The 103,895-nt window shown below is 35.9% G+C and overlaps 7 protein-coding genes, 1 long non-coding RNA gene and 2 other non-coding genes across 14 annotated transcripts in view; 4 read left to right on the top strand and 6 right to left on the bottom strand.

The window, feature by feature from the left end:
• Positions 1-18,572: 18,572 nt before the first annotated feature.
• On the bottom strand, positions 18,573-18,679 carry LOC117128644. Its single transcript, XR_004452038.1, has one exon. It is a non-coding gene; the product is annotated as a small nucleolar RNA R71 (small nucleolar RNA).
• An 11,910-nt stretch (positions 18,680-30,589) lies between these two features.
• LOC117127881 lies at positions 30,590-40,658 on the bottom strand. The gene is made up of 2 exons (XR_004450832.1): positions 32,657-40,658; positions 30,590-32,334 (listed from the first exon to the last, which is right to left on the bottom strand). It is a non-coding gene; the product is annotated as an uncharacterized LOC117127881 (long non-coding RNA).
• A 273-nt stretch (positions 40,659-40,931) lies between these two features.
• LOC103840013 (putative 1-phosphatidylinositol-3-phosphate 5-kinase FAB1D) lies at positions 40,932-47,828 on the top strand. Of its 3 annotated transcripts, none has more exons than XM_033278734.1 (13): positions 40,932-41,107; positions 41,646-41,807; positions 41,887-41,920; positions 41,997-42,608; positions 42,705-42,849; positions 42,946-43,290; positions 43,492-44,217; positions 44,358-44,692; positions 44,975-45,101; positions 45,236-45,391; positions 45,498-46,760; positions 46,876-47,145; positions 47,252-47,828. In XM_033278734.1, the coding sequence occupies exons 2-13, from the start codon at positions 41,762-41,764 to the stop codon at positions 47,519-47,521; spliced, it is 4,329 nt and encodes a 1,442-aa protein (XP_033134625.1). In that variant the 5' UTR covers positions 40,932-41,107; positions 41,646-41,761; the 3' UTR covers positions 47,522-47,828. The 3 variants fall into 3 exon arrangements, with proteins under 3 accessions (XP_033134625.1, XP_009114747.1, XP_009114746.1); XM_009116499.2 differs by having other exon boundaries at positions 40,933-41,103; XM_009116498.2 differs by having other exon boundaries at positions 40,937-41,103; positions 41,643-41,807.
• Positions 47,829-47,933: 105 nt separating this feature from the next.
• Positions 47,934-49,985, bottom strand: LOC103840012 (probable arabinosyltransferase ARAD1). The gene is made up of 3 exons (XM_009116496.3): positions 49,121-49,985; positions 48,766-49,008; positions 47,934-48,690 (listed from the first exon to the last, which is right to left on the bottom strand). Exons 1-3 carry the CDS (start codon positions 49,734-49,736, stop codon positions 48,134-48,136), a joined length of 1,416 nt encoding a protein of 471 aa, XP_009114744.1. The 5' UTR covers positions 49,737-49,985; the 3' UTR covers positions 47,934-48,133.
• A 4,626-nt stretch (positions 49,986-54,611) lies between these two features.
• Positions 54,612-56,733, bottom strand: LOC103840103. Its single transcript, XM_018654380.2, has 3 exons — positions 56,131-56,733; positions 55,925-56,043; positions 54,612-55,844 (listed from the first exon to the last, which is right to left on the bottom strand). The coding sequence occupies exons 1-3, from the start codon at positions 56,162-56,164 to the stop codon at positions 55,293-55,295; spliced, it is 705 nt and encodes a 234-aa protein (XP_018509896.1). The 5' UTR covers positions 56,165-56,733; the 3' UTR covers positions 54,612-55,292.
• A 1,888-nt stretch (positions 56,734-58,621) lies between these two features.
• On the bottom strand, positions 58,622-58,728 carry LOC117128630. The gene has a single exon (XR_004452024.1). It is a non-coding gene; the product is annotated as a small nucleolar RNA R71 (small nucleolar RNA).
• A 4,703-nt stretch (positions 58,729-63,431) lies between these two features.
• Positions 63,432-65,667, bottom strand: LOC108869662. The gene is made up of 5 exons (XM_033278431.1): positions 65,519-65,667; positions 64,549-64,953; positions 64,163-64,473; positions 63,934-64,056; positions 63,432-63,853 (listed from the first exon to the last, which is right to left on the bottom strand). The coding sequence occupies exons 1-5, from the start codon at positions 65,665-65,667 to the stop codon at positions 63,432-63,434; spliced, it is 1,410 nt and encodes a 469-aa protein (XP_033134322.1).
• Positions 65,668-75,655: 9,988 nt separating this feature from the next.
• On the top strand, positions 75,656-78,397 carry LOC103840011 (G-type lectin S-receptor-like serine/threonine-protein kinase At1g34300). The gene has a single exon (XM_009116494.3). The coding sequence runs from the start codon at positions 75,715-75,717 to the stop codon at positions 78,244-78,246; it is 2,532 nt and encodes an 843-aa protein (XP_009114742.1). The 5' UTR covers positions 75,656-75,714; the 3' UTR covers positions 78,247-78,397.
• A 16,217-nt stretch (positions 78,398-94,614) lies between these two features.
• LOC103840009 lies at positions 94,615-98,508 on the top strand. Of its 2 annotated transcripts, none has more exons than XM_009116491.3 (13): positions 94,615-94,863; positions 94,941-95,407; positions 95,474-95,799; positions 95,873-95,965; positions 96,054-96,144; positions 96,227-96,320; positions 96,390-96,493; positions 96,577-96,646; positions 96,739-96,842; positions 97,050-97,166; positions 97,303-97,379; positions 97,559-97,603; positions 97,700-98,508. In XM_009116491.3, exons 2-13 carry the CDS (start codon positions 95,114-95,116, stop codon positions 98,238-98,240), a joined length of 1,956 nt encoding a protein of 651 aa, XP_009114739.1. In that variant the 5' UTR covers positions 94,615-94,863; positions 94,941-95,113; the 3' UTR covers positions 98,241-98,508. The 2 variants fall into 2 exon arrangements, with proteins under 2 accessions (XP_009114739.1, XP_009114740.1); XM_009116492.3 differs by having other exon boundaries at positions 94,617-94,867; positions 97,700-98,240.
• A 3,847-nt stretch (positions 98,509-102,355) lies between these two features.
• Positions 102,356-103,895, top strand: part of LOC103840008 (embryogenesis-associated protein EMB8) — a 3,408-nt gene continuing 1,868 nt past the window's right edge. Inside the window, exons 1-7 of one of the 2 annotated variants that reach the window (XM_009116489.3) lie at positions 102,361-102,740; positions 102,811-102,900; positions 102,995-103,056; positions 103,148-103,248; positions 103,339-103,428; positions 103,505-103,627; positions 103,862-103,895. The exon at positions 103,862-103,895 is cut by the window's right edge and continues 44 nt beyond it. In XM_009116489.3, the coding sequence (XP_009114737.1) occupies positions 102,496-102,740; positions 102,811-102,900; positions 102,995-103,056; positions 103,148-103,248; positions 103,339-103,428; positions 103,505-103,627; positions 103,862-103,895 (745 nt within the window). In that variant the 5' untranslated portion in view covers positions 102,361-102,495. Of the gene's footprint in view, positions 102,741-102,810; positions 102,901-102,994; positions 103,057-103,147; positions 103,249-103,338; positions 103,429-103,504; positions 103,628-103,861 lie in introns of both variants that reach the window. The other variant, XM_009116490.3, reaches the window with a different exon arrangement.

Genomic DNA, 103,895 nt, shown 5'->3' with positions numbered 1-103,895 from the left:
ATCGGGTGATGACTATGGCCTATGGCCATTCTTGCTCTCTGTGTTTCTTCCCTTTCGATCGACAATCGCAAGCTCTTGTACACAACTCATTTTTTTGCATGCGATCAAAGACTCGCCTTCTTCTTCTCTTCTCTTTTCTTTTCGTTTCTTCATCTCTTTCCGTCTCTTCACTTTTTCTTCTTCGATCAACGACCACAGATCATCTTCTTTTTTCTCCTCTACACAGTAGAGCGTCGACGACCATGTGCAGAGGTATTTAGCTCATTCCTCTCTGTTTACACGATTTTAGATTTCACATTAATTATTACACTAATATCCTAATATAACATCTCGTACTTAGAACAAATCAGGAGGGATGATCTGAAGTCTCTTGGCTATATGATTATGTATTTTCTTCAAGGAAGGTAAAATTGATGAAGCTGCACTTTTTTTTTCTATTCGTCCTTTGTATTATTATAGTTGTCACGGATCCTTCACATCTGTTTTTTTTAGCCTTTTGTTATTAATCAGAATTTTTTGTTTATCAAAACAGCTCCATCAGGTTGTGGGCTCTAAGTGGCAAAGTTCTAAGTCACGACTCTTCACCAAGGTGGTTTGTTTGGTACAGTGGAGTACCAGCTTCACAGCAGAACCTTGAAAACACTAATGAAATTTGTGCAGATTCATGATATCATTTTGATCTAATCGTCTGTTAGAACTTGAACATGTTGGTATCAAGAGTCTGACTTATGTTATAGTCTAAGCTATCTTGGTCTCTTCTTGTTGCAGGTGACGTGTGATTCACGAAACCATTCGAGGTCCTTTGTAGTCATAAGCTATAGTTAAGAGTTCCTTTGTAAGTTTGCACGAAACCATTTGTGTTTCTTTTTCTGAGGGAAGAACATAAACAAAATGTGAATATATATCAATACACTAGTTGAATGAATCACGTTTTGACCTGTGCAGGTTCTTGGTCCCACGAGACATGACTGTTGGACACTTCATTCACATGCTAAGCAATAGACTACACCGAACTACATCCAAAGCTCTGTTTGTTTTAGTATAGAACACACTTCCTCAACGGGTACCTAATTATCCAGCATCCATGTCAAAAAAATCTATTAATAATGCATTTACTCTTATCTTTGTTCTCTACAGCTGCTCCCATAGACTCTTTGAACAATACTGCCGTCTCCAAGTAAGAAAAATGTTTTATTTTTAAGAGCTTAGATATGAGGTTAGTTTAATAGAACTTGAATTGTTATTGCTTAGTTTGATAGGTAGTGATTCTAGTAAACACGTATTGCTCAGTCTGATAAACTTTGATGTTTGTTTCTGTGCCCAGACGCAAGTGAGTTATGTCTGATCATGTTGTTTCGTTTATGCAGGTATGATGAACCGACATCCCGCGGGCAGACCCGCAAAGCCCATGTACTATGCGGGGCGGGATTGGTCAGCCCTCGACAAGACCGCATCCCGCGCGGGCCTGTCCCGCTGAGACCCGTTTGAACTGAAGACCGCGGCGGGACGGGACGGGACGGGACGGGAAGACCCAATTGCCATCTCTAGCCATGATATTAAACAAATTGGTTATAAAATCTAATAAAAAAAGAAAACTTTAAATATCACCTTCTCATTTTGAAATCAATGGTCGAGTAAAGCTCTCAAGAAGACATGGTCAATAGTCCGAAAAATATAAAAGGGATGCAACTTGCAGTATTCTTAAGTATTTTAGTGACGCATATGAATGAATAATGTACTTATGTAAATGACATATAAGTATATAACCAACCTAATTGAATTTGTTATCAGTATATTTTTGTTTTTTTATAACAGGTTTGAAGTACTATTTCCCATCTGATTTCATTTACTTTTTTATATACAAAAACATATGAATAATGTGGAAGAGAATTAAGATATATATGGGATAAAGTCAACATGAAACATCTCAGTCTGGAATTTCTTGTTTTCACTTTTCAAAATCCGAGCTGAAACAGTGTTATCACACGTATATGATTTAAAAACTGTGAAATAGTTCGTTTTTTCATAGTTGAATGAAATTTGAGATAGTTTATGAAATATCTATTTAAGAGTATTTCCAATGGATCATTCTATTTCTTTTTTTTTTCAAAATAAATAACTCTATAATGGAACTAAATTCTATTCCAAAGCAACTCTATTGTGGAGAAAATGTCATATTCAACAAAAAAAATCTATTCATTATGAAGTAAACTTATCTTTCATTTAATTATAGAGTGAAAAATGAAATAGGATCGAAGATATTTTAGCTATTGGAGAATAAATAATTAGAACCAAAATTTAAACTAGTATCCAATCATCCAAAGTTAACTAAACTCAGTTAAATCTATACTCTTAAAAGAGGAAAAACCCAAAAAATATCTACTTTAAAAGGTTGTTGCACCTATTATTAACCAATTAATTTTTTGGTCCTACATAATATTTTCTAGTGTTTCTCTAACTATACTAATGATAGTTAATTCTCTCTAAAGATACATACATTACTCTTACCATATATATGATATTTTTTGGTATACGAAATTTTTATACATAAATCCATTATATTAATTTTTTATAAATACATTATACTAACATATAATCTTTTCTAACTGTGTCTCATGAATCTCATGACCAAAACGTTATTGATTTATCCCAATAAAAAAAAATTATGTTGGTCATGGTTGCCATCCTTTCCATTGATAGAAACATTGCCCAAATATTAAATTTTGAAACTAAAAGTTATTTACAAAAATAAAATAAAAGGAAATTACATAAAGTTATGTTTTTATAACTAAACTTCTTAAATTTTTGTTTACATTTTAAAATCAAATAAATATCAAAACTATGATTTGTTAAATTTATGTTTATTATTAACTATATAAATTTAATATAAATAAATTTTTCTGAATATAAAATTTTGCAACAAATATTGTAACCTAACTATTATTATAAATAAAACTATCTAACGTATTCATACCAAACATTTTCATCCTACCTCATGGTTTCTACCAAATTAGAACATTGGCTAAAAATAATAAGTAAATAATAATGATGATAAAAAATAAATTTTAAATCTAAATTATAATAAACTATCAATAATGAAAACCTATCAATATATTTTGGTCTTCTTTATTTTTAATGACATAGTATTTTTTAAAAATAAAATATTAAATATTTTTTTTTATTTAATATTTTTTATATATCATTGGATATATCTTAGTTTTACATGAGTCAATCAGTGCTAGGTGATAGGTTAATAGCGAGTTTTCTATTTTTACTAAGTTTTATTAAGTTTTTAAATAGTGGTTATTTATATACGAATCACTAGATTCATCGATTCTACCATAGATCTGGATCATGTCAACTGAACGATAAATGTATATTATGTTACAAACTTTAAACACATAATTTTATAATTACCAATTTTTTGTTTCTTATAAAATTTTTTTTTTAAAAAGAAATAAATCACGCGCTTGGAAAAGCGTGGGTCAAAATCTAGTTTTACTATTAATTTAGAATCTTATTTTATCTACTGATAAGGAGTTTGTCATTCAAATTTTAAATGGTCCAACAAGACATGTAACAATTAGAGAATTATAAATACATTTATTATAATTTTGTTACTAAAACATTGGTCATCCGAATGTATTGATTTTGATTAACACTCACCTAACCGAAATTTACCAACCACAATATATTTAATTTATGTGCATAAATATTTTTAGTATATAAAATTTAAATATTTTTATATGTTTCAAATTACTTCAAACACTATCTTATAGTAAGTATATAATAAATATTTATAGTTCTTATTTTTATATTTTTTAATTGGTATACGTTTGTTAACTATATATATATATATATATAAATATAATAATTCATATAGTTTTCATATAGTGTTATGTTTTTGTAACATTTATTATTTTTGTATAATGTTATATTTTGTGATTATTTTAAATAGTGCTTGTTTATGGTATGTTTTTATAATTATGTATACCTTAAATTTATAATTTCAGCAATCAATATATTGAAATTTTAGTCTAACAATGTTTCAAAAATACAAAGAAAATTGGAAAATGTTTTATAAGTTATATTTGGTAATTAATACCTATAAAATTCAAAAATGGGAATACTAGATGTACTTACAAAATAATATGCTCAAAATTTAGTCAATATATCGACATTATCTTTTATAAAATATTTAGGATCTATGTAGATTTGTTATATATCGTTTAACCTGCCTCAATCAATGCAAAACGTGAACACTTATTTTTACAATTTTTAATAATTAAACTAAACCGTAGAACTATATATATTAGTTCCAAAATCCTCAATAACTGGTTCATACAACCTGCCTAGATTAATATAAAACTGTTGATACAATCATTAAATAGAGTATATCCCCTATATATTAAAAGAGAAGCATTACAACATATTTTTGTAGCCACATGTCATCACCACAATCATTCTTACAATCCTTAGAAAAATATGTTGGTCCATATAAATATATAATAAGCTTTTTATTAAACTAACCATAAATTAATCATAAATGTTCATCATTGTTTTCTTAAATAAAAGTCACGGAATTACCTAATGTGACTAAAATATATATGACAATTAATAATTTTGAATAATAAAGATTTGATAAAAATTAGTCTATTCTCTATCATTTTTTAAAATTTTAACTTATTTAAATAAAGTAAACAACCACACTAACTATATAATACAAATTTAGATTTTTTCATATATGTTATATTTTGAATTTTTAAAAACGAATATAAATGACTAAAGTTGTTAAAAATCTCACATTAAAATTTTTGTGATCCATGGTTTAAAATTTATGTTATAACAAGATACAAATGATTACGAAATTACATAAGTATGAAATCTCATTTGATAAATATTATATATATGTATATTAATATTTTCAAAAATAAATTATATATCATATATAATATATATATGTATTTTAATTTCGAATTTGTTTTGAATTTTTTTGATAAACATTTTGAATAATTATTGACAACTTAATATTAAGATTTTAAATTTTGCATTGAATGTTTTTAAAATTTTAAATTACTAAAACTATTAAACATCCCACAAATTTTTTATTGTTATCATTGATTTAAAAATTTTGTTATAAAGAAATACAAATGATCAAAAATAATATGAGTATAAAATATTTTTAATAGATGTCAATATTAAAAATGTACTATATATCTATTTTAATTTCATTTAAACTTAATTTTATACCATATAAAATAGAAAAACAATGTTTGTTTGGATTAATAAAATTTATTTAAGTATTTGTACCAATTTAATTATATACGTAATAGTTACTAAATTTTTAATTATTTAATATATATTTATTATTTCCTAATATATAAAAAATATATAATACTTAAAAATAATTTATATATAATATTCATCCCGTGCAAGGCGCGGGTCTTAGCCTAGTATTCTAATAATCTTAAAATTTTAACAAATGATTCAAATTTTTCCGCGGATACAATCAGTCTAAATTAATGTGTATATTCTAATAATCGTAAAAAATTTTAAGTGGAAAATGTAAACTAAATATTTTCTTAACAAACCATTATACCTAATTAAATATACATCTGCACTAAACGCTTTAAATATATTATTTAAAATACAAATTTCATTCGCACAAACAAACAAGAACTAAAACTAAAACTATTTATTTTTATCATCGCTCCTCTATATCTATCACATTGCTAAAAAGCCATTTAAGACTATCTTGTGAATTCATGTAATTGCACACTTTTAATATTTCGCAAACCAAAGCAGGGAACCAAATTCATGCATCATGCAAGAAAACCTTTTCTCCTCAAGTACAAACATGGTTCATGGTAGGTCATTAAGAATTTCTCAGCGACCATGCATCCGAAAAATATCAAGCAACCAGTCAAGTCTACAAACTCTCTTTCACTTGTAATACTTCCATCCAAGATTATAATGTATAACTATTATTGAAGAAATTTTGAATAATCATTTTTGACTGGTAAGTTGTTTTAAATCAATTATATTTATATTATATTTATATTTGACGAGTTGTAAAAATTATTTTTTTGCAATGTATTTTATCTAGTGTAGACTATAGACGTTGTATAAATTTCAAAAAAGATGAGAGAGGAGTTTCTCTAAGACACGGAGTTCAAGACAGCCGCCTCCGAAGCTTCTCCGCCAATGAAGATCTCTCACTGGTGCAGCCCCTCCTCTTCCTCCTCATGAAAGGCGAGGTATCCTCCACTGCGTCGGTGCTTGAGTCACTCACTGGCGTGAAGTCTCTGTCTCCCTCCATGGCGTTAACTGTAGCTGGCTCAACATCTCCTCCTCTCCCGCCCTCTGAACCTCCAGATCCATACATCGGCGTAGCTTTTCCGGTGGACCCTCCTGACCCCCCACCGTCTCTCATCCTCCATGACCCCATGTTTCACCCCTGTCCCACATGTGCTTCACGGTTACTTCAAGCATCACTATCTCCAGATCTGAGCATGGCGTTCACAAAACTTGACAAATCTCTGGATATGAAACCGCTGAAGCTCATTCTAACTCATTTAGCCCTAGTCTCTTCAATCCATCATTATGAGCTCATGAGATCTAGAAGCGGGCCTTCCATCGGTTGGAAACCGGATCTACAAAGAACAACTTCCAAGTACTCAAAAATCTCAGATTTAAATGGGAAGTCTCCTCAGCCACCGATATGTCCTTCTCAGAAGATGCCGCTGGAGCCCTTTAAAAATCTACAAGTCACAATTATGCAGGCTCCTCCTCATCACCAAGCCGTTCCGGCGAGGAACACCCATAATGAACGTTTGCCAAACCCACCCTTAAGGGCTTTGATTCTCCCTCTACAAGATGTGTATGTTGATGCGAGGGTCTTGGTGGAAAAAAGAATTGTATCCAAGCTTGCCTCTCTCCAATAAGCAACAAACCGAAGTCTCGAGGACTGGCTTTTGATTGTTAAAATATTTGTGGTGATTGGCTCTGTGGATGGTATCCATTTCTCACCTATGCGCTTTCACTTTTCTTATCGACCGGATCTGGTACCATGTATCTGTACTCTTAACTTTCGACCAGATTGGGATTCACGAAGCTCGACCATCATCTCCATGCCGTTAACATCTTGCGTTGGTGGCTGTCTCTGCTATTCCGGGAAGAACCCGCTCTTCTTGTCGCAGTCGTTAGATTTATTCCAAAAATGTCTAGTCAAGTTCATCATCAGAGGTCAACCCCGACAAGAGTAATTATCAAGCCAATATCAACATCGTTCATCAATCAACCACCGAAGGCCAACAAAATCACAAGCTCAAGCGCTACATTGTTTCACAATCCGAAAAGACAAAAGCTTACTCTTACCAGCCCAGTAACTTTAACCATTATGGTTAAGTTTACTCAAACTTCCTCTCGTCAAGGCCGAGAGAGATCGTCATCCACTTCCTCATTTCAGGAGAGAATCTTTTCACCACAGTCCCTCTTTGTAAGAGGTAATTCTCACCCCGTATCCAAAACGTGGACCATCGATGATGCTGGAACATCCACATCTCACTCAACGTCAGCTTCTTTTGTGGTGTCGCCCCTAATTGCGGAAACTTTGGCAATGCAGAACGCCATGATCTCTGCTCACAGTTGTGGGATAAAGTCTCGCAGCTTAGAAGCTCTTTTTAAAAGCTTCCGGGTTTTACCTATGATTCAAACCGTTTAACCTATCCTTTTGATGCTTTAGTTTTTAATGTAACAAGTGAGTTTCACTCTCTGGCACTGAGCTCTCTACTTGTAATCTTCGATTAAGCTTAATATAATCCTCTGTTTCACAAAAAAAAAGGACTATAGACGTTGCTGGACAAACAACTGATGTAGGAGACTTATGTACTGTTCAAGTACTTGGAAAAGAGAGGAATACATTGGAATTCTTTCTCGTGGACCAAAAGTAAGTTGTGACTGCCAAAAATATAATATTTTCTATTCATAGTTTCTGTTATAATCTGATAGATGTTTTAATAATTGCAATGAACAAAGTTTGTTTATGGGGACTGTTTGCTCAGAATATTTTTAATTCATATCAAAAGTAAGTAGAAAAGAAAATACTATGTTCAATCAGATTTGCAAAAATCTGTTTGTACAAAAGATTGTCAATTACTTTGGAAAAAGTTTATTAATTTTGGAGTTATAATAATATCTCATAATAATAATTTTCTTTCGATAAATTTGTTACTCTATTTAACTCAAAAATTAGGAAAAATTAACCAACTAAAATAAATATGGTTATCCAAAAAATAAATTTACTACTTATATGGAAAATTAAAATATCATATTTATTTAATTTTTCTATTATTCTTAATTAATAACAAACAAAATATAATATTCAAATATAAAAAAATAATACTTACTTATAAACTATGGTTCAAGACTCATGCAAATATAACTATTATGAAAAAACAACAATATTTTACACAAATTTTTAATATTACAATAAAATAATTAATTAAAAGTCATAAACATAGTTAATGTATATAAATGAAAATTATCTCCCGCGATCACGCTAGTCATAGTCTAGTTTTTACTTATATTTGGATAATTTTGATACTTTAAATACTTTTGGAGAGTTTGAGTAGATCACCCCAATCAAACTTATGAGTTTGGTACTGAACACCCATAAACCAAAAAAATCTGACATGATCGATAAATAAAATAAATAATAATTCAGTAGATATCATTTTTTTTATAAGTCAGGCTAATGAAAACTAATTCAGAAGCTTGGGGCTTACTTGTCGAGTGAAATCTCTTTGTCCTTAGAAGATTTTTAGATTGAGAGGGAACGAAATACCTGTACAGTTGAATAGAGAAATAATATGAAATCGGAGACTATTAAATTACTAATTTTAAAAGTGGTTAAGTTTGTATATTCCAGAGACGATATTTTATAATATCGTTTCTTTTATTTTCACAAAAATTCTTTGTAGTTATATTTTAATTTTTCTCTCCCATTCAGTTATTATTGCAAGTTATTAAGTTGACAAATATATCCTATTATAGTTTTTATCGTCTGTAAATTTTGTATTGAGAAGACCAAGAGCAAAAACTATACATTTATGCATCTTTACACTGCACATATCAGTGTTTCAAATAAAAAACCTATTCACATATCAATTGCAAATTCTTTTATTTCTCTTTGTCAACTTAAGGAATTGACTAATTGGTATTTTTAAATTAAATATTTACTCTAAATTTGAGTTTCCATTATATTCAGCCAAAAACTTAGATATTAGTATTATCTTTGACTATTTCATCTACTTACCGTACATCAAGAGAAAACTGTCTTTAAATTTAGTATATGACCTACAAAAGAAATATGACTTAAGCTGATCTTCTATCTCTCTTCTCTTTCTACCTTTTTATTTTCCTCTCGTTTTCACTATTCTGTTTACTCATTTTTACTCTCAGATTTGCCAGTCACATTATAATTGTTTTGTTTTGCACATGATTTATTTTCAAAGGGAAAATGAGCAGAAATTTTCAGATAAACATGAAGAATATCTTTATAGCTTCCTTGTAACTAGTCTTCAGTAACCAATATCAGATTTAAAATGCTAAGATAGACATTGGCTTATGGTCTATCTTCAGCTAAAGAAGAATTGAGACGAATCGATCATAAGTACTTCACAAAAAAGGAAGTACCACCACCAGCTACTCTCAGATGAGATGAGACAAAATTACCAAACTAAGCTATGGATTTTATGTACAATTAAAATATGATATTGAGTAAAAATAAAAAAGAAAATTTTATTTTATCTATGCTTAGTTTATAAATGATGATGAGCTTTAAATATAGTTTATGCATCAGCCTGCCAAGTGTTGTATTGATAGGTGTCATTTTCTTTTATCTATTGGCTAGGATGAGACATGCGCCTTGCGCATGGTGAAATATTGGAAAAAATATGTATTAATGATTATATGAAAACATAACTTACATTGTATAGGTTTATTTAAACATAATTATTCGTATTTTAATAAATGGTCTAACCTACAATTGCTTAGGATTCTTTCCAACTTCTGTTGTGGGACATTTGTCCCTAATAATAATTTTATTTTTAATTGATAATTAATCAATAGAATGTATTCAAGAGATTTTAGACTTAGCCCAATGAATTTTAAAATATTTTTCATATAATTCCCTAAGTGCTAGATAATAATGCGATATGCGTGAAACAAAATAATTTGTATAAAATCTAAAGACAAAATGTTAAAGACATGTAGCTGAAAATATTTGTTAAATAGAAAGGTCCATAAATATAAAACAACAATAATAGAACAACTTTTTTTTATCAATAATAGAAAAAACTTTTAATGTTAAAAAAAAAACAAAACACAACAACATATATTAAAGTATTAGCTACAAACATAACAAACACCTTTATGTGAAACCAAATCAATTAACATATCTCAATGAAAATCGTATATATAAGAGATAATCAGTAATTATTGGGCTCTTTGATACTATATATATTAAACAGTATGTTGGGTTCTTTGTTAAGGTTTCAGGTAAAAAAATACGGGTTCAAAGTTAGTTTACATGCCTTTATGATAATAATGAAAAATGAGTACTCGGGATATTAATTAATAATAAATACTTAATTTGACATATATTTTTTGGATACACCGATTATTATAGATATACTTCTTACCAAATATGTTCATATATGACACAATAATTTATGTCATATAATTGAAATTAAGTTATTCCAGTCAAATATGTCCATATAGAACACATATATTAATAGTAATTAATTGTAAATGTGATTCGACATATAAGTATTTTTATGAAATTATTCGCTGACCTATATTATGTTATATACCTATATTTATTATGTAATATACGTATTTTTATATAACGGTCTCTAGCGAATTAATTTTGGACCGACATTTTTTTTTATTGATTTTTAAGCTGTCACGTCAGGCTAATTGACATCCTAATTAAGTGACAACTCAGAATGACTTTTTTTAAGTATTATAAAATACTTGTTATAATTTTTTAAATGTTTCTCTATTAACATATAAGAAATTTATCAGAAACCATCTGAGTTAAGCTACCCGGAGAAATCTCAAAGTACAAGCTAAGAACACACATACACATCGGATTTGTCTTCTATCAAATCATTATTTTCACTAATCAGTAATCACTTATGATTAAATGATTAATTTGATTGATGAGAAAAACAGAAGAACGAATGATAATTTTATCCCTTTAAAAAAATTAAATGATTGGTTAGTGTAATTAAACCTTTTGACTATATATTATGTCATGAATAAAGGTTATATTTATAAAATTATGATCTATAATTTAATGACAAAATTATGTAATATTGTTTGTAGAACCTTGTTTTATGGAATAATCCAAAAGAGCACGTAATAAAATCCACTTAATGATTATCTAACTAATAAGGATGGAGTGTCATGTGAAAATCGACATGGATGGAACAACCCTATGATAAGCAATCATCATGTACAAAGAATTGTGGGTTTTATCAAAAAAACTTCCAAACCCTATTGGAGTATACCTAAATGACTTACAACACTATAAAATCAAAAGGAGCCACACAAACCATCATAGTTTTTGTCTTTCCAAATATTTTTATATTTTGATTAAGAAAAAAATCATACCTTTGTATACTTATACGAACTCTACTTCTACATTTCCTAGTGAATATGATGTTTTAATTGCTTATGTTTTATAAAAATAATTACCGTTACAACTGTATTAACTAATACTTATATGAAATATAACAATATCGTGAATAGAAATGCTTTATAACAACTAGCCAGTGTGCCAAAGAAAAAGTGAACGTGTGACAACACAAATGACATATGATCAAGACGACGATATTATAAAGTTGGAAAAGGCTTGGTACATCAAGGAAGGGTTGAGGCTCGCTAAAAGTAAAAACGAAGGAGAAGATATAAGTCTTAATAATACCCCCTCCGTTCCTTAATGATAGACATTTTAGAAAAAAAAATTGTTTCACAAATATGTATTTTTGTCTTTTCTATGAAAAAATTATAAACTTCAAGAAAAGTAATTGACTTTATTGAATTACTATTGGTTAAAAGTTATTGAAAATTACAGAAAACGATATATTTATTATGGTAATTTAATGTGTTTTTTTAATATGTGTGAAGATACTAAAAATCTATCTTTGTGGAACAGAGGGAGTATAACATACTAACATAAGCTCAATTTACAAAGGATATTAAACTATATTGAGGAGAAAAGAACATAATCGATTTGTTACATTCAGTTTGCATCACGTAAATGTTCTTTATGGATCAAAGGTTTATAATTAAATTAACATCAATATAATTAAAGTAAGTTGATATATCATTGTTTTGGGGATTTTTGACCATTATATAAGTACGGTTTAAAAGTCTGTTGGTATTTTGGAACAAGACTATATATTTTGGAACACTTTGGAACTAGAGGTGAATTTAACCCCCCCCCCCCCCCCCGTTGGTCTCGGTCGACACCGATCGCGTACAACAATTCTCCATGAGTTTTAACAAGTTTCAAGAAATAGAAGATTGGTCCAAAGTTTCTACTTATTTGTAAACAAGTCTTTTTTCATATTTGAGACTATATATAGATTTTCGAAGTCCCTATTTTGTAAATTTAGATTTTGATTCAAAGTTCTACTTATTTGTAAATCAGAACTCACTTCGTAGAGAGAAGATTTCAATGTTCCTAAATTCTCTTTTGATTTCTTAATGAAATTATTCAATGAATGATTACTGTTTCATTAACCATGTCTGAGCAATTTGCTTCTTATATTTAGGGGTTTTCAAAGGTTAAAGATGGATTGTTAGATTAGACAAAGTTGTTAGGGTAATCTTATATTTTTTTTATTTGGATTGAATTAATGTTAGTCCTAGATTGATCACGTAGAATTTAGATCTTAGAATAATTGATAGACATGAACGTTTTATTGATTTCCTAAGTTAATCTTAGATGAGCAAAATACCAATCTGCAAAGAAGTTTGGTTTATGGATTTTGTGAACTTATCAAACTTATGTTAATGCTTGTATGAACTGTTGAATTTCCAAACAAATTTGGAATTCTATGATCTAGACATATATAATCTCTACACGGAAAGTTGCTTGATTTGAATATTGTGCTTTCAGTTAAAGAATGATTCTTAAATAAATCATTAGCAATTTGCTTTATATGCAATACTGATTTACTTGAGAATATTCCTAAGGCTAGCATTTTTTTAATCAAAACTACAACAATTAAGATATCTCCTTTTATTTACATTACATTCATTTTTGCTTAGCTTAATTTGAAAACTGATATTTATTGAGTGATCTTAAGTTTATGTTGATTCGACCCCTAACTACTACGACTGCACCTCTGAATTTATAGTTTTGAGGATATCATAAGTCTATAGATATTACACAGTCTGGCTCAATGACAATTAAAGTCAAATAGAACATTCCATTAAGAATGTGGAACAATATATTCGAAGCGTTTGAGATCAATAGAAATTTTTTGCTTGGATCATAAAAGTGTTTTAACATTATAACGAATGTTACGGACTAAAATAAGATAAAATATTCATGATTTGAGTTTAGTTCAATGGAAAAGAGAGATGACTTTTATGGAATGACTGATAGATCATTAGTTTGACTAGATTGTTGGGGATTAAATAAAGTTGAGAAGTATAATGTTGCATCAGTTTCTTGCATGATTCATCAATTTTTTCCTCTCTAATATTATATTTGGTGGTCTTCTTAATTTTTGTGAGATGTAAGAAACGGAAGTGAGAGAAAAATAAAGAAAAAATGTTAAGTTTCGAAACTATTATGGACAACAAAAAGCTTTTAAGAAAATTATGTCAATAAATTATTTTTACCTAAAATTCTTATTTGACTCAGTCTTTTTGTTCTAAATCCGCATCAAATGTCAATACTTTTGTTCCCATGACTAGAAAACTTGTAAAACTTTGGAAAAACTCTGTCCCTAGTTGAAGGAAATCAATTGTAAATTGTGGGCTCTTATTACTGGGACTTGGAAAAAATAGTGTAAGTTTAAGCTATTTTTGATGCATGTTGCTGTGATCTTATTGATGGTTATGTAGTTTTAGTTTTTACTTATGCAGAATAAATCATGATATGCATAAAAATTTTTATTTGAACTATGCAATATAATCATTAAGGTTGATTAAATATGTGAAAGAGCGTGAATTATTTGTAAAAGCGTGTAGACTATTTGAAATCCCATCCATTGTGAAAGAACGGTAGCCATGATTACAACGTCGGGATAACACCCCATGTGCAATTATTCACATGAAGTAGTTGGTTAAGATACACGAATGTGATTGTATAAATGATCATCGAGTTATCAAGTATTTGTGGTTATGATCCATTTGGTTTAAGAGAATGACTGAGTAAAATGGATGAAAAAAATTAGATGTGCGGAAAGATGTTGGTAATAATGATGGGGAAATAAAATATAAAATTTTATCTATATTTTATGACATGTGTATGCATATAATAGTTATTGTTTTGCATATGATGATAATGTGTTTCATGATGAATATAATGTTCGTTTTTGGGTAATTGATCTATATTGAGTGGACTGCACTGAGAAAACTAATTCCTCATGACTCAACTTTTTTTTGTAGGTGACCATAATTGGAAGACTGCACATGATAAGAGCTTAAGATAAACTGATTTAGTGTTCAATGTCAGCCCTTGGCATAAGCTACATAAGTAGGTGACTAGGACACTTAAATTGTATTGAAAAAATTACATTGCATGTGTTTTATTGTTATTATTTTTCTATATGAGCCTTTTTTGAAAAATGTTTTGACTTAATGCTATAAATAATTTAACTATGTTTGGGGCATCCCTGGTAGTGTTGTACCTCTCACAAAATAAAATGTGTGTTTAAAATGTTCAAATTATTCTGAGTGCTATACTCCAACCAGATTTACATGTATATTTTAGTTACTTGTCAAACTTAAGTACAATACAAATTTAAGTTTTTTTAAAAATACTTGGGTTTCTTAAGGCACTATTTAATTTGGATATACTAACTATTATATATATATATATATATCTCAGGTTGACAAGCTTTGCACATTCTTTGATAGGAAATGTGGTCTTGGACATTTATTATAGGGTCTCCACATCAGTTCTCAGAACCTTAAATCAAATGTGCACAAACGTAGTATTTGTTGTTCAATAATGATTAGGGATGTTAGAAATGTGTTATTAGAGCATGTTGTATTATGTTTATATAGTAATATAATTCCTCTAAAGAAGATGTAGCTAAACATAGAGTTAGGAGATGACTATTTGTTCATAATAAAAGCATCTCCAAAACTAACTTAGATCGAAGAAAAATTAAACGATATGCAGTGAGTTGATAATCTTGAAATATTTTGGCTTGTTCGAACATTGGAGTATGATAGTGGTTGTGGTATGGAAAGAAAAATAAAATAAGTGAAAGTGTGTGAATGGGTTATCATGATCGAATTTAGAGTAGATTAAAGGGGAATCACATGAAATAAGATGTTACACAATGTGGAAGTTTGAAAAATATTTTCTTAATCCATTGTATAGTGACTTAATTCTACTGCAACTTTTAAAAGAAAGAAACTACATCAAAGAACTATAGTCAAATGATAGGAATTAAAAAGGTAAAAAGATGATTATGTAGGGAGAAATTATTAAAAAAAGGAAGTATCATTCATATGTCATGGAATTATCCTTATGGTTGCTTTATGGGTTTAAGGAAGTAGGAATTAAGATTAGATAAACTTTATTTTGACTACTTAGAAACTTGCTCAGAACGTAAATGATGCTAAAAGAGATTTGAGAGTAAGAAAAAAGTAAATTTATTTATATGACTCAAATTTAAATATGACACAACAAAAGATAAAGAATGATATGCCAATGCCTTTAAATGTATTGTCTTCATCTTGGAGCAGTCTATTGTCAACCGTTTTGTTCAATTACAGCCCTTAAGACTAATATTATATGATTTTAAGGGATTCACTTGAATATTTCATCACAATGAAGAATTTAAATCCGCTTAGATTAAAATAATTAAATGAAGAATTCACGGTATATTAGAGATAATTTACTTTTTAATGATTTTTTTTTTACAAATGCGGTTCATTTGTAGGATGGAGAATGTTTAACAAAATGAAGACTTGTTTCAAAACATGAGAAATATATGTTTTGGATAGAAAAAGTGGATAGTGTAGATAACTGAATAATTGGATAAGAAATTTAATGAACCCGATGAAAGAAGATCCAAGGGAAGTCTAAAGAGAAAATGAAGCAAACATCAATTGATTTAATGAAAAGATGGTCAACAGAAGGAATAAGGTTGTTGTGAGATTATAGTAAAGGAATATCGGCAAGGTGGAAAATAAGTTAACTATGGATGAATAAACCTGGCTAGTCTAAGTTTTAACTTACAAGGTGGAAAATTGTTACTGGCAGTTAGAAAAGGAAAAGTTCCCTACTTGCAACTTTAAAGTGTTTAATGTCGTGATATATTGGAGAATTTATGTGATACGAGCACTGCTGGAGTGACCTCTCGGAGCGACGGCATGAGGTCGCTGTGCACCACATCCCGGAGCGACTCATCCAGAGCGACTGCACAAGGTCGCTCGCGTTTTCATCGTCCGGAGACACACATTTACACCTCGGAGCGACCTTCCAGAGCGACGTGCTGAAGTCGCTCCCGAAGCTTGGAGCGACCATACCAGAGCGACAGGAAGAAGTCGCTCGCGTTTTCATCACCCGGAGACGCGAGAACGAACCCGGAGCGACCTCTCGCAGCGACACAGCGAGGTCGCTCCCAAAGCCTGGAGCGACTTGTCGGAGCGACGGGCTGAGGTCGCTGCGTGTTTTATTTCTGCTCGAACTTGTGATTTCTCAAGGGCATTTTGGTCATTTCATTATGCACGTTTTTATTTTCTAAACCTATGTTTTATTACTCTGTAAGCCACCAGAAGGCAGATCATCTTTGTTCTTAGAAAAAACCACCAAAAACCTTTGGAAAGTCACCTCTTTGAATCAATTGATCAGTTTATTATTGAAATTCTGTGTTCTTATTTATTTTCTGTGTTTCTCTACATGATTAATCTGAAATCCAACATGGGTTTAAGAGGAATCATGGAGATTAGTGAGTAATCACCTTTTGAATTCATGGGTTAGGGAGATTAAGGGTGATTAGGTTAGAACTAGGATGTTTTAGTGTAGATCATTCATATTTCCTTGCTAGTAGAGTGAACATAAAGCATCTTCTGAGTTGGCCACTCAGTTGTTGATCCTTAGGCATTTCTCACCCGAAAGGTGTTCGATGAAATGCCCGAGACAACTCTCCTAGGCTTTTAGCATGCTCTGCCAAAGACATTTGTTGTTAGAGATGCTAAGATAGCTAATAGACTTGTTAGTAATGATTGCTTTCATATATTCAACCAAAGACATTTGATGTTTGAATTGTGTTAAGTAAATGAACATTCATCTAGACATAGAGTTTGTTTAGGATTGTGTCTAAGCTTAAGGTTAATAGATTGATTGATCGTTTGCCATCTTTAGTTCGAAACTTGATCACCCGAGGTCTAATCCCTATATCCATGAGTTCTCTTTTCCAATAGTTAAGAAAGTATCATTTAGTTATTCCTTTTAATTAGTCATAGTTTAAAAACCCATCTAAATCATTGGTTGCACTTAGATTAAGTGATTACTTGCATTCTCGGTGCTTTGATATCTCTCAGAACTGGTTCGACAATCTTTTATACTACAACATTTGTCTTAGGAGCCTTGAAAACTCCTAACATCAAATTGGCGCCGTTGCCAAATTCTGAGTAGATTTGAACATTGAGATTTAGTCAATTGCTTGAGACTAAGTCATTTTTATTTTCTTTTGTTACTGACTCTTCTTCACCTCCCTTTAATCTACAGGTGTATGAACTTGAGGAGCAGGGGTCCATCAAACCTAGTTCCAAGAGCAGCATACATCAGGGCTTTAGAGAGAGAGTGTACTAGAAAGAGAAGAGAAGAAGAACATCAGGCTCAATTGCAGAGACTGAACACTGACATGGGAGACGTTCATCAAGAAGATGCAGGCGTCAATGGCGCTAACAACAATGGTCCACCTAACCAACAGCGAGCAGCTCGCCCCATTGGCACTTACGACCGTCCCAACATTCATGGTCATAGATTGGGAATCCGAGCACCCGCCGTGGCAGCCAACAACTTCGAGATCAAGTCAGGACTCCTCAACGTGATTGAGAACAACAAGTATCATGGCTTGGCTCTAGAGGATCCATTTGATCACTTGGACAGGTTCGACAGCTACTGTGGGTTGTCAAAAACCAATGGTGTGTCCGAAGATGCCTTAAAGCTCAAGCTATTCCCTTTCTCTTTGGGAGATAAGGCACGTCAGTGGGAGAAGTCTCTACCCAGCGACTCCATTACCACTTGGGATGACTGCAAGAAAGCATTCTTGGAGAAGTTCTTCTCTACTTCAAGAACTGCTAAGCTGAGAAACGAGATCTCCAGCTTTCAACAGAAGGGCTTGGAAGGTTTCAGTGAAGCCTGGGAGAGATTCAAGGGCTATCAAGCTCAATGCCCACACCATGGTTTCTCTAAGGAGAGCTTGCTGAGCACATTCTACCGTGGTGCTCTCCCTAAGTACAGAGCCAGACTGGATACAGCTAGTAATGGGTTCTTCTTGGGGAGAACTGAGGAGGATGCAGAGGAGCTGGTTGACAACATGGTTAAGAGTGATGCAGTCTACAGTGGAGACCACGACAGAAGCAGTAGAACTGAGGATAAGCAAACGAGGAAGGAGTTGAAAGCTCTACAGGATAAGATAGACATCCTCCTTGCTGATAAAGCTACCCAAGAGCAGCTGCACTTTGTCGGCAACCCAAGCCAAGAGACACCAGCTGTTGTCCATGAAGTTGAGGGTTTGGAAGGTCAGGAAGAGCTGTGTTTCATCAACAACAATGGTAGCTGGTACAAGAAAGAACCCAACTTTCAGTACAACAACTACCAACAGAAGTCCTATTCCAACAACCAGCAGAGTGGTTATCAGCCTCGGAACAATCAGCAAGGCAGCTATCAACCTCAGCAGAACCCTCCTCCTGGTTTCAACAACAAGGGCAACCATTCTTCCCAACAACAATCTAATCCCTCTACCTCCACTCCTCAAGTCAGCAGCACTGATGCTCTACTGAAACAAATCCTGGAGTCTCAAACAAGAAGTGAGAAGCATGTTGGCTATGAGTTGAAGAATCTTCACTCAAAGATTGATGGGAGCTACAATGAGCTCAACAACAAGTTCAGAGCTTTGGAGAACCAGTTTGCTGCCATGAACACTCAACAAAATCGCCAACAAGGTTCTCTACCTGGTAAATCTGAGCAAAACCCCAAGGAAACCATGAAAGCTATCACTCTCAGGAGTGGTAAGGAGTTACCTCAGAGAACTCTCACCAAGGATGCTGAGAAACAAAGTGAGGGGGTTGCCATCACCATAGATGATGAAGTGGTGATTGTTGATGAGAAGATCAATGACGAGATCTTGGAAAAGATAGTGGAAGCAAAAGGAAAGGAAAGGTTGGAGAAGAGAAGAAAACAGTTAAAGATGGTGAAGTTGTCACTCCTGCAAGTGAAAACTCTTTTGTTCCTCCTGCCTATGAACCCAAGCTTCCATTCCCAGGTCGATTCAAGAGGCAGCTGCTAGAGAAGTACAAAGCTTTGTTTGACAAGCAAATGAGTGAAGTCCAGTCACAATGCCCATTATTGATGCTTTCATGCTGATCCCTCAATACAGCAAGTTCCTCAAAGATGCTGTAGCTGCAAAGAAGAAAGAGATGGAGGGCATGGTGATTCTCACTCATGAGTGCAGTGCTATCATTCAGAGACTGGTCATTCCAAAGAAGCTAGAAGATCCAGGATGCTTCACATTACCTTGTGCTCTTGGGCCTATGGTATTTGATAGATGTCTCTGCGATTTGGGAGCCAGTGTCAGCTTGATGCCCCTATCTGTTGCTAAGAAGCTGGGTTTCACTCAGTACAAGAAGTGTAGACTTTCTCTGGTATTGGCTGATCGTTCAGTGAAGTACCCTGTGGGTATCTTAGAGGACCTCCCAGTGATGGTTGGAAATTATGAGATCCCTACAGACTTTGTGGTGCTTGAAATGGGTGAAGAAGCTCAAGATCCTTTAATCCTTGGAAGACCTTTCTTAGCCACAGCAGGAGCTATTGTTAATGTGAAAGAAGGCAAGATTGATCTCCATCTGGGTAAAGGGCACGTTCTGCATTTCGACATCAAGGAAGTAATGAGGAGGCCAACAGTTCAAGGACAAGTGTTCTACATCGAAGAGATGGATGCCCTTGCTGATGAACTCCTTGAAGAGTTGTCACTAGAGGACCCTCTACAGCATGCTTTAACTGTAGAGAAAGAGGCTGAGGTGATTGAGAACCTGGAGAGTACTGCCTATGGGATGATGCTGGATTCACACCAGGCGTTTTTCAGTAAGGACCAGTACGAGGAGCTTCCACAGATGGTTCACCAACAAGTCTCAGTCACTCAACGAGAGGACAACCAGCAGGATGACTGGAGTGAACTAAAGGCACCTAAAGTGGAGCTTAAACCTCTTCCCCATGGTGTAAGGTATGCATTCCTTGGTCCTAATGAAACTTACCCTGTCATTGTGAGTAGTGAACTTACTGAGAATGAGCTATCTGAACTTTTGAAAACACTTAAAAGATTTAGAAAGGCAATAGGTTACTCACTAGATGACATCAAGGGGATATCACCCTCTTTGTGCATGCATAGGATACATCTTGAGGATGAATCAATGACTTCTATCGAGCATCAAAGAAGGTTAAATCCTAACCTGAAGGATGTTGTAAAGAAAGAGATTCTTAAACTCCTAGATGCTGGTGTTATTTACCCTATCTCAGATTCTAAATGGGTATCACCTGTGCATGTTGTACCAAAGAAAGGTGGTATCACTGTGATCAAGAATGACAAGGATGAATTGATACCAACAAGAACCATCACAGGTCATAGAATGTGCATTGATTACCGAAAACTAAACTCTGCATCTAGAAAGGATCATTTTCCACTACCATTTATTGATCAGATGCTTGAGAGACTTGCGAATCACCCATTCTATTGTTTCCTTGATGGATACTCAGGATTTTTCCAAATCCCCATACATCCCAATGATCAAGAGAAAACGACATTCACATGTCCCTATGGCACCTTTGCATATCGAAGGATGCCATTTGGTCTATGTAATGCTCCAGCTACCTTTCAAAGGTGCATGATGTCAATTTTCTCTGATCTGATTGAGGATGTTGTGGAGGTATTCATGGATGATTTCTCTGTCTACGGATCTTCGTTTTCTGCTTGTTTGTCAAATTTGTGCAGGGTCCTACAGAGATGTGAAGACACCAACCTTGTGCTGAATTGGGAGAAGTGTCACTTCATGGTCAAAGAAGGGATTGTGCTAGGACACAAGATTTCAGAGAAGGGGATTGAGGTGGATAAAGCCAAAATCGATGTTATGGTTGGTCTGCCTCCACCAAAGACAGTGAAAGACATCCGGAGTTTTCTTGGTCATGCTGGATTCTACAGGAGGTTCATCAAGGACTTCTCCATGATCACTAGACCTTTGACCAGGTTGCTGTGCAAGGAAGCTACCTTCAGTTTTGATGTGGAATGTCTACAAGCTTTCAAGAAGCTGAAGGGTGAACTCGTTAGTGCCCCAATTGTCCAGCCACCTGATTGGGATCTCCCTTTTGAGATCATGTGTGACGCCAGTGACTATGCTGTGGGAGCTGTTCTGGGGCAGAAGAAAAATGGCAAAACCCATGTGATCTACTATGCCAGCCAAACCCTCAATGATGCTCAAATGAGGTATGCCACAACAGAGAAGGAGATGCTGGCAATTGTTTTTGCCTTTGAGAAGTTCAGGAGCTACTTGGTTGGGTCTAAAGTCATTGTCTACACAGATCATGCTGCCTTGAGACACCTTCTGGCCAAGAAAGATGCAAAACCCAGGCTTTTGAGGTGGATCCTTTTGCTCCAAGAGTTTGATATGGAGATCAAGGACAAACCTGGAGTTGAGAATGGAGTAGCTGATCATTTGTCCAGGTTGAGGATAGAGTCTGGTGTCTCTATTGACGAAGGACTTCCTGAAGAGCAGATCATGGCTATCGAAGGAGTGATAGCAGTTTGTGAGACTGGTAGGAAGCTGGAAGAGGTCAAAGCAACAGAGGAGAAAGAACCTTGGTATGCTGATCTGGTTAACTACCTAGCCACAGGAGAGAACCTTTGAATCTTGTAGGCTATGCCAAGAAGAAGTTCTACAAGGATGTGAAAAGATATTACTGGGACGAGCCCTACCTCTACATTCTCTGCAAAGATCAGCTTTATAGGAGAGTGGTTGCAAATGAGGAGATTGATGGGATCCTTGCACAGTGTCATGGATCATCCTATGGAGGACACTTTGCCACCTTCAAGACAGTTGCAAAAGTATTACAAGCTGGATTCTGGTGGCCACACATGTTCAAGGATACACAAGCCTTTGTTTCGAAGTGTGATTCTTGCCAAAGAAGAGGAAACATCACCAAGAGGAATGAGATGCCTCAAAATCCAATCCTTGAAGTTGAAGTGTTTGATGTCTGGGGTATTGACTTCATGGGACCATTTCCATCATCTTTTGGCAACAAATATATCCTTGTGGCTGTTGATTATGTCTCCAAATGGGTGGAAGCCATTGCAAGCCCCACCAATGATGCTAGAGTTGTAATCAAGATGTTCAAGAGCATCATCTTCCCAAGGTTTGGAGTTCCAAGAGTTGTAATCAGTGATGGAGGTTCCCACTTCATTAACAAACTGCTTGAGGGACTTCTCAAGAAGAACGGTGTGAAGCACAAGGTGGCAACTCCTTATCATCCCCAAACAAGTGGCCAAGTTGAGATTTCTAACAGGGAGATCAAATCTATTCTGGAGAAGATTGTGGGGATTACAAGGAAGGATTGGTCCAATAAGCTTGACGATGCACTTTGGGCTTATAGGACAGCGTACAAGACACCACTGGGCACCACACCTTTCAACCTAGTGTATGGGAAAGCTTGCCATTTGCCAGTGGAGCTTGAGTACAAGGCACTATGGGCAATAAAGTTGCTGAACTTTGACATCAAGAGTGCCAAGGAGAAAAGGCTCTTTCAGCTACATGAGCTTGATGAGATAAGATTGGATGCTTTCGAGAACTCAAGAATCTACAAGGAGAAGACTAAGGCTTTCCATGACAAGAACATCCTGAAGAGAGAGTTTAAAGAAGGAGACCAAGTTCTTCTCTACAACTCTAGGCTGAAGTTGTTTCCAGGAAAGCTTAAGTCAAGGTGGTCCGGTCCTTTCAAGGTCAAGGAGGTTAGACCATATGGAGCAATAGTTTTGTGGAGCACTGATGGAAGAGACTTCACAGTCAATGGACAAAGGGTTAAGCTCTACATGGCTACTGCACCAGAGGAAGATGGGGTTTCAACTCCACTGTCTGATCCTACCCCGGCCTAATCTAAAAGGAGGCAAAGTCAAGCTCGGGACTTAAAACAAGCTCACTTGGGAGGAAGTCCCATGCGTATCCTTGTACATATTGCATTGGTATTTCCATTTTTCATCTTATTGCATAAAAAAAAAAAAAAAAAGAGAGAGAAGTTGTGTGCAGGTGCTTGATCGGTTCATTTTGAGCAGGAGTCGTGCGTGGGAGCGAGGTCTCACAGCGACACCTCAAGGTCGCTCCAGCTGGGAGCGAGGTTTCGAGAGCGACACTCCATGGTCGCTCGCGTTTTCGTCGTCGGATCAAGAAAAAATCGCCTCAGAGCGAGGTCTCGGAGCGAGGCCGAAGGGTCGCTCCAGCTGGGAGCGACATTATGGGAGCGACACCTCGGAGTCGCTCGCGTTTTCGACGAAACGGAGCTCAAAAACTGACCCGGAGCGACGTCCTAGAGCGACACCTTCAAGTCGCTCCAGCTCAGAGCGAGCTTTCAGAGCGACACTCCAAGGTCGCTCGCGATTTCATCGACTCACGACGCGAGGAAACGACGCGGGAGCGACCTCTCCCAGCGACACCCTCACGTCGCTCCCGACCCGGTCCAGGTAAGTTTCCTAACTCTAAACCCCGGTTTGATTCAAGTAAACCGACCCTAGACCACCCTAAACCGAACCGGACGACCCTAAACCTACCCCAACCCTGCGACTCCAACTCTATCCCTCTCCCCTCCTCTCACAAACTCACAAACTCTCTCAAACTCATCCACACCAAAATCCCCAAAACTTTCTCAATTCTCACCCAAATCAACTGCTTCTTGTTTCTAAATCCAAGCTTTCGCCCCTGTAGTCTATTCCTCACCACCCATTCACCATTTCCTTTCATCCAGAGCAAGGTATTGAGTTTTAAAATTCAAATTCGTAGGTCCATGAACCCTAGAATTTGAAAGTCGAAATTTGGTCCTGTTCTTGCTAGATTGTGGTGAAATAGACTAGGGAAAGTTTATCTATCATGTTGGGTTGTTGAATTAACTGTGAAATTGAGTTTAATTTGCACTTTTGCAAAATTAGGGTTCATGGATTTGGGGGTTTTTCGAATTTGACCTTAATTGGGTGTGTTTGCGGGTGCACTAGATGTGTTAAGATGTTACATTGTTGCATTGTGTTGAACTTGAGTTTAAACTGAAAAATTCATCTGTTAAGTTCACTCTTGCAAAATGTTCTGTTAAGTTCACTTCCATCTACTTATCCCTTTCCAAGTTTGTAACTTTTCAGGTGAAAATGGTCAAGAAGACAAAGGGCAGGTTGGAAGCTGAGAGGCAAGAAGCCGAAAGTCAAGAGTTTGCACTAAGAGGAAAAGCGTTAACCAGCGAGCCAACTGGCTCAGGGACGCAGAGGACTGTGCGACAGCAGACGTTGGCTGCAAGGAAATCGAAAGAACAAGAGAAGAGGGCAGGGAAAAGTGTAGCAGTTCCCACCCATGAGGAAGGTGAAACTGAGAGTGATGATGAGCCAGCACCTACGAAGAAAGCCAAGATGTCAAAGGGCAAAGGGGTTGCTGTTGATCGAGACAGGGCAAAAACTCCATCTGTGGAGGAACTGTATGATCACTTGAAGAATGGGGTCACTTGGGCTCCAACCAGGTTCGCCGACCTCGATTTGCTGAAGGAGTTGGGCCTAGAATCTGATATTGAGGCGATGCTGGGACATTTGAAGATGCCAAAACTCCTCACCATGGCTTATCCTTTCTACAAGGATGTCACTTGTCAGTTCCTATCCTCTCTTGTGGTCACTTACCACGACACGGCGCATGTGAGGCAAGGATGGGGAAAAATCACGTTCAAGGTCAATGGAAGGGAATACAACATGAACTTCAAGGACATTGGGAGGGTCATGGGGTTCCAAGACCTAGAAGACCACTCACTTCCCAAGTGTGAGAACCTCCCCACAGAGCTTTGGAAGTTGATCACTGGAAACAGGCACTCTACCGGGGCTGACAAGAACTCACACATCCGACACCCGTCTGTACGCTACCTCCACAGATTGCTAGTCCATGCTTTCTACCCACGGAAGCAAGCTGGTAATGTTACTGAGGAAGACATGCGACTGCTCTGTCCGGCTATCCGTCCTTACGCTCAACCTGGAGTGTTACCCCTTCCCAGCACTGATATCTATGCTACCTTTGGGATGGTCAGTTTCTTTGTGGGCCGTCTCGAACACTACAGAGACTGGGCGTGGTACACCACTGATTCGCGCCCAAAGATGGGGATAGGCGGAATGATCACACCACTGCTCCAATTTCTGAATGTTCCCTTGGGAAAGGACGCAGCGGGGCCTAGGTTCATTGATGGCACCTACTTGAGGATTGCCACCTATTTCAGTGGGATGTATGGGAAGGACTACGTCTACCACTACTACTTGCAGGGCAAGCCAGTCGAGGTGGTTCTTCCAAACCGGAACCTGACGAGTTTAGAGATACCAGGAGCTGTCAGCTTCAACATTCCCCAGGAGTACTTTCTCGGAGAACACGGGCCTCTCGATCCAATTCAAGCAGCTTCATCAAGGAGAAGGAGTGTCCCTACGCAACCTGACCCGCCTGTTGCAGACACGTCTGAGCATATCTATGGACCTCCGCGCTACTACTTCAAGCCCCATGACGGAGTCCTTCCCCCTGGAGCTCTCCGTGATGCTCATGACCACATTGGTCGTCTCCAGAGGTGGAACAAAGCTCAGGACAGAACGATAGAAAAGCTGAAGGATAAGTGCAAGGCGCTCAGCAAGACTGTGAAGAAGCAGGCAAAGACTTCAGCCAAGTTCATGAAGAAAGTAGCTGATGTCTTAACTAGGGGAGGAATAGCTGGATGTAGCTCAGCCGATTTCGCTTTCGCGAACACCTCAAACCCCCAGCCCCCACCCCCGCCTGATGCTCTTGGCTTCCCCCTCACTGCTGCGCAGCTTCAGCGTAAGTGGAGGAACCCACCCACTCAGCCTTCCACTTCCGGCAACAAATCCCCATCCCTCGCTTCTTCTGACAGTGAGCACGAGATTGACGAGGTTGAGAGCCAGCCATGGTATGGAGGCTCCGGTTCAGCATCCGGTGGTTACTACACCACCTTCCCTCCTGACGACGACGATGCTGGGGCATCTGCCCCCACCTATTATCCATAGGAGGTACTTCTTTCACTCCCTTGTATATACCATTTCATTCTTGCATATTAGTTTTCTTCTCGGTATCTCCTTCTTTCTTTGACAACACAGAGACTGTGTAACTCAAGTTTGGGGGAGGTACCAAGCATTTGATCATGTTTGCTTTGATTGTGTTTCATTTGAGTCATGCATTGCACGCCTATTTGCATAATAAAAAAAAAAAAAAAAAGGATTTTTCATTTAGTTTGCATCATTTGCACCATTAGGAGAGTCTAGAGCATATAGGTTGCATTGGGAGCAATGATTTTAAATGCCTTGTAAAGAACACTACGTTGCACCATTGAGTAGCCATGCACCTCTCGAAAAGACTTGTATGTTTCGAGCCTTGAAAACTCTTCTTGAAACTTGTTGATTGCTGAAACTCAGTCTTTGAAGCCAACTACAACCTTATTTGAACTGAATGAACTTAATGCTTCTTGCTTAGGGTCCTTTGTGTACTGAGTCATGGCTATACACACTTGAGTTGTCACATCTTTTATGCCAATCTCTTTGACAAACTCTAGTGGTAGACCACTCCCAAAACCTTTCCCTCCTTTTAAGCTTTCATTGTTTGATGAGTGAGGCCTTCTTCGGAAAGTCTTACATGCGCATAATGTTGAGAGTATCGGGAACGACAATGCTTGATCTTCATTTTTGCTAGATTGGACACTCTATTGTCTAGCTATAGGTGGGAGGGTGAGTGTTGTGATCATGATTTGGGAGAAATGAAAAATAAAAAGGGATAGACTCTTTGTGCTTAAGTGAATTGATTTTCTGGGATAAGTAGAGAACCTCTAGCTCTAGTTTTGAAAAGTCTTGGCCCCCAACCTAAAAAAAAAAAAAAAAAAATAAAAAAAAAAAAAAAGAAAAAGAAGAAAAGGGGGCTAGCAAAGTTGTTAAGAGCTAAGAAATGTTTTGAGGTTGTAGAAAAATCCCTTGTAGATTTCAAAAAGGAAGAGTTAAAGTTCTTAAGATCTTTTGGTGAGAGATGTGAGTTGGGTTTGACATTTGGGAATGATTGTGTAATTGTATGTTTGGGAAAAGGGTAGAACAATGGAGATTGAGCATTGTATGCATGAGTTGGTCCCTTTCTTAGATATATTATGTGCAATGTCAAGGCTACTTGTTTTGAGAGTAAACCACCTTAAGATCATATGTTTTGAACCTCTTGAATCACTTGAATAAAAGCCTTCCCTTACCCAACCAAGTGACTTGGACCAACGGACCATTTGCAAGAATTCACCTGATGTTTTGTGCTTAATGAATGTGAGAGTTGGTTGATTTGAATGTGTGGATGCTTGATGATGAGTGTAGGGACAAAAGGATTTGAGATAGGCCTAGAGAAGCTAGAGTGTAATAAGAGAGTGTGCTAATTATATTTGCTAGTTGTGTTTCTTTTGGCTATGAGCTCCCACCTTCAAACCTCTCTCCTTGCAAGTTCTAGAAAGTTCACTTGAGGACAAGTAAAAGAACAAGTTTGGGGGAGTTGATATCTTGCATATTTACATTGTTTTATCCATTTATTCATGTGCATTTTCATCATATAGATTAGGATTTAGCCATGTCTAGGTTGCATTTTGCATACATATGTCTCTATCAGGTAGTTGAGCACCACATGGAGTTTCTGGAGACATTTGGGTGCATTTGGAGCTCAAAAGGAGGTGATTAGAGTGGGCTTTGGACGAGCACTGCTGGAGCGACCTCTCGGAGCGACGGCATGAGGTCGCTGTGCACCACATCCCGGAGCGACTCATCCAGAGCGACTGCACAAGGTCGCTCGCGTTTTCATCGTCCGGAGACACACATTTACACCTCGGAGCGACCTTCCAGAGCGACGTGCTGAAGTCGCTCCCGAAGCTTGGAGCGACCATACCAGAGCGACAGGAAGAAGTCGCTCGCGTTTTCATCACCCGGAGACGCGAGAACGAACCCGGAGCGACCTCTCGCAGCGACACAGCGAGGTCGCTCCCGAAGCCTGGAGCGACTTGTCGGAGCGACGGGCTGAGGTCGCTGCGTGTTTTATTTCTGCTCGAACTTGTGATTTCTCAAGGGCATTTTGGTCATTTCATTATGCACGTTTTTATTTTCTAAACCTATGTTTTATTACTCTGTAAGCCACCAGGAGGCAGATCATCTTTGTTCTTAGAAAAAACCACCAAAAACCTTTGGAAAGTCATCTCTTTGAATCAATTGATCAGTTTATTATTGAAATTCTGTGTTCTTATTTATTTTCTGTGTTTCTCTACATGATTAATCTGAAATCCAACATGGGTTTAAGAGGAATCATGGAGATTAGTGAGTAATCACCTTTTGAATTCATGGGTTAGGGAGATTAAGGGTGATTAGGTTAGAACTAGGATGTTTTAGTGTAGATCATTCATATTTCCTTGCTAGTAGAGTGAACATAAAGCATCTTCTGAGTTGGCCATTCAGTTGTTGATCCTTAGGCATTTCTCACCCGAAAGGTGTTCGATGAAATGCCCGAGACAACTCTCCTAGGCTTTTAGCATGCTCTGCCAAAGACATTTGTTGTTAGAGATGCTAAGATAGCTAATAGACTTGTTAGTAATGATTGCTTTCATATATTCAACCAAAGACATTTGATGTTTGAATTGTGTTAAGTAAATGAACATTCATCTAGACATAGAGTTTGTTTAGGATTGTGTCTAAGCTTAAGGTTAATAGATTGATTGATCGTTTGCCATCTTTAGTTCGAAACCTGATCACCCGAGGTCTAATCCCTATATCCATGAGTTCTCTTTTCCAATAGTTAAGAAAGTATCACTTAGTTATTCCTTTTAATTAGTCATAGTTTAAAAACCCATCTAAATCATTGGTTGCACTTAGATTAAGCGATTACTTGCATTCTCGGTGCTTTGATATCTCTCAGAACTGGTTCGACAATCTTTTATACTACAACATTTGTCTTAGGAGCCTTGAAAACTCCTAACATCATACGTATAGAGACAAACTGAATTGATTGGGAAGGATGACTGAAAATATTTTATGAGAGGGAACATTAAAGATTGACACCCTGAGAAAATGAAAATGGAAGTGCATAATAATAAAAAACCTTAATGGTTGAATTCATGATCAGTAAGCTATGTCATGGAAGAGAGGAAGACATAAGCTTCTGGATATTTCAAGTCATGAAACCAGATTACACAAGAAATATATGAAATCTTATAAAAATGGGGGAAGTTTAGGAAAATCAGTAAGAAATTAAAAAGGATCGGAATGTAAATCAATAAGCTTAAAACAAGGAATGCTGTTGTGATTAATGGATAAAGAAGACAAAACTTATAAGAGGAGATCATTAAGATGTTCGAATGAAGTGTCCACTAGTCAGTTCCAAGTAGATAACAATTTTTGTGGAATAAAAAGTATCATGAAAATTATGAGATGATGGTAGAAATAATAAGTCCAAAACTAAGAATGTTTGTTTATACTTATAAGTTCATGACTTAAGATAAGTTGATGCAAAAAAATAGAAAAAGGTCAAAAAGGTGATCTGAGTTAAAAAAACAAAATCATAAAGATAAAGTGAATATTGGTATCAGTCAACCACCTATCAAAATTGATCATTATAATAAAATCACAAAGCTCAGTCATGACCAATATATTAGATAATCATATTCCAATTTTTTTTTTTTTTTTTTTTTTTTGTCATCAACTTTACAGACTCATGTTGACTCTGTAAACCAAACTGGGAGATCTTGATCCATGTGAACTACAAAAGACGTTTTCTTCCTAGCACTGCGGGCTAAGCTATCTGCCTTCTTGTTTTGCGTTCTTGGTACATAGATAATCTCTGCTCGGAAAAAATTCTCTTTCAGGCTGTTTATATCTTCCAAATAACTTGCAAATGCTGGCCATTCTTCTGGTTCTGAAACCATCTTCACCAATTGAGAACAATCCGTTGCAAACGTAACCTGAAATTGTCGTAAGTTTTTCATACATTCCATTGCCCATAATAAAGCTTCCAACTCCGCATGAAGAGGAGTAAGGGAAGCCCGAACATTTCTTGCACCCATCAAACCCGCAAATCCTTCTAGAGTACTGTACCATCCTTGACCTGAAAAAACCTCATTCTCTTTCCAGGATCCATCCGTAAAACACCATCTTCCTGAAATTGACGGAAGAATCATAGCCTCTACCTGTGGACTCCTCTTATGATCAGTCAGTATTTGTGCCTCAGCCTAGAGTTTTGATTCCGTTTCTGCCAGTTTAAGGGTATCCAACGGATCCACATCCAAATTACTAAAGACTTTATTATTTCTTCCTTTCCATATATACCATAGTATCCATGCAAACTGAAGATAATCATATTCCAATTACAGAGTCAAAAAGGTGATCTGAGTCAAAAATGTAAACCGGTTTGGTTTACAGAGCCAGTATGAGTCTGTATTGTTGATGAAAAAAAAAGTTAAAAAAACAAAATCATAAAGATAAAGTGAATATTGGTATCATTCAACCGCCTATCAAAATTGATCATTATACTAAAATCACAAAGCTCAGTCATGACCCATATATTAGATAATCATATTCCAATTATCCCATGATGAAATAATGATACATTGTGAAGAATTGATTAGTTAACCAGAATATTCTTGAAGTAGTATCTTTGATTGAAAAATCAGAGTAGACAACAAAATTATAAAAGAAGAAAAAATTGTTTACCAACAGTAAATCGAGAGAAAAAAGCTAAGGTTTATCAAGTAGACAATAGACAAAAACTATTAGTGTGTGAGAATATGGTTAAAAGCTTTGTGATCAAATAATTAAAGATGTCATAAGAACAAGAAGATTATTGTATAAAATGAGAAGATTGGCTAAGTGTGAAAAAGGAGCATAGAAAAGAAAAAGAAAACGTGAAATATTAATTCTTATGTCAACACACTAAAAACTTAAAGGGGTTATTTGTGTAATAGCCATATTTGAAAAATAAATTAGGTGTATGGCAATGATTTTGACATAATTTAGTGTCAGACATTTATACCTCAAATCATCCGGTTATGTCCTTTTGTTTAACAGGTATCCAGTTGCAAGTAAGAAAATAGGCGACGTCGCTTTTCCTGTGGCGTATTTACAATCACATTCACGTAACACATTTATTAACCACATACATATACACCAAATATTCTATTCCATGTCGCCGAAATAGTATAGGATAATAATTCCACTCACAAACCTAAATTCTAAACATTATCATAACCTCTATAGTAAACCCTAAATCCCAATCACTATACAACTCCTAAATACTAAAGATTATCCCAACACCTAAATACTAAACTTTAAATCCCAATCACTAAACCTAAATCCAAATATAAATTATAACTACATTCACAACCTCTAAATAATAAACATTACCCCAATCCTAAAATACTAAATCCTAAACCTTAATCACTAAACCCTAAACTCAAATATAAACTATAAACCCAAAATCCAAATAGAATGGAACAAAATAAATAACATAATACATATTGGTGAAATTATGAAATATCTATGATTGCATTGAAGAAGTTAATGATGACCCCAACCATACCTCTCACCTTCTAAATACTAAACCCTAAACTCTAATCACTAAACTCTTAATCAAATATAAACCCTAAACCAAAATATATACTCTAAACCCAAATATAATGAAACAAAATAAATAACATAGTGCATATTGTTGAAATTATGAAATATCTATCATTGCATGGAAGAATCTAATGTTAACCCCAACCATATCCTCTCACCTTCTAAATACTAAACCCTAAACTCTAATCACTAAACCCTAACCCAAATATAAACCCTAAACCCAAATATCAAAATCTAAAAAGTTTATGTAATATTAAATTATATTATATAATATTAAACTATACAATATAGATCATAGTATGATTTTTACATGTTAACAAACATGTACCGATAGTGAGAACTTAATAAAATTACAAACAATATTTATAAACAAAATAGAGCACTTTTTATTAATCGTCAAGCGGAATAGAACATGATAAGATAATATAGTAACAGAATACATCGCATAACAAATTATGAAAAATATATATTGTTTTACATTTCTATTATATATGCATAGATGACATTGGTTTCAATTGTATAGATGGAAATGATCACCACTACACAAGTCTTATCGCTCACCACATGAATCTTTGAAACTCTATTATACCACAATCCTTCACCATCAATAGAGACAATTTTATCAACAATCCCACAAATTTGAGAAGAAACATATTCATCGGCCTATTGTAGTTACTCCTCATCATCAGAGCTACAAAACAACATATATTATATTATGATTATCAGTTATATAGCAATCATAACTCACATTAGCTTTAAAGTGGAAATTATTTCAAACCTAAACAACGTCTACCGACTTCACATGGAAGGTCTAAATCTTACATGCCAAACCTGAACAATGAAGATAAGAAAGTAACAATGAGTTATATCACTACAAAAAGAAAGAAGATATTGTGACTGAATTTTGTTACTGGTAATATTCGTCACAGATTTGTGACATTGTTGATACAATATTGCAACCAAAATTTTATGTAACAAATAAGTTGTTATTTTGTCACAATGTTATGACTATTTAAACGGTAGCCAACTTTCGTCGCAATTAATAACAAAACTGTGACAAAAATGATAGTTGTAACAAATTGTGACAATATTATGACCAAATGTTTGGTCAAACTTTGTTATGAAATTGTTATGAATTGGTAGTCTTAGTTTATGATGATATGGTGACTAAACACGAGTTAGTAGTTCGAATCCGGAAATATTTTTATTTGTAACAAACTGCAGTCAAATGATGTAACAAGTTCGTTGTATTTTGAAATTTTATTATATAGAATTACTTACTATCATTTTAGTCAATTGTATATATATTTTTTCTTTATAACAAAAAGATATCATATAATATATTTTCAATCATTATCTTGATTGGTATTTTGGTGTAACTGTTTTTCTATTAGACAAAAAATTATGTCAAAAATAAAAGAGAAATATTAACTATTTTTATATATAATACTCTCTACAAATATCACGTGACATAGGAATCAAGAGACTTAATAAATTTACCGTGGAATTTTTTTACCTAAACCCTTAAAGCCCACTTAAAATCTATTATTATATAACCCTAAAAAGAGGTCCTCTGTTATATGTGTACAGACTTTTTTGCACCCCATAAAAAGCTAAGGCTGCGGCTGCCTCAGAGAGAGGGAGAATCCTCTCCCGTACTATCATCATTCATCGTTTAGGTAGTGTTTGCCGGCAGCCTGGTCAGTAAGGAGAGGAACGGAGAAGTCCGATTGGAGAGTCAAGGGAAAAGATAGAACAGATCGGAGCCAAGATAAAAGAAATCATCGACGAAGACAAAGACAGTTTCATTGTTAGACTTCGTTTAGACATTATGGTCAGATCTGAACTAAAGATATATCATTGTATAGGAAGTCTCCATATCGTTTGCTTTCTGTGCAAGAATCATAAAAGTGTTAAAACGCTATTGTCTTTATTAATTGTTACCTTGTATTGTATTTTGGTGTAATTTAGATACAAATGATGAATAGCTTCAAACGAATATATGCTTCTATCAACATAATTAATTGCAATACTTAATAAATTAGTGAAAAACTATAACAAAGCAATAGTTAACTACGATGGATTTATGATGATATTTTAGTTATAAAATGTGACAAATTTGTGACTAACAATTAGTCGTAATCGAAGACAAATTTGTGATGGCTTTTCAGTCTTCATTTGTGACATTTTAAGACTAAAGTTATGTTGCAATGAGCAACGGAATTAAGACGTTATCACAGTCACATAATATGACAGTTTTGTGACATTATTTTTAGTTGGTAATTATAACAGACTTGTTACTTGTATATATCGTTGCTGTTTGTGACCGAACTGTTACTGTATGAATGTGTCGCAAACACAGTAACAGTTTTGTTACTAACGAACATTTGTGACGATCGTATTGTAACTGTTCTCAAATCGTCTCAAACACGTCACAATATCTTTATTATTACGAATTATTTAATATTGCGACTAAAAATTTCGTCATAATATAATAATTTTCTTGTAGTGTATATTCTACAGATTAAAATGGATGATAATGAATGGTATGGCATATGTTGCAAGCATTCAAACACATCTAAATAGAATATTATGTCGCAAGTAAAATAATTTGAACTAACAATTTATTCTATTCCACTGTAAATAGAATAGAGATAGAAGATATCATGCTCCGTTCAGACGCAAACAAATTGTAATACAAATTATATGCCATACATCAAACTATTCCATACATAGTATCTCTGCTAAAACTCACAATTCAATTTTAACAAAGCCGAAGAACAACCGGATAAACCCCAACCCTAAATCAATTGCCTAACTGTCGGCTAAAAACAGATCCGACATGCACCTGGAACGATTTTATAGAGTTATCAATTATATAACCCTAATTCCGAGAAGAGACCAAATGGAAAAGAAAATAACAAGAAAAGACGAGAAGATAAAGAGATTCGAAGGCAAACCCCAAGAACTTACCGTAGTTCCAGATATCTGACAAAATAGAGGAGGTGAATTGGAATAGGAACGGTTTGTTACTATCTTCCGCTGCAACTTTAACGCCGGCCGGTGGCGGATGATTTCACAAGAGGAAAAGAGAACGCGATTGTAAAGAGTGAAGAAGACGTCAACAAAGCTTTGGAATTCCGGTGGAGGCGACGATGTGGAGCAAATCAGCATCGGAGACCATTAGAATGCGAGGAAGCTAGCAAGTGAAGTAAAAAGGGAAAATGTGAAGTAGGGTAAGCCACGATTTACTTTTTGAAGTTAATAATTAAAAATTTTAATTATTTATTTTCATCAGGTTGCATCGGTTGAAGAGAGGGCTAATACAATATTATTATATAAATGTAATGGTGTGTATATGAATGTTAGGTAAATTGGTTATCCATTGAATTAGGTTTTTTTCCATGCCATACAATCCAATTTCCCAAACTTAAAATAGTTCATTGTTTAAGTTATAACTAAAAAGAAAAACTTCCTCTATCTAAAACTTATAATAAATGAAAAAGTTGGATAAAGTTAAAAAAATTCATCAGTTTGGAAAAATAATATCAAAATATTATTTTGGGTTAATAATAATTTCAAATTATACTACACCATTTTTTTCATTGAAGACCACAACATGAAACGGTTTATTTGTTAGCTGATGAAGCAACAATTTTTTATTTCTTTTGTTTTATTTGATAACATTTGTATATTATATGAATTACAGTATTTTAAAATATCATTTGTGTTTATTGTACTCTATTTTCTCTCATGTGCATTTTTCTTCTTTCTATATTACTAACATTTTGTTAAATGCATGACATATTATATCCAATATGATTTTTTATAATGTGTATTAATTATCTACCAATGTGGTTAACATTTGCCATATGACCAGGTGTTATTTTACCCAGATATGCATAATTTTAACTTTTCAAAACATGACAAATTATATTTTATATATATTTATATATCAGTCATTTATAATTAATTGTATCAACCTATTATATGATAAATGATGAATTATTTTGGTCATCAAATAAAGATTATTAATCACATTTAAAAGCATGTCATTCTAAAATCATACGATTGAAAATATACATATGTACATATTTATATGTTAATTTATTAAAAAAATGTTATATTTTAACTGACCTCATCAGATAAACCTAAACATAATATTATATACTATTGTAACACATAATTTATTTATGACATATTATAGCTTACGAAAGTGGTCTTACAAACACGACACATGTCATATATATTATATAGGTATATGTACTATCATTAGATAAGCCATTCTAACGTATATTTAAAAACTGACAATCACATTATATACGTTAACGTTTCTTTTCACGTGAATTTCTAACTAGTTTTGACTAGTTTTCGTCCGTCTTGAAAACGTTTCCCATCATCATTTAGTAAATTTATTTTGGACATTTTTTTTTTGACAGCAAACATTTACAAAATATTTTGGACACTTTTAGTTTTGTTCTTTATGTTTACAAATTAATTATTAATTTCCAAATAAATTTCTAAATTTTGTTTCTAAAGGAAATAAAAATAATAAAATCTTTATTACATTACCATAAAAAGCAATACTATATTTTAATATTTAGTTACATTATTGTTGTAATATATCAACCACAGCTAAATTTTAACGGTCTCCCAAAAAGGTTATAAAATAAAAAATTACAAAACTAAATTACATAGAATATAAATAAATAAACCATATAAAATTTAATTAATATATAATACTTGGTTTTGAGAAATTAGTTTCAAATATATAGAATATACCATATGTTTACATAATGTGAATATAAATTCATTCATTGAATTTAATAAATCTACAATAAAATATTAAGCATGGTGAAGCCATGTAAAAGCATCATTTAGTAATTAAGATATCATTTAAAAATATCATTTAAAAATATAAATAACATATAATTAGAAAACAATAACTTAAATAGTTAAATAAAAATGAAAAAATCATCCACACTTGTTAAATTTTACTCTTATTCTCAAACGATGAAATAGACTTATCATTTGTATATGCCATGTGTTTTTTTCATAGAATGCAAAATACTTGTAGAAAATAGGTTGAAACTCAAATCTGAGTACACATCTCACAATTTTTTCTATGTTAGTTAATTTAACCATATTTTGAAAAAAAAAACAAACACACTAGAATATAACAAGCTTATATTTTATGCATAACTACATAGTATTTATACTCTTTTGCAGTTTAAACACCAAATAAATATACTGAACCTATATGATTACAATTAATATATACAGTAAAATTTATAAATTAATAGCTTTGGGATTATGATAATTTATTAATTAAAATAATTTTTCTAAATTTAGTTTTTAAAATAGTTTTATTTAAAATGACGTAAACATTATTATTGCAATGATCAAGTCAGTAATCGCAGATATCATTAATTTTTGGAGCCAAGCCTTTATTCTGCCAATGGGATGTCTGGATGACATTGAGAGTCTTTGTAGCGCATTTCTGTGGTCAGGCTCACCCAACCAGACGCATAAGGCAAATATTAAATAGGAGGATCTCTGCTACCCTAAATCGGAAGGTGGACTTGGGTTAAGACGGTTAAGGGATTCTACTAAAGTGTTTGCTTCAAACCTGATTTGGAGGTTGTTTATGCTATCAGATTCTTTGTGGGTTTCTTGGATACAGCATTACCTCTTGCAAGAAGGCTCCTTTTGGGATGTCAGAGATGATTCGAAGGGATCTTGGATATGGCGGAAACTACTGCAGTTGCGCCCCCTGGCTTATCAGTTCTTTAGGTTTGAGATAGGCAATGGAAGAAGGGCTTTTTTCTGGTTCGATGACTGGTTGCATGTGGGGAAAATAATCAAGATTACTGGAGCTGTTGGTACACGCTATCTTGGCGTTAGACGGAAGGCGCGGGTATCTGAAGCAGTCTCAAACTCCCAGTGGAACGTAAGAGGCCAACGGAGTAGACACTATCACAACTTACATACGATGATACAGAACGTACCAGTTCCTGCACTTGAGCTTGGTGAGGATGTGATCCTTTGGCGGCACTCGGAAGATGATTATCACGATAGCTTCTCTGCTATTAAGACGTGGGATCAGATTCGACATAAACGAGATGAAGTTAAATGGAGCACCAGCATTTGGTTAGCTCAGGGGGTACCGAGGTTTGCATTCATAACCTGGTTGGCAGTTCTGAACAGACTTGCTACTGGCGATCGAATGCGAGCATAGGGTCTTCATCAGGAGTGTGTTCTATGTGGGGAGAAAGATGAGACGCGCGATCATCTATTTTTTGGCTGTCCGTACTCATACACGCTGTGGGACAAACTGGCTAGCAGATTGATTAGAACTGGAATCAACCCTGATTGGAATGATAATCTGATGATGCTTCAGACAAGGCGTTTTACTAGAGTGGACAAAGTTCTTGTGTGTCTTCTGTTTCAGGCGACTATATACCACATACGGAGAGAGCGGAATGCTAGACGACATCACAAAGGGCCTCAGACAGTGGAGCATGTGATAAAACTGACGGATAAAGCGATAAGGAACAGGATCTCATCTCTTAAATATGTAGGGGATCATAAGCTAGGTGTTCTTATGAGTAGATGGTTTGACGTTAATGGCATTTAGCAGTTTCTTGGAGTCAATTTTATTTCCTAGTAGGCTTTAGCAATTCTTTAACATTCATTTACTTGTAAATGTCTTTTGAGTGATCAATAAATTTGAAATTTCACCAAAAATAAATATTATATATTGGTTAAAATTTATAGAATAGAATTTTATGTATTGTTATTATTAGATTATTTGATATATATTATGTATGTTGAATACATATGATATAATGAAAATGTGGTTTTATATGTAATTTGATAAAGTAGCACTAAAATATCGAAATAAATAAATATTTTATTTTAGAAAATAAACAATAAAATTATTTTTTATTTTATATAAAAATAATATATATAGTTACTAATAATTAGTTTATTATTTTAAAGGGATCATATAATCCATTAAGAATTTTTAAAATATAATTATTTTACTATGTTATATTTAACTAATCTAAGTTGAAATCAGAGAAATTTATAAATTTATTATTTTATTAATGCATCAAGTATTAGTTTATATATTTTTTTGTCATCTATCGATTTTATGTTATATGTAGTATATATGTTAGATTTTTCATACACGTGAGCTTCACACCAATTTTTGTGCGTGTTTATTAAACATTTTCTGGCTCCTATTAGAATTTTTTTCGTTTCTTTGTTTGCATAGTGATAATTATTTACCTATACATTAATAAATTTTGGCTTTATTACTTATAAAATATTTTTCCTTATATTACCTAAAAAGGGTATTAATATGATATTTTGAATAGTTGTATATACTTTCAGGCTTAGAACTTATTTCATATATAACTTGTCATATGCTTATATGTTGAAAATATAATTTCTTTTAATAAATTAGATATCCACATAAAATAGTATGGAAAATTGTGTAAAAAATTATCTAACAAGTAAATGTTTATTTATAAACAAAAATAACTTACTGTGGAATAAAGTCACTAAATCAATCAACAAAAATGGAAAACAGAGAATTTCAGTTTTACTACAAGTTTGATATTATTTTTCAAATTTACCCGTAAAAGATAATCATTTTCATAAATACCTTAGATTTATGATAAAATATTATCTTAACTCTCTTAAATTATTTATAAATGTTTAAAATAATTTCTAACACATTTCTAGAAATTTATAAACCAACACACACCCTAAACAATAAAACCCAAATAATAATTTTAAAACCTTAAACTCAAATGTTAAAATATATTTGGTAGAATGTATATTTGACAAGTAATAGTATTATTATTCTAAATAATAGATATATAAGAATATCATTTTCTACGAATCTTCCCTTTATTGAGGTAAACTCTATCTATATTTTTTCTGTAATTTGAATTCTATCACTTGTTTGAAAGCTTAAACTAGGCATCATTTTAGATAGGTTTTTGGTCTTTAATCAAACATACGTATTTTAATCAATTTCTAAAAAAAAATTGTGCACGCTTCTGAATTTTACTATTACTCATAGCAATGAAATGAATGTATTACATCATTATATGCCACATGTTGTAGTTGTGAAATGCAAAACACTCGGAAAAAGCTTCAAAGTTCAAACTCAAGAAAATCAAATCCGACAGAACATCTCATATTTTTTTATATGTTAGTTATACTAACCATACTAGAATATAACAATCATCTAATTGGTTTAATATTGTAGAGTTTTGAATATAACAAATGAAATTTCCACAAATAACAGTAAATTTATATTTGATTTTTTTTTTGCAGTTAAAAATGTACAAAAAATATATATGTGTTTAAGACCGGAAAGTAGTAAGAAAATGTCAAAAAAAGAAAAAGGTATTATTTTGTAGCTGTAAAAACTGGTCTTATTATTTTGTAAAGAAATGAGAAAAGAAAATAAATGGAAATAGAAGTGGAGCCCACTGGTAAAAGTGGAATATAAATGAAATATTCTGCCATCGCTTCTTCAAGCTTCGTCTCCATTCATTCTCTCCACCGTCTAAGACAACTCTTCGTGGACTCGTTTCATTTCGAGGAAGAAGACCAAATCCACCAACTTCTCTGGCTTTGTTATACTCTTGAAGGCACAAAAGAATCTACAATTTCGTCAAGCTCAAGCTCATCATATTTCTGGAAAACTCTTGTGAGTCATTCTTTTCGACTTTCTGGCTTTTGCTTGTTCTTTAGCAGCGGATGATCTTCGTTGATTCTGTGAAGATTATCAGTTTTATTGAACTGAAATTTGATCTCAGTGTTGATTTGACTCGTTCCGGCGAGTTCGTGTTTGAAATAACGAAAAATGATTCTCAGAAATTCGAAATCTGAACGGATTTTTATAATAAAATCCACAGATCTTCGCGAAAACTTTGAAATCTGGTGAATCCGGTTCGTGGATTGCTTGATTTCCTCTTCTTCATTAATTCGGCAGTACAGTTGTTCACAGAAATTCGAAATCTGAAATTGATTTTGTTTTTTTTTTTAAATTGGCGTAAATCTCTAGATCTTCGCGGATTGTTTCTCTCCTTTTTCTTTTTATTTATTTATTTATTTATTTATTTGGGGCATGCTCGATCTCATAAATCTCCGTCGGTCTGATTATTTTTCCTTTACTACTTATCAGATTTATTAGTGGCGTAGATGCTAATTCACGCGTCTTTCTTTTTTTTTCTTTTTTTTTTCAAGTAGGTGGAAACGTGTTTGTAGTTTTTACTCAGATCTTTGGTCAGTACAACGGAGAATGATCACAAATATCCTCTGAGATTTACATTTACATCGACCTTGGTTAGAGACTGACTCCATTGATGACGACCACTAACTCCTTATCGGACAGCGAACGCTCTCTCTCTGGTATGTTTCTTGTTGTTATGTCCTGAATCATGTGACAGTGTTTATCTAACCATATGGTTTGATGATTTTGTTTTGCTAGGCGAGTGTTCTGTTGATGGAAACTCTTATGAAAGGTAAGGCTGGTACATACATGTTGCTAGGATTTGATTAATCAAAGATTATTGATATACTTTGTTCTGTCTATGTCAGGGGTAATGAAGATGAGTGTTCAAGCCATGGTAGTCAAGAAGATGTGGACTCCCCCCTAAAGGATAAGAAGGTCGATCGCCAATATACCTTAGAGCGCAAGTCCAAGAGCATGCCCAGTGACATCCAGAGAGACATTTATATTTTGGGTGAAAAATCTAAAGACAACGGTGTTGAAAGTGTTCAATTCCTATCTGATCGTGAAGATGATGGTGCTGAAATGGATGCCCCCCCTATTTGGGAACCCCCGGAGCCACTAGACCCAGAAGATGAACTAGAAGATGCTGCTGATGGTGATGACTGTTGTGATGCCTCTAAAAGGGGATCATCTTCTTTAGGGGAATCTAAAGATGGCAGTAGTAACCAGAGAAAGTTCAATGAAGAAAATAGAAGAGCAATGCTTGCGGTGGCAAACTCAAAGTTTAACTTCATTGTGAGTCAGCTTATTCAGTCGGCTGGGTTTTCAATGGAAGAAGGTGAAAGTTGGAGTGAGATAGTTGCTAGGCTATGCTGGGAGGCTGCTTCACTATTAAAGCCAGATATTGATGGCAAACCAGTTGATCCGGCTGAGTACATCAAAGTGAAATGCATAGCAACTGGTTCTTGCAATGAAAGGTATTACAAGTTACCCATTGATTGCCTATACGTTGCATATGCTTTTTATTCCATTTCCCTCTACCGTACTCTCCTAATGATTGTTCATCTCTGCAGTGAAGTTTTTAAAGGCCTTGTTTTCAAAAAACATGCTGCTCTTAAACAAATGCCTACCAAGTATGAGCATCCTAGAATAATGTTAGTCGAAGGAGTACTGGGCCAGCCATTAAGTGGCTTTTCTTCTCTCCAGTCAATGGATAAGGTGGGGAGCACAGTAACTTGGCGATCACCAATTCACCATTTTGAAAGCTTTCATTTGGTAATATCTGATTTCTTTTTGTTTGGTTTTTGCCAACAGGACAAAGATGTTTATGTGAAGCCTGTTGTTGATATCATAACCGCGTTGAAGCCTGACATCATGCTGGTGGAAAAATCTGTTTCGCGTGATATCCAATTGTCTATTAATGAACAAAAGGTCACTCTGGTGCTTGACATGAAGCTCCACCGTCTACAGCGAATTTCTCGATGCATAGGTTCACCAATCATTCCATTGGAATCTCTGTCTAGTCAGAAGTTAAAGCACTGTGATTCCTTTCGCATTGAGAAAATTGTGGAGGAGCATAATGCTGTGGGCGAAGCTGAGAAGAAGCCAACTAAAACGCTGATGTTCTTAGAAGGTTGTCCTACCCGCCTTGGCTGCACGGTGAGTGCTTGATTGATATTGGATTATGATAAGTCCTTGATGGTATCTTTACTTGAGTAACACATCAATACATCACATAACTGCCTAGTTTCCACTGGATAAAACATCAAATCTTTCAAAATTTGAAATTGTGACATTGACCTTGGACTTTCTTGCAGTGTACCCCTGATTATCTGATTTTGACATTGTGGTATGTGACAGATTTTACTTAAAGGAAGCCACAGTGAAAGGTTGAAAAAGGTCAAAGAAGTAGTACAAGATTCATTTAACCTTGCATATCATCTAATGTTGGAGGCTTCCTTCCTTGCTGATCGGCAAACAATGTTCTCAACCATCTTTCCAAAGGAAGCTACATCATGTGTTATGGAAACAGAAAAAGTTCTACTATCTCCTTCTCCTGGAAAATCTTCACTTGAAGCAATTGATATTCCCTTTTCTAATGGATTCGATGAACGATCTATTCAGATAAATGGGGAATCAGATGGTGAGAAAGCTGAAAACTGGGATTCTGGTGGAGATCATGTCTTCTCTCACGAGCCATATAATCCAGTTATTTTTACTGGGTTTTCCTCTTTATCCGCCAAGCTAAGTAAATATTTTGGCTTAGTTGAAAATCCGGAATCAGTTCCAGTTACTGTGGATACAGATTCGATAAGGGAATCTGCCGAAGATGCTACAGAAAAGGATGAAAGACCTTTGTTACTTGACCCTGGGCTCCCGGTAAACACGAATTCAGATGATGGAGAGAGGTCGCCAACTGAGAATGATATTGAGACCACCTTGGAATCTCAGAGTATATTGGTGTTAGTGTCAAAGAGGAATGCTTTCAATGGGATGATGTGTGACCAAAGTCATTTTTCGCACATAAAGTTTTACAAGCACTTTGATGTTCGCTTGGATAGATTCCTGCGAGATATGTTCATTCAGGTTTTACTCTTGTTCTTTGTCATTTTCTTTTTTTTTTAAATGCTGTTTTGTTCTTTTGTCAAGGTTAATCTGTGTTCCTTATGTTAATAAGCTTTACAACATTTATGGCAAGTTTTTTAAGGCAACTGTTTATGGTGCAGAGAAGCCAGTGCCGAACGTGCGGTGAAACTCCGGAAGCACATCTTTACTATTATGCTCATCAAAACAAGCAACTAACAATCCAAATCAAGCGAATTTCTGTGCCAAAATGTTTGCCTGGTGAGGCAAAAGGAAAAATCTGGATGTGGAGTCGTTGTGGAAAGTGTAAGACAAAGAATGGGACCCGGAAATCTACCAAACGAGTGCTGATATCGACTGCTGCTCGTAGCTTGTCATTTGGAAAATTCCTGGAGCTCAGCTTTACTCAGCAAACTTTTCTGAATAGATTGTGTAGCTGCGGCCACTCTTTGGACAAGGACTTTCTTCACTTCTTTGGGTATGTTTTTGCTCTATTTTGCTCAACCTGGAGCTTCACATATTCTAATCAAGTACTAAAGTAAAGTTTTGAGTTACTCTATTTATATGGGCTTCCGAAATATTCGCATTCACATATTCTAGGTTAGTTTATACCTACTTTTCTTGTTTTAAGGCTTAGTTAGCTCTCTTGAAGGTCCCTTGGTTCTAGTGTTGAGACGTAAAAAACATGGATGATGGTTTGAGAGCCGTTATTGTCTCTAGTAATATATGATTAATCTTACGACATGTTAACAACCTGCAGGTTAGGCTCCATGGTTGCTATGCTCAGTTACTCCCAAGTCACATCTTACACAGTGTCTCTGCCACCCATGATGCTGGAGCCTAGCATTTTTATAAAAGTGGGTTGGCTTGAAAAAGAATTCCATGGAGTAAGTTTATTTTCTACTGCACCTGTATATTCATATGCATGGTGTTAGCAACAAAGATTATCTCTTGCTTGGGGCGAGTGCTGGCCTTTAATTGCACAATGATTTTTGCTGATTGTTTCTGTTTACCTGTTCAGGTATTCACTAAAGGTATATCCTTGTTCGAGGACGCTACTAGTTTTCTGAAGAGACTAAGATCACAGTTCACAAATTCAGATCTCAGCTACCAGTGTGCACTAAAATTGTTGTCAAACGTCGACGAGTTACTGAATCACGAGCGCCGCCTATTTCAGGTTAGCATTGCAACAATTGCATTCAGTATACAATATCTTTGTAGTTCATGACAGAAGCTTACTAATACCTTTTCATCCATTTCTTGGGCATTATTGCCTAAAATAGGAAAACATCAAGATGTCTTTTGAGAATGCTAAAACCATGGATGATGTTTCCCACAAACTGCTCCGCTTAAACCGCATGAGGTGGGAACTTTTGTTCCAAGCTCTCACCTGGAACTACCGATTGCAGTCACTGGTTTTATCTAATCGTTTGCTACCTTCAAGTGGTGAGAAGAAGATAAATGAAGAAGGTGTAGAGACCAATCTTGAGACTGGATTGACAAGATATGAAAATAAGGACAAAGTTTCTGATTCTGGTAGCAATGAAGGCATGGACGAACCACTTGTTGAAGACAAGGAAATTCCAATTGTGGGTGCATCTGTTGGGGAGATGGAAGAATCTGAAGATAATGAATTGCAAACTCTGTCCAGCCCCGGGCCTGATACAACCTCTCCCATCAACGATCATTTTGACACTCACTTGGCTGTTAATATCCATTCAGCCAATGAACAAGAATTAATTCCAGATAGTGGAGATCCACCGGATGGGAAGGTTGCTGCCTCTAATGGGCCACACATCTTAGGCTGGGATGAGTGGTTCTGGTTGCCATTTGAAGATCTACGATCAAAGCCTATTGTCGATGTGGAGAAGGAATACTTGTTGAAATTTGAGTATGTTAACAATTTCACCCAAGATAACCTGCATGCGGTGAACCAAATAATCACTGAGGAAGGTTCTCGTCTGCGGATCTCTTTGAGGGATGAAGATTTTATCGTGTCAGACTATGAAGACGAGGTCTCGAGCCTAATAGCTTGCGCGCTTGCCCATCTGAGCAATGCTGATAACAGATTGCCTCTTTCAAGGTGCATTCATGGATCACTCGAAGGGTTCCTGGATAAAGATCAAGATTCTAAGCAAACTGTTGACCGTGAGGTTTCTCGTTTCGCGAGTGAGAGTACGAGTCGGTTGGAAATACCACCTCCAGAGGTCCTTGTTACTTTTGGGTCACTCAAATCAGTGGGAAAACCCAAATACTCTATTGTGTGCCTATATGCAGATGATTTCCGTGACCTCAGAAAGCGTTGTTGCTCCTCAGAGCTTGACTATATTGCTTCGCTTAGCCGTTGTAAGCCGTGGGATGCCAAGGGCGGGAAGAGCAAATCAGTGTTCGCTAAGACTTTGGATGATAGGTTCATTGTAAAAGAGATCAAGAAGACAGAGTACGAATCATTTGTGACGTTTGCTCCGGAATATTTCAAGTACATGAAGGACTCGTATGATCTAGGCAACCAGACTTGTCTTGCCAAAGTTCTTGGGATCTATCAGGTAATAATGTCTTTAGAATCATCTCTTGACCATTCTACCATTAGCATTTTGCCTAAATCGTTAAAGAAACGGATAGGACTTTATTTTGAAGGAGCTTCGATTGCTATTTTTACAGGTAACTGTAAGGCAGCCAAAGAGCGGTAAAGAGATAAGGCACGACCTGATGGTAATGGAGAATCTCAGTTTTGGCAGAAAAATTACTCGCCAATACGATCTCAAAGGCGCTCTACACGCTCGGTTTACGGCTACTTCTGCTAATGGCGCGGAAGATGTTCTGTTGGATCAGAACTTCGTCAACGACATGAACAAATCCCCTCTTTACGTTAGCAAGACATCAAAGCAAAATCTGCAAAGAGCGGTTTACAACGACACAGCCTTCCTGACCGTGAGTTCTTCTTTTTCTCTCTCTCTCATGACACATATATATGTTCAGTATATATTTGTGTTACACAGCAATCAACTTATTTATAAATTGTGAACAAAATCTGCAGAGTATAAACGTGATGGACTACTCATTGCTGGTTGGAGTAGATGATGAGAGTCATGAGCTAGTGTGTGGGATAATAGACTACTTGAGGCAATACACATGGGACAAGCAGTTAGAGACGTGGGTCAAATCGTCTTTGGTGGTTCCAAAGAACGTGCAGCCGACAGTGATCAGCCCTATTGACTACAAGACGAGGTTCAGGAAATTCATGAAGACTCATTTCTTATGCGTCCCTGACCAATGGTGTGTTCAATCCAAGGAGAGCGACTCTTGAAGGACAAAAACCAAAAAAAAAAAACATTAAGCTATTATTATTATTATTATTTGATTATAATACTCAAAATCAAAACTCGTTTTTATGATTCTTTCATTTGATATTGTAAATAGAGACAGGTCCAGTTGTTATTCACCCTGTTATTGTGCAGTTTTTAGCAAAGTTTCTGGGGGTGGATGTTAGTGTTTGGATTGTCTCTGTTCCCTTTTTCTCCATTACATTAATCCAAAGGGAGTTTCAAGCATGTGGAAGTCTGTACTAAGAAAACAAGTGTCAGTTGAGATTTGTATAAGTATTGTTTTTGTTATAAGAATGAAAAAAAAAAGTGATTATTTTGGAAGTTTAAAATCTGTTGAATGTCTTTTTTAAATTATTATTCCATGTAACTTAACCACTCGATAGCTAAAAGTCCTAAGAGCAAATTTTTGTATGATTCACAATCAGTCTGTAGCAACAAATCCTCAGGATAATTATACAAAAGAAAATGTTTGTTTGTCAAAATCATTTTGGTATAGTATTTTATACTATGACACAACAATGTTCGTGAACAAAAACAAAACGAAAAAAACAAATCTTTTGGGGGAGGGGGTGGGGGGGGTTTGGTTCGACAATTCAGATACATTGACAGCGAAGAGGAACAGAAGTACCAACTGGTTTTCTCCTCTCCCTAATGACAGCTTCCTTCACCATTGGCACCTTCTGCTGTACCTTCTTCCATATGTGATTGACCGCACCATCAGGTTGGATCGGTCCAATCCCATCTGCTCGACCATTATCATACACAAAAACTGACTGCACCTTTGCCATTCTACTTCGAAATGATTCCTTGTCTCTTTCGGAGAAGCTTCTGAGATGATTAGCCAACCATTTAGGTGTTAACGCATCACTTACAGAGACAAAGACCGAGAATTCTGAGTAATCTAGAATTCCTTCAAAGGGGAGCTCTATGTTGTCGCTGACAATCACAGGGATGCATAGGCTTTGAATGGCGTCAAAGAGACGGCATGAAGTGGGAGTGTCACCTGCTGGATGCAAGCAGAACTCTGAGTTTCTCATCCCTCTTATGGACTGTTCTCTTCCAGTTGCATTAGGGAAACCTTCTTCCATGACAATGTCGTGTTCATCCACCAGCAAGTCCCATAGCTTTTCTCTAATCAACCCACCCTGTCAAGGTGAACATATATACAAAATTACTAAGAGCACAGACCATTTGCTATGAAGACATATAATGATTGAGATAAAAGTAAGTTGCTTAGCACCTTTGAAATAAAGAAGACTGTGCCGTCTCTGGTTGCGAGACAAATCAAGCCTAGGAAGAAGATGCGTGTATGGAACAATCACATCCTTAATGACAGAGACTTGGGTATGCTCAATCCTCTCAGGGAAGCTACTAGACTTAGAATCTAGCCTGAACCATCCTCCAAAATCCACGACAAGAAGAATAGAGAGAGCAATCTCATGGCGGACATGCCACATTGCAACAGGGTCTGCCAAAGAAGGCTTCAACATTTAACTAACCTGAACAAATACATTACATCCAACAGATTAAAGATTCTAAGTCTATCAGATCTATTGTTTTTTTGTAAGAAGATTTGGTACCGGTTAGGACGAAAACGTGATCACGTCCACCGGATCGCTTCCAAGCTTGAGTCTTGTTCAAAAAGTCGACAACTTGCCTCTGCCTCTGATAATCTTCGTTTCCAGATCTCTTCCTGAAGGAGCCTTTGCCATTCCCAAGCTCCATCTCCGCGCTTAGCGTGGCGAAGAAGGGCACGAACACTACATCAGCTTCGGATTCACTGAAAACCCTTTTGGCGAAAGATCCGATTCGTTTCTCGGGTGGAGTCTCGAGGTCTCCCATCATCCAGTACTCTGCACTGTACTGCTTGATCAGAGGGTTCTCCGGGTATTTACCGGGTTTGGGTGGATTGGGTTTCCGGGTCGGGTGGTCAGGGTCGCTGGGTATGCGTGAATCTGGAGGAGAGGACCAGTACTTGTCGAGGAGACCGTAGTTTAGGGATCTCGGAAGCTCAGCTACGAAGACATTGATGCCCGTTTCGACGGTACCGCGCGAGATCCTTAGATTTGGGTCGGATAGTAAGGAGTTTGAGAAGAAGAGAAGCGAGACGATGGAGACGAGTGAAAAGGCGAGGAACAAGCAAGAGTGTGAGCAGAGAGGTCTAGCGACCGCCATTGATGTCATCTTAGGAACCATCGGATCGGACCTCGTTAGATCTCTGATTTGTTTCCTATTAACTATAGCTTTAGCATTTTTTTCATGTTACAAAAAAAAATATCATCTGCAACTTTCAGTTTAAAATTAATTACAAATACATTGATTTAATAAATAATTTTATTTATTTCAAATACTATTGGTTAAATATGTGTAATTAATAAAAAATTTAATGTATTTTAATTATTTTTTAAATTTGTGTGAAAAATATCAAAGTGGCATTTTTTATGAAACTATGGAGTATTATTTATTGTATCTTTGAGTTCAATATTTTTGATTATGAGATATAGACATTTGATTGTGTTGTAAAAAAAAATAGACATTTGATTAATTTTGTATATAGTAGTACAAGACCTGCGCAATTGAAATATTGAAAAAACATATACCAGTAATTATATAAAAAACATAACTTACGTTGTATAATTTGTTTAAAAATAATCACTCGACTTTTAAATGGTTTAACCCGATCATATGTGGCTTTGTGAGGTCTGAGATGGCTGAGGAACTTGTTGTTAGAGGAGGTGTCCTCCTCATAGCTTTCAAGCTTGGGTTGCAAGCACTTTCTCCTGTCAGGTGTAAGGAGAACACTCTGTAGTACCCACCTATTGGTGAGTTCTGTTTTCTTGTTTCTGTTGTTTTCTAGTCTCGTCTGAGAGTTAGATTTTTAAACTTCTCAGACCTTTTTCTCCTAGGACATGGTCTTCGTGGAGAGTTGCATTAATCCTTGGAATGATAATCCAGTGTAAAAAAAGAATATAATCGAGAGATTTTGGAATTTGGCCAATGAAACCTAAAAAATATTGTTAATTTGTTTAAATGTGAAAAATTAGCTATATATATTCAATAAAGCTTGGTCGAAAAACATTTATTTTGATTAAATTATAAGCCAGACAAAACGCCAACTATAAAAACTAAAAGTTTTTGACCAATTGTTGGACCATGTTTTAACTTCATTTCCAAATGGGTCCAATTATGATCTCAGCTTTATGTTGTTGGTGTGATGGCGGATAAGAACAGATATCAGCTCAATCTAGGGATTTCGATTTGAAATCACTAGAGACTTGCAACTTGAAGAAAATGAATCTAATCGAATCTCTTTCAAGGCTTCTCGAACAAGACGAATTGAATCGAATCTCTATCAAAGTATAAAGCACAAAGCTAGTTTATTAATTATCAAAAGTGTATCTTACAAAAGCCATAAGAGAGTTTCTTACATAGGACTCTTAAATCGTCATTAGAATATTTAACCTAATAGAAAAGAAAAAACATAAACCCTAAGTAAAAAGGAAATCACTTAAAAAGAAAACTTGACGTTGAAGGTACTAGGATGCTGCTGCATCAGGTCCCCCGAGGTGAAGAAGATTCGTCTGTGAATCGTGAGGCTGATCTGGAGGGAAATATCGAGAGAGGTACTTGACATTAAAAACATCTGAAGTAGTTATATTAGAGGGAAGTTGAAGTCGATAGGTGTTGTCATTTATGCGCTCAAGAACTTCCAGCGGACCGATCTTCTTAGCCTTGAGTTTATTATAGGCGTGGTCATGCATACGGTATCAAGTCAAATACGCCCAAGGTCGCCGACGTCAAAGATAAGGCGACGGCGATGAGCATCGACCGCAGATTTATACTTTGACACTGATGCTTCCAAGTTTGTATTAGTCTGAACATGCGTTTCGACGAGCTGCTCCATAAATGTCTCAGCCACTCCATGAAGACGTTGACGATCCGGCAATGTGGATAGATCTGTCGGTGCACGAGGTACCAAGCTGTGAACAACCTGAAAAGGACTGAAGCGAGTACTACGGTTAACAGCTCCCTCCGGGTTTGATGTTCCGCCAACCATAGATGAACCGTCGAGGATACAAGTAGTCACGAACGGCTCCCGAATTATTAACGAGGTTGATTTCCTAGACTTTATTGGCTTTAGGTGCCGAGTTCCTTTTTGGCACTTAGAGGTCTTTGCAGGGTATGGAAGTGTTTGACAAAAGATAGAGAAGCTTATGTAAATGAATTGTTTGAATAAAAAAATATAGTTCATCTAAACTATTAAAACTGTGTTCTGAAGCATAAGAAATATCTACCATTCTTCCACCAGAGCACACACGTATAGTCATCTTGTACTGATGTTTTATAGTTCGATATTGACCACAGGCTGATGAAGTTAGGGTTTCGTGTTTAGGTTTTCTGGATGCGTTTTTTTACGGAGGATAAATGAGATATATAAACTCGGCATAGGGAAGGGTATGTTTAATAGGATCAACTCATCATTTTTGGTAGTTTTAATTTTAACACTAAATCAAATCAAATATATACATTCCTTTTAAGTTATACCATAATAAAAACAGAATATACTTTCTGTAGAGAAGAAATATGTGTTTGTCATGTTTAAATAAAAGAAAACTAGGTGTTTTGTCCGCAAGTGCGGGCAACTTAATAATTTTATAAAATTTTGTAAAGAAATATATTATCAATTCAAAAAATTTGAATAAGTTATTTTCATGCTTTTTAAATATTTAATAATTAATTTAATATTAAATTTTCTATATACGCTAAAGTTTTTTATTTTAATAAAATATCTATTATTATGTAAAATAATCCTCAAAACATTTATATATACATAAAAATATACATAAAACTATATATATGAATTTATATTTATTTTAATAAAATAAAGTAAAAGATAGAAGATTTATGGGGTTTTATTGTTAAAACCTCTCAACTAATTTTTTTTATATTGACATGTAATAAAAATTGTCTAAAATTATTTTTTAAAATTAATAATTGAGTATAAATATGATTAATATTTTTTGAATAATATTAAGTTATAGGTTTTCTATGTGTTTTTAGTTTTAATTTTTTAGTATTTAAATATTTTATTAAAATATGTTTTCGGATTACAACACAAAATATATAGGAAATATCTTTTATTTTAAAATATATCTTTCAGATTTTGGATAAGTTTTTTATTATCAATAATAATTTATCTAACCAAATAATTTTAAATTCGTTTTTATGTTTTAGTTAATTTATAGATTTTATTCATTAAGGGTATAAACGATATTAATCACTCTAACTTTTAACGTGAGAGCTCAATTCTTAAAATATATCTTTCAGATTTTGGATAAGTTTTTTTATTACTAATAATAACTTATCTAACCAAATAATTTTAAATTCGTCTTTATGTTTTAGTTAATTTATAGAATTTATTCATTAAGGGTATAAACGATATTAATCACTCTAACTTTTAACGTGAAAGCTCGATTCTTAAAATATATCTTTCAGATTTTGGATAAGTTTTTTTATTATTAATAATAACTTATCTAACCAAATAATTTTAAATTCGTTTTTATGTTTTAGCTAATTTATAGATTTTATTCATTAAGGGTATAAACAATATTAATCACTCTAACTTTTAACGTGAAAGCTCGATTCTTAAAATATATCTTTCAGATATTGGATAAGTTTTTTTATTATTAATAATAACTTATCTAACCAAATAATTTTAAATTCGTTTTTATGTTTTAGTTAATTTATAAATTTTATTCATTAAGGGTATAAACGATATTAACCACTCTAACTTTTAACGTAAGAGCTCGATTCCAAAAATTTACTTCGCAAATAATAGTATAGATGATAATTGTGGTAATTAATATATATTCTTTCTTGATACGATGAGTGCATAAAAATAGGAAAAAAAACTTTGGATGTTGTTTTTTTTCTCGAATAAAGAATATTTAGTTATGATTTATTGTAATTAATATTGCGTGGAAGTAGGAATCGTTATTTGAATGGATACTAACAAACATAATAAAGAATTTTTAAAAAGTTATAAATTCGGTAAACCAAAAAAATCGACAAACCATAGCTTCATTAGATCAATATGTACAATGTCGATATGCACAATCAAAACCAATCTAGACAATGTTAATTTGACTTCATCATATTGTGCTTAAGAAATCGTTGATGTGAAGATTGTTGTCTATCATTGTTTGGCTATGAATAAACATGAACTAATCCTCTATATATTATTTGAGAAACATCGCAACATTTTTTGTAGCCACGTGTCATCGTTAGAATGATTCTTAGAATTCTTAGAGAAATAGGTTGGTCCATCTAAATATATAATAAGCTTTTTATTAAACCCCAATAAATACATTATTAATGTGCTTCATTATTTCCTTAAATAAGATTACGGAATTGTCTAATGTGGCTAAAGTATATATGACAATTAATGATTTTGAATAATAAAGATTTGATAAAAATAAGTGTGTATTATAATTATATTTGTTTAATTTTAAGCTATTAAAATAAATTAAACAATCATAGTAACCATAAAATAAAAATTAAAAAAATTATTTATACAATATATTTTGAATTTTTAAAAGCGAGTATAAATTACTAAAACTGTTAAAAGTTTCCCATTCAAATTTTGTGATCTATAATTTAAAAATTTTGTTATGACATGATACAAATAATTTAAAAATAATATAAGTTGAAAGTCTCATTTAATAAGTATCAAAAATAAAAGATATATAAATATATGTATCATTTTAAATTAAACTATATGCCATATAAAAATACATAAATATCTTAATTTTGAAATTTATTTTGAACATTTTTTTGATAAAAAACTTGAAAAAATATTGACAATTTAATTTCTCAAAATATTATAAATTACTTAAACCATTAATCATACAGTGAAAATTTTGTTATCACTAATTTAGACTTTTGGTATAACAGATACAAATGATAAAAAACAAATATGAGCAAAAAACATCATCTAATAAATATTAATATTAAAATATATCATCTAATAAATATTAATATTAAAATATATCATATATATGTTACTATCATTTAAATTTAATTATATATCATATCAAACAGAAAAAAAAAATTTTGATTTATAAAATGTATTTATATGTTCACATCAATTTAATTATATAAGTATTAGATAATGACTTTTTAATTATTCAATATATATTTATTATTTCATAATATGTTATAAACATATAATATATAAAATAATTTTTATATATAATGTTCATTCCGCGCATTGCGCGGGATCTTAACCTAGTCTAAATTATAAATGGCATGATCATAGGTTTACGACTGGTCATATATATGTTTACAAGAGTATTGGTTTTGAATAATATAAGCCTATGTGCCGGTCAAACTTAATTAAATAGATTATATACCGGACTGAATGGTCTAATAACGATTTATAGGAAATTAATGGATTAGCAAATATGTTTGTGTTTTGATCAGTGGCAATCTTGGTTTTAAATTGCGTATGGCGAGGCTTGGCGTCCAGGAGGTCGATTCTCGCCAGGCGCCATGGCGACTCATTGCGTTCGCTACGTGTATCACACGACTAGAAAGTAACTTTGTACACTTTACACTGTCAAGTATGTTGTACTTAGATAAAGACACGATAAATATAAAACCAAAACATCTTTTATTGATAATGTAGAGAACAGCCAAAATAACATATCATAAGTAGAAAACCAAAACCAAAACACCAAAACGAAGCATAATTCAAAACCAAAACGGTTCATAATTCAAAGTAAAAAAAAAACAAAATACCAAAACTAAAACACCAACTCTAAAACTCTGTTTCAGAGTCATCTTGGAACTCCAATTCCTCCCCTTGTCGAAGCCATTTGCTTCCAAATCATGTTCCAGTTCATCATCATCGACATCAACAAGAGACAGATTAGAAGGACCTGGACCATATCGTTCCTGTCTTGGCTGAGTTGAAGAAGAGGCAACTCCTTTCCCCTTGTCTGCCGCTGCTGAGCTTTTTGATCCTCTAGTAGTGTAGTTAGGTTCCTCAGCTCTTGTTGCTTCACTCACTGCACTCCATGTCAGATCTTCATCCTCAAAGACATTATCATCTAGATCATCACTATCAGAGTTTCCTTCCATTCTTCCCATCAGCCATTCATTGCTTTCATCAATCTCTTCTAAGAGAATAGGATCAGTGCTATCACTTCTCTTCATGCGACGTTGCAAGGCTCGGTTGTACTTGACAAACACCATGTCATTCAACCGATGTTGAGCTAAACGGTTCCTTCTCTTTGTGTGAAGCTACAGAAATTTGAATAACAATAATTAATGAACTTCATAAACAATCTGATTATGAAATAAGTTGAATATAAAAAACTTACAAGTTCAAAAACACCCCAATTCCTTTCACATCCAGAGGCACTGCAAGTTAGGCTTAGTACTTTCACAGCAAAGTCTCTTAGATTAGGAGCTGATGATCCATAAGTAGACCACCAATCAGCTATAAACAAACACAAATGAGACTCAATTAGTTTAGACTTTAGAATTGACAATAAGAAAAAAAGCTAAACGTCTTAAAATAATTTACCTGGTGCTTTCATCTCCCTTTGCCTTATTGCCATGTTATGCCCAAAGAGACCAGCAGCCTTTTAAAACAAATCAAGCTCCAGCATCACCTTATCTTGAATCTCACCATCCGGGACAAGCCTGTTGATACAGTTGTACAAACCAGTCTCAACTTCTTCACAGCACACGTCTTCAGGATTGGCATAGTGGATAGCTGGATTAAGGAAGTATCCAGCTGCGTGAAGAGGCTGATGAAGCTGACAATTCCACCTTCAATCAATGATCTCAAACACATTCTCATATTTCTCTTGCTTCATCTTGACACTCCTTGCAATAGCCTCTTTAGCTCTGTCCATAGCAGCATATATGTATCCCATAGCCGGTTTGGTGTCTCCATCCACTATCCCAAGCACCTTAATGATATCTTGCATATTTGCATTGTTTTATCCATTCATTCATAAACATTTTCATCATATAGATTAGGATTTAGACATGTTTAGGTTGCATTTTGCATACATGAGTCTCTATTAGGTACTGGAGTACCACATGAGGTTATTTGGAGCTCAAAAGAGGTGAAAAGGTGACCATTGGACGAACCGAGCATGGGAGCGACCTCCCGGAGCGACATCACGAAGTCGCTGTGTCCCACTTCTCAGAGCGACCTTCCTAAAGCGACGCCATGAAGTCGCTCGCGTTCTCATTACTCCGAACAGTCTTAGATGACCCTGGAGCGACCTCTCAGAGCGACCTACCAAGGTCGCTCCCGATCCAGAGCGACCCGTTGGAGCGACACACCAAAGTCGCTCGCGACCTCTCGCCCGGAGACACCAAAAATCGGCCCTGGAGCGACTTCCCGGAGCGACACCTGCAAGTCGCTCCGCGTTATTTTGCTGCCAAAAATCATGATTTCTCAAGGACCTTTTTGCAATTTATTTTGAATGTTTTGCACTTGGAAAAACCTATGTTTTAAACATCTTTTGTAGCCACCAGGCAGATTATCTTTTGATCTATTGAGAAATACACAAAAACTCTCTGGAGAAGTTCATCTCTTGGATTTTGATTGTTATGTTCTTGTGTTCTTGTTGATTTCTTATCTATTTCTCTACATGATTAATCTGAAATCCAATATGGGTTTAAGAGGAATCATGGAGATTAGTGAGTAATCACCTTTTGAATTCATGGGTTAGGGAGATTAAGGGTGATTAGGTTAGAGCTAGGATGTTTTAGTGTAGATCATTCGTATTTCCTTGCTAGTAGAGTAATCATAATGCATCTTCTGAGTTGGCCACTCAGTTGTTGATCTTTAGGCATTTCTCACCCGAAAGGTGTTCGATGAAATGCCCGAGACAACTCTCCTAGGCTTTTAGTATACTTTGCCAAAGACATTTGTTGTTAAAGGTGCTAAGATAGCTAATAGACTTGTTAGTAATGATTGCTTTCATATTATTCAACCAAAGACATTTGATGTTTGAGATATGTTAGCAAATGAGCATTCATCTAGACATAGAGCTTGCTTAGAATTGTGTCTAGGCTTAAGGTCGATAGTTTGATCGATCATTTGCCATCCTTAGTTCGATACTTGATCACCCAAGGTCTAATCCCTATGCCCATGAGTTCTCTTTTCCCTTAGTCAAGAAAGTATCATTCTGTTATTGCTTTTTAGTTTTAGTCGTAGCTTAAAACCCATCTAAATCATTGGTTGCACTTAGATTAAGTGAGTACTTGCATTCTCGGTGCTTTGATATCCCTCAGAACTGGTTCGACAATCATTTATACTACAACATTTGTCTTAGGAGCCTTGAAAACTCCTAACATCAAATTGGCGCCGTTGCCAAATTCTGAGTAGATTTCAACATTGAGATTTAGTCACTTGCTTGAGACTAAGTCATTTTTATTTTATTTCGTTACTGATTCTTCTTCACCTCCCCTTAATCTACAGGTGCATGAACTTGAGGAGCAGGGGTCCATCAAACCTAGTTCCAAGAGCTGCAGACATCCGAGCTTTAGAGAGAGAGTGTGCTAGAAAGAGAAGAGAAGAAGTGCAACAGGCTCACTTGCAGAGATTGGACACTGATATGGAAGACATACCTCAAAATTATGCGGGTGTCAATGAAGCTAACAACGTTCCACAAAACCAACAGCGAGCAGCTCGACCCATTGGCACTTACGACCGCCCCAACATTCATGGTCATAGATTGGGAATCCGAGCACCAGCTGTGGCAGCCAACAACTTTGAGATCAAATCAGGACTCCTCAACGTGATCGAGAACAACAAGTATCATGGATTGGCTCTAGAGGATCCATTTGATCACTTGGACAGGTTCGACAGCTACTGTGGGTTGTCAAAAACAAATGGTGTGTCCGAAGATGCCTTAAAGCTCAAGCTATTCCCTTTCTCTTTGGGGGATAAGGCACGTCAGTGGGAGAAGTCTCTACCCAGCGACTCCATCACCACTTGGGATGACTGCAAGAAAGCATTCTTGGAGAAGTTCTTCTCTACTTCAAGAACTGCTAAGCTGAGAAACGAGATTTCCAGCTTTCAACAGAAGAACTTGGAAGGTTTCAGTGAAGCCTGGGAGAGATTCAAGGGCTACCAAGCTCAATGCCCACACCATGGCTTCTCTAAGGAGAGCTTGCTGAGCACATTCTACCGTGGTGCTCTTCCTAAGTACAGAGCCAGACTGGATACAGCTAGCAATGGATTCTTCTTGGGGAGAACTGAAGAGGATGCAGAAGAGCTGGTTGACAACATGGTAAAGAGTGATGCAGTCTACAGTGGAGACCATGACAGAGGCAGTATAACAGATGATAAGCAGACGAGGAAAGAGATCAAAGCTTTGGAAGACAAGATCGACCTACTCATTGCTGAAAAAGCCACCCAAGAGCAGCTGAAGTTTGTTGGTAACTCCAAGCAGGAAGATCCACTTGTTGTCAATGAGGTTGATGGTTTGGAAGGTCAAGAGGAGTTGTGTTTCATTAACAACAATGGTAGCTGGTACAAAAAAGAGCCCAACTTTCAGTACAACAACTACCAACAGAAATTCTATCCAACCAACCAACAGAGTGGTTATCCGCCTAGAAACAACCAGCAAGGCAGCTATCATCCTCAGCAAAACCCCTCGTCTGGTTCCTCTGCTCCTCAAGAGAGCAGCACTGATACCTTACTGAAACAAATCTTGGAGTCTCAGACTAGAAGTGAGAAGCATGTTGGTTATGAGTTGAAGAACCTTCATACCAAGATTGATGGAAGTTACAATGAGCTCAACAACAAATTCCCACACCTTGCTTCTACAGTCAGGAATTTAGAGAATCAGTTTGCTTCCATGAACACTCACCAGAATCGCCAGCAAGGATCTATACCTGGAAAGTCTGACCAAAACCCTAAGGAGGCCAAGGCTATCACCCTTAGGAGTGGTAAGCAGTTACCTCCTAGAACCCTCACCAAGGATGCTGAGAAACTAAGTGAGGGGGTTGCCATCAACATAGATGATGAAGTGGTGATTGTTGATGAGAAGATCAATGACGAGATCTTGGAGAAGATAGTGGAAGCCAAAGGTAAAGGAAAGGTTGGGGAAGAGAAGAAGACATTAAAGGATGGTGAAGTTGTTACTCCAGCAAGTGAAAGTTATTTTGTTCCTCCTCCCTATGAACCCAAACTTCCATTCCCTGGTAGATTCAAGAAGCAGCTGCTAGAGAAATACAAGGCTCTGTTTGAGAAGCAAATGAGTGAAGCTCAGGTTGCAATGCCCATCATCGATGCTTTTATGTTGATTCCTCAATACAACAAGTTCTTGAAAGATGCTGTAGCTGCAAAGAAGAAGGAGATGGAAGGCATGATGATTCTTACCCATGAGTGCAGTGCCATCATCCAGAGGCTTGATGTTCCAGAGAAGTTAGAGGATCCAGGAAGCTTCACACTACCTTGTGCTCTTGGACCTATGGTATTTGAGAAATGTCTCTGCGATTTGGGAGCTAGTGTCAGCTTGATGCCTTTGTCTGTTGCAAAGAAGCTTGGATTCACTCAGTACAAGAAGTGTAGACTCTCTCTGGTGTTAGCTGATCGTTCAGTGAAGTATCATGTGGGCATCTTAGAGGACCTCCCTGTGAAGATTGGAGGTATGAGATACCTACAGATTTTGTGGTGCTTGAGATGGGTGAGGAGGCTCAAGACCCATTGATTCTAGGAAGGCCATTCTTAGCTACAACAGGAGCTATTGTTAATGTGAAGGAAGGCACGATTGATCTCCATTTGGGTAAAGAGAACATCCTACACTTTGACATCAAGGAGAAAATTAGGAAACCAACTGTGTTCGGGCAAGCCTTCTACATTGAAGAGATGGCCACTCCTGCTGACAAGCATCTTGAAGAGTTATCACCTGAGGACGACGAGGAGGGAGCATCTCCCTCTACTCATTCCCCATAGAAGGTAAACCACCACACTCCCTTGTATATACCATTTCATTTTTGCATATTAGTCTTCTTTTGGGTAGCTCTCTCTACTTGACAACACAGAGACTGTGTAACTCAAGTTTGGGGGAGGTACCAAGTATTTGATCATGTTTGCTTTGATGTTGTTTCATTGAGTCATGCATTGCATACCTATTTGCATATAAAAAAAAAACAATCATTTAGTTTGCATCATTTGCATTTCTAGGAGAGTCTAGAGCATATAGGTTGCATTCACTTGCATTAGGAGCAATGATTTTAAATGCCTTGTAAAGAACACTACGTTGCACCTGAGTAGCTTTTGCACCTCTCAAAAAGACTTGTATGTTTCGAGCCTTGAAAACTCTTCCTGAAACTTGTTGATTGCTGAAACTCAGTCTTTGAAGCCAACTACAACCTTATTTGAACTGAACGAACTTAATGCTTCTTGCTCATGGTCCCTTGTGTACTAAGTCATGGCTATACACACTTGAGTTGTCACATCTTTTATGCCAATGTTTTTTGACAAACTCTAGTGGTAGACCACTCCCAAAACCTTTCCCTCCTTTTAAGCTTTCATTGTTTGATGAGTGAGGCCTTTTTCGGAAAGTCTTACATGTGCATAATGTTCAGAGTATCGGGAACGACAATGCTTGATCTTCATTCTTGCTAGATTGGGCACTCTATTGTCTAGCTATAGGTGGGGGGGGGGTGAGTGTTGTGATTATGATTTGGGAGAAATGAAAAAGAAAAAGAATAGACTCTTTGTGCTTAAGTGAATTGTTTTATTGGGATAAGTAGAGAAGCCTCTAGCTCAAGTTTTGAAAGTATTGGCCCCCAACCTAAAAAAAAAAGAAAAGAGAAAAGAAAAAGAAAAAGAAAAAAAAAGAAAAAGGGGCTAGCAAATTTGTTAGGAGCTAAGAAATATTTTGAGGTTCTGAAAAAATCCCTTGTAGATTTCAAAGAGAAGGAGTTAAAGTTCTTAGGATCTTTTGGTGAGAGATGTGAGTTGTGTTTGACATGTGGGAATGATTGTGTAATTGTATGTTTAGAAAAAGGGTAGAACAATGGAGATTGAGCATTGTATGCATGAGTTGATCCCTTTCTTAGATATATTATGTGCAATGTCAAGGCTACTTGTTTCGAGAGTAAACCACCTTAAAGATCATATGTTTTGAACCTCTTGAATCACTTGAATAAAAGCCTTCCCTTACCCAACCAAATGACTTGGACCAACTGACCATTTGCAAGAATTCACCTGATGTTTTGTGCTTAATGAATGTGAGAGTTGGTTGATTTGAATGTGTGGATGCTTGATGATGAGTGTAAAGGCAGAATGAGTTGAGATAGGCCTAGAGAAGCTAGAGTGTGATAAGAGAGTGAGCTCATGTTAGATTAGATGTTGAATTGAGTGCTAGTTGTGTTCCTTTTGGCTATGAGCTCTCTCCCTATGAGTTTTAGAAAGTTCACTTGCGGACAAGTAAAGGACTAGTGTGGGGGAGTTGATATCTTGCATATTTGCATTGTTTTATCCATTCATTCATAAACATTTTCATCATATAGATTAGGATTTAGACATGTTTAGGTTGCATTTTGCATACATGAGTCTCTATTAGGTACTGGAGTACCACATGAGGTTATTTGGAGCTCAAAAGAGGTGAAAAGGTGACCATTGGACGAACCGAGCATGGGAGCGACCTCCCGGAGCGACATCACAAAGTCGCTGTGTCCCACTTCTCAGAGCGACCTTCCTAAAGCGACGCCATGAAGTCGCTCGCGTTCTCATTACTCCGAACAGTCTTAGATGACCCTGGAGCGACCTCTCAGAGCGACCTACCAAGGTCGCTCCCGATTCAGAGCGACCCGTTGGAGCGACACACCAAAGTCGCTCGCGACCTCTCGCCCGAAGACACCAAAAATCGGCCATGGAGCGACTTCCCGGAGCGACACCTGCAAGTCGCTCCGCGTTATTTTGCTGCCGAAAATCATGATTTCTCAAGGACCTTTTTGCAATTTATTTTGGACGTTTTGCACTTGGAAAAACCTATGTTTTAAACATCTTTTGTAGCCACCAGGCAGATTATCTTTTGATCTATTGAGAAATACACAAAAACTCTCTGGAGAAGTTCATCTCTTGGATTTTGATTGTTATGTTCTTGTGTTCTTGTTGATTTCTTATCTATTTCTCTACATGATTAATCTGAAATCCAATATGGGTTTAAGAGGAATCATGGAGATTAGTGAGTAATCACCTTTTGAATTCATGGGTTAGGGAGATTAAGGGTGATTAGGTTAGAGCTAGGATGTTTTAGTGTAGATCATTCGTATTTCCTTGCTAGTAGAGTAATCATAATGCATCTTCTGAGTTGGCCACTCAGTTGTTGATCCTTAGGCATTTCTCACCCGAAAGGTGTTCGATGAAATGCCCGAGACAACTCTCCTAGGCTTTTAGTATACTTTGCCAAAGACATTTGTTGTTAAAGGTGCTAAGATAGCTAATAGACTTGTTAGTAATGATTGCTTTCATATTATTCAACCAAAGACATTTGATGTTTGAGATATGTTAGCAAATGAGCATTCATCTAGACATAGAGCTTGCTTAGAATTGTGTCTAGGCTTAAGGTGATAGTTTGATCGATCATTTGCCATCCTTAGTTCGATACTTGATCACCCAAGGTCTAATCCCTATGCCCATGAGTTCTCTTTTCCCTTAGTCAAGAAAGTATCATTCTGTTATTGCTTTTTAGTTTTAGTCATAGCTTAAAACCCATCTAAATCATTGGTTGCACTTAGATTAAGTGAGTACTTGCATTCTCGGTGCTTTGATATCCCTCAGAACTGGTTCGACAATCATTTATACTACAACATTTGTCTTAGGAGCCTTGAAAACTCCTAACATCACTTAACTAGTGGACCAGTCAGCTTGAGAGCATAAGCAACATTCCTCGAGAAGCTTTCTTGTAGAATGTACTGCTTCATCTTCTTCGCCTCTGCTTCCTTTGGCCATTTTCTCTTGTTCCAATCATCAGACGTGACCATCTTCTTCAAGTTGGCCTGTTGAATATGAAACTGAGACATGGTAATGAATGAAGTAGCAAACCGTGTTACAGCCGGTCGATGGAGATTGTGTTGATTGGTGAATCTTCTCATCATGTTGACAAGAGGCACACGACAGTAAATGTAACCACTCATGAAGATACACTTCTGCAAAGCATTCTTCACAGGTTCCAGCTTCCCAATGTCTTCTAGCATAAGATCAAGACAGTGTGCTGCACAAGGAGTCCAGTAGAGGTTTGGCCTTTTAGCCTCAAGCAATTTCCCTGCAATTCAATTAAACTCTCATCATTAAATTTTATCACCTTTATCAAAGTAAAAAACAAGGTCGTAGAAGAGATTTTACCAGCTTTTACGTAGTTAGAAGCATTTTCTATGATCATTTGAACAACATTCTTCTCACCAACCTCTTCAACCATCTCATCAAGCAGTTTGAACAGCAGTGTTGCATCCTTCACAACTTCAGAGACTTCTTTAGAATTCATGAAAACAGAACCCTTAGGAGAGTTAACTAAAAAGTTAACTATGTCCTTTTGGACCACTGAGTCACGCCATCCATCTTGACATTAGAGAACATCCCTTAGAAGCCCACTCATTCTTGTGTTGAAGAAGCATAGTGTGAGTCTCGGCAACTTCCCTCTGAAGAAGAGGAACTCTTAGCTCATGCATACTAGGTGGTTTTAAGCCCATTCCATACTGCGCAATCAAATGTGTCATCTCTTTGAAAGAGTCATAGGTGACAGCGTTAAATGCAATGCCTGCATCATAAAACCATCTCGCGATTCCAGCACAAGTCTTGTCCCTCAGATCTTTGTCACAAGCTCCCAATACACGCTTCATTTCATTCCTTCCTTTCAAAATATCAGGAGGAGTTGACGTGACAAACCTGTCCAAGAAGAGAGAACATGTAGTTAAACTCTTGTTCCAATAGTCTAGCAAAACGAGAATATAAATTACAAACCTGTCCAATAGACCTCTCTTCTTCCTCTTGTTAGGGTTAGCTTTCTGTTTAGGCTCAACTTCCACATCGGCCTCACCATCATTGAGGACAGGTTCATAGCGCAAGCTCTGAGCAGCTCTTTCCTCAGCTTTTTTGATTGCATCGTTTTGCAACTCAGCTCTCACATGCTCTGGACAATTAGGACACACCGTGACACTTGTGTTACCTCCAACCAAGTGGTGTTTCAGACGTGAGATGCCTCCATTAGTTACCTTCATGCAGAAGATACACTTCCATTTGTTGGTGTTATTTGAGACACACGTTCCATACTTCCTTCCTGGATCCATCTGAGATGCTCCTTGCTGAGATAATCCACCTTGTGTAGCACCTCTTTGGGGTGATCTTCCAATCTCAGACATGATGAAACTTCAATGAGAAAACAGAGAATGTACGTTAGTAATCACGTAGACTTAAAAAAACAGAGAGGAAAAGCTAAACAAGTACTTGATAAAATGATGATAATCAATTAACACTATGACACTGATACGGTGATGCATGATCAACTGATACGGTGATGCGTGATCTTAAAAAATAGTTGATAAACATGATGTGATAAACTTAGCACGTAAACTACCAAAAAGGATGAATGGATGGTACATGGAAAAAACAAAAGACGTAAACACTATAACTATGAACCTATGCTAAAGAGATCTTTGCTTAATTAAAGAAGTATGATGAAAACCAAGCGAAACAAACCAGTAAAAGAAAAGAAAGCTTATGCTGTGTATAGAGTTGAGAAGAAAGCATGAAGAACTATAGAGGCTGTGTGTACCTATTATATAGTACAATGACTTAGGGTTTTTGAGTATTTAGAGAATATTTAGAGAATATTTAGAGTATATTTTGAGTATTACAATATTGCCTCTTTTACGTAACCATATTCGGTTTAGATACCAAAACTATGTCAAAACAGTTTAGGTTGTTTCCTAACCATGAGGCGACGCCTTGGTCAACACGTTCTATGTAGGTAAAGCGAGCTAAGTCGTTCGCCATACGTACCTCGCTTGGCCACAAGGTGGTAAGGCATTTTGGAGCTCGCCAGAGGTCGCCAAGCGCCATGGCGCCGGTGGCGCTCGCCATTTAAAACCAAGGTGGCAATCACTTGTAATCATTGAGGAAAACTCAGGGCTAAGTACAAAATGTACTCCTGTTTTAATAGTTTAGATGGTAAACTATTGTGTTCATTTTCATATTGCAGGGTTTGGAGTGCACAATTGAAAGTTCAAGGATGAAATTGGGGACTAATATGCACATTTAATACTATGGGGCCAGAATGAAAAGAATCAAAAAGCGACAGACCATTTATAAAAATACACAGAAAGGCCAGATTGCAACATTATAAAATATTGGGGTAAATTTGTGAAGTAATTTGATAAGATTAGAAGTTTGAGGCATATTGTGAAAAAACAGGAAACTAGAGGACCAAAAGTGCAAAAAGGTGATACTTCCCATTAATGTTGCAGATTGCACTTCTCGCCGGATCTCGTTGACGGCAACTGAGAGTCAGCTACGACGGAGCAGAGACAGGACTGTGAAGGCTGCGAACATGATTTGAAGATGGAGAGGTCGTGGGCAAGACGTGGAGAAGCTGATGTTGACGAGACGCGGCGGATAGCAATGACCACCGGTGGACGAGACCTCACATCGACAACATCTTGGACGGAGGAGCTGAGAACACAGAGAGGAGGAGACATAAACACCATGGTTGAAGCTTCAATCGATCTCTACCGTTGACATCGTTGTTTACATGACCTTTACACCAGCGTTAAAAATACAGTTGGGCATATCTCAAAAATGATATAAAATAGAAATAATAATTGATTAATTTTTTTTAAAAAAAAAGTTCTGAGAAAACAGATTTCATTTTACAAAAAATGGTTGAGAACTTAAGATGAAGAAGACGAAGAAAAAAGAGAGGTGGATTCATTTTGTTTTATTTGTTAGTAAGACCTTATTATGTTAAATAAAGTAAAAACATATATTAAATTTAGTTAAAGTAATAGACACTTAAATCTATGCTAATTTAGTTAGTTTATAATAAGAAAGCGAGTTTGGCTAAACAAAACTACCTTAGTAGCAACAAATATGGTTAATAAAACTTGAAACTGTCTTTGGAAAGGGAAAGTGGAAATTGATTCCCATCAAATGGGTTAAGTGTAAATATGAGAACAAGCAATTTGACACAAGCAAATGAGATATAATAAAAGTTTTTCAAAAGCAGGAGAGAAGATTATTATGACTCGAGCTTAGAAATAGAAGAAGAGACAATTACACGATTTCCCCTCTAGTGCCCCCAACACCACAAAGCAGAATCTCCTATGGGCTCCATAATCGTCTATGCCCCTTTTTCATTAAGTGGGCGTGAAATGACGGGAATGCCCTTTTTCATTAAGTGGGCGTGAAATGACGGGAATGACGGGAAAAAAATAAAAAATAAAAAGAAAAAGAAAATTCAAATTTGGGGGGGGGGGGATTTCGGTCTGGGTTTGGTGTGGGTTTCGGTCTGGGTTTCATTAATTCAATTCAATTGAAACCGAATCAATTCAATTGGATTTCTCGAAAAAGAAAATTTAAAATTAAAAGAAAATAAAACCCCGCAGCTCGAGGAGGAAAGCTCCTCTACAGCTCCCACCCGAGAAGCTCGTTATTGTCTCTGGTTCGCAGCTCCCTTACAGCAACTCTGTTGTCGACGTCGATAGCTACTCTGGCAACGCCGTCGGACCGCAACGTTTCCACTGGCAAGCATTCTTTTGGATAGGTCGTAATGAAGGTTAGTTATTCTCTCCTTAGCGAGATGCAAGATAGAAATTTGATTTAGTTAATTGAAAGTGTTGAAACAGCATTGATTATGGGATGATTTGGTTGATTTATATATGAAATTGTTATGCATTGGGGTGCGTGAGTTGTCTTAATTTTGAGTAGCTTTGCACGGAGATCTCTCCGATCAATCAATCGTACATACATTTGAGTTCTTGTTTAAGCATCAAGCATTACTTTGTATAACTAGGTATAACAAGTAGAACTGATAATTGTTGTAGAGTAGGTAAAACTTGGTAAAACTGTTGACAAGTCGGTAGAACTAAGAACTACGAGTATAACTAAAACTTTTTTATTTTGTTCTTGCAGGATACAATGATGAAATATGTGAGCGTCTATTTCAAATTCAAAGGGGAGATCTTGAAAACAACAGTGGAGGATATAAGTTTGGCAATACTAGAAGAAAAGTTGTATAAAAAGCTTGCGTTGGATGAAAGTAAGGTAAAACTGGCACTGAAGTGCATGTCGATGGTGTATGGATCTGAAGAACAGAAAATTATTCGTGATGATGATGATCTGTTTGGTTTCCTAACAATCGTTGATAAAGACAACCGTAGATCTCTTTTGTTAGTGGAGGAGACGAGTAGATCATATCAGTTAGAGAAGGTGTCGAATGTGGGCATAAGTTCGTTTGGTATGAACTACGAAGTGTCGCAGGGAAATGATGATGTTTATGATGAAATCGGACCGAAGGCCATAACTCTGTATGTAGAAAATGGTCAAGCAAATCAACAGAAGGATCCGATAGATGCAGAGAATGATTTTATGGATACAGAGACCGCAGCGGAGACAGACACTGCAGCAGAGACAGACACTGCAGCAGAGACAGACACCGCAGCTGAAACAGACACAGCAGCTGAAACGGACACATCAGCTGAGACGGACACCGCAGCAGGGACAAACACCGCATGTGAGACGGGTATGGCTGCAGATAAGTATGTTGGGCAGCCACCGATAAAAAAAGGTAGTCAGGTTATAGAGGCCTGGGAAGACGGTTTGGGTCTGTATAAGCTTCAGGAGTTTCCAAGTAAGAAAGCACTTCAAGAGGTGGTCGATAGAGCTGCATTTGGTGAATGCTTTCGTTATGTTATCAAAAATTTGGACCAAAGACGATTGGTGTTAAAATGTTGTGAAGCAGCCTGCAAGTGGAGTTTTGGAGCTGCAAAGATTTCAGAGACTGAAATTTTTTCAGTTAGGAGGTACACGGGTGTGCATACATGCTCTCGGTCTAATCAAAGTAAAAGCAGCAACATCAAGAGAAAAGGCTCAGCAGAATTAGTTGCAACTTTTCTGAATGAGGAATATCCTAGAAAACTAAGTACTCCTGTTCCGAAAGATATCATGGATCTTATAAAGTTAAAACGTGGTGTAACAGTATCCTACTCCACAGCCTTGAGAGGGAAAATCTAGCTATTTCTGAGTTGCGTGGTGGTTCGGAAGAGAGCTACAAGATGCTATATAGCTACTTGTATATGTTAGAGCAGGTCAATCCGGGAACAAAAACAGGAGTGAAGTTGGATGAGGTAAATAAGTTCAAGTACCTCTTCATAGCTCTGGGAGCTTGTATTAAAGGTTTTGCAGCCATGAGGAAGGTGATAGTTGTCGATGCCACATTTCTGAAGAATGGATATGGTGGTGTACTAGTATTTGCTAAAGCTCAAGATCCTAATCGTCACCATTATCCGCTTGCGTTTGGTGTACTCGACGGTGAGAATAATGCTAATTGGACATGGTTTTTTTAGATGCTCAAAACTGCTATACCAGACTCTTCTGAATTAGTATTTATGAGTGATAGAAACCAGAGCCTAATCGCGGCTGTAGCTAATGTGTTTCCACAATCTCACCATGGCCATTGTATATGGCATTTGTCTCAGAATGTGAGACGGCATGCTTGTAACACAACCAAAGCCGTAGTCGCATGGAGATTTATGGAGTTGGCTAGGTGTTACACGGTGGCTGAGTTCGAGTCTGCTTACGCATCTTTTAAGGTGAGATTTCCTCCAGCGTACAAGTATTTGGAGGAGCATACGGATAAACGCACATGGGCTCGGGTTTATTTCCCAGGTGTGAGATACAACTTGGACACTAGCAACAGTGTGGAGTCAATGAACAGCGTCTTTAGGAACGCCAGGAGGTATGCTTTAATACCATTGTTGGATACAATCATCAAAACGTTTTCAGACTGGTTCAATGAACATCGGAAGGACTCTGTGGCTGGGTCGATTGATACCAAACTGGTTCCTCTTGTCGAGATTCACTTGCATAACCTATGGAGCACAGCTGAGAAAACACCAGTGTGTGAGCTTAATAGTTATGAGCTTGAGTATGAGGTAACTGACACTGAAAATGGGAAGAATTATGTTGTGAACTTGATAGAGAAGAGCTTTAGCTGCAAGGTGTATGATTATGAAAAGTATTTTTTTCTGCACGGACTTGCTGCTTACTTATATTTCCTTGAGGTTGAAGCTGCTCCTGGTCGTCGACGTGATGTTAAGATAGAGTATCATGAGTTGTGCTCGAAATATTACTGGACGGAACTTTGGGCATTGGCTTATTACAAGACCATTTATTCTGTGCTAGACAGGTGTGATTGGAATGTACCAGATCACATCAAAGAGCTTCAGATCATACCTCAGGATCGCCTCAAGAGGAAGGGAAGAAAAAACAATAAGAGGAATCCATCTGTTGGGGAACAACGTAAAAGGACACAAAACATAAGGCGACCAAGGCAAAATTTCGATTTCAGTTGGCTGTTGTTTGGAATGCGTAGTAGTAATCCCAGTGAATCAAACTAGATCTTCTTGTTTGGATTTTATTGTTGTTGTGTTGTTTTGGCTTTTGGTATGTTGCTTTTGGTATGTTGCTTTTGAAAACATTGGTAAAACTAAGTATATCTTTTGTGACATAGACTCGAAAGTTTGAAAGTTCGAAGAATTCTATGTTTAAGCGATCTAACCATGTATTATCTAAGTTTAAGTGTTTGTTTTGCAACCTCTGTTTAAGCGTTTTGGCAGTTATGTTTAACTGATTTATTGGAAAGCCGCGAAAAACTAGTATAACAAGGTGTAACTATGATATAAATCGGCATAATCCGAAAAATCCCAACTACATAAGTCTTAATACAAAAACACGGTCACCAAAAAATTATATAGCAGATACTGCTTCTCAAAATACATTAGTGAAGATAACAAATATTTACAAACCTCATAATAAAAAAACTCATTGTTTCATGAAAAATATATCATCATATATAGTCTTTCAAAGAGCACTTTGTTAATAAGATCAGCTTATAAAGAAGTATTCTATAATTTTCATGATTTAAAATATGTTATTGCACTAATCATTTATGCTTACATGGTAATGCAGAAAAATGACAAGTAAACTTTTTTAGAAATTAAAATTATACGTAAAACTAAAAAATGTTGAAATCACGAAAAGTAGAACTATGAAGAAAATTGGTAAAACCAGAAACTTCAGTATAACTTAGAGCAAATATTTCGGAGGGAGAATAAAAAAAAATTTCGCGCTTAAACGAAAAAAGCCCAAATTTCTAATTATTTTGGTCAAAAAGTAGATTCCCTCTGCTCTTTTATCTGAGTCTCGTCTTTTCCTATCTTTTCCCAGCCACTTTTTCACTTCCCCACCACTCTCTATTTAAACTCTCTCTCACCATTCATACACTCTCTCTTTCCCTTTTACTGAACATGACTCATCCGTATGAAGAGATGAAGGAGATGAAGAAGCTGAAGAAACACTACGACATGTTGGGGTTCGTTGCCGATGCCCAAAATGGAATTCCCACCTGTTGCCCTTGCGGTGGTGAAATAATGACGAATGTTTCTCCAACTCCGAAGTACAAATCAGATTTCGATACCTTGCCTGGGAGTAGGTACTTCACCTGCAAGAATTATGAGGTAATTTTTCTCCAACTAAGAGAAACTGAGATAAACTGAGGTTATACTATGGGTGAAACTGTGTTATACTCTAGGTGAAACTGTGTTATACTCTGGATATCTATGGGTGAAACTGTGTTATACTCTAGGTGAAACTGTGTTATACTCTAGATATCTATGGGTGAAACTGTGTTATCCTATGGCTGAAACTGTGTTATGGTGAAACTAACTTCCAGTCTGGTTGAAACTGTGCAGGACGATGGGTTGCACTTTCGTCAGCCATGGGCTTTTGGTGTTCAGCAAGAAGTGGAGCGCCTAAGGAGGGAGGTGAAAGAGTTGGCTGAAGAGATTGCTAAGCTTAAGAGGCTCATTACCTCGACCTCCTGTCCATGAGATTCTCGATCTCGCAAGTTCTGAGTTCATGGCTAAAAACTTTGTCTTCCCCACTTATATATTTTTCTTATTTCGGTTAACACAAGTCTTTGTTTGTTAAGAGAGGACTCTTGTTAAGACTTGTGTACGTTTATGTGTTCAGTCTTATGTTATGTCCAAACTTATGTTATGCTAAGCACTCTTATGTTTATCAATTGGTACTCTATGTTTAGACTTTCATCATCAACCATTATTCTAAAAAACTAATTTCCTAGACATTATCAATAGGTACTCTCTTAAACTAATTTCCTAGACTTTATCAATTGGTACTCTCCTAGACTCTCACTCGACCTACACAATAAAAGTAAAAGAATCCACAACAAAGATCGCATATATAATCATAACATAGTTAAAAGTTCTAAATCCACATCACTAACAAGAAACACATCAAAAGACATCGTTTGTTTACTTCATAAAAAACATAAAACAAAGTTCTAATACACCAAGCAAGTGAGGCATCTCTACTTCACTTCTTCCTGCGTTTTTGTTTCTTTGCTTTCTCTTGTGCTGGTGCTTCTTCTTCTGCTGCTTTAGCTTGTGCCTCCTTGACAAACTCCTCAAGCGGGGCCAATCTCCCATCCAATTGGTCAACCTTCTTGTCAACTGTCCTCATCAGTTTCAACGTTCTTTTCAGCAACTTCATAACATCTCCCAGTTGAATCGACTTCTCACCTGCTTCTATTTCATCCCCTCCTGCAGCTTCACTCGCTTCTTCCTGTTTTTGGCGCGCAGCTACGTCCTCGTCGTGCATGTCTTGAAAAAATACCTTATAGCTTGTATCCAGACACTTCTCCCAACTGTCCACAGCTATATCAGATTCATCAACATCGTCTTCATCTTCCAAAATGTCATCCAAGAGCCTTTCTTCTTGTGGAGTTCTGGTGGGGATGATGCTGTCGATATCATGTTACAAACACAATTAATTTTGAATCTTAGCAACACACGCCTACCTTAGTGAGACCATTGTTCTGTTCCTAGTCCTACCTTAGTTCAACCATAGTTCTATATCTAGTCCTACCTTAGTTCTACCCTAGTTCTACCATAGTTTTACTTTAATCCTACCACAATATAACTCTAGTTCTACCATAGTATTACTCTTGTTCTACTTTAGTTCACAGGTAAACTTACGGTTGTGTTAGACAATTCCTTGTTTATCGCCGAAAGTGACACCCCTGTCATTCCATTTCGTTTGAATGAGGACTTGCACATCCTCGGGCAGTTGACATCAGCTTCTTCAACAGGTTCTTTGAACGCCAATCCTAGCTTAGGAATTACCTCGAATGCAAGAAGCTGTTAAACACAACATTTATAAAATACCATCAGTAAATAACAATAGCAATCAAGTCATTAATGGGATTTTGCATACTTCTAGTGGAACACAGAAACCCGTAAGCGGCCATAATGTACCCTCTTTCACCACCCCTCAAAAATGCTTCATTATGTGAGAGATCTCCTTCATCATGTAATCATAAGAGAATCTCCCCCATGGAAAGGACTTACACAAGTCAAGATCATCCACTGCTCTCTGGAACACCTCCAACACATGATTAGCCTTGTATCCAACCTTCGTTTGCGTGCAAACAACAGAAGCTAAGAAGAATAGAACCGCTATCTTCAGTCTGTCTTTGTGGGGTCCCATGTTCACTAGCTTCTTCTTAACATCCTCCAACCTTCTAAGTTCTCCTTCCTTGAAATGTCGATCAATGAACTTCGTCCCACCAAGCTTTTAGTAGCCGAGAGGATAGTTGTGGCAGAATAGCCCAGATATCAAACTGTGTTCCCTCAGCCCAAAACGGATGGCAACGCCATTCACAATGAACCACACTTCTCTCCGCCTCTCGCAACCGGCAGTACGCAGCAACAACATCCACATACCATGAACCCTGTGGTTGTTCTCGCTTTTCATGTGGAAAATGTGTCTGAATTGAGGATGCTCTGTGAACGAGTTCCACTCCGCGTTAGACAGCTTCGGTTTAGCGTCTTACTCGCACTAGCTATCATGCACCTCGTCCCTAGATTTTTTTTTTGTACTCAGATGGCTTGAAGAACATTATGGTTGGTTTGATTGCCTCGGGTGCCTCATTTTCATCCAAATCCTGAGTTATATCCAAGTTATATCCAAGTTATATCCAAGTTATACTAAAGTTATACTCAAGTTATACTAAAGTTATACTAACGCATACCAAAGTAATACCAAAACTGACAGTTTTTCCAATAGTTCTCCTAGTATTACTAACATTAACCCACTCAATTTACTACCTCTCCCGAATCATATGAACTTCAATTCAAACTCATTTTTAATTTGTTACCTGAGGTTCAGGTGGATTTCCATTCTCGTTTGCTTCCTCTTCTCCTTCTCCATTTGCTTGTTCTTCTTCCGAACGTGCATTCACTTCGTTCTCTCCATATGGAGGTTCTTCTTCTGAATCTTCATGGTCCTGGTTAGAACTCTCCTTCTCTCCATCTGGTTTTTCTTGTTCTTCTTCAGAACCCTCATTCACTTCATCTCCAGAAGCGGTTTTCTCATTCACTTCATCTCCAGAAGCGGTTTCCTCATTCTCTTCATCTCCAGAACCGGTTTCCTCATTCTCTTCATCTCCAGGACCTTTGTTCAGTGTCGTCGGAGCAGCTTCTGCAACCACATTAAACGGCTCCGTCATCTCCGCCGTATTCTCAGATGAGTCCTTTCTCGTCTTCTCCGTCGACACATCCGTCGTATGAGTCATCTCCATCGAGACATCCGTCGTCTTTGCCGTCGATTCATCCGTCGTCTTTGCCGTCGATTCAACAAAATCCACCGCCCTCGTTTCACTCTCCTCCATCGTCGTCTTCTCCACATTTTCTCCGGAGCCCGTCTTTGCAAACTTCACTCTCGGAGCCTCTTCCTCCGTTGGATTCTCCTTCCTCTTACCCCGTCGCGTTTCGACCACCATTGCAATCGAAAGATTTCACCGGATTTTATCTCGATTCTCACCGAATCAAGCTCGATTTTGGAAACTATGGTTCTTCTTTCGCTCGTGAGGAAAGAAAGAAAAAGAGGAGAGAAATAAGTTTTAAACTGAGACAAATTAGATCTCCAAATACATTGAGAGGGTTTGCTAAAACCGACAGCTTTGGTTTGGTTTTGAGGGATTGGTTTGTTTGGTTAGTATGGTTACACGGTTAGACGATTCGGTTCAATTGATTTGCCTATATAAGCGGGTCAGGTCGGGGCGGATGGGTTATACCCTGGTACAACTTGTAAATACTTCAACTATTTCCAGGGTTTTATGTCATTTCCGTATTTTCCGAATTAAAGAAAAATTATTTATTTTTCTGTTTATTAGAGTGTCTAATAGAGATTGGATTACCAGATTTGGAGGCACCAGAAGTGATGACTCCTCATAAAATTTCCTATTGCGAAAAGAAAATCGTCTTGCACGAAACAAAAGATCGATCTTAGGGCCGAAGATATATTACAAACAAAAGTTTTAATCAGCATCTTCCTCTAAAAAATACTCTCTCTGTTTAAAAATAGATGAAGTTTTAAGATTGTGCACAACTATTAAGAAACTTATTTTTTATCTTAAAAATATTATTAAAATTTAAATTAAAAAATTATTAAATCAATCACAAAACAGACTACAAAATAGCATTGGTTACACAGTTTTTGATAAAGTGAAAAATGTATTGATATATGAAAACATCATCTATTTTGAAATATGAAAAACTGTCTAAAACATCATTTATTTTGAAATGGAGGGAGTAGAGATTTGGTAAGAGGAAGGATTTAAGAGAGAACTTTTCTCTCTAAACGAAGAGAGAAAGAGAGAGCCTCCCTTTAGTTATTTTTTTGCTTGCCATCTCTTTTTCCCCCACCGTAGAATCATAATAACACTCATTTGAATTGTCAACTACTACAATTTCCAATCGTAATTATCACTAATAATAATTACCGATTTAAAAGAAAGAAAGAAAACAATGGTCGTTTCAGTCTTCATCGATAATGAGTTGCAGAGAACCTCGAAGCTTCACGACCAAAACAATGGCGGAGCGGCCATACACCATGCTTCTTCCTCTTCTTCTCCTTCTCCTCCATTTCCCATTTTTAACTTCGGCCATACCTCTCGGCTCTGTTCTCTACGCCTCCGGTTCAAACCAGTCCTGGTCGTCTCCCAATTCCACTTTCGCCGTCTCCTTTCTTCCATCGTCTTCTCCAAACACCTTCCTCGCCGCCGTTTCCTTCGCCGGAACCGTTCCCATTTGGTCCGCAGGAAGCGTTGACTCTCAAGGATCCCTTCGCCTCTCCTCCTCCGGCTCTCTCCGACTCATCAACGGCTCCAACACCACCGTCTGGGACTCCGCTACCGACGCTCTCGGCGTCGCTTCGGCTGCGATTGAAGATTCCGGTAGCCTTGTCCTCCTCAACAACCGAAACAAAACAGTCTGGTCTTCCTTCGATCACCCGACGGACACGATCGTGCAATCTCAGAACTTCGCCGCCGGTAAGATTCTCCGATCTGGCAGCTACTCGTTTCAGCTAGAGAGAAGAGGGAACCTCACGCTTACGTGGAACAACACCACGGTTTACTGGAGCCAAGGGCTTAATTCGTCATTTAGCTCCAACTTGTCTTCCCCTAGCTTAGCTTTACAGACCAACGGTGTTGTGTTGATGTTCGATTCGACTCTCACTGGTGGAGCTGAAACCATTTACAGTGACGATTACGGCGAAGGTAGCAACACGTTTCGGTTCTTGAAGCTAGATGATGATGGGAACCTCAGAATCTACAGCTCCGTGTCTAGAAACAGCGGTCCTGTCTCGCCTCATTGGTCTGCTGTAGCTGATCAGTGTCTTGTTTATGGGTATTGTGGTAACTTCGGGATTTGTAGTTACAATGATACTAAACCCATTTGCTTGTGTCCTTCTCGTAACTTCGATCCTGTTGATGTGAATGACAGAAGAAAAGGTTGTAAGAGAAAAGTAGAGCTAAGTAATTGCTCTAGCAATGCAGCCATGCTTGATTTGGATCACACTAGATTGATTACAGACCCTAATGACCCAAACTCTCAGAGTTTCTTTGCTGGAAGTTCGCCTTGTAGAGCGAACTGTCTTGTTAGTGGTGTTTGTCTTGCTTCTGTCTCCATGTCTGATGGGTCTGGAAACTGTTGGCAGAAGCAACCCGGTTCCTTCATTACCGGGTACCAGAGCTCATCGGTTCCGACTACTTCTTATGTTAAAGTCTGTGGTCCGGTGTTGCTTAACGAACCTTTGGTTGGATCAAATGGTGATGGTAATAACTCGAAAGTGCACTTGTGGATTGTTGCAGTTGCTGTACTAGCTGGGCTTCTTGGCTTAGCTGCGGTAGAGGTAGGTCTATGGTGGTGCTGCTGCAGAAACAATCCTCGGTTTGGTACTTTGTCGTCTCACTACACGTTGCTTGAGTACGCTTCTGGTGCACCCGTGCAGTTTACATACAGGGAGCTTCAGCGTTGCACCAAAGGTTTCAAAGAGAAGCTTGGAGCTGGAGGGTTTGGTACCGTGTATAGAGGCCTGCTCTCGAATAAAACCGTGGTTGCAGTGAAGCAGCTAGAAGGTATAGAGCAAGGGGAGAAGCAGTTTAGGATGGAGGTTGCAACCATTAGCAGCACACACCATCTGAATCTAGTCAGACTGATCGGGTTCTGCTCTGAGGGACGACACAGGCTTCTCGTCTATGAGTTCATGAGAAACGGATCTCTGGATAGCTTCTTGTTTAGTACTGCTTCAGGGAAGTTGTTGACTTGGGAGTATCGGTTCAACATTGCGCTTGGGACGGCCAAGGGAATAACTTACCTTCACGAAGAGTGCCGCGACTGCATTGTTCACTGCGACATTAAGCCAGAGAACATTCTCGTGGATGACAATTACACTGCCAAAGTCTCTGACTTCGGACTAGCCAAACTCTTGAACCCAAAAGACAACAGGCACAAGAACCTGAGTAGCGTTAGAGGAACTAGAGGCTATCTAGCACCTGAATGGCTCGCAAATCTTCCTATAACCTCGAAATCGGATGTCTATAGCTACGGTATGGTCCTGCTAGAAATAGTCAGCGGACAAAGGAACTTTGATGTCTCAGAGAGAACAAACCACAAGAAATTCTCGATTTGGGCTTACGAGGAGTTTGATAAGGGTAACACCGAGGCCATCCTAGACATGCGTTTAAGCGAAGATCAGACGGTTGATATGGAACAAGTGAGGAGAATGGTTCAGACAAGCTTCTGGTGCATACAAGAGCAGCCACTGCAGAGGCCGACAATGGGGAAAGTGGTTCAGATGCTAGAAGGAATCACGGCCATAAACAAGCCGCCACGTCCAAAGACCTTAAGCGAAGTGTCGATTTCAGGGAATAGTGGGAGCACAAGCCACGCATCTATCTTGGTTGCTTCGGGTCCGACGCGATCATCTTCTTCGTCCGCTGCTACACGGTCGTTTCAGACAATGGGGATCACATCGTCTGGACCGGCTTCCACAATAATCAGTGAAAGTTCGTTGCTTTGATCTTAAACTGGTTGTACTGTGAGATTAGTACTACAAGTAGTGTAGGTTTTCTCTTGCTTTACTTATTGGATGCGTTGTAGTTGTATAGGAACACAGCAAAGCTATATCATATCTATTGTTATGAAATAAATAATATGCATATTCAAGGTTGTGGAATGGTTCCAAGTAGAACCAAAGTTAAATATGATAATATTATCATCCCATTGTAATTAAAATTAGCAAATGTTCAACGCATTGTTATGACTAAAAATGTCTAGGGGTTGAAAACCAATATAAGATCTCAAATTTCTTCCAATATTGTTGCGTGTACGTCGTCTCGTGCAAGCATAACTAAGAGCATCATTAACCCAAAAAAGACACCAACATTTTTAAACTCTTATAAAAGTTTCTTATTTAGAGGTTCTTAAAAAAATTAAAAAAAATTAAAAATTGTTTAATTAAAGATAAAATTTATTTATTAAATAAAATATTATAAAAGATAACATTTTAAATATAGATTTAAGAAAACATAAAAACAAAGATTAGTAAAATGAACGATAATAATTTGAAAGAAGCATTCGAGCTCAGTTGTTGTCTTAATCATGTCCAAATTTACGCCATATATGTTCTTAAATACGCCACTTTGGTGTTGTGAATAAGAGTGAATGCTGATTTAAGAGAGAAAAAAGAGAGAAAGTAAGTGTGTTGTGATTAAAGAGAGAAGATGACTTTGGTGTTGTGAATAAATTTTTTTGTTGTGAATATAAAGAGTGAGTGTTGATTTAAGAGATAACAAGAGAGAAAGCAATAGTGTTTGTTACAAGTGTTTGTTACAAGTCGAGAGTGTTTGTTATATAGACACAAGTACTATCGATTACAAGTCGAGTTGTTTGATTCCTTACAAGTCCGTGACATAAGAAGCAAGTACACAAAAATACAATAGATAAGAAGTTACAAAACATTGTTTTATTAAAGATAAAACTCTTGAAGTTACTTGAGTCAAAAGACAAGTGCTTGTATCATCAAAATCATCTCCTTGAATAGTATATGGTTTCGCAATAGGAGAAGGCAATGCAACTTCTTCTTTAGCCTGGTCTTCAGATCGCTTCAGACTCTTGTCTGACTTCTCATGCAAAACTCTTGAAAGCACAACTTTTCATCTAGATTCACACTCCAATTCCGTGAATCTTCCAATCCACTAAACAATTCTATAAAACCATATACAAAAGGTCCAACGGAAGAAGGTTTTGCTTTATTTGAAAACCCAGCTTCCTCAATGAACTGAGGGCCTGGATGAGCAGTCAAGCTTGGAACCTTAAGAAGATATAGAAGCTTTTCTGCATCAGCTGTTGTCAACCCTTGATCTGGAGTAATCTGCCACCACTAGTATTATGAGTATCATGTGAACCGCCGTGACTTCAACACGGCGAGGACGCTGCCCAACCTTCGCCATTCACTCACCTAAAAACAACAACAACGACGAAAAAACAAAGGAAACAGAGGAGTCGCCAAGGAGAGCCACAGAGAGAGATGTGGAGAGAAGAAAGTCGATACAGAGAGATGCTGAGAGAAGAAGGCGAAACTCTCTCAATGAGAGACACCTCACAAGAGACGTTTCTTCTTGTCCTTAACTAAGACACGTTTCTTCTAATAACAATTTTGATTTATTTTTAATCCTAATTATGCTAAAAACCCCAGCTAAGCAACTGCTATAATCATGGTCTAACTCGTCGGAAGGTGAGAAATAAAGCAAAAACTCTACATTTTTAACTCGATAAATAAGTTAATAAGCTACACAGTAAATCATCTTATAGGAACTTTAAAATTATGTATTATAGATTTAAGCTGTCAATAATTTTTGTTATTATGTAATTAAGTAACACTACAAGAAAACAGCGGTATTCTGACGGATATTCCGACGGAAAATGAAATCCTCGGAATATCCCGAGGAATTTCCGAAGATATTCCGAGGAAACACAAAATTTGGTTTCCTCGGAATTTCCTCGAAATATACCGACGAAATTCCGAGGAAATATCAATCCGTCGGAATATTCTTATGGAATACCGAGGAAAAATATATTCCTCGGAAAAAAACCGATGAATTCCGAGGATATATTATAGCCGTTAGAGAGCCGTTGGAGAGCCATTGGGGGATTTTAAAAATTCCGAAGAAATCCGACGAACTAGCCGTTGGCGTCAGAATTCCGTCGGAATTTTCTCGGTCTGTCGGCAGGATTTCAACTATAAATACAAGCACCCCTCTTCCTCTTCATTCACTCTATATCTTCATCCTCCCTCTTACTCTCTTTACACACGAATTTGATTCATAAAAAACATGTCTTCTTCAAATTATTTTCGTTCTTGGATCGATCGACCTCATTTGGATCCGAACACGAGATTGCTTACGGAAGAATACCAACGAGGTATAACCGAATTCATGGGGTTAGTTCACCGACAAGCGGAAGCAAAAACAGGTATGTTAAGATGTCCTTTCTCTAATTGTAAAAATAGAAAGGTTATTAAAGAGTGGGATGTTTGGACTCATCTATATTTGAGTGGGTTTACACGAAGTTACAAAATTTGGTATCAACATGGGGAAACTGATTATGAACATGGTAGTACTAGCGAACCTCAGCCAGCGGTTAGATTAGAAGAACCAATTAGAACGGATGTAGATTATGGTGTAGGTACTGAGCAGATGGTAAATGATCATTTTAGAGGGGAAGATTTACCCAATGCAGAAGCTAGGAGATTTTATGATATGTTGGATGCTGGAAAGCAACCATTGTACGAAGGTTGCAGAGATGGTAATTTTAGCTTTATCATCTGCTACAAGATTGATGGGCATTAAAACAGATTATAATTTGGCTGAAGACTGTGTGGATGCGATTGCTGATTTTGTAAAAGGTATTCTACCCGAGGATAATGTAGCTCCTGGTTCATACTACGAGGTTCAGAAACTCGTAGCTGGTCTTGGTTTATCGTATCAGGTAATAGATGTATGCAACGACAACTGCATGATTTATTGGAGGGCGGATGAACAGCGGGTTACATGCATATTTTGTGGGAAGCCTCGTTATAAAAATACGAGTGGAAGAGTTCCAGTGCCATATAAAAGGATGTGATATTTGCCTTTGACGGAAAGGTTGCAGAGGTTGTATATGTCTGAATGCACAGCGCAACCAATGAGATGGCATGCGGAGCACTCAACAGATGGTGAGATCATACATCCTTCAGATGCAAAAGCGTGGAAGCATTTCCAATCAAAGTATCCCGAATTTGCGTATGAAAGAAGAAATGTCTACCTTGGATTATGTACTGATGGTTTCAGCCCGTTTGGCAAGAGTGGAAGACAGTATTCTCTATGACCAGTCATTCTTACACCATACAACCTATCCCCAAACTTGTGCTTGCGACGAGAGTTTTTGTTTCTCTCGATTCTCGTTCCCGGACCAGAGCATCCTAAGAGATCACTTGATGTGTTTCTTCAGCCACTAATATATGAGTTGCAACAACTATGGGCTCAAGGTGCTGAAACATACGATGTTTCGTGTAAAGAAAACTTTCAAATGCGGGCAGTACTAATGTGGACAATAAGTGATTTTCCAGCATATGGTATGTTATCTGGATGGACAACGCATGGAACGTGCAAGACCCGTAGTTTTTTTTTTTTTTTTTCAAAAACTCAGAATGTTTTATTTTTATTTGTACAACTTTGAATATCATCTAATATGTTTTCAATTTTAATTTTAATTTTATATTTTCGAATTTAAATTTCAAAAATTTTAATTTTTTAAAAAAATTAATATTTAAAAAAATTAATTTTTAAAAAAAATTAATTTTAAAAAAAAATATTTTTTTTTGAAATTCCGAGGAAATGGACCCTCGGAAATTTCCGACGAACATTTCCTCGGAATAAGTCATCGGAATATACCAAGGGCCACATTCCTCGGAATTTTCCGAGGGCCACGGTCCTCGGAAATTCCCGATGAAAATTCCGAGGAACATTTCGTCGGAACTTCCGAGGATTGGACCATCGGAAATTCCATCAAAATATCCCGAGGAAGTCCTCCCTCGGTATACTCCGAGAACTTTTCCGACGAACTCGTGGTCCTCGGAGTTTCCTCGGAAATTCATTTCCTCGGAATTCCGTCGAAAATTTCCGAGGGATTTCCGAGGAAAAATGAATTTCCGAGGAGTTTTTTTTCGAGGACTTTTTTCGTCGGTATGTCGTTGGAATAGTGTTATTCCGACGATATACCGACGATTTTTTCCCTCGGTATGCCGCTGTTTTCTTGTAGTATAAGTGCATATAATTTGTTGTCAATGTGACTAAAATATGAGTGATTTTAAAGAGACGTTATTACAATTAGTACGTATATGAAATGTCATATTTCAAACCTCATTTTACCTAATAAAAATTAGAACTTGTATAAAGGTGTATAAAATTTGTATTGATTCATTCATAAATTTAACAAAGAAACCTACACAATAAATAGTTTCTGGAGGTTTAGATTCTTTGGTAACACACTACTAACACTGCCAAAGGTTTTTCGTATAATTTTTGTTTACTGCTTTTTAATTGTCTTTGAGCTCTTTCTGATTGCAACTACTAAAATATAAACAAAAATAGTCTAATCAAAATAAGAAGATTCTCGAGACATCAAAATCCAGGAAAGATTAAAATAAGAAGGAGAATTGCTTTGGAATGGCAAAGCAACAATCGTATTCAACGAAGTGAATCCATTCACCATGATTAGCCCGAAAATTAATGTCGATCCTTGGACCTTGATACCAGTATTTTGGTCAAAGATGGTTTACCGCATTTTTTTGGTTTGATCATCAAACTCTCAACACTCTTTTTAGTTTTTATACACCTATTTGTTCTTAATTATTTGTTGTCACCCACTTATTTTCAACAAATATGTAATCAAATATCATTTTCAACGCGTTTTTAGGATAAACTTTCAGGTACCCTTTTTATAAAGAGCATGGGGGCGGGCTGAATTATTTACAACAATATATATGTATATATAATATATATATACACATTATATATTGAGACGTGGAATCAAATATATATGATAGAAATGCGATAGAGACACTCAGAAATATATAGAAATTTGACCAATGTGAAACTTGTTGAATTGGTCCAAAAAACTAGGCAATCTTTCCGACCAACACATGTATCCTTTTAGATTAATTCTTCTTCTTACGTCCTACTTCTAATTACTAGATAAGCAACTATCTATAGCCTGAACGTAAATGGCCAACGTGTTAGTGTAAACAATATGTATGATTTTGGTAGTTTTAATTAATTTTAAACATGTATGGATGAGAATATTAAAAGTTGCCCACAATGGTATACGTGCACACAAGCAGAAATCACAGTTGGTAAAGCCGGATAACAATAGTCGATTCGAACACGTACCATATGATACCCATCTTGCTTGTACGTAGCTACCACACTTCGAAACATCAGTTGCAATGTAAGAACTAGATCATGACCCGGATAACAGGAAATTTTTTTATTTTAAATTGATTAAACAAAATTTATAAATTAAATGAATGTTGTTCAGTGTTAAGAGAGGTTTTAGTTGTATAATATTTACTTTATATGACTAAATAACGTTATTACAATTCTTTGGTGTAACGTATCTTGTTAATAATTTGGTTCATATTATAACAAGTTTATATTTGTTGTTTTTAAGTAGTGTTAAGAATTTATCTTCAGAAAATATATATTTCGAATATATTTGATAATTGTTTTGTTATTATATTTATTGTACTATGTTGTTATTTTCGATGTATAATGTTTATATATATTTATATTTTTATGTAATGGCTATTATTGAATTATCATATTACATAAATAAATTATATAATTTTTATTAGATTGTAGATTAGTGCAATACAAAAATAACTGATGTTGCTAACATATAGAAATATGAATACATTTTTTGTGTTCATATATATCAAATTAATTACATTTCATATAAATAATCTTATTCTCTATATATATTTAAATATTAGAAAATTAAAATTTTAATTGATTAAATGTATGTAGATTTTATTCAATAAGCTATATAATAATCTATAGATTTATTTTCGTACACTTTTTTAAAAAATCATTCTGATTTGTTTGAAAAGAATTGACTCAACAAAAACATAAGCACAGATTTGGCCCAATGAATTTTGTTAAGTATCCATTTATAAATTAAAGTCCACCATCTAACATCTTCTAACTCGGAACAACAAGTAAACGTTTGTATAATCTTTTTGTGCTTTTATTTGTCAGGCATGCACCACCTCTTGAATTATTTATTGTTCCAATCATATAAACTGTTTTAAAAAAAATACCGGAAATATCTTTAAAAATACAATTTACGAAATCAAAATGTTTTTACATTTTTATTTTATTGTATTTTAAGTATATATAACAATATTATTATATTTTATTTTTAATATGAAATTGTATAAGATATTATTTAACTTAATTTTTAGTCATTTCAACTCTTTTCATTAAGAATTTTCAATAAAATCTCTCTAATTTATTTTATCAATTGTATAATATATTTTATAAAAGCAAATACTACATGATATGAAACATGATAACACTTATTGGTCAAATGAAGCTTTAAAAAATACCAAAATTTACAGTGAAGAAAAATAAGTGTTTTTTTAGACACTGATTATTCTTGATTGTAATTTCTTATATTTTAACATCACTGATTAAAAAATAAAAATAAAAGAATAAATGTTTACATATGGTACCAATAACTCTTATATCATCACTAAAGTAAAATTTTGGTATAAATATTTATTGTTGGCAAGAAGTTTGAAAACTATTAATTTGTAGTGAAAAATAAATTTAATATAATTTTTACATCAACTTATATATATATATATATATATATATCTCAAAATAATTGTAATTTCTAATCAACAAATACAAAAGTAAATCAATACTAATCAAATAATTTATTTTTTTGTCGGAGCTGCTTCCATGCGCTCCGACAAGTAAAGCCTAAAGTGTCTTGAGAGAGAATCATTTGGTTTGCGCAGGGCGTTCTACAATACTCTTTCATTACATGGTTAGCGATCATGGAACCGGTTATCGATAGGTGACCATATGCGATCATGGGGAAAAACTCAGGTTTGTATGCGTTGCGGTGAGCCAGACGAGACTCGAGATCATCTATGTTTGCATGCCCTTACTTCTTCATAGTTTGACTGAGAGTGAGAAGACTGCTCGCAGATCAAGCTTCTCATGGCTGGACGGACACGCTTAACTTCTTGCACCGGGGAGGCCGCAACCTGATGGATCATATACTCTTTTGTATGGTGTTCCAAACTGTGGTTCACTACCTCTAAAGAACGAAATACCAGGAGATATGAAGGACCTTGGAACTCACGTGAGCAGACTTGTTTGAAGTCTGCGAAAATATTCTCCTTGTATTTTCAAAGCAGTGAAAAACATAATATTCTCCTTGGGATACATATTTTCACATAAGTTAACAGGTCTCTTGCGAAAATTGTTTGAAGTTACTTATTCTTTATTCTTCTTGGGTGGGTTTGTAGTTTATGCTTTCCTGCCTTAGGGTTCTCCATTACACAATTCATATTTGTAGATATGTCTTTTGTTGATCAATAAATTTTAATTTCATCGAAAAAAATTATATATTAAATAATGACATATATAAATTCTAATAAATTTTAGATCTTTGTTTGTTTTAGTTAAAATATGTTAAACTGATAAAATAAATATCTTGATTAACTTAATAAAATGATAAATTTAAATAAAAATTTAATCATTCAACTATCAAAAAAAAATATTTGATTAGTATTGCTTTAGTTTTGTATTTATTGAATTTAAAAATTTTGATTATGTATATATATATAATATGATATATAAGTTGATGCAAAAATTATAGTTTTAGTTGTATTAAGTTTATTTGTTATTAATCCGATACATATTTCAATTTAATGTTGATATATGAGTTATTGATATATTCAAAAGTCAACCAAGTCGCCTTCGCCAAATGGTAAAAGAGCTCGAGCACGAGCTTCCGCCATGGGTTCGAATAGTATTGGGCATTTAGCCGCGCCCGGATGCAAAATATCGTGGGATTAGTTTTTGGACCTAAAAAATCTTTGGGATCCACATGGCTATAGAAAAAACATTTCTTAAGTTTTACCAAAAATAATTATTTATATTAAAAGATATGTTTAATGACGACATATGAGTTATCAGTCATTACCATATCTATATTTATTTTTGCCAAAAAATATAGATGGTTATATGAAAATTGTACATGTCCCAATTAGAATGTCACAATTAGATTGATGTTATGTTATATTTTTAAAAGGTTATGTCATATTTCTTTTGTGGATAATGAATGTAGTGATGATACATACACAAATTACTTTGTAAATAATGTTTAGGAGACTAGATATAAACACATATGTGACATGGCTGATTTTTCACTTTTTTATTTCAGTATATAGTATGAGCAAGATTTTTTTTTAATGAACTTTAGCTAGTTTCCTTGACTAAACTATGAAATATAAAATGGATAAAATATTTTTATATTGAACATTTTACCATCGAAAAAATATATTGCGTTTTTTTACTAATCATGGGAATCCCTAACCTAAAATCCATACCGATTAGAAAAAAAATTCAAATTTTGGGTTTTATTGCTACGAAAAACGTTTATGGGTGACCGACCATCCACGGTTGAAACATGAAATCATAGCATGGAAACTCAAACGTCTATTCCCCAACTGGGAAACTGGAATCACCTGATTTGAAAATAGGATAACTTCTTCATCCCAACTCCTATGAGATTTATTCAACTTCCTAGTGATTCTCCACCACCTTATGAATCCAAATCAAGCTTCTCACAATGTGATTCATCCTGGTTTAATTAGAACGACGAAGAAGCTGTGCTATTCTCAAACTGGGAAACTGGAATCACCTGATTTGAAAGTGGGATAACTTCTTCATCCCAACTCCTATGAGATTTATTCAACTTCCTAGTGATTCTCCACCACTTTATGTATCCAAGTCAAGCTTCTCACAAATTGATTCATCCTGGTTTGATTGGAACGACGAAGAAGCTGTGCTATTCCCAAACTCGGAAACTGGAATCACCTGATTTGAATGTAGGATAACTTCTTCATCACAACTCCTATGAGAGTTATTCAACTTCCTGGTGATTCTCCACCACTTTATGTATCCAAATGAAGCTTCTCACTAAGTGATTGATCCTGGTTTGATTGGAACGACGAAGAAGCTGTGCTATTCCCAAACGGAGAAACTGGAATCACCAGATTTGAAAGTGGGATAGCTTCTTCATCCTAACTCATATGCGATTTATTAAACTGCCTGGTGATTCTCCACTACTTTATGTATCAAAATCAAGCTTCTTACATCGCGATTCATCCTGGTTTGATTAGAATTACAAAGAAGCTGCCATATTCCCAAACAGGAAAACTGGGATAACCTGATTTGAAAGTTGGATAGCTTCTTCATCCTAACTCATACGAGATGTATTCAACTTCCTAGTGATTCTCCATTACTTTATATATCAAAATCAAGCTTCTTACATCGCGATTCATCCTGGTTTGATTAGAATGACAAAGAAACTGTCATATTCCCAAACAGGAAAACTGGGATAACCTGATTTGAAAATGGGAAAGCTTCTTCATCCTAACTCCTATGAGATTTATTCGACTTCCTAGTGATTCTTCATTACTTTATGTATCAAAATCAAGCTTCTTACATCGCGACTCATCCTGGTTTGATTAGAATGACAAAGAAGCTGTCATATTCCCAAACAGGAAAACTGGGACCACATGATTTGAAAGTGGGATAGCTTCTTTCATCCTAACTCTTATGAGATTTATTCAACTTCCTAGTGATTCTCCATTACTTTATGTATCAAAATCAAGCTTCTTACATCATGAGTCATCCTGGTTTGATTAGAATGACAAAGAAGCTGTCATATTCCCAAACAGGAAAACTGGGATCACCTGATTTGAAAGTGGGATAGCTTCTTCATCCTAACTCTTATGAGATTTATTCGACTTCCTAGTGATTCTCCATTACTTTTTGTATCAAAATCAAGCTTCTTACATCGCGATTCATCCTGGTTTGATTAGAATGACAAAGAAGATGTCATATTCCCAAACAGGAAAACTGGGATCATTTGATTTGAAAGTGGGATAGCTTCTTCATCCTAACTTCTATGATATTTATTCAACTTCCTAGTGATTCTCCATTAGTTTTTGTATCAGACTTCTTATCCAATCTTAGGAAAACAATTCACCCATTATTTCAACGGTTACAAAAGAATCCAAAACCATGGACTATAATCAACATACCCTTTTAGTCAAACAAGTTAAGCAAAAGGTTAAAACCCTTCCATGCCTTTCCATACCAAATCCTGAAGCTGACATGATAGTTGAAACTGATGCTTCAGAAATAGGTTATGGAGGAATTCTCAAGCAAAAATTACCACAATCAAAACAAGAATCTATAGTTCGATTCCATTCAGGAGTCTGGTTAGGATCACAAAAGCATTATTCAACAGTTAAGAAAGAAGTTCTCTCAATTGTTAATTGTATCTCAAAATTCCAAGACGACTTAATAAACAAAATTTTTTTATTGCGAGTAGATTGCAAATCAGCAAAAGAAATATTGCAAAAAGATGTCAAAAACTTAGTATCAAAACAAATATTTGCTAGATGGCAAGCAATATTATCCGTTTTCAATTTTGATATTCAATATATTAAAGGAGAAAAAAAATTCTTTACCCGACTTTCTAACAAGAGAGTATTTGCAGGGAAAATCCACAGATAATCAACAACAACAAGATATTCAAAATGAGTGACTAGAAGATGAAAAAGCAGATGACAGCAACGGATTATATCAAAAACCAACCACATCTCCAAGGAAGGACTTTAACTCCAAACCCTTACTCAGCATTAGCTGAATATCCTCCTCTATCTTATTCAAAAGCAGTCTCTGAAAAGTCATCAAAAACGGAAACACAATCATCTACAACAACCCCAAACACAACCACAAACACTACCCCAAACACTAAACCAGTCTACTACACCAAACCTTATAAGCAACACCTTATGACGACCCCATACACCAAACCAGTAAACCTTACCCAACTCAAAACCTTCATCAATCGAGTCTTCTACGAGGACAGTCCCTGGCCAACAGATAACATAACCAAAAACCAATCCTTTTATGAGTATATTCTAGTAGACTCTAAATCTATAGAAATCACCCATTACAAAGACAAGACGAACCCAAACCTCATCAACTATTCAACATGCAAATTCCTGCGAATTTGTTCTACCCAAGACCTTGGTTTTATACATCATCATACAACAAAACCTTTTTCTACCCCAGGCTATCATATCGACGGCTACACCTATACTGATTACAAAAATGCCTTTTTCCGAGCCTTTTTACTCAGACCCTATGACCACTCTTGGTTCTTCAGTTTTGATCAAAACTGCACAAAGACGATACCGGGATGGTTCAACGAATGGTGGTACTGGTACGGACCAGCAGATCCAATCTACCCCGACCAAGTACTCAAGACCTCCTACCCATTCTACAAGAAACACGTATTTGATCAACCAGTTGGGCCTCTAAACAAAATCTGGTTTCATATTGACATGGGCATCCCATGGATATGTTCATGGCATTTTACCCTCGCTATCGCTCTCCAAGACATGCCTTATTCTCTCCTCCGGGAATTCAGAGTCAAATGGTGGGAAAAATATAACCTTGACAGATGTTCCCTCGCAGGTATCCAAAAATATTTCCAAATTACAAATCAAGCCAAAACAGCAATCCAAACTATATCCAAATCTATACCTCTTCTCAACCCAACCCAAATATCCCAAACAAATCCAAGTCCGCAAAAAAGACCAACATCAAGTCCAACAAGTTCAACAACCTCTTCCTCTTCCCAGAAATCATCAAGAAAAGAAAAAAATGAAGAAACTTATCGCCGAAATGCTGACGCAATTTGAGGCGGAACATGATGATACCGACGATGACAACCAACAAGTTGACATTATGCAACCCGAAGATCCTTACAGCGGCCCGTTGGGCCAGGATCCGTATGATAAAAAAAAGGGTGAAAATATGACTATATTTACAATTTCGGTTTTAAGTATATTCTAGTAGACTCTGTACATTATTTCTGTATTTTCTTCTCTGTATTTTATTACTACTATCTACAAAATAATATACAGAGTATATCTGTATAACAAGACTTGCGAAGAAGCTATGCAAGAATTTTGAGAAAGAATCAGGTAGACAATGGTGGGACCCACATGGGACCCACATGAAGACTTCTGCACAAAACAACAACAGTCTCTGACAGCAATTGTCGGCACCACTCAAGACTCAACGCGTATTAAATCAAGTGTCGGCACCACTAGAAGACGACACGTTGCAAGACTTTATTCAAGGAACCTCAAGGAAGAAGGAACGAGCAATTTCACTCTCTAAAAACCTTCACTCTCTAAAAGCTCTCCCTTCTCTCTAAAATTCCCTGTGTTTTCTGAGTTTTTAAGTGGATCCCTACAAGTAAAGCCTAAAGTGTCTTGAGAGAGAATCATTTGGTTTGCGCAGGGCGTTCTACAATACTCTTTCATTACATGGTTAGCGATCATGGAACCGGTTATCGATAGGTGACCGTATGCGATCATGGGGGAAAACTCAGGTTTGTATGCGTTGCGGTGAGCCAGACGAGACTCGGGATCATCTTTGTTTGCATGCCCTTACTTCTTCATAGTTTGACTGAGAGTAGGAAGACTGCTCACAGATCAAGCCTCTCATGGCTGGACGGACACGCTTAACTTCTTGCACCGGGGATGCCGCAACCTGATGGATCATATACTCTTTTGTATGGTGTTCCAAACTGTGGTTCACTACCTCTAAAGAACGAAATACCAGGAGATATGAAGGACCTTGGAACCCACGTGAGCAGACTTGTTTGAAGTCTGCGAAAATATTCTCCTTGTATTTTCAAAGCAGTGAAAAACATAATATTCTCCTTGGGATACATATTTTCACATAAGTTAACAGGTCTCTTGCGAAAATTGTTTGAAGTTACTTAATTCTTTATTCTTCTTGGGTGGGTTTGTAGTTTATGCTTTCCTGCCTTAGGGTTCTCCATTACACAATTCATATTTGTAGATATGTCTTTTGTTGATCAATAAATTTTAATTTCAATGAAAAAAATTATATATTAAATAATGACATATATATAAATTCTAATAAATTTTAGATTTTTGTTTGTTTTAGTTAAAATATGTTAAACTGATAAAATAAATATCTTGATTAACTTAATAAAATGATAAATTTAAGTAAAAATTTAATCATTCAACTATCAAAAAAACTATTTGATTAGTATTGCTTTAGTTTTGTATTTATTAAATTTAAAATTTTTGATTATATATATATATATATAATATGATATATAAGTTGATGCAAAAATTATAGTTTTAGTTGTATTAAGTTTATTTGTTATTAATCCGATACATATTTCAATTTAATGTTGATATATGAGTTATTGATATATTCAAAAGTCAACCAAGTCGCCTTCGCCAAATGGTAAAAGAGCTCGAGCTCGAGCTTCCGCCATGGGTTCGAATAGTATTGGCCATCTAACCGCGCCCGGATGCAAAATCTCGTGGGATTAGTTTTTGGACCTAAAAAATCTTTGGGATCCACACGGCTATAAAAAAACATTTCTTAAGTTTTACCAAAAATAATTATTTATATTAAAAGATATGTTTAATGACGACATAAGAGTTATCAGTCATTACCATATCTATATTTATTTTTGCTAAAAAATATAGATGGTTATATGAAAATTGTACATGTCCCAATTAGAATGTCACAATTAGATTGATGTTATGTTATATTTTTAAAAGGTTATGTCATATTTCTTTTGTGGATAATGAATGTAGTGATGATACATCAACAAATTACTTCGTAAATAATGTTTAGGAGACTAGATATAAACACATATGTGACATGGCTGATTTTTCACTTTTTTTATTTCAGTATATAGTATGAGCAAGATTTTTTTTTTAATGAACTTTAGCTAGTTTCCTTGACTAAACTATGAAATATAAAATAGATAAAATATTTTTATAGTGAACATTTTACCATCGAAAAAATATATTACGTTTTTTTACTAATCATGGGAATCCCTAACCTAAAATCCATACCGATTAGAAAAAAAATCAAATTTTGGGTTTTATTGCTACTAAAAACGTTTATGGGTGACCGACCATCCACGGTTGAAACATGAAATCATAGCAGGGAAACTCAAACCCGGACCTACATTGACATAGCAAATCCTGACAATCACTAGACCACTTCGAGATGGTCTGAAGTTTTATGTTGAAATAGGTTCACACACACTGGCACCAATAATACCATTATTGAAAACAATAACGCATTTTTCTTTGATAAAATATAATAGTCTATTTATTAACTTTTGATTGAAAATAGTTTTGTTAAGGAGAAATTTGGTTAATTGCCGCTTAACTTTAATTTTAGGTTTCTTGCTCGTACAATTAAATTTTAGACCGGTAAATGATTTTTATGCAAAACTTTAAAAATGCAACACATCTAAAATCTAAAATGAGACATTTGAAATTAATAGAGGTTATTTGTGAAATAACCAAATAAAGACTTAAAATTAGTGTTTAAGAAAGAGAGTAGAGAGACATAAGAAGAAAGAAAGGGAGAGAGAATGAGATTTTAGTTATTTTGTGAATTTTGCTTTTTTTTTTCTACTGCAATTTTTTTTCTAAAACCAAACAATATATTGAAATAGTAGCTGAGAAACAAAAACGATAGAAATACAACGACAAGACTAGAAAATATTTCAAAGATAATTGTTAAAATATTGAAGAATCATAATTTATTTTTAAAGATGAAAATATATATTTTTCACAGTACTTATTTTACTATATGAAAAATTATGATTCATATTTAGGGCCCTGTTCGTTTGCTCACCCAGGTGATCCATCTGGGTGAAGATGCAAATTGATGTTCGTTTTGTGCATTATAATGCTACATCCAGATGGATCACCCAGCTGAATTTTTCAAAACTCATCTCAAATTCTCACCCAAATGAAGGTGAGTCTTGATGGTGCATCTGGATGCAGATGCATCTAGTTCAGTCCAAAATGATAAATGACAAAAATGACCTTTTAAAATTAAAATATTATTTTCAAATCGTAAATTCTTTTTTTTGCATATACATTTTTCCGCTATAACCAAAAAATGAATTTTCTCGCAAAAACTGAAAAACACATTTTCCCGCCAAAACCGCAAGATGCGGTTTTCCGCAAAAAAACATAAAACACGCATTTTCATAAAAACACATGTTTCGGCTAAACCAGTAAAACCACACTTTTCGACCAAAACCGAAAAAACGCATTTTCCCGCCAAAACCAAAAAACGCATATTCCCGCCAAAACTCCAAAAAGCATTTTCCGGCCAAAACCGCAAAAAGCATTTTCCCGCCAAAACAGGAAAAAAACGCATTTTCTCACCAAAACCGAAAAAACACAATTTCCCGCCAAAACCGGAAAACCGAATTTTTCCACCAAAACCGAAAAACGAAAATTTTCCCGCCAAAACCGGTAAACGAAATTTTCCCCGCCAAAACCGGAAAAACGCATTTTCCCGCTAAAACCGGAAAAATGCATTTTCCCGCTAAAACTGGAAAAATGCATTTTTCCGCTAAAACCGCCAAAATGAGTTTCCAAGCCAAAGTCGCAAAAAATAACTTTTCCCTCCAAAATCGTGAAAAAATACTTTTCCCGCCAAAACTTCAAAACACACTTTTTCCATCCAAACCGCAAAAACGTATTTTTCGCCAAACCCATAAAACGTATTTTCCGTCAAAACCATAAAAATGCATTTTTCGCGAAAAACACATATTTCCTCAAAAACCGCAAATATATTTTCAGCCAAAACCGTTAAAATGCTATTTTTCCGCCGAAACATTAAAAATTATATTTTAGTCATTTTATTAACAAGTTCACCTGGATGAAGATGGAAGTTAAAAAATGAAAATCAAACGAACATAGTTGCATTCAGATGATTCATCTGGATGCATGGACGAAATGAAGAAACGAACAACACCCAGATGGATCATCTGGGTAGGACATCTAGATGGACCATCTGGATGCATCTTCGAGATGTACAAACGAACAGGGCCAAAATTGCCGAACTATACTTAAAACCAAAATTGAATAAACTATAGTGTTTTTTATTGTTGTAGTAATCGATATTTGATATAATAAATATAATAATATGGCAACTTGTTAATAAAAAAAAACACAAAAATAAAAAGAAGAGAGATGTGCATCGAAGACTTTGAATTGAGGGAGAAAGCCCATTCGGGTTAACTTTGGCAGCTTCACCATTCTCACACTCCCCAACTCTCTCTCTCTCTCTCTCTCTTCAGCTGGAGTTGGTGACTTTAGCTCATGGTGGGTGAGCAAGAACGAAGCCGGACTTGCGTAGAATCTGTTTGATCTGACTCCCAGATCCGAGTCTTCTTCTGCCTCGTAGGTCTCCCCTCTTGCTTCTAATCTAGGGTTTTGCAATTTTGTAGTTAGATATTATTGACTTGTGTTGATGGCAGGTTGTTGTGTGAGCAATTGCTCCACTAATGTTAAATGGACTGCTGCTTTCACACGGATCAGGATTTGCTATTCCAGTGCTTTGCTACTTACATTGTTCATCCTTTTCAAGTCTCGTAGAGACTCTTCCTTGAAGCTAGTTTTTAATTAATAATAATAATAAAAAAAGGCGGTGATGGGTGGGCTTTGCTCTAGGAGTTCCTCTGTAAATAACGCTCCTGCTGGAACCTTTCCACATGCTAATAATGGTCATCTCAACAATGGCTCTGCTGGTGATCTCAGACACAAAGATGGTGGTGATCCTCCTTCTCCGGTGAGGGAGGACAAGCCCTCATCAGAATCGTTTTCGTTTCCCACTCTCGGAACTCATCCTCAGAATATTGAGGACGGTATTCCCCGTTTATCAAGGGACCTATCTCAGAAATCAAGATCCACTAAGTCTAGGCAAGCTGCTGCTGCTGTGGCAAAGGTATATAAAACTGTTACCTCAGTTTCTCTTTTTTTGGACTTGACTTGAGGTGTTTCTGTTTTATAGGTTTCCGAAGTAAGCTCACTGTTAGGCAGGGCTGGCACTATGGGACTTGGTAAAGCTGTGGATGTATTGGACACACTTGGGAGTAGCATGACCAACCTGAATCTAAATGCTGGTTTTTCTTCTGCCACCACCATTAAAGGGAATAAGATCTCTATCTTGTCCTTCGAAGTTGCTAACACCATTGTTAAAGGCGCCAATCTTATGCATTCTCTCTCTAAAGATAGCATCACACATTTGAAAGAGGCTGTGTTGCCTTCAGAAGGTGTACAAAACCTTATCTCTAAGGATATGGATGAACTCTTGAGGATAGCTGCTGCTGATAAAAGGTTAACACTACTCTCTGTTCCTCTCTTGTTTCTGGTTTCTGTTTGTGGCTCAAAGTTATGTATTATTGAACAGAGAAGAGTTGAAGATTTTTTCTGGAGAGGTGGTGCGTTTTGGGAATCGTTGCAAGGACCCTCAGTACCACAACCTGGATCGCTTCTTTGACAGGTTCCAACATGATCCTGTCGCTTTGCTCGCTCACACGATGGGTCTATTCTTTTTTTTTCCTCATTAGTTGTGTGTTATGATGATTTAGGTTGGGCTCTGAATTTACTCCCCAGAAACAATTGAAACAGGAAGCAGAAACCATAATGCACCAGCTGATGACTTTTGTTCATTTCACAGCTGTACGTATTTTTCGTGATAATTGGTCCTGCTTGACTCTCTCTGGATGGCAATTTACTCTTTTTTGATCGGCTATGCTTTCAGGACTTGTATCATGAACTCCATGCGCTGGATAGGTTTGAACAAGACTACCAACGTAAGATCCAGGAAGAAGAGAACCCAAGCACAGTACAACGAGGTAGATATGGATGATATTGTCTTCCGTTTTGTTGCTTACCGTTCTAATTTCTGTTCCAATTTTGTTAAGGTGTGGGAGATACCCTCGCTATCTTGAGAACTGAATTAAAGAGTCAGAAGAAGCATGTAAGAAACCTAAAGAAAAAATCTCTTTGGTCTAGGATCTTGGAAGAGGTAAGGGCTGCAACCTGATAAACCAATTTATATGTCCTTTTTGAGAAGTTTCTATAATTATTGAACATACTGATAATTCTTAGGTGATGGAGAAACTAGTGGACGTTGTCCATTTCTTGCATTTGGAGATTCACGAAGCCTTTGGTGGTGCAGGTGAGGCTCAGTTATCGGATAAAAGGGTTTTAGTCTTATTGCAGCTTCTAATATGAAATATCAATTCATGATCCTTCTACTTGATATTGCAGATTCTGACAAGCCTGCAAATGACCCACCAATCAATCATAAAAAGTTGGGCTCTGCTGGTCTTGCCTTACATTACGCAAACATCATAACTCAAATTGATACTCTTGTAAGTTATTATTCTTCTTTTCACTATGTTTTACTTTCCGTATTTTGGGCAGTTGTCTAGTTGCCTGGCATTGTGAATCGTCTGTTTCTCGTCTCCAATGATCTGCCACGAAGCATTATCAAATATTAATATGATTGGACCCATATCGACTGTGTCGGTTCGTGGAATTCATTTCAAATTAAGTTATTTTCTCATTTCTATGAGTAGGTGTCCCGGTCTAGCACTATGCCTTCGAGCACAAGAGATGCTTTGTACCAAGGTTTGCCCCCAAGTATAAAATCTGCTTTACGCTCCAGAATACAGTCCTTCCAGGTTAAGGAAGAGGTATTATTAGTACTCTTTCACACTGCACATAAATATAATGCTTTTGTGCTGACATAATGAATTTACGATGTGCATTGTTACTTTAAAAATGTTATTTGTATGCCTGCTCATCTTATTTTTATTTTGTTCTTACCAGCTCACTGTTCCTCAAATAAAAGCCGAAATGGAAAAAACGTTGCAGTGGCTTGTTCCTGTTGCTACAAACACAACCAAGTAAGCTTCTACGCTATTTTCTTTCTCATTATTTTTGGTGTGTTTCATCACTAGAACTCTTTATCTGTTTTGATTTGCTCTCAACTTAAGCTTGTTACACTTGACAAAAACCCCTTGGTTTCTATAAATTAAGGAAGTCAGACTTACTCTTCTGTCTTTTCTTTTCTTTTCTCAACCAGAGCGCATCACGGGTTTGGATGGGTTGGGGAATGGGCAAGTTCCGGGTAAGCTTGATTCTTAGGCTGTTCTCTCTTTGTGCTGAATATACATACATTTTGCGTTGCTTGCTGAATGATATGGAACATGGGAAATAATTTCAGGTCAGATGCGAACCAGAGACCAGCAGGTCAGAGCATACTAAGGATAGATACGCTTCACCATGCAGATAAAGAAAAAACTGAGGCTTACATATTAGACCTGGTGGTGTGGCTGCATCATCTGGTTACCCAAGTGAGGGCAACTACTGGTTTTGGGCTAAGATCTCCGGTAAAGTCTCCAATCAGATCACCTAACCAGAAAGCGATCCAGCTCTCGAGCGGTTCACACAACAACCAAAGTATGGGGTCTCCGTTGCTGACAATGGAGGATCAAGAGATGCTTAGAGACGTGAGCAAGAGAAGGAAAACGCCAGGAATCAGCAAGAGCCAAGAGTTTCAGACGGTGGCTAAAGCAAGGCTGTGTAAGCATCACAGGCTGAGCAAAAGCAGTAGCCACTCGCCAATGATGGGGGAGATGATGAAGAGTAAGAAGGATGCATTCGCAATGAGAAGGCCTTCATCTGTGCCAATCATTGACTTTGAGATAGATCGCATGAAAGCCCTGGATGTGATTGATCGTGTGGACACCATTCGGAGCTTGTAGCTAAACAAATGAATTGGATAAACAAGCATCCTCTCTTATTCCCTCCAAAAATGATGAAATTGATCCCCATGGAGAAGCCCCTTAGTAGGTGAAGATCAGAAACGGCAGAGAGAGGTTGGTAACTTTGTACTACTACTACTACATTTTGGTTTTGGGGTTTGTGGGTGTAATTTGGCTTTGGTTTCCTTTGTATTGTGGTTCTATTTTCTTGTTGTATTGTGTACATACAATAAATAATAATGCTATAAAATGTTTTCTTGATTGCTCATTTTTTTTACTTTATATGGTATACGAGGATAAGACCAGCCCAAAGTGAGCGCTTATATAATAAAAATTAAAAATATATAGTATTAACAAATTAAATATGTATATGTGTTTGAATTTTTTTAATATGCATACAATTATGTTTTCTTTATGTAATCATCTATATATTGGACCGAACATTTGTAATTGTAATTGTGGAGTGAAATCTATTTTGAATTTATGATGAGCTAGATCAATTTGGGATTAAAAAATTTTATCACCCTGTTTATACCTATAAAAATCATAATGTGGTCATCAAGTGAATTTTTATTACAAAACAGGTTCTACAACTTTTTTAATACTTTACTTTAACATTACTGGGAATATTTTAGAAAATATTACATTGAAAGACAGTTTCAAGTTTAATATTACACTATAAGACAGTTTGTACTACTAGGGTAGTTTTTTCCTAATCAAAGCTATTTCCTAGTCATAAACTAACTAAATAGCTTGTAAACAAAAGAAAGTAGGTCCCATTTCTTTAATATATGATTTCTACGGGATTTAATCACATCTCTTTTTAGCAAACAAAAGAAAATGGGTCCCATGTATCTTCTTCTTCGTTTCCTTCTCACGAGTTCTTTATTTTTTTTGTAAAATGAATGTTGTTTTCTTAGAACTTTCTTTTTAAAAAATATGTTTATAATCAGTATCTTTATTATTCAATCTATCTTTTGAGATATGTCAAGCTATATCTCTGATGATGGTAAATCATGATGTATACAACGACGTCAACATTGTGATTGATTCAAGCTTCAATCACGGCATTTATGTCTTCTTGTGTCGCCGTACTCTGTTATTGCTTCAAAACCGCAGGGGAGCCTCAACCAAACTCGATCTCCAAGCTCCGCGTTCATTTTCCTTGTGGTGTCACACGACAATTGAATCCAATCCGTCACGTTATTCTTAGTGTGGCTCAATCCTCTGTGTTGTGTCTCAGCTCCTCTTTTCTCGTTGTGATTCATCATCGCCGTGAACTTCATCCCTCTTTTGTGCCCCTTCTTACTGGCACGAAAAGCTCAAGAGTAACAATGGCTTACTTTGGCATTTTTGCACGTTTAATCCTTCAACTTTTGTCTCATTTCAGTTTTGACCCCAATATTATTTTAACGTGAGATTGCTCCTTAAATTTACTTCCAAACTGCTAAATTTCCATTTTATACCTTGCGATATGCAAATAAATACACAAGTGCAATATATACACCAAAACTGTAACTTAAAATGATTAAAATGAACTAACACAAGATATTCAAAATCATTAAAATTTTAAAATATCATAATCTTGAATCACTTACTTTTCAGATGAATCCCAAATGAATCGCTCATGTTTATGCTAAACGATTTCAGTTGCTATTGGACAATATTGGTAGTTCTAATATTGAAACCACTAAATGTATGTTAAAACCTATTTGGTGTACAAATGACGGGTGTACATGTGAGTTTTTCTAAACAAGTATACACGTGGACAATGTTTACGGTGTACATGTGTATACATATTTCATTGTCCACGTGTATACTTGTTTACAGAAACTCACATGTATTTGTGTGTACACATTGGTGATTTTGACCATCATTGCAATCATTGTTATGTATTCTTGATTATCAGATGTAAATATGAATCATTGCAAATAAATTTAACATATTATTTGGTGTCCATATATTATTGTACAAGTTAATTGATGTAAATGTGAATCATTGTACATGTGGATAATAAAATTGTTGTGTGCATGATATAGTGTACACGCCAAATGCTTTTTAAATTTACGGTTTCATTTATGCATTTTAGAAAATCTTACTAGTTTATTTGTGTTATTTTAACATATGTAAAGAAGTTGTACACATATGGTGACTGGCGCTTACTAAAAAATACCAAATATACATAACAAAAGTCAAACTAAAGTTGTACACATGGTTTTGTGTGTTAATCATATCTAATGATTTTTAGCTTTTGATTTTTGTTCTTTTAATTCATTTTATAATGCATTTAAATATGTGCACATATGTGCTCAATTGCATTAGCATGGGGTTGTAGTACATAATCAGTTTTTTTTTGCTAAATCAAATAGACAATTGTTTAATTTTGAAAGTTTGGAGGAAAAAATTAAAGCAATCAAAAGACCAAGTATCATTCGTGCAATTATGATGATGTACTAGAATGAAGAATCAAAACGTTTGTGGGTGATTTTGTGTACATTTTGAAACATGTACACGTGTACAACTAAAATGAGCCAATATATAAACTAGTTGTACACATATAGGTTTAGGGTTAGATATATGCACAATTAATAAGTTTAGGGTTAAAAACAAAATTATACAAAACGTTAAGGACCAAAAATACAAAAAAAAAACAAAAGTGGCCATTGATGTTCCCGAGCTTCTACGGTGCCGTGACGGCGAGAGAGATAAAGTCACGACGCTGGAAACATTGTTGCAACGCAACGGAAGAGATGACAAAGTGAATTAACGCGTCTGAGGAGATGACAAATAATATTACAACAGATCATGGCCTTCGACGAAGTAAAAGACGACGATATGCATTTACGGCAAGTATTCAAGTGACTACCGTTCAGTTTCTTCCTCTTCATCTTTTTTTGCCATTAAAATTATTGTTTCCTAGATTTTTGTTGGAATTTCTCTACCATTAAAAATTATTTCTCTTTAACAGAAAGAGAAAGAAACCAAAATTAAAAGGAAAGTTGTGGGGTCCATCTAGTTTCAATAAAGAACGTAGTTAGCTTGTAGTTGTGAAAAACTACCTTAGGAGCAATAGCTGTCTTATGGTGTAATAAAAACTCATAAACTGCCCTATAGTGTAAATCACTCTATATTTTAATGGTTTTAGAACAAGCAGCTTAGTATTGTTTCCAAAATCAAATTACTTTGACTTTAGTCTTCCACATAGTTTTGACAACTAAATAGATGCAGCCAATTTTCTTGCTTTAAGTCGTTAGCTGAAAATATATATTATTTAGTTTGAATATTTATTAAATAAAAGTTCATATTAATATAATTTTATGATCATTTGTATCTTTTTATAACAAAACAAATTAAGCCATTGATCACAAATTTCAAAGTGAGATTTTAAAATTTCTGATAATTTATAGTCATTTTAAAAATTCAAAATGTATACGAAAAATCTAATTTTTTTTATTATATGGTTAATGTTATTGTTTAATTTCTTTTAATAATATAAAATTAGACAAAAATGAATAAAAATACAAAAATTGTTATCAAATCTTTATTATTTATAATTATTAATGGTCATATATACGTTAATCATATTAGGTAATTACGTAACTTTTATTTAGGAAAACTGCGAGAATATTCTTTTATACACTATTTATCAATTTGATAGTTAGTTTAATAAAAAAATATAATATAAATTAAGATGAACCAACCTATTTTTTTTAAAAAATTCTGAATTTCATTCTCACGGTAACACGTGACTACAAAACAATGTTGTAATGTTTCCTAATTAATATATAATGGATAACTTGAGAAATGCATATTTCGTTTGATAAAATATGGATGGTGGATAGAAGTCACACTTCTCCGCAACTACTCTTTTTTTAATAAAAAAAAAAGTGAACTATTCAAAACCATTGTTCCCACACGTTAGACAAAGTTGAAGAAGAAAATCAAAGATTGTGAGGAAAAGGTTGAAGTTGCCCTTCAAATTGGGATTTGCAATCCAATCTTGTAACGTGACGAAATGGTCGTGTTACTGCTTACTAGGAAACGAAATGAAAGGTTTACACGTGAGAAGCGAAAGCGTCGGCGTGTAAATAATTAAAAAAAGAAAGAATTTAAAATATGAATTAAATAATGTGAGTCGGGTGATAATAAAAACACTGCACCCGCCCCGCCAGTTCCTTGTCGTTCGTAGGCCTACATGAAGAAGAAGAAGATCCGTCTCTCTAATTAAGAAAAGGATATTCCTCTCGCCGGATCAATGGACGATCCGACGACCCCTTCTCCATACGATCTTCTCTTAGAAGCTCTCTGGCTCATCCCAATTCGTCACTATCTCTACGCCCTCATCCTCATCTGGACCGTATTCTTCTACAATTTCGTGGAGTTCCATTTCCTTGGTGATGCGGTTCTTCAGTATTTCAGAGGTCGAGTGAATCTCATCTACAACCCAGATTCTCCTATTTACCACGGTGTTGTCTCTCGCTGCCGGACTCTTCACGGCCGGTGACTACCTCATTTTATATATATACGATTTAAGAAAAATTTTAATTCGATTATTGTATGGTCTAATAAGGTATGTGGCGACACCATGGTTAGCGAGTCCTCATCTTCAGACTTGTTTCCTTAATTTCCATGGATTGCCTCCCGTTTTCACCTACACAAGGTGATTGCCATTTCTTTTGGTGCTAATTTTTTTAAAGACAGCATTTTGAGCTGATGAACTCTCCTCTTTCCTTCCTTAATTTGTACTCTGTCAGAAAGCTCTTTCGTGCTTCTGATGGTGGAACCATTGCTCTGGATTGGCTTATCAACTCCCATGGTATATTACATTAATTTATTCAACATCCCCCTCCAAAAAAACATTTACCATTTTTTTTTATTGAAACTGATTTTTTTTTATTTTGTTGCAGTTGCTGATGCGGATCCTCACAATCAGAATGAAATCAGTAAAGAAGACACAACTCCTATTGCTGTTGTTATTCCAGGGCTAACTAGTGATTCTTCTTCTGCAGTAAGTCTCTTGTCTGTGCTCTAGGACTGTGCTTTATATATACAGTGCATATTATTATGATGACCCATTAAATTATTAAAAAATGTACAGTATCTAAAGCACCTTGCCTATAACACTGCAAAATCCGGTTGGAATGTTGTTATAAGCAACCATAGAGGACTGGGTGGTATTTCTGTCACTGTGAGTTCCCTAGTTTTGTTTTCATCTTCTATGAAACGTATACACATTCTTCTATTATCTTCCCCCTTTGTTGCAGTCCGATTGCTTCTATAATGCTGGATGGACAGAGGATGTACGGGTAGTTCTTGATCATCTTCAACACGAGTTCCCTATGGCTCCTCTCTTTGCTATTGGAACTAGCATTGGCGCTAATATTCTGGTAGGAACACTAGTCCTTTTTTTTTTTAAACAAATTTTAGTTTCTTGTTTGATCCAGCAGAGCAACTTTGCTTAGCTTTGAATTTCGTTCAAGTGTGATGATGATTTGCTTGTCTTCCATGGACATATTTCATATTGCTCACTCGGCTGCAGCCTAGCCTTTTTCAATACAATGATTTGCATGAGGAGGTTCATCTAATAGACAACACAAACCTGAATATATCGAATGTTTTAGGTGAAATACCTTGGGGAAGAGGGTGAGAAGACTC

The sequence above is a fragment of the Brassica rapa genome, chromosome A09 (genome assembly GCF_000309985.2).
Source record: "Brassica rapa cultivar Chiifu-401-42 chromosome A09, CAAS_Brap_v3.01, whole genome shotgun sequence".
Classification (NCBI taxonomy): domain Eukaryota; kingdom Viridiplantae; phylum Streptophyta; class Magnoliopsida; order Brassicales; family Brassicaceae; genus Brassica; species Brassica rapa.
The sequence above is the reverse complement of the archived record's forward strand: the minus strand, read 5'-3'. Positions and strand labels throughout refer to the sequence as shown.

What these genes read in the sequence shown, in the direction of transcription:
- LOC103840013 (XM_033278734.1), top strand. Translation starts at nt 41,762, where the DNA reads ATGACGACCACTAACTCCTTATCGGACAGCGAACGCTCTCTCTCTG. An exon ending in CAGCGAACGCTCTCTCTCTG is followed by an intron (nt 41,808 to 41,886) that starts GTATGTTTCTTG and finishes TTGTTTTGCTAG; the next exon opens with GCGAGTGTTCTGTTGATGGA. An exon ending in TGCGAGATATGTTCATTCAG is followed by an intron (nt 44,218 to 44,357) that starts GTTTTACTCTTG and finishes TTTATGGTGCAG; the next exon opens with AGAAGCCAGTGCCGAACGTG.
- LOC103840012 (XM_009116496.3), bottom strand. Translation starts at nt 49,736, where the DNA reads ATGGTTCCTAAGATGACATCAATGGCGGTCGCTAGACCTCTCTGCTCA. An exon ending in TCACGTTTTCGTCCTAACCG is followed by an intron (nt 49,009 to 49,120) that starts GTACCAAATCTT and finishes CTTCTTTGGCAG; the next exon opens with ACCCTGTTGCAATGTGGCAT. An exon ending in CAAAGGTGCTAAGCAACTTA is followed by an intron (nt 48,691 to 48,765) that starts CTTTTATCTCAA and finishes TATGTTCACCTT; the next exon opens with GACAGGGTGGGTTGATTAGA.
- LOC103840103 (XM_018654380.2), bottom strand. Translation starts at nt 56,164, where the DNA reads ATGGCAATAAGGCAAAGGGAGATGAAAGCACCAG. An exon ending in AAGGGAGATGAAAGCACCAG is followed by an intron (nt 56,044 to 56,130) that starts GTAAATTATTTT and finishes GTTTGTTTATAG; the next exon opens with CTGATTGGTGGTCTACTTAT. An exon ending in ATTGGGGTGTTTTTGAACTT is followed by an intron (nt 55,845 to 55,924) that starts GTAAGTTTTTTA and finishes AAATTTCTGTAG; the next exon opens with CTTCACACAAAGAGAAGGAA.
- LOC108869662 (XM_033278431.1), bottom strand. Translation starts at nt 65,667, where the DNA reads ATGGCGAGCGCCACCGGCGCCATGGCGCTTGGCGACCTCTGGCGAGCT. An exon ending in AAGAGAGGTCTATTGGACAG is followed by an intron (nt 64,474 to 64,548) that starts GTTTGTAATTTA and finishes CTTCTTGGACAG; the next exon opens with GTTTGTCACGTCAACTCCTC. An exon ending in TGAGTGGGCTTCTAAGGGAT is followed by an intron (nt 64,057 to 64,162) that starts GTTCTCTAATGT and finishes ATTCTAAAGAAG; the next exon opens with TCTCTGAAGTTGTGAAGGAT.
- LOC103840011 (XM_009116494.3), top strand. Translation starts at nt 75,715, where the DNA reads ATGAGTTGCAGAGAACCTCGAAGCTTCACGACCAAAACAATGGCGGAG.
- LOC103840009 (XM_009116491.3), top strand. Translation starts at nt 95,114, where the DNA reads ATGGGTGGGCTTTGCTCTAGGAGTTCCTCTGTAAATAACGCTCCTGCT. An exon ending in CTGGATCGCTTCTTTGACAG is followed by an intron (nt 95,966 to 96,053) that starts GTTCCAACATGA and finishes ATGATGATTTAG; the next exon opens with GTTGGGCTCTGAATTTACTC. An exon ending in CGAAGCCTTTGGTGGTGCAG is followed by an intron (nt 96,647 to 96,738) that starts GTGAGGCTCAGT and finishes TTGATATTGCAG; the next exon opens with ATTCTGACAAGCCTGCAAAT.